Below are 142,065 nucleotides of genomic sequence, written 5' to 3' on the forward strand. Positions count from 1 at the left end.
AAGGCTCGTGGAGAAATTAACATAATGGGGTCATCATTCTAGTCCTCCACTTATGGTTGCTAATGGAAAGAGTAGTTGCAATTGCACTATAAAGGTGAGAAATTAAGGGGATGATTTAGATTGCTCTGTCGCTCACCGGTCCATCCCAACTGTGCGCAATAAGATTCCACGAGTGAGAGGCTTATTGGAAAGGAAGCAGCAGTGGCTTAGGGGCATTTGGGGGTAACTATCAAACAAATAAATCAACTCCTTTTTTAAAAGTTTATTGTGGCTCTGAATCACTGCATCGTAGAAGTTTTTGGCATAGATTGATACTAATTTTTCTTTTATTAAATTAGAAGACAAAATCATTAAATGGTAGCCATACAAGTGCATGAAAGTTGCTGAAAGTCATTGATGGGGGAGCTTAATTAGTGGTAGGGCAGAGTATCCCATTCTCATGTCTACCTGCCAGGCGCCGGCCGCGAACGTACGTTTAGGAAGGACCCAAAATTAACATAGAAAATAGATAAAAGAGAGAGAGGATTGAACTTAAAAAATTAGTTTGTAATCACTTTTCTTTATAATTTTATAATTTGTATTACTAAAGAGCACAAAAGAATAAAAGGATAGAAATGGGCTGATTTTGTGCAAACGGCTGCCATATGATTGTGAACGGACGGTTCTTAATCCGGGAATTGCCTGAAACAACAAAGCAGTCGCTCCTCCTCGTCTCCTTACTCTTGCCTCTTTTGACCGTATCTATGAGTTTTCTTAGAATTTTTTCGTAACATAAAAAAAAGGTGTTTAATTAGGTAAAAATGCGCGACATTTGCACTTTTTTTTAAATATAGCACGATTTTTAAAAAATTATATAGAAATGCACGAACTTTGCACTTTTTTATGAAATACAGCACGGTCTTTGAAAAATAGCAAAGAAAAGTATGAAATTTGTACTTTTTCCTAAATATAACACAACCTATGAAAAATAACACAGAAAAACACGACTTTCAAATTTAATTACGATTCTAGCATGACATCAATTATTCCGTCAAATATAACGGTAATGGCTAACATGAAGCTAAAGATAGCCGTTACCTTTTGACGAAATTATTTATGTCGTGCTGGATACGGAACTAACTGGAAGGTTGTGTTTTTCTATACTATTTTTCAAATGTCGTGCTGTATTTAAGAAAAAGTTCAAATGTCATATCTTTTTGTATTATTTTTCAAATGTCGTACTATATTTAAGAAAGAATGTGTTTAATTGCAGATTTTATGTGGATATAAACTAATTAGGGTGTTCGCCGTGTGTCTAGTTCAAATTTAAGAGGGAATATGTCCTTTGCAGTTTAATTGATTTATTCGAGGAAAAGGATAGAGTTATTCAATTATTTGGTATGTTCTTGGAATTTCACTGTATTACAGAAATATTCGTGCGAAATTTCCTTCAATTATTGTGGGGGCAGTGTCCCGCAATTTCTTGTATTTATATATTTTTGTCATATGATTAAGATCACCTCGTTCACGTGATTGGTGCGTACAATTTCGGGCAAATATAGGAAAAGAGAACAAACAAAAGAAAAAAGGAAAAAAAAGAAAAAAAAAGAAAAATAATGAGGGGTGACTATAATAGAAAGTGTCGGTGACCCATTTTTTCTATTTTCTTCATCATTTTTTTTTCTGTATTTATCGGTAACATAGGCTCCGTTTATTTCACGTGAATGGTTTTCCCAGGGAAAATTATTTAAATGAAAAGTAATTATCATGAAAGTACTTAATTTTCTCTTGTTTGGAAGGATATCAAAAAAATCATTTTCATGTGCTTGGAGATACGTGTCAATTGGGCCAGGTAAGAGAGAGCAAGAGTAGTCCTCGGGAAAATGAATTTTGAAAATTTTCATATGAATTCATTTTTTCCTTTAGTTTGTAGATTCACCGAATACACTTTTATGTGGATGAATGAATTTTGTGTTACTAAATATAGGAAATTGAGGAATTCACTTTTCTGTAAATTATTTTTCCCAAAAATGAAGAATCCACTTTTCTGTTCATTTATAGTACTATGTTTTATTTTTTTCATGTTGAAAATAATAAGTTCGAAAAAAAATCTCTTATCAGCATGACAATCAAAATTAGTGACGCTTTGTCTTCTTTGAAAATTATAGGATATAAGTAAAACAAAAGTTTAACGTTTAGAAATGTGCCAAAATATTTGAAATCCCATCACTCTTGGATAGTAGGCAATAGACTCCACAAAATCCAACCGCTTGAGATGGAGCGATTTTTATGACGATTTTCATATGCATCCCTCTATTTCCCTCCATCTCCCTTCTTCTCCTTTTATTTCTCTTCCTCCTAAACCGAAGGGAAAGTATCGCTCTCTTTTAGAATAGTAGAATTTTTTCGACTTTGTATATAGTGAAAGTTATGTTATTTTATGGAAATATCGACTTATATTAATCAACAAAATAACACGTACATATGCTGAAAGAGCTTTACCCCTTAGTTGGCCGATCCTGGTGGATTAGATTAGTCGAAATCCAATTAGACTTCCGAATACTAGGGTTCATTCTGAAAAAATAACACGTACATCATTGACAGGCATAGTACGTAAATCAAGTCTCACGTAATTATTAATGAGCTAAATATATTTGAAAGGTGAACAAAGAGAATTTTAAATAATCATTCTTCATAGAGGCTTAAAGATTGATAATTCAATAATCATAAACTCATTTGATCTATTTGTTACAATTTAATTAGTACTTTTATCACATCGTGTGACAAAATAAAGTAATCCGAAAGTTCGTCATGGATAGAGGGGATGAATACCAAACTCAAATTCATAAACCTGAACTCGCCCTTTCAAATGAGTTATCTTTTTTTTTTTTTCAATTACAAAAGAGACAAAACCTAATATAATGAAAACAAATATTAACATAACTAATAAGGAAACACTAGTAGTCATACTATGTATTAACTTATAGTCCCACTAAGTATCGAACTTGCAACCCGCAGATCAACATGCGAGGATGTACACTACTACATTACATCCACCCAAAATGAGTTATCTTCTTGCTTTGGTACTTCGAGCACATTTGGCCCTCGCACTAAATGAGAAACTCCCAATTGGTCTATTTGTTTGGACATTTCAGTGGGGTCATTCATTCTTTGTTTCTTTTTTTGCTGGATAAGGTCCTTCATTCATTTGTAACAAAGGAAGTTGGGATTTATATTTCTTCAATAAGCTGTTTAGCTTGAACTAAACAAGCGATGTACTATGACATTGTGAAATTTTCCCACCCTCGCAGTCGCCCGTCTCTCGCCAGTCTTAAGGAATTGATTTGTCAACCTAAGAGCCAGTCAGTCCATAACCGAATTTCAGTGTTCTAGAGAGCGCACCTTCTTCTGAATCAACATTCGAGCAGGTGTAGTCTATAGGGAACAATTTAGCAGGAGAAAGTCATCTCAAATAAATGCCATCACTACCAAGCCAAAAATTGAACCATGTCTAACAAGGATAAACCATAGATTCTTCATAGTTTGCCAACAAAAAAAGGGTAGAACTCGAAACAGTCCTTGTATCTTCATCATAATTCCCCGACTGCTGAAAGATTAACATCATCTCTTCAAAGGTCTTGTACACTCAAACCTGCACGAGAAATGAAACAAAACCCAGAGAAATTCAAACACCGGGCATGAAGGAATTGGGTTGGATAACAAAAGATTCTAAAAAGTACACAGATTGGGATTCAACAGATTTCTGACTCCAAATTCGGGCAGTAAGCTATTTGAGGGCAATGGTTTTCGAATTTACATCAATAGGAACACTATACGGACATATATGTCTGGTCAAAGATGGAACAAACCTGGAGGAAGGGACTGCTTCAACTTGTCAGCCTTCTCAGAATCAAAGACGCAGAGGGTGTAAAGGTACTTGGAGCACCTGACCTTGAACTTCACGACATCCCTGCTCCTCTTGATCTTCACTGATCGCGCATCTTTCCTCCTTGCTGTAAGGAGGAAATCCTTAATCTCGTGGATTTGCTTGGGCTGCAAACCAATACAAAAAGACAACTATTAGTACAGATTACATAGAAATTTAAACTTACCAAAATAGCAATTAATCTCTGAGACTCTTCAGTAACACAGGTTTCCTACCACATTCAGATATACTGATCCAAAGTCCAAACTTCCCTAATTTTCATGGAAAGGTTTCCAATTTCTACTAATGGGTTCAATAGAGACAGGTGTGACATGAACCACATGGTGCCATCGTATTACTGCCCGCTCAAAAGATCAAAGCAATATGGCTAAGAAGTTGTAGTTATCTATTCCGCCGAATTAATCAAAAAATCTCAGCATGGTAGACATTAAAAATCTCCCATTTCACAGCAGTTTGACCATTTCTTATATGTTACCACTTAATCTACTTGACCAATCAAACAAATCCGTACACTTTATACTTTACTGAATGGTAATTGGTAAGGGCAGAGAAGATCAAAATAGAGCGAAGATCTTTGCAATTTGTATCATCATAATTTTTAAAACAGTAGACATTCATTCTAGAAACCTTAATTTAGATCACAACATCATTTTTCGCAAACTAAGTTTGATCCGAATTCCCGACGTTTCGCATTTTTTAACAACACCCAACTGTCTATTCAACAGACTGAACACTCATCAGGCTCGCTATGAGCTACACTGAACCAGCATGAAGCAGCACAAAGCACTATTAAAACACAATGAACCGCGATGAGGTTGCTTTGAAACACGACGAAAACATCCTTACGAAGAAACTGCCTACACAACCTGCCCTACGGCACTCGCGATTTGGGACCTACAGACCTTAATTCGATCCTAACACAGAGCAGGGTTTTTAACGAAGAATGAAAGCCATTTGCCATTCTAACAAATACGAAGCACGGAACACCATTAACATCGAAAAACGCAAACTGTGCATCTAATCGGAGAGTCGGGGAAGAGAGAAGTACCATCTTCGATCGGAATAGATTCGTGCCCCTGGAGAAGGTCCCCCGTCAATGCCGGCTACTATATCAACAGGTCTGGTTTTTCCGGAGAACCCTTATATATGTAACCCTAATTTCGTGAAACCTAGCTGAATGACAACTGAAATCCCCCTTTTACCCTCCCAAACAGTCAGCTGAATCCATATCTCTAATGGGCTGGGCCTTATGTTGGGCCCGGAGTGGCCTTTTTGAGAGTAGTGAATTGGCTAGTTTGAAACAACAACGCCCGACTTTCGTAGTCAGGACCGACCCGACTCCAAGCTAGAATTAGTCTCAGCGGACTTACTGGAAGGAAAAAAGAAATTAAGGGCTTTCAGATGCCCTACTGTTATTGTTCCTTTAGTGGTCTAATTGTCCTGCAATGCAAATTAGTTGTCAATGGAGACGGTTTTATGTGGTTTATCGATCTAATACGGAGTTTCTTAGTCATATACATTGGTCATCGATAAATGGCATGACGCATGAAAGTCGTTAAAATAGCGAGTGATTTGGTCACTAGCTGAATTCCGATTGAATTTAAGATGAAAACCAAATACGTTGATTGAAAATCATCAAAGTGTACATGAATGTATTCAAAACTTGAAATTTGAGTGTCCAATTTGATCGCTCGAGCTTGTTCGATATGGAACAACTCGCCAGTTCCGACAGGAATGCTCTAATGTAATGGCTTGGTTAGGAACTATCAAAATGTTTCAGAGCTCAATTAAATCATACAATGATTGAGAAATGGGTTTTAGTATAGTGGCACAAAGCGCCGATTTGAAATCAAGAGATCCCGAGTTCGATCCTTACCAATAAGATTTATGTTATGTGTCCCTTGTACTAGATCCATAGGCCTCCATTTATCATTGGAAAAAAAATCATACAACGATTAGACTATAGACCCTTAACTAAATTTAAAAAATTGAAAAAGAATTTTTCTTTTTTTCTTTTTTTGCTGAATGAAAGGCCAGGTCGGGTTATTAGCCCGCTGTGGCTGTCCCAACTAAGAGAACCTAACCGATACGGAATGTTCTTTTCGCCATAACTTGCTGAGACTTAGCCCAACTTGATCACCGTATCCCCACTAACATACTAGTGAATTAAGTCCAACACCCATTAGATCAAGCATTATAGGCCGGTTACCGCCGGCCCATAATACACCCACGTAGTGGCGAGTTCTACGTCCTTAGTGAGGTTCGAACTCGTGATGTTCAAGTGGAACGTTTGAAACTTAACCATTAGACCACCGTGATGGTGGTTAAAAAAAAGAATTTTACTATTATGTGCCCTGCTTTTTTAAACATTATTAGCTGATTTATTTATCTATGTCAAATTGAGGTTTCCACCATCGTTTTTAACATTATTAAATACAATCAGAACAAAGTTCCCTATGGAAATCACACCCTTTAACCACCATCATGTCGACCTTTTTTTCTCTCAACTCCTATATATTTTATGTCTAATTCTAAATAATAACTATTTCTATTATACTTTTGTTTCGTTCATATTATATTATATGTTATTTCTATAATATGAGTGTTTTGTAATATTTTATTGATAATAATAATCTCATACGTATCCATTTAGCTTATAGATTAAAGTTTAAAAATGAAACATTTCTCAATTCACGAATGCGTGGGTCTGTACCTAGTTATATGAACTCGCCCTGTGCTTGAAGGCTCATCACGTGAAAATTGATTGCATCGGAGGCATACGTGTGTGTGATGTATTGAATCTACTGCGATACTATGTGAAATTCTGAGCTTGCTACAATTGTATACTTTAAAAGGTTAATATTTTTTAATACGGTATGATTTATTTGTTGATTCACTAACAATTTATTTATCTTACAATTGATTCATTATTTTGATTTCACCAACCGCTATTCTTTTTTGTTTATCGCAACCGATGCCTATTAAGAGCGGAATATGTGATCGAGGAGGAGGCAGGCCGATATTTTGGTGGCGGCGGACCCGCTGAGCTCTTGGGCGGCATTGGCGGAGGTGGAGAATGAATTTTGCAGGGCACATAATATTGCCAATGCCGCCACCACCAGTAAGGGTAAGTAGGACAAGCTCTCGGGTGGGAGAAGAAATTGAAGCAATCCCAATAAGGCCTCTGATCAGGAATCCCATGGATGCAGTTCTTCCTTACGTCCAATACCCTGCTCTTCACCAGCTTCCAGCATGCTGGCCCGATCTTCGTGAAGAAGTTGTTCGATAGGGACACGTTTACTAGGCTCTTCACCCTGCACAATAGCTCGGGGACCTATTTCAATATTCGAGATCAATCAGCTTATCATATTGAATGTATGGATGTTTAGATGGATATAGAGTGAACCTCTCCATATAGGTAGTTCCTGGCGAAGTTGAGCTGCTCAATGCTCTCCAGGCATCCGAGGGAGCAGGGGAGCGGGCCCGTCAACAGGTTGTTCCCGACATCGAAAACCGTGGCTTTTTTCAGTAGCCGGATCTCATGGGGCAGACATCCTTAATTCAGTTACAAAAAGTAAGAGGACGCTGAAAAGGTTGGGTGGTGTTTGAAATAGCTAACAATAGTTGTATATGAGAAAACTAGTGTTTTACCCGTGCATTGCACGAGATTTTTACATTAGTTATTCATCAAAATTAGTAAAGCTAATTGTACTTTTAATATCAATCTATAATTTCTATGCTTGATTATGTGTCTGATAATTCTATTTATACCTTTTTTAGCATCACTTTCTTTATATATTAACAATGAAAAGACACATAATTATACAAAAAATTTTAGAGATAAAAATACATCATGTTTGTATATTGATAATGCATTTAACATAATCAAATGCGACATCTTAATTATGTAATATAAGTTCATTGTTACTTATTTTTTAAACTTAAGTGAATGTTTTGCACAAGGTTTTAATAAGATGGTATTCTCTTGAATTTTTTCTAATTTTTTTGACATGTTTTTTTAATCTTTGCTTTTTTAACCTCCCAATGTATGATTAACCCGACTTCATTTATACCTATATAAATTTAATAAAATAGAAAAAGGTTTTTATCTTAATTATTATAAACTTTTTGGATAATTACGTTAGTAATATTTTTTAAACATATGAAAAAGAAACTATTCTAACGTGGTTCACTTGATATAAATATAACATATATATATATATATATATATATATATATATATTTATACGTACTTACCTAGACCGCCTGATGCGGCAGAAGACCTGGCAAGTCGGTACTTGGAAAAAAATAGGTTATGACGACCCTATTTCGAAGGAAATGGCCTCCGGAGCAAAACTCACCGCTTTGCCGTGATTTTTCGATATTTAAGGCAAATTCCATCGTTTAGGGCCTTAAACAGGCAATATATGTTAATTATGGTGTTTTTGCACTTTTTGAAAAGTTTAGTTCTTTTATGCAATTTAGGTTTTCTTAAACCTTATTTAAGCTTTCTGTAAGCCCTAGGGCAAGAGGAGTCGTCTTTTCAGATTATCAATAAAATTCAGAACTTTTGTGCTTTATCCAATCTCCGATTCGAGTTTGATGCCTATTTCCTGGTATTCGTAGAATTAACAGGTATAGAAGGTTGTAGTTCCGGTATTCGTGCGCGAATCATCGGGTCTGTGACGGTTACCCGCGTTGTACGCTTCGTCATTTGGTATCAAAGTTGCGTTCGTTCTTGGATCAACGATGCCGCCCAGGAGGAGGGATCGTGTGGAAGATGTTTATGACCGTGATAATTTGCGACATCTAGAGCAGAGGCTGGATCAGCTGGATCAGAGGGATCAGAGGGATCAGCAGAGGGATTAGAGGCTGGATCGTATGGTGGAGCAGCTAACACAGTAGATGGCTGCACTTATGGAAAATCAGAATCGGAGAAACCCTAATTCGAATTCTGACCTTGATCGAGAGGAAACTGAAGCGGAGTCGGAAAAGGAGAATTTTTTTGCTGATGTTCCACTTAGACGGCAAAGGGGCCCAATCGAGGAAGACATGCAGCGATGGGAGACGGGTATTCGGACCGATATTCTCGAATTCCAAAGGGGTTTGCAGCCAGAAGAGTTTCTAGATTGGCTGGCAACGGTAGAAGAGGTTTTGGAGTTCAAGGGGGTACCTGAGACCAAGTGAGTACAGCTTGTGGCGACTCGGTTGCGTGGTAGGGCGTCGGCGTGGTGGCAGCAGGTGAAGCTTACCCGTAGTAGGATGGGCAAACCGAAGATCACGTCATGAGAAAAGATGAAGAAAAAGATGAGGGCTACCTTTCTGCCCTATAATTTTCAGAGGATCATGTACCAACGCCTGCAGAACTTGAGGCAGGGCAGTAGGTCGGTGGATGATTACACTAATGAGTTCTACCAATTGGTTGCTTGTAACGAGCTTCAGGAAACCGAGGATCAACTGGTGGCGAGATATATTGACGGGCTGAGAGTGCAGCTACAGGACACGGTTAATTTGTTTGACCCTGTTAACGTGTCTTCCGCCCATCAGAGGGCCCTGATTATCGAAAGACAGTAGAAGCGAGCGAGCAGCGGGGCGTTCGGTGGAGGTGTTGCCATTGCAGGAACCGATGGGGCCGTCCGAGCTGGCGGTAGCAGTGCTGTTCCTGGACGTCCGATGAGGCCTGCCAACATTGGGCCAAGCAGTAGCGGGGCGAAATGCTTCAAGTGTGGAGAGCCCGGGCATCGGCAATCTGAGTGCAGAAAATGGGAAAAAAGGGCGATGTTTATTGAAGAGGAATTGACTGATGACGCAGTTTATGTAGCTGGAGGCGATGGAGAGGTTGAGTTTGACGAGGAGGAAGAAATTGTGACTGGAGATGGAGTGCCCAATCTGGTGGTGAGAAGGTCTTGTATGACCCCGAGAGCTGCGGATGAAGACTGGCTGCGTAACAACATATTCCAGTCCACTTGCACCATTGGAAATAAAGTCTGTCATTTCATGATAGACTCGGGCAGCTATGAGAACATCGTATCTGCTGAGGTCGTGCAGAAGTTGAGCCTGCGAAGTGAGCCACATCCCAAACCGTATAAGCTGGCATGGCTGAAGAAAGGAGGTGAAGTGAGTGTGTTGAAGCGCGCGTTGGTTACTTTCTCTATTGGCCCTCGGTATAGGGACTCTGTGTGGTGTGATGTTGTCATGATGGATGCGTGTCACTTGTTGTTGGGAAGGCCCTGGCAGTTTGATAGGAGCGTGAGCCATGATGGACGGACCAATAAATACAGCTTTACGCATAAGGGATTAAAGATTGTGCTGGTACCAAACAGAGGGAGAGACGCTATTGAGCCCGAACCTGCGAATTCGATTACCGCAAACCAACTTGCTATCCCTTGCCCGATTTCAGGAGGAGTTGCATGATGCAGAGTATATGTTTGCTCTCGTGGGCAGGGAGGTTGTGGAGGACAGTCTTACGTCTTGTGAGTCCTTACCGATCTTGAAAGAATTTCAAGATGTCTTTCCTGAGGAGCTGCCAAATGGTCTACCACCCTTGCGGGACATCCAACACTATATCTACTTGTAGCCTGGTGCGGCCCTTCCGAACAGACCACACTACAGGATGAGCCCGGCTGAACATGAAGAGTTAAGGAGACAGGTGGAGGAGTTGATATTGAAAGGGTTTATTCGGGAGAGTATGAGCCCGTGTGCTGTCCCGGCACTTCTAGTGCCTAAGAAGGATGGATCATGGCGTATGTGTGTAGACAGTCGAGCCATCAATAAGATAACGCTGGACTTGAAGAGCGGATATCACCAGATTCGGATTCGTCTTGGAGATGAATGGAAGACCGCATTCAAGACTACGGAGGGGCTATATGAATGGCTGGTAATGCCGCTTGGGCTATCGAATGCACCGAGTACGTTCATGAGAGTGATGAACCAGACTCTGCGGCCTTTCATTGGTCGGTGTGTGGTTGTGTATTTTGATGACATCTTGATCTACAGCGCCGACCCCGAGCAACACCTGGCCCACTTGCGTGAAGTCCTCTTTGTTCTTCGACGTGAGAAACTATATGCGGCGTTGAAGAAATGTGTTTTTATGAGGTCTGAAGTTCTTTTTCTTGGTTATGTTGTTGCTGCTGATGGTTTGAGGGTTGACTCATCTAAGGTCGAGGCAGTCAGGCAGTGGCCTAGACCAACGAGCATTACTGAAGTCAGGAGTTTCCATGGGTTAGCCTCCTTCTACAGGCGGTTTATTCCTCATTTCAGCAGTATTATGGCTCCCTTAACTGACTGCATGAAAGGAGGCAAATTAGAGTGGACTGAGGGGGCAGAAACGGCATTCCAGAGTATTAAGGAGCGTTTGACGATCGCCCCGATTCTTGTCCTGCCAGATTTTCAGCAGCCCTTTGAGTTGCAATCTGATGCATCGAAGGTGGGGATTGGAGCAGTCTTGAGCCAAAACAGCAGGCCAATTGCTTTTTTCAGCGAGAAGCTGACGGGGGTGAAAGTGAGATATAGCACCTACGACGTGGAATTCTATGCGGTAGTGCAAGCGATTAAGCATTGGCGACATTACCTTTTCCACAAGGAGTTCATTTTGTATACCGACCACGAGGCCCTGAACCACCTCCATAGCCAAGATAAGGTGTCAGCTCGTCATGCATCATGGGTGGCTTACCTGGAGCGTTTTACTTTCGTGGTAAAGCATAAGAGCGGAGTCACTAATCGCGTTGTAGATGCTCTTAGCCGGAGGCGTAGCATTCTGAACAGGATGACGGTTGAGGTACCTGGTTTTAGCTCTTTTGCTGAGTTGCTTGAAGTTGATCCCTATTTTTCTGTGACGCTAGCTAAAGTTCGGGCTGGAGAAAGAACATAATACGTGTTGCAGGATGGTTTTATTTTCAGGGGAAATCAGCTCTGTATTCCTGATTGTAGTTTGCGAGCCCACATTATTCAGCAGCTACACGGCGAGGGCCATGTGGGAAGAGACAGGACATTGCAGCTGGTCCAGTCATCGTATTTCTGGCCTACAATTCGTAAAGAAGTGGGGAAGTACGTGCAGCGCTGTAAGGTTTGTCAAGTGTCCGAGGGTACAGCAACTAATGCGGGGTTGTACATGCCTCTGCCGATTCCCTCGCAGCCATGGGTGGATATCAGTATGGATTTCGTCCTCGGCCTGCCCCGTACCCAAAGAGGAAATGATTCTATATATGTGGTTGTAGACAGGTTCTCTAAGATGGCACATTTTATTCCGTGCAAGAAGACCACTGATGTTGTGTGAGTTGCTCAGTTGTATTTTCGGAAGATATACCGTCTGCATGGTCTGCCAATCTCTATTGTGTTTGATAGGGACACCCGCTTCTTGAGTCATTTTTGGCGGAGCCTTTGGAAGATGGTGAACACCTAGTTGAACTTCAGTACGGCGTATCACCCGCAGACAGATGGACAAACAGAAGTGGTTAACAGGTCCTTGGGCAATCTGTTGAGAGGTTTAGTAGGGGAGCACGTGAAGAGCTGGGATCAGAAGTTAAGTCCGGCGGAGTTCGCGCACAACCATGTTGTTAATCGCAGCACTGGTTTTAGTCCATTCCAAGTGGTATATTCTGTTACTCCACGGGGTCCCCTTGATCTGTTACCCGTGCCGGATAAGACCAGGATTCATGGTAAGGCGGCTGACTTCGTTCACGGGCTGCAAGAGATTCATGAAGCTGTGCAGAATAATTTGAAGAATGCTGCCATGAGATACAAGGCTGTTGCTGATCGAAGGAGAAGGCACGTGGAGTTTGAAGTTGGCGATTTTGTTTGGGCTGTCCTTACGAAGGATCGATTTTCTACTAGTGACTACCACAAGCTCGCTGCTAGAAAGATTGGTCCTGTGGAGATCGTTGAGAAGATCAATTCGAACGCTTATTGGCTTAAACTTCCCAGCCACATTCGTACTGCCGATGTGTTTAATGTTAAGTACTTGATTCCTTACACAGGTGATAGCTCGGACGATGACGATTCGAGGACGAATTCTCTCCACCCAGGGGAGAATGATGCGGCAGAAGACCTGGCAAGTCAGTACCTGGAAAAAAAATAGGTTCTGACGGCTCTATTTCGAAGGAAATGGCCTCCGGAGCAAAACTCACCGCTTTGCCGTGATTTTTCGATATTTAAGGCAAATTCCATCGTTTAGGGCCTTAAACAGGCAATTTATGTTAATTAGGGTGTTTTTGCACTTTTTGAAAAGTTTAGTTCTTTTATGCAATTTAGGTTTTCTTAAACCCTATTTAAGCTTTTTGTAAGCCCTAGGGCAAGGGGAGTCGTCTTTTCAGATTATCAATAAAATTCAGAGCTTTTGTGCTTTGTCCAATCTCGGATTCGAGTTTGATGCCTATTTCCTGGTATTCGTAGAATCAACAGGTATAGAAGGTTGTAGTTCCGGTATTCGTGCGCGAATCAACGGGTCTGTGACGGTTAGTCGCGTTGTACGCTGCGTCACTGCCACTTTTTAAATACAATTGATTTACATTGCATATAATAAACCATATAATTTGCTAACTTAATTAGCAAGAGTTAAATATTTTCAAGGTCAAGTGCTTGAATATTTCTATTTTAAATCAGTTAGCAATAATATTTTGCTTTTTTTAATAAGTTAATTTGTCTAAACTATAATTTCGAGGCCAAAAATTACAATTTTTATGATTCATTGATTTAGTTATTTAAATATAACCCATTATGAATATTGCATGCATTTTTCCTTCAAATGCTTTGAATATTCCAAATTTTAATCATATAAGTGACTATATTCACTTTTTTAATTAATCAATTTATAAAAAATATATTGCTAGGCCATAAATTCCATTTTTTATTTTTCATGATATTTAGAATGTAGATACTTAAAATACTTCAATAAATATGCATATTATACACATTTTGTATTTTCACTTTTATTTAATTTAATAATAAAATAAGGGTTAATTGACGCATATAATGTGTCAATTCTACTTTACTATATATGCCGATTGTTGAGAAAGAGAATCATATTTAACCTGTGAGATAATTGTTTAGGAGTAGCACTTCTATCAAGGTTGATGAAGCATTGCCGATGCTTGTTGGTATCGGGCCAGTGAACTTATTGTTAGCTAAGGTAAGGTATTGGACCGGCGTGGAACTGAAGTTATCGGGGAGCTTTTGCATGAAATTGTTGTTGTTGATGAAGAGCGCGTCCAGGGCTTGACTGAAGACCTGTGGTGGCACAGCCCCAGTGAAGAAGTTAAATCGAATGTCCAAGAATGATAGTCCAGCTATGCCGAAAACGGCAGATGGGAACTGGCCGGAAAACTTGTTGTTGCTTATGTCAAGCTCGTAGAAGTAAGGGAGCTGAGCAATCTTCGGTGAGATCGTGCCGGAGAAGTTGTTGTTGTTTGCATGAAAGATGGCGAGGTTCGGGAGCTGGTCGATGAACCCATCGAGGGTCAGGGCTGCAAGATGGAATCCATTGAAATCAATTGCAGCGAGTGCCGTCGCCGAGGTGTTGTCCGGTGGATTGTCACAGTAGAAGCCCGTGTAATTGCAGATATCGGAGCCAACCCACGAGCTAGTGATCCCTAGTGGGTCCAAAGTGATTGTGAGCTTGAAACTCTGGATAATTGGATAAACCACGGCTAGCCTCACATCGGCGAAGGTGAGGTCTGGTGATGGCGCCGGAGAAGGTGATGTGCATTCGCAATCTTATCGGAGGATTCCGAGGAGAGTTGGAAGGATGATGAGAATAGTGCATGTGATAAAGTGATTGTTATGCTCCATTTTGTACAAAGAAAGTGCGAAAGTGTGGATGATGATATAGAGAAAGGTTGAAGCATTAGGGAGAAGATTAATATATAAATGGAGTCCTCCATTTGTCGATACATGACTCTAATTTGAGTTTTTTTTCCTAGGTTACGAGAAAGGCCCGTGGGCCCAATACAAATAAAATAAAAATCATAATAACTAATAAAGTGATATGAGTAGTCCCACTGAGTATCGAATATGAAATATCTTGATTGCCAAATAAAACCGTGCTCTATTGTGCTACACCCTCTTTTAAATCTAATCTGATTTTTGAATCTCACCTTTCTTAGTCATCTCCTATGTCCATTAATGTTGCTTTAACTCAGTCGGGGCAAAACAGACCCAATTGGCACCCGATGAAGAAACGGTTCCACAGGAGGCTCTCGGTGGTCTTTTGGTGCAAGATCGGTGGCATTGAACTCCTAACTGAATGAGGATCACGCTTGTGGAGGTTTCGTGAGGATTGCATGCTTATATTTTCCTGGAAGATGCAAAGAATACCGGTAAAAACTGGAAAGATCCGAGAAGGAAGAAAGGAGAGAAATGGCGAAGGTGCATGGTTGAACGGCTCTCGGAACGCAACCACTTTGTCACGGGGGAGAGTGAGGTTCGTGGGGAACCCTTAGAAAGTGATGGCACGACTCGCCTTAGTCGTGAGATGGAGAAGACATCGAGGAAGCCGGGGATGCACCCGTGAAACCCGATTCTGCTCAACTCTGGAACGCAGGGCTGGAGGGTTCAAATGCAAAAAATAAGCTCGGAAATGGACTTAGGAGGTCGAAAACATGTGGGATATGAAGTTTGGTTGAGTTTGCTTAAGTCGAGAGGGAAGAACTCACCTAGAAACCGGGAAAACGCTTAAGGGACTGTTTCTGAACAGAGCTGGAACGAGGTGCTGGGAGCTTCAAATGGAAAATCGAAGGTCAGAAATGGACTTAGGAGGTCGAAAACATGTAGGGTATGAAGTTTGGTTGAAGTTGGCTAATGTTGGGTGGCAGTCGCCGGAAAATAGTTGAGTTTTTGGGCAAAACGGACTTGGAACCGGGTTGTGCTTTGGCTGTGCGATTTCTGGAAAATGCTGAAGTTGAGAGGGCTTGGAGAGGGTTTCCTAGAGTGAGAAAGCTAGAGAGATGATGGAAGTTTAGTTGTGATTAAGTTAATGACCCAATGGACTTATAAATGCAAGTTTAATGACAAGATTGAGTGAAGTTAAGTGTAATTAAATGGTGTTTAGGGCATCCGAATTTCTTAAGAGGGATTAGGGAGGGGAAGTTTTCTTGAAAAGTTGATGGGAAATGATGAATGGAAGAAGGAAGTGATGGGGTGTAAGAGATATTTTGAAATGTATGGTGGAGGCTCATTTGGCTCAACTCTAAAGTAGAGTCATGGCTTGCGGCTTGGCTTGGCTCGGCTTAGCTTGGCTAGCTCAAGGGTCCCACTTGACTAGGAAGAAAGCCGGAAGAAGCTCGGGGCTCGATTGATTGTGCGTTCGATTTCCGTGGTTCGCTTGAACGACGAATTATCAATGTGCGCGCGAATACGATTTTAATGAGCCTAATATTGACATGCTTCTTGAAAGCGAATGCTCGGATGACTCGGGGACTCGAAAGCAGATTTTGCTCCGTTTGGATGATCGGAGCGAAATTGTCCGCTTCTAATGCCTATTTGCACTTCTGCGTGTTGTAAGGCTCGCACCGGTGTATTTTTCGCATTGAGCGAAACGGTTTACTCGCCGACCCCGGCTGGAGATCGATAACCGGATATGACTTAGGAATCCGCGAACAGGGCTTTCTCAGTGTTTCCCGAGTGCTCTGATGTATTCGGAGACCACTGTGATCTCCGTTTGTCAAAAATGAGTCTCGAAGGCTTGTCGGGAGGCGTTCATGACCATTAAAACGTCACTCGGGAGATCGGTATGACTTGCTTGGTCCGAACCGAAATGATTTCCTAGCCCCTGGGGGTTATTGGGAGTGGGTGGTGCAAAACTCGGACGTCAACATTTTCCCGAATGAGCTCTGAGCACAAGATTCCCCATGAAAGGAGCCATTTTGTTATTGGAATGGTACTCGAAAAACCTAAATGGATTATGCAATGTGATCAGGGTTTGTCTCCCAAGCTCTTGAGGTCCCTCGGATTGATTAGCGCAAATTTCGTGTACTGACGATTTGTTAAAAGGGTCTCCAGCTATGTCTTTTTGTAAAAAAGGGCCCATTTTTCCATGGTCGAGATCCACTCAGGAGACCAAGATGAACCCTAAAACACAGTTTGAATCCTGTTCCATGGTCCTAGTGGTCCTTGGGTGTGTGCAAGCCTGTTTTCGGGTGCCGTTTACTTGTCCGCGAATCTGGCGTCCTGAGAGCCCGTTTAGGAATGCGTCTGCAAATGTTCAGGAGTGCCCCGGCTTAAGCAGGAGGCTTCTGAAATGCGCTCGGAGGTGCCATTGGTCATTTTTGTATCAAGAGGGATTTTTAGAGTCCCATATTGGATATCTTCTGACGCTCCGGCGATCTGTCGATGAATAGTGCTACAATGCCGGCTTCTGCTATTTTCGGGGTTCCTTATTCATTCATTCTTCTGATTGCCCTTCTGTGCTTTTCTAGCGATTCCTGCTTCTCTTCCGTAGTCCGTGCCCTCATGTCCGAACGTTCGCTCCTGGTTGCCAAGTCATGAGTAGTAGCTTGAGTCTCGGCCCGACATTCTTGTCTTTGGAGCAGGTGGACCAAAATGGAGTGCTGATACAATCCATAAATGGCAAAATTGTCATACTCTAATTATCAAAATATTGAACATGAAAAAATTGCTAGGGCACGAAATTGCTCCCCAATTATTAGAGTCCGTCTATTATTCTTATTTGCTTGAGATATATAAAGTGGTAGAGCTACTAAGAAATGAGATGCTAATTGTTTTATAGTCCACTGTTTCAGAATTCAATCGCACAAAATTTTATTTCCATTAGCAGCACAGCCCACTTCATGGTTTCGACAAGAATTGGAGACATCAAGATTGTACAATTGACTCATAGTCGAGCTACAGCGGGAGTGTTTCTGTACAATTTCGTGCCCTAATAACTATTTTCTTCTTCCAGATTAATAGAGAAGATTAGCATGAATCATCATCATCAATGCTTGCTATGTACAGTTTATGTATTTTAGTCGTGTATATATAGTGGATCTAGAACTAGCTTCTATATTTAGACTCTTGTATATGACTATTTATTTCAATCAATTTCACCTCACCAAGCAAGTGAGGATTCAGCCAATTATTCTCAGTCTTTATGGTATCAGAGCCTCAAATCGGGATAACACCCCTACTGCTCTATAATCCTTCCTGATCCTAATCTGTGATTCTTCTCACAACTTTTCCTTCTCACATTCTCTATGGCTGACAATAATTCCTCACTCATCTCCTCTTCATCCTCGTCTGTTATCATTCAAACACCCTCTAATATTCCTACTATCCCTGTCAAACTGAATGGCAAAAACTATCTCTATTGGAAAGGTATCATGACCCTTCTACTTGCTACCTATGGATTTTTGGACCATGTTGAAGGTCGAGCGATTGCACCAAACAAAACTATCACAGCAGCTGATGGCACTATAGCAGCTAATCCTGATTATCTCAGGTGGGAGTCCAGAGATAATTTCGCACTTACCTGTGTAATGTTGGCAGTAACAGAAGAGATCGGCGTCACCATTCTCACTGCCAAGACATCACAGGAGGCATGGACCTCCCTTGCGACCTCGTTTCTCACCCAAACCGCCGCCCAGGAAGATCTTCTCGACCAACAGTGGCGAGACCTAAAAAAGGGCAATCAATCAATGGCTAAATTTATCGGAACAGTGAAAGAGCATGCTCTTCGATATGCCCAAATCGGAAAACCAAAAACATCAGCAGACATTAATTGACGCATATACACGGGTCTCGGCCCCGATTGGGAACCGATTGTCCTAACACAGTCGGAACGGATGCTTACCCTCACCACTGACGAGCTTCAATCTCTTCTCGTCGGCCACGAAGAGCGTCGCCTTTACGCTCAGGGAAGCTAGACGATTGCCGCACCTTTGAGCGCTCCGCTCTCGGGTCTGCTCGGCGCAAGACCCACAGAGGTTCTCTACATGGACGGAAGGAAGGGAGGCAATGGCGGCAAGAAGAACTTCGGGAAGGGTTACGGCGGCAAGAAGAACCTCGTCGGCAAAGGAGGCTCGGGAGGATCGGGAAGCTCGGGTGATTTTCTCTCTGGAACGTATGGAGGAAACCCTAATTTTCAGATTGGGGGAGAAGTCGGGCAGAGAAGATTAGGCCAGGCCGGGCAGCCGAACTCGAGTCAGAACTATCCGGGTCAGTTCAACTCGGGCTCAATCCGAGACCCGTGCTTCGGCCCAGGTTCCTTTGGGTCTCAAGGTAATTCTTTCAGGCCTCAAGGCAGTTTTGGGCCGTTAACTTCTGGCCGGCCCAATTCAGCCCATCACTCTACTAGAGGCCCAACTGCTTTCGACAACTCTGGTTTTCGGCCCAATTCAACTATTATTTGCCAAATCTGTAACCGTCCAGGACACATCGCTCCATTCTGTCAGTCTTCTGGAGCACAGGCTCATCTGACCCATGGTGCTTATCCGAGAATTCATGATTCAGACTGGTACATGGACTCAGAGGCAACACACCACGTCACATCTGACATATCCAACCTCAGATCACATTTTCGTGGGTGATGGTAAATCAATTCCAGTCCTTGCCTCTGGTTCCTCTAGTCTTAAACTCTCTCAGCGTCCTTTACACTTAAATCATATTCTTTATGCACCACATATTTCAAAAATCTTATTTCTATAGCTAAATTCGCTATAGACAATACTTGCTTTTTTGAGCTTTACCCAGATTGTTTCATTGTGAAGGATCGTCATACACGCCAAGAGCTTATGCGTGGCCCAGTTAAAGATGGACTCTACTGTTTTCACCCGAGAAACAAGCACATCAACCATCCTCAAGCTCATCTTTCTGTGTCCAGATCCTGTGTCCTATGGCATCAACGCCTGGGGCATTTGTCTTTTCCAATAATCCGTCGTGCTTTAAGTACTTCCTTTTCTCTTAATAATGATCATGTTGGTCATATTTGCTCCGCCTGTCAAGAAGGAAAATTAATAAATAATTCTTTTCCATCTACTCTTCACAAAAGCACATTTCCTTTTGAGCTTGTTCATACTGATATTTGGAGTCCTGCACCAATTACTTTTTATACTGGTCATCATTATTACATTCACTTTCTTGATGATTATAGTAAATACTCTTAGTTTTATGTCCTTAAATCTCGATCTGATGTACTTAGTGTTTTTCAAGCATTTCGTCTTCAAATTGAGAATCTCCATGGACGTCGAATCAAGTATTTTCAGTCAGATGGTGCAAAGGAATTCCTCTCTGCAGATTTTCAATCTGAACTGCAGAAAAATGGTATCTTCCACTGCATCTCATGTCCTCATGTTCCCCAACAGAACGGCTCTGCTGAGCGTAAACACCGTCATATTGTTGACATGGGACTCACATTACTTTTTCACTCTTCCATTCCACCAAAATTTTGGGATTTTGCCTTTCAAACAGTAGTATATCTCATTAACAGATTACCTACAAAATCTCTTAATTTTCAATCTCTTTCGAGGTGCTTCATGGTAGTCCACCTGATTACTCTAACTTACGAGTGTTTGGGTGTCTCTGCTATCCTTATTTACGACCTTACACACGTCATAAGTTAGAATATCAATCTCAACCCTATGTCTTCCTTGAGTATCCTTATCATTACCAAGGGTATCGATGTCTAAATCCTATCACTGGTCGAATCTTCTTATCCACTCAGGTTGTGTTCGATGAGCGTTCTTTTCCTTTCAGGACATGTGAGCCTATCTCGGTGGATGACAGTCGGTTCTCTTCTAGTCCTGCACTTGCTATTGGTATGTCTATTCCCTCCTTCTCTAGTACCACTTCTACTTGTATTCCCATTCCCTCATCCGTTTCTTTTCCACTAAATGAGTCTAGTGGTCCTACCACTTCCCTTCTTGAGTTTTATGTTCCTGCTCTTGAGATTCATGACCAGTCCACTGAGTCTGGAGTTTCGGCTGAGGTTACTGAGGGTAATGATGTTGCACCTGTTACTCAGAATACTCACAGGATGACAACACGATCTAAGGATGGTACGCTGCCTCCTCCTCGGTTCACTATATCTCGCCATCCCTCTGCTTTCTCTGTTTCCGCTGCTTTGCAGGAACCTCAAACTTTTGCACAGGCTCGCAAACACTCCACCTGGCGAGCTGCAATGGAAGAGGAATATTTGGCATTACTCCAGAATCATACATGGGATCTTGTCCCACCATCTCCTGCACAGAATGTGGTTGGCTGCAAATGGGTTTATCGCATCAAACAGAAGGCCGATGGCACCATTGATCATTACAAGGCTCGATTGGTGGCAAAGGGTTTCAATCAGAGAGAAGGAGTTGACTATTCAGAGACGTTTAGTCTAGTCATCAAGCTGGTCACCATTCAAACAGTACTCTCTATTGCTGTCTCCTCCCAGTGGCCGATTCGACAACTAGATGTGAAGAATGCATTTCTTCATGGGCATCTCACTGTGGAGGTCTATATGTCTCAACCTCCTGGCTTCTTGGATGCTTCTCGCCCTAATTATGTTTGTCGACTCCGCCGATCTCTCTATGGGCTGAAACAAGCCCCCCGGGCCTGGTTCCAGCACCTCAATACATATCTTCAGAGACTTGGATTTTCAGACTCTAAACTTGATCCCTCACTGTTCATTCTTCGAGGACCTACTTATCTTGTCTATCTTCTCGTCTATGTTGATGACATCATCTTGACGGGAACTCCAGGTGCACCCTTTGATTCCATAATTACTGCATTACACCGGGAATTTGCCATGAAGGATCTTGGTCCTCTTCGCTACTTTCTTGGGATGGAGGCTCGAACTAATGGTACTGGACTCTATCTCACACAGTCCAAGTATATTCATGATCTTCTCGCTCGCAGTCTATTAGCTCTCCAGTCTCTTCAGGATCCAGACTTTCTCTTCATGATGGAGATACCTTTCAGGACCCTTCTCTCTACAGAAGTGTGGTAGGCAGCCTCCAGTATCTCTCCCTCACTAGACCTGATATTGCTTATGCAGTAAATCAGGTATGTCAGTTTATGCACTGCCCAACTACTGTTCACTGGATGGTGGTGAAACGTATCCTCCGTTATCTTAAGGGTACAATTACTTATGGTCTTCATATTCGCCCGGGCTCCATCTCATCTATTCATGGTTTTTCTGATGCTGATTGGGCCGGTAACCCTGATGATCATTGCTCTGTCAGTGGTTTCATTGTCTTTCTTGGCTCTAATCCCATCTCTTGGAGCTCCAAAAAGCATAGGACAGTCGCCCTGTCGAGTACTGAGTCTGAGTATAAGAGTCTTGCCAATGCCACTGCTGAGATTTTATGGCTTTAGTCTCTCCTTCGGGAACTTGGAGTTTCACAATGTCATCCTCCGACTCTTTGGTGTGACAATATCTCTGCGATCTATCTTACAACGAATCCAATTTTTCATGCTCAGACCAAGGATATTGAGATTGACTATCACTTTGTATGGGAGCGCTTCATGAGCAGGCAACTCTCTATTCGCTTCATTAACTCCGATGATCAACTCGCTGATGTACTCACCAAAGGCTTATCTTCTACTCGCTTCATTGACATCCGCTTCAAGCTTCACGTGGCGAAGTCCCCGTTCGGCTTGCGGGGGAGTAATAGAGAAGATTAGCATGAATCATCATCATCAATGCTTGCTATGTACAGTTTATGTATTTTAGTAATGTATATATAGTTTCCATATCTAGAACTAGCTTCTATATTTAGACTCTTGTTTATGACTATTTATTTCAATCAATTTCACCTCACCAAGCAAGTGAGGATTCAGCCAATTCTTCTCAGTCTTTACAGATATTTTGATTAATGTGACATTTTTGCCCTTTGTTGATTGGCAGGCATGTGTCCTCTTTTGGCTAGAATTTTAGCTGGAATTTGGTTGAGGGGGCACTTTGCTTATTTTATGGTAAGGTCGGGAGGTACGCCACAAGAATTTGAAGATGAGAAGGCAAACCCAAACTCACCTCATACATCGGGAGGCAAAGTGCATTTAACTCCACGGACAATGGTAATAGTTGGCTGCTTTATGCAAGTTCTCTTGGATATATAAATTATAGAGTACGGACATTCTATCTGACGAAACCATCAACCTAACAAAGATTGGTCCATCGATATCCGCCCCTAAAAACAAAAATAGATTGTTCATTGAAATTTGCCATGGGACCGGATTTGAAAGTTTTCCATCTGTATTGACTGTAAGAGACCACTAGCTATGTCTCCTCTAGAATTCTGGCTGAGGACTAACATCGGACCCTGTCTTGTCGGTGACTGAAATTACAAGCATATGATGGAAAGAAACATTTACAGAGCACACGCTGTTAATGCGTTTGCAATTGCTCTTCTACCATTGTAACAGAGGAACATACTTTTGAGAAGTTCTATAATTTTCCATCTCAAGGAAAAAAGAAAAAGAAAAAGAAAAACTAGAAAGGCCACGAAAGCTTGTGCTGGATCGCATTTTATGAATTGTGCGTTATCCTTATGGTGAAACGTAGTATAATACATTTTCTGCGTAAGTTCTTTGTTCTTGAAGGGATAATTAGGAAAAGTTCTAAAAGTCCATACAGATTTTCTTACCAGACCTTTTCCTTGAACTCACGGTCGATTTGGAGCAAGAGCAGCATAGGTCAATGGCAGCGGAGCAGCAGTAGCCACTTGTTCTGGCTGATTGGCAGTCTTCTTCATTGAGTTTAGGTACGACTTGCTACACGGGATGTTATTGGTCGATGTCAAATCAGGACTGTATTTTGGTGTCGAGGAGAATCGTGCACACTCTTGGGGCGATCTCTGACTCGGGAGGCCCCTTATGCAGTTCTTCCTCACGTCAAGGACTCCCCTCTCAATCAAATTCTTACATACTGGACCTACCTGCACGAGATTTCCCTTTTTCCGTTAATGAATGAAAGATGAAATCATAAAATATTGTTAAGACTTGGCTCATCGATTACTCGTGACCCTTTATGACTTTAAACACAAAGTAGGATTTGTTAAACTACATGACCCCGAGAGAATCGCGAATGGCTCAAACCACACCATTCCAAGTCCAATTGATTGCCAAGCCGGTCCTTTAGGGAAGCTCTAAGCGGACCCACCTGAGTGAAGTAGTTCCAGGACAGAGAGAGATTCACCAAATTGGGCAGCTTGCACACCACCTCAGGCACCGAACCGTAAAGCTGGTTCTCTGCCAAGTTCAGGAGCTGCATTCCCTCCAGGCACCCAAATGAGTGCGGTATTGGGCCCGTGAGCTGGTTTTGTCCCGCATCGAACACTGTCGCTTTGCCCAGTAGCCCTATCTCGATGGGCAGGCAGCCTGAGAGGGAGTTGTTCAGGAATAGCACTTCGGTGAGTGTCTCTGAAGCTTGGCCAATGCTCCTCGGTATCTCACCCGTGAACTTGTTGTTCGCAAATATGAGGTAACGTGCCTTGGTCGCTCCGAGATTTCCTGGTAAGGTTTGTGGGTGGAAACCATTATTATTGATGAAGAGCACATCAAGCTGGTCCAGACTTAGGAGTTGCGGGGGGATGGTTCCGGAAAAGGAATTGAATCTTAGGTCCAAAAATGTGAGTCCAGTAGCTCCTAGGACATCCACTGGGAACTCCCCTGAGTACTTGTTGTTGCTGAGGTCGAGCTCATAAAGATACCGGAGGTTGCGAATACCTTTGGGGATTGCGCCAGTGAAGTTATTGGAGTTGGCATGGAAGATTGCAATATCAGGGAGCTGGTCAAGGAAGCCGGTAAGGTCGAGGTTGGGGCCGCCGAAGAGGAACCCGTTGAAGTCGACCCCCGCCAGGGCCTTCTCATTCTTGTCGGGTGTAAAGTCACACTTGAAGCCCATATATTTGTTGCAGATGTCCGAGCCCACCCAAGTCCTGGTAATGCCCTTGGGGTCACATGTGATCTTGGACCTGAATTTCTGGATCACTGGGTACACAATCTCTATCCGCTTGCTATCAAAGATCAGGGGTGGTGGTCGTGGTGGTGGTGGTGGGCAGACTGGGATCGGAGGAGGGGGAGGAGGAGGGCAGTTGCTAGGCTGGGGGGAAGTAGGAGAGCTCCCACCGCCACCTATACCAATCACAACCCCGCCGCCACCTCCCCCAATGACAATATCAGCAGCAGCTTGATTCAGAAAAACCGAACAGAGGATGAGGGCAAAGAGGAGCGAAGCAAAGAGGGAGATTCTGCTCATCTTCTAATCACCTGAGATTTAGAACACTGACACTAGAAAGAATAGGAAAAGTGAAGGGATTTTTCTATTGATGAGTGACTCGTTTTGATGTGCAGGAAAAGCCGTCGAACTACTAGCATGTGATCTTTTGGTGTGTTGTTAAGATATCACTTTCAGAGACTTTTCCAAGCTCTGTCGTCTGTTCCCGATTTTATTTCATCTGGTCCAGAATTGTTCTCATTTACATTGATTGTCAGATCATGTGGATCAATCTACATGATGGATGTTATGGATCCCGCAAGAACTCTTGAACTAGCAATCTGATGTGCATTTAATTAACTTCAATGTATGGATAACGGGATTCCGGCGCTAGTCTTTGGGTTCAGCAAGTCGCAGGAATCGAGCAAAGTACATTTGCAGACTTCCTTCAAGTCGGTAAGCGGAGTCGTCCGACCCATTTTCATCTTACCATCGAATCAAGTGGATTTTAAGCCCTTATTTTATCTTCCACTCACTTTTTTCATTAACTGCGAATCAAATTGATAAATGTTCATTCAATTATTGAAATGGCTGTCTGTGTCATAAGGAATTGGAAAATGAAAAAGGTGATGAAACAAGACAACCAAATAAGGTTTCAGATTAAGGTTGAAGACACCTAATGATATGCAGCCAAAATTTTTCCACATCAGATGTTGACACCAATAATGCAGAGAGCTAGTTGCTGCCGTACCTACGGAGGAAACCATTGAAGTTAACTAATGCAGAGAGCTAGTTGCTGCTTGTGATTATTTATGAGCCTCTTCTCGCCGTCCATAATTGAAAGTGTGTTTGATTTCTAAAACAAAAGATACTCGATCGAGCACAACATGATATATATTTTATCAGTAAGTGACAAGAAACTTCGCAACTGCTCGATATTCTAATCTTTCCACCGTTCCACTTTGTGATGCCATGCTCATGTCGATTTGATAGTTAATTCCATTGCAGAAAAGTGCGGTTGGGAATTGGGATACACCACCTCCAGTGCCTAACGTGAAAGAAATCTTGATTCATCTAGCAGATCACATAAGGAGTTCTTTTTTCGTACAAAATGTTGATATAGTAACAGATAACACAGGAAGTCTTTTTATTCGTAGTTTTTAAGATTACGCCAATGGTGATTTGTGGAGGAGGTTTTTTTGGGGGAAAGTCTGTGTACGATTATCCGAAGTTCCCTTGCGATCAGGGGCATGGTGTCGGTCATGATTCCTGTTACTATGGGCCCAAATGTTTTGCATTTCCGAGCATGAGTTTGAAAGAGCAGGACCGACGAAGATGATAAGGGAAGTCCGTGAGTGGATGCAGCTCGCAATCATGAGAAGATCTATATATTTCTTGGGTAAAATGTAATGGTTTTTTTTCCACTTTGAAAGTACCAATTCAGGTCATAATGTTTGAGTTCTTTCTTCTTAAGGTCATAATACGACCATCACGTTACTTCAATTATTCGAATAAGGCCTCCTTTGTTTTTACAATATTTTATTAGTTCGAGAAATAAAAAGTTAAAAAATAAAACAAAAACTTAAATAAAAAAGGTGAATTGGTTTAAGAGAGGAAGAGACCATTGTGGTCTTTCTACGTGGCACTCATGTAAAAATTTCTTCTTTGTTACAAGAAGGTCCTTTCTTAGAAATAAGGTATGCCTTTGTGACTAAAGCAAGCTGACATTCAAGTAAAAAATGGTTCGATCCAATATTCTAAGAAATCAACGTTGGAGAAAAGAAAAAAAAAATCAGCCATATCTGTTTAGGCTACCTTGCAATTTATAGAATTCTAATGGATAAGTTGCGAAAACTCGTGAATGTAGGGGAAAAATACCGTGAATTATGACAATTTAGTGCAATTTAAATAAAATATCAATATATATATATATATATAAAGTTATATCCCACCATATTAAATAAGGGTATAATAGTAAATGTTTATATTAAGAGAGAATAGGAAAAATAACATCAAGATATGAAAACTGTCTCAAATGAACCACGATGCAATTTTTACATCAAACTGACCCCTGACAATTAAAAGTTACATCAGCGCAGCCCTTCCGTTCAGGTTCCGTGAAAAATCAGACAAAATCGTATGACATGGTTTATAAGATTGTTTCTCCGTATGACGTGGCTTTCTAACGTGTTTAAAAATTTTCAAAACGATCCAAATTTTTAAGATTTTTCAAAATGTTCCTCTCTCTCTCTCCCCCCCCCCCCCCCCATTCTTCACTTTCCCTCTCTTCGTCGGTATCCTCCGTGGGTACCGACGACCTCGGTGGAGGGGTCGGGGTAGTCGATTGGCGACCCCCACTCCAAATCGACCGGGGATCTCTAACTCGAAGTCCTCGGTCGATTTGGGGTTGGGACTGCCAATCGGCGACCCCGACCCCTCCATCGAGGTCGCCGGTGTCCTCTGTGGGTACTAGCAACCTTGGTGGAGGGGTCGAGGTCACCGATTGGCGGCCTCGACCCCTCCTTCCCTTTCGATTTTCTTTATAGGATTAAAATGAAACAAAATAAAAAAGTTGAGCATATGAATGACAAAAGAAAAAGATTTAGAACCAAAATGATTAAAAGACTAAAAATTGAGGATTGAAAATGGAAAAAAAAAATAATAATGCCGTAACCCCTATGTCTAACGGAGTAAACCGCATGGAGGCTAATTGTCCCAAACAAAAGAATATTGTACAATTTGTCTCGACCCCCATGGGTTTTTGTCTTTTTCCCAAACAAATATGATGTGGTATCATATTCCTAAGTCTAGCAGTCTGAAAGGGGGGTTGAAGGGATGTGAATGGGGTGGTTCGACATCGAGGAGAGGCCACAATAAGCTTGGGAGCTCTCAGGTGGCTCGGGTGAGCCGAGGAGGGACACGGTTTGAAGGGATAAACTAGCTGAATGGTCCGTGCTATACATGGATTTTGTTTTTGAGTACTAAATCTAACAATATTTTTAAAGAAATATCTTAAATTAATCATTTTGGTCTTTCATATTTTTGTTTTTCATTATTCCATTAACTTATTTTCAAAAGTAAGTTGGTTCCCAAACTTTTGAATTTTTATTTAGTAAAGTGTTGTATTTGGATAAAAAATAAAAGTTCATATAAGTTATAAAGTTTGAAAATTATTAATCATTACTCTTTGGATTACCAATACTAACTATAATATTTTATTCTATTTCCATTCTAATTATAATATCTGCATTCTTTATTATATATATTTTTAAAACTGTATAATTAGTTATATATTAAATATGTTCATCCATATATTTAAATTAATTTACAATTTCATCGTCTTTATTAATTCATCTCATTAAATGCACCAATTCTCCTTTACTTATGTAGACAAACATTTTCCCGTCCGATACATTGGTGTTTGATGGTGTTTATTTTGCTCAATTTTGCGTGTAAATAAATATTATCAAAATTGATGCATTCTATTTGAAAGATTTTATGTTAAGACGTAATTCTATTTTGGGAACTCAAATAATAAATGAAATATATAACTGTGAGAAAAATATAATTAATTCTTTTACCAAGTGATTTCCTTTTATGAATATTCTTATTTTCAATTTGCATCAAATAAGTTCTTATAAGTAAACTATATCTCTTCATAAATCCCATATTAATCATTTTCATTTTGTGTAAAAATATGAAAATATATTTTTCATTTTTTAAATCATAAAAATCTAAAAAATATTAAAAAACAGTACACGATACTTCTTCATTAGTATATTGTTGATGTTATATATACATATATACAGATACTTAATTGTTTCAATTATAATATAAGAGCAAAAAGTTTATTTACGAAATTTAAATTATTTTGTAGTTATTATCATGGTAGAAAAGTTATACGATATTTTGTTTGAAGTATTTTCTTGAAAATAAAATTAATCGACTAATTAGTTGCATTGAAATATTTAATGCGTAATACATGTATCAATTCTCTTTTACTACATGTACGAGGTCTGAATTTATTTTAGTTACACAAGAAACTCTAAAATCAATTATGAGGTGGTTGTCTTTTAATCCATCCGTCTTGGTCTATGGGTTTAGTGTGATTCGGGTAATTCTCCTGTTCCTCGGGATTTATTGTCTTCATCCAGCTTACTCAGACTGGGGCATTAGATCCTGATCCTCATCAGTTCGACTCCACATAGGTGAACGAGTTCCTGTCACAAGACATAAACAAAAAAAAGTATACGTTAAAAATAGGTCAATAAGGGGACTTGAAGCCTATTATCGTACGTTTGATTCTTATAGTCCTAGGCATCCCAGCCTTCGACTAGTACAATATTGATGCCAAAGTATGTCTCAGAAAATATCACTGTAGAATATGCTCTATATCGAGATATGTGAGCCCATTTCCGTCCAGTGAGCCGCCCTTGAATACGAAGCCACTCGTATTAATTGCCGGTGAGTCTTTTCCCATCGCGAATGACTTCGGTGAAATTTATGTTACAACTTTGTCCACGGTATTAAATGAAAAAGATATACTTTATGGTACTTCTGCAAAGTTTAAAATACGTAGACATATGTCTTTGCGTATTTAATTTAATTATCTAATGCAATGTACGAATTTTGATATATTTTAAACAAATTTATAAAAATTAGGCTCAAAACATTTTTATTTGAAATAATTCATATTTCGTATCTTTACTAATATATTAAAAGCTATAAATAATGGTTGAATATCATAAAACTAAAAAAATATGTGAACATACATACATTTATGTATATACGTAAAACATCAATATGTATACACATATCAAGCAAACAAACGAATCCATATAAAAAAAAAGTCAATGTTAAATATCAGTGAAGATTGAAAGTTTTTTCACAATTTCATGTACTATGACTTTATTAGAAAATATAAATTTATAATGATCATCTATAATTCTATAAAAATTGATGATAAATATATTAGATTAAAACATTTAATACATAATAAATGTACAATTCTACTTTATATCTATTATAGATATGCAACTAAATGTTGGTATGATTTTCTTTTGGGAAAAAATACTTGATTATACATAAAGTAAAATATCAATTATTACAAGCTGCAAATTTTTATAAACTTATGGTATAAATTTTAAAAAAATAAAAAATCAAGTATGTATAAGAAACTTTTAAGAAAAATATATATCATCAATTCGTATAATTTATAAACCATTGAATAGATCACAATGCATAGTAAATGAGCCATTAGTTTAAAAAAATTATTGAACTATTCGATATTAGTCTAATTTAATGAAATATAGTTTTTCAAATTTTGAAATTGATTATTTAAAGTTTTTACTGTTCTTAAAGGAAAAATAATCTATTTTCTAAAAGTCTAAGTAATTATTATAAGAAATATTATATCATTACATACAATGCAACTGCTTGAAACACTTTAAAGAGTATAACTGTTCATTATGTAATTTTCAAATACATTACACAAAACGCTATTTTTAAATTTATGGTCAAATAAGTCAACTATGAACTTATGATCATTATATATATATATATATATATATAAGAAACATGTATAAGAAAGGACGTCATAAACTGTCTTAGAAAAGAAGGGCGTGAAAGAAATTTTCCATATGATGTTTGACCAAAATATAAATGATGAATATGCATTAAAAATAAAATTAGGTATATGATAAAATAATCCAAAATTGGTAATTGATCATTTAGGTTAATTCTAGACATTTACGAAAAGAATTACCCTAAGTTGATTGAAGACTACTGTTTGAAATTTTACATTATATCAACAATTTTACATTAATTGTTGATATATGTGATTACTCTTAATAAGAAACTTATTAAAAAGTCTAGTGTAGTGGGGCGCGTCCTCACCTGTTAACATAGAGGTTGCAGGTTCGATACCTAGTGAGACTATCCATATCTCTTTATTAGTTATTTAGAATTTCTCTTTCATTGTATTAGGTTTTGGATCTTCTCTGTAATAAAAAAAAAAGAAAGAAACTTAGTATTTAAAATAAAAAATAATTATTAAAAAAATGGTTAATTTCACCGTACAATACGATATTTTTAAAATGTTCACCACATAGTACATAACATAATAATTTCATCAAATCGCACGATGCTTTGAAATTTTTCACGGCATAGTACGAAACCCAATAATTTCACTGTATGGCACGAAATTTTTTAAAAAATTCATGGTATAGCACGACGTTAGTTTTCCGTCAATGACTAAACGAAGATCAGACGTAGCCGACGTTTTTAACTCACCCTTGTTCATCCCAGCCATACATGACTTAACGGAGATCAGATGTATGGCTGGGATGAACAGGGGTGGCCAACAACGTCGGTCACGTCTGATCTCCGTTAAATCATTGACAGAAAACTAATATCGTGTTATGCCATGAAATTTTTTTGAAATTTTGTGACATACAGTGAAATTGTTGCATTTCGTGCTATGCCGTGAAAAAATTATAAAATATCGTGCTATTTGGTAAAATTATGACAATATGTGATGTGGTAAAAAAATTTCAAATGCTGCGCTTTACGGTGACATTAACCCTATAAGAAATAATAATACATTGGATTTTCTAACCTATTCCCTAAGGGCATAGGATAAGAATTCATACTTACCATGAATGCGTGTATCAATTTGAGAATGAAATAAATGTTTGTATTTAAATGGTAAAAATTTGCTAAACAAAGTTGTAATTTTAGAAAATTTACTTTGTTTATTATGTCTTATCTTATGCCAACCTTAATAAATATATGAAAATCAATTAATGCAATGAATCGGATAGAACACTAGTATTTGTAATATAAACTATCTTTGAAGTGGTCAAAAGTAGAAGAAAGTGTCACAAAGTCCTCCTACGTATACTATAAGATTACATCGACTGTTTTTTTTTAAACCGTTGGACGAGATCCACCGATGCAAACAACACCGTTGAATCTCATAAAAAAGAGATCCAAACTGTGAAGGACAAAGGGCCAATGTAATTAATAAAAAAACCCCCGGTCAAAATGTTAGACCTGTGAACGAAGCTTCGATAAGCATTCCTCGTTCTTGAAGGCCACGGAAAGCAAGAAATTAAACAGATTAAACTAAAAAAGAGGGTGACATAAGAAACAGATGGAAAGGTTTATCTATTGGTAAAAGATAATCTAAAAAATCCTAATGACTTTCCTACATAAGGTGAAACATATGGAACCCCAATTTAGCTCCCCTTCTTGAATTCAATATCTCTCACAGCTTCCTTTGTCATTCCTCATCTTATTGGAAAGGAGAAATGGATTCGAGATCGGATCGGCTCCACATCGTGTTCTTTCCTCACATGTCCCACGGCCATTTGATCCCGACCATGGACCTGGCTCGAACTTTCTCCAAGCACGTCGGTGTGAAAGCAACCATAGTCACCACTGCATTGAATGCAGCTCTGTTCTCGGAGACAATTGAGCGGGACCAGAAGCTTGGTCTAGATATCAGCATACGCACCCTGAGGTTTCCTGGCCGGGAAGCTGGGCTGCCGGAAGGATGTGAGAGCCTAAACTCGGTCACCTCGATGGAGATGGGCCTTAATTACTACAAAGCCATCAGGATGCTCCGCGAACCATTGGCAGAAATCCTGCAGGAGTTCCGCCCCAGTTGCCTCGTGGCGGACACCATGTTCCCTTGGGCCACAGAGGTCGCCTCTAGGTTCGGGATTCCAAGGCTGATCTTCCATGGGACAAGCTTGTTTGCGATGTGTGCATTCTTTAGTGTCAGGCTGCATGAGCCCCACAGGGAAGTTGGGTCCGATCACGAGCTATTTATTCTTCCAGGTCTTCCAGATGAAATTAAAATGACAAGGATGCAGCTCCCAAGCTATGTTCGAGAGAGGATTGATAACGATCTTACCAGGATGATTGATGAGTCAGTAGAAGCAGATGGTGCAAGCTTCGGGGTTGTTGTGAACAGCTTCCGCGAGCTTGAGCCGGCCTACTCAGAACACTACATGAAGGTACTTGGACGGCGAGTATGGCATGTGGGGCCCGTTTCGCTCTGTAACCGAAGCATCCAAGACAAAGAACAAAGAGGGAACGGAAATAAATCATCTGTTGAAGGACAGGAGTGCTTAGAGTGGCTCGAGTCAAAGAAACCAGATTCAGTAATCTTCCTTTCTTTCGGGAGCATGTTCGAGTTTTCAGGTCAGCAGCTGCTCGAGATCGTGATGGGTCTTGAAGCTTCAGGGCAGCAGTTCATTCTTGCCATCAGAAATAAAGGAAATACTGATGGTGATGATGTCTTGCCTAAAGGGATTGAGAAAAGCGTTAAGGAGAAGGGGAAGGGACTGATTGTCCGTGGATGGGCCCCGCAGGTTCTGATTCTCGAGCATGAGGCGGTTGGAGGGTTCGTGACTCACTGTGGGTGGAACTCGACCTTGGAGGCGATCACAGCAGGGGTTCCCATGCTGACTTGGCCCCTATACGCAGAGCAGTTCTACAATGAGAAGTTGGTAACTGATGTGCTGAGGGTTGGAGTGGGATTGGGTGCTCAGGAGTGCGAGAGATGGAGCAGTGAGAGGAAGTTTTTGGTTGGGAGAAAAGAGATCGAGGGAGCTGTACTTCGGTTCATGGTCGGCGAAGAAGCTGTAGAAATCAGGAGACGGGCGAAGGCACTTGGTGAAGCAGCAAGGAGGGCAGTCGAGAGAGGAGGATCTTCTTACTGTGATGCAGAAGCATTGCTAGCAGAGTTGAGGTCAAAACTACCTTAAAAGGGAAGAAATTATTGCACCGATCTGAATGTTTGATCTACAGAAAAATACTAAGCCATAGTAAACGTGAAATATCGAAGTATTCCATGACCTGTAGATTCACCTAATAATGTAAAATCGTAATTTGACAACGCAAAAAGCACTATGTAACATTTTTGCTTTGCTGTTTTGATAATGGTGTTCTGTTGTTGGGATACCAAAGATTGAGTGTAGCAAAGAATAAGCAGAAGCTCTTTTACAGTCTGTTTTTATAGCAGGAAGCTGCCTTTTTGATAAATGTAGCCGGAATCTGCTATTAGGATGTTAAGATTAACCCGAGCACACAAGAACACAGAACTCATTGGTCAGGGGAGTGACTCAGCATAAGTAAAAGAATACACAAATACGTGATATGGGAAATTTATTCCGTTGGTTCCAGCGAGAATTTTTAAAGAGGCTCCACGACCATTAGGACCCGAATCATCACCTTTTGGCTAAAATCTAGGCCAAGATACGCCTTTGAACCATGATTTGCATAAGTCAAATTGGTGAAAGTGAAGATGCTTTTACATTTGGTAGGAGCACAGAGGAGATAATGCAGATATTGTGCTTCCTTTGTCGCAATGAGGAGCTGAAAACTTGGGAAATAAAGTCGGATGGCAAAATCTAACAGGGGGAATGCCATAAACCAAAAATGAAGTTAAGCACGAGGATCTGATTGTCAAATAAAATTAGGGAGTCAATATAGGCAATGAAACCAGAGTTCAAACCGAAATAACCAATAACTCAAGGGATTTATCAGAGAACACAGCAGATTTATAATGTTTTGGGTCATAACCGGTCGTATATCAGGATCTGTCCATAAAATTCAAGCCACATTCAACACAGAATCTAATCGAGTCGATAATAGCGTCCAGGAAAGAAAGCAAAGCCGAGTGAGTTCTTCCGAAAATGGGGGAATAACAATTTTCTGTCTTCCAAAAACGATGTGGCACCACTCAGTTTTCGTCCCCACAAAACTGGCTCAACAGATATCAACAGTCTCTGCAATTCCTTTAATAAGACATCCTCAAGATTCCCAAATTCCAACACAATTCTCCTCCAAAATTCTCGCCATAATATTCCAAACGCATATATAAACACCAATCGATCCCCCCTTCTTCCTAAGTAAAAATTTAGTATCTCTACAAAAACATAGATTTCCATGGCTTCCAATGGAAGGACCACATCTCTCTCCATGGCCCCCCTCCTCCTCCTCATGTTCTTTGTGTCCCTCGCATTGGCCTCTGACATGTCCATCATTGACTACGATAAGCAACATGGGATGGACACGGTGGTCCCCAACAACAGGACCGACGTGGAGTTGAGGGTGATGTACGAGACGTGGCTCATCCAGAACGGGAAGGCCTACAATGGGCTGGGTGAGAAGGAAAAGCGGTTCGAGGTCTTCAAGGACAACCTGCGGTTCGTGGACGAGCACAATGCGCAGACAGGCCAGACTTACCGGCTGGGCATGAACCGTTTCGCGGATCTCACTAATGAGGAGTACAGGAGAAGGTACTTGGGATTTGGAGGGAAGGTGGAGAGGAAAGGGAGGGCATTGAAAGGGAAGAACAATGGCAGGTATGCCTTCAAGGAAGGTGAGGAGTTGCCTGATCAGGTGGATTGGAGGGAGAAGGGAGCTGTTGCTGAGGTCAAGGATCAGGGACAATGCGGTAACATCGACTTTCTCTTATATATATTGTTCTTATGGAATTTGCGCGCTTCCCTTTTTCTCTTTCCGAGTTTGTTCCTTTCTCGTCAAGCAATATGAGGACGATGAGAAGAGCTGGAATTCTAAATTAGGGTTGAGGTTAACTGTTTTTTTCCTTTGAATCAAGGGAGTTGCTGGGCATTCTCAACCGTAGCTGCAGTGGAAGGCATTAACAAGATCGTGACCGGGGATCTAATCACCCTCTCTGAGCAGGAGTTGGTTGATTGCGATCGGTCCTATAACCAAGGATGCAATGGGGGTCTCATGGACTATGCGTTTGAGTTCATTACAAAGAATGGGGGCATTGACACAGAGAAAGACTACCCTTACCGTGCAGCTGACGGGACATGTGACCCAAACAGGGTAATTTGCAGCAATTCGATAGCGAAATAATAATGTGATACCCTTATGTGCAATGAAAGAATATAATGATGTCCTTCATTCATGTCTATGATATGTTGCAGAAAAAGGCACAGGTCGTTGCCATAGATGGGTATGAGGATGTTCCTCAGAACGATGAGAAGTCCTTGAAGAAGGCTGTGGCGAATCAACCGGTCAGCGTTGCCATTGAAGCTGGGGGCAGGGCCTTCCAACTGCATCAATCGGTAATGAAATGACTCTTTTCTATTAACATTTGTCGAAGTCCATTACGCGATAACATTTACATAGCAATTACGCTGCATTGGATTCAATCAATGAATCCACGGTGTTTCATGGTATGTGTTTACGTCTTTGGTTCATCAGGGCTTTGGAATAATGGTTTCATTGTGCCCTGTCATTATGGTTTCTTTGCGCTGTGATGAAATTTACAATCCACATCGTACCGGGTTGCATTAGCATGTAATCACGTGGTTCATTCATCATTGTTTGGTCCATTTTTTGCATCGATAGCTGCAGTTATGTACATCTATGTGCTCGATCAGTCATGCAATTAGCAAATAATGCTGCACCGATTACGAGAGCAAATTCAAAGTATTACATGCAATCGATACCACATCATTGTTAACACGTCGTTGCCATGAGTAACGAATGAGAGTGGCAAATTACACCCGAAGTAGCGGCTTTGATTTTAACATTTCTACCACCATTTATCTTGAATCTCTCTTTTTTCCTTTCCTTTTAAAAATAATTCAGGGTGTTTTCACCGGAATGTGCGGAACGGAACTGGATCATGGTGTTGTCGTGGTCGGTTATGGAAGCGAGAACGGAGTGGACTACTGGATCGTGAAGAACTCATGGGGCCCGAGATGGGGCGAGAGTGGATACATCAGGCTGGAAAGAAACATCAGATTTGAAACCGGCAAGTGTGGCATCGCTATGGAGCCCTCCTATCCGGTCAAGCTGGGTGCAAACCCGCCGAACCCAGGCCCATCTCCCCCCTCCCCACCCGTACAACCTCCAACGAAATGCGACGACTACTACTCTTGCCCCGAGAAAAGCACTTGCTGCTGCATTTACCAGTACAGTGGGTATTGCTTCGCGTGGGGATGCTGCCCGCTTGAGTCTGCAACATGCTGTGATGATCACGACAGTTGCTGCCCTAAAGAGTATCCTGTCTGCGACCTCGATTCTCTGACTTGCAGGACGGTAATAAGCTGTTTCCATGGTAGCTATTATCAAACGGTACAAAGGAATGAGAACAGTTTGGAATGGAATCTCGATTCTTTTACATGCCCATTCCTTTCATTCGTCATTCCTTCACACCAAACACGACATTATATTACTTCTCTTTACTCTTCCATTTGTTCGGAATGTAATCTTTATCGTTTTACATGCCTATGCCTATCCCATGCATGGAAATATATGCTTTCCAGTTTTAGTAATATTGATTCATGATTTGATTGAACAGAGCAAGGACGACCCCTTGGGAGTGAAGGCGCTGAAGCGGAGTTTTGCTAAAAGATACGACGCTGGAGAATTCACCGAAATGGTCATGGAGAGCCCTTAATGCTGCCAGACCAAGAACAGCTCATTGATGCGCAACGGATTGGGTCTAAACATATATATGCGGCTCCATAAAGATGGAGATGCGTTTGATCGGAACATGATAGACTCTTCCTTCTGTATATAACATTTTAGAATTAGGCGGAAAAAAGGGAAAAAGATCATAGTTTATGATCCTTTTCAACAACAGTATGTGTGCGTGTATATATACAAAATTTCAAGAAACATTGTTGTTTTTTTGGTACATTAACTCTGAAGCTTTACATGTTTAATTACCTGCGTAGTCCGCAGGATAATACTTGGTAGATGAGGCATTAGCTTTAAAATATGAAATTTGAGTTATTGTTAGGTGGAGAAAAGGGAAACAATGAGGTGAAAGTCCAATGTTTCAAACACATTAGAACATTATTTATAGACCAAATATATATATATATATATATATATATATATATAATAACCATATATATATTATTAAAATTCACTTGGGTGTATAAAATGGATGCATAACAAATAGAAGAAAAATGGGTGCACAATAAATGCTATAAAAGAAATTAATTGCAATTAACACGAGTGTTTAATAAATGTTGCCCACTTATTTTAACTTGGATGTATAAAATGGGTGCATAATAAATGCAATAAAATGGGTGGATAAGAAATGTACCTCTCTTACTAATGACAATTTGAATAACTTTGAAAGTAAAAGGAAAATAAATGACTGCCTTATAAAATAGTAAGTTCGATCGAATAAAAGGAAATAGTGAATAATTAAAACAAAGGTCCTTATAAAAGGAAATAGTAAGTAATTAAAATAAAGGTCCTTATAAAACGAAATAAAAGTCCTTTCAAATTGAATAAATTTGAAAATAAAGGTACATAGATGACTACCTTATAGAAAATAAAGAAACGAAAAAAATAAATGTTTGCCTTCCAAATTGAACAAATTTGAAAAATCAAAGGAAAATAATTTCCGATCTATTACAGATAGTAAAAAGAAAGTATTCAATAATTAAATGTTAAAGTGTTATTAATTAAGAAAGAAAATCAACCAATTCTTAACTGCCCATTTCATAAAATATATGAAAGGAATTTTATAAAAATAAAAGAATGTTTTACTCTTTTCAAGGGAAACAATAATTGACTACCTTATAAAAGACAAAAGAAACGAAGAAAATAAATGCTCACCTTCAAAATTTAATAAATTTGAAAATAAAAGAAAATTAATTTTCGGTCAAATAGAAAAGGTAAATAGTAAGTAATTAATCATTAAATAAGAAAGTGATATCATTTAAGAAAGACAAACTATGGACATAATTTTTTTGAACAAATAACAAAGAAACAAAGAATAAATTGCCGCCTTCCGATTTGAATAAATTGAAAACTAGAAAAGGAAAAAGGTTTTATGATCGATTAGAAAAAACAAACAATAAATGCCTGAAGAATAAATGCCCGCCTTATAATTGAAAACTCAACTAAAAAAACAAAAGGAAATAGTAAGTAATAAAGAAACGAAAAAATAGTAATTCCGGTCGAATAAAAAAATAGCAAGTAGTTAAAATAAGTCCTTATAAAAGGAAATAAAAGTCCTTTGAAAGTCAATAATTATGAAAATAAAAGGAAAATAATTTCTGGTCATATACAAAAAGTAAATACTAAGTAATTAATCATTAAATAACATAGTGCTATTAATTAAGAAAGAACTATGATCAGTTAGATAAATCTTTTGGAGGAATAAAAAAGAAACAAAAAATAAATTGCCACCTTCCGATTTGCATAAACTGAAAAATAAAAAGGACAAAAATTATGATCAGTTAGATAAATCGAACAATAAATGAACGAACAATAAATGAACGAATAATAAATGTTCACCTTACAATTGAAAATACAGCTAAAAAATTAATAAAGAAACAAAATAAATAGTAAGTCCGGTCGAATAAAAGGAAATCATAAGTAATTAAAATAAGTCCTTATAAAAGGAAATAAAAGACCTTCGAAAATGAGTAAATTTGAAAATAAATGAAAAATAATTTCTAATCAAATACAAAATGTAAATAGTAAGTAATTAGTCATTAAATAACAAAGTGAAGAAAGAAAAACTATGGATGGAAATTTTTTTGGAGGAATAACAAAGAAATAAAAAATAATTTACCACCTTCTGATTTGAATAAATTGGAAAATAAAAAAGAAAAAAATTATAATGAATTAGAAAAATATAACAATAATGTACGAATAATAAATGTCCACCTTACAATTAAAAACTCAACTATATATATATAGAGACTCATATTATAAACAAACCCGCATTATATTTAAATTTCAAACTCAGATTCGGATTACATTTGAAATTCAGCTTACATCTAATTTTCTTATCAATGGCTTCTGCTATGAAGAAGTGAGTTCTCACTAATTTCAACAAATTTTCAAATTAGATCATTTGGTTTATGTAACTGTAATTTAATCATTGGTTAAATTAAACTTGTTTTGTTTTTTTTGATGATTTTGCAGGAGAAAGGTATCAAGTGATAACTAATATTCCTTTCTTGACGAGCTATCTCAGATAGAGAGGATTGTAAAATTAAAGTACATGTGACTAGACTATGGAATACCTTAAATATAAATATTATAAAATTATCAGTATAGACATGGTTTTGATTGATGAGAAGGTGTGTGAGTGTCTCCTTATAATTTTTACTATAATCTATATATAACTAAAATTTCCTCAAGTGTATAATAAATGAGATTTGGTGCATAATAAATGCTTAAAAGAAAATTTTAAAAATATGAAAAAAGAAAATTTAAAACAAATGCAACAATTAAAAACTTTTAATAAATGCAATTAATATATCTAAAATTCCTACTCACTATATAATAATTCAAAGAAAATAAAAATAATATGGAAAAAAATTAAAAATAATGAATAATAATTAAAAATATTTAATAAATGCAATTAAATGTGCCTAAAGTTCTTACTAGATACAATTAAGAGAAAATTTTTGATGTAATTACTTAATTAAATAAGTGATAAATGTATATAAACAATTAAAAATTAATGTGGCATTATAAAAATTGAGCCTACCTTATAGAAATTGAAATAAAAATTTTCATATTCCTACGAAAATTAATAAAGTATATATAAAATTTATCATAAAAAATCCAAAAATATATATGTACGAGCATATTGAAAAGTACTAAAATTTAACGTATTAAAAATAAGAATCATGAATCATAGAAATAATTTCCATTTAATAAATTCTAAAACAATAAGAAATATATAAAAAGATATTTATAAAAAAATAGAGTTAATGTACATATATATATAATATATAATGTATCATTTTATAGAATAATAACAATCTTTACCAGCGAACACAAATTTTATAAATTGAAAAATAATATTATATAGAATAATAATAATCTTTATCCAGAAGGAAGATTCCTTAAATTTGAAAAATAATAAAAAATATAAAAAATATAAAAAAATATATAATTATATATAGCACAAACTAACATTGTGAAAGAAATTAACTAAATTTACTAGACATGGTAAGAACGTTGATTATATAATTCTAATTGAACTATTCAAAAGCATTCATGCAACTCTATTGAAAATTATTTTTGAAAATTGATTTTTTAAAACTTTTATTTTCAATAACAATAATACTAATAAGTAAATTAATATCTTAAATTGTGATAATTATTATTCGTATAAAATATAAATATATGAATACAAACACGTGCAATGAACGAGATTGAACACTAGTTATTAGGTATTGGATCCTAACTAATTAATCATCAATCAATTAGATATTAACTCAGATCCAAGTGGAGTTCGAACCCCTCTACTAGACTGGAATGTAATTCCCATAAATGTGTTAACATGATGGTTTGCTTGGCCCGATTCGAGATGGGTGTTAGACCAGATTTCAACTAGGAGCCCATCTATCCATCCATCTGTCTATCTATACAAACTTAATGGTTGTGGATAGCTACCGGAGAGATCTATCTATCTATATATTCATTTAAAATATATATATCTATCTATCTATACAAACTTAAAAGTTTTGGGGAGCTTGCGGAGAGAGTGCCACATGATTTCGCGTGGTTGTTCTTTTTATTTTAATAAATCTATATATCTATATCTATATATAATATATAATGGCAAGACGACGTTCCAAATTGATCAAAAGCTCAAATCTCAGCTCCTCGTCGCTTGAGTCTTGAGATACCCCTCAACATTATTAACTTTACTCATTTATACATAGTTAATATTTATTGGAGAAATCCTTGCAGATCACCGGGTGGAATGCTAGCCCATCGTTGGAGGCAGAATGCTCGCCGAGGGTGGAATGCTCCCCTTTGCCCATCGCTGGAGCAGAATGCTCGTCGGGGTGGAATGCTTGCCGTGGGTAGAATGCTTGCTGGGGGCAAAAGGTTCATTGATTGTCGGGGGCGGAAGGCTCGCCGATCGTAAGGGGCAGGGGGCCCATCGATCGCGGGGGACAAAATGCTCGCCGGGGGTTAAAAGCTCATCAGGGGTGGAATGCTCGCTGTTCTCTTGGGGCGAAATGCTCATTGTGGGCAGAATGCTCGCAGAGGACGGAAGGTTTGCTGATCGCCGGGAACGGAATACTTGCCAAGGGTGGAAGGCTCGTCGAGGGCAAAATGCTCACCAGGGACGAAGAATGCTCGTTGGGGGTGAAATGCTTGCGGGGGGCGAAAAGTTCGCCGAGGGTTGGGGGCGGAATGCTCACCGAGGGTGGAAGGAATGCTAGCTGAGGATGGAAGGCTCGTAGGGGGCGGAAAGCTAGATGGGGGCGAAATACTCGCCGGAGGTGGAAGGAATGCTCACCGACAGTGGAAGGTTCGCCAAGGGTGGCCCGAGCTCTCAATGGGGGAAGGCATGCCGATCTCTTTAAGGGAGGCCTAGCGAGCCCCCGAGTGCGGGACTACAATGAATTCCTAAGTGGTTGGAGCGTATAGTTCCGCGTTACTTCAACGAGTATATAATCTAGTGTCTTTTTCGGAGGCTAGTGAATTTGGGATCGTACATCTCGAACCAACCCAACAATGGTATAACTCACGTTCTTTTTTTTTTTTCTTTTCATTTCCTCCTCCTTTTGCTAGCTAACTTAAAGAGCAGAGTAGATTATTCTTGATAATCAAGAAATTCTCCAATCAAACGTCACGCCGTCAGTGAGTAGCCAATCAAACGTCACGCCGTCAGTGACCGAAGACGGAAATCGTCACGCTGTTTATTGCTTGGGGGGGAGTGCCATGCCATTCGGATTCGGGTAATGCAAGAGCTCGAATTCAGTGTACTGCGCCCACGGTTCTTTTGCCATAGATTCCTCCATCGACAGCCCTCCATCCTCGGCTCCAAGTCAAATCGAGGCCGTTGGTTGCGTTGACCTGTCGCACCGAACTGACCTCCATCTCCCACTCCCACTCCACGGAACGCCTTCAGAAACCCGCGATTCTGAATCTCAGCTCTCTCTCTCTCTCTCTCTCTCTCTCTCTCTCTCTCTCTCTCGCTCTACAAAGCCCAGGCCGAAACAGTTGCGGTGGAGGAGCTTTGGCAATTCTGTAAGATGGTCGGAATCTTCGTTTACCGAACTCACTTTTCCTTGTTCTGAGGTCGTGGCATTTATGCGACGGTGCCACTTCCTTTTGCGGTACCTTAATATTGCCTAATTTATGGTTGGATCTAGTGTTTCGATTCAGTTGGATGACCGACGTTCGTATTTTGTTCATCCATCTGCAAAATGGTGTGATGAATTTGGGCATTGAAATTCCGCTGCAATTTTGTGTAATTCGATCGAACGAGCTTGGCGGGATGGAATAAAAACGATTACTTTGCAAACCGTAAATCTAGGTTTAGCTTCAAGCTTATAGTATGGAGAGGTTTTGGAATGATATTGGAGTTATCCTGAGTGATTGAATTTTTGAGCTACAATATCTTTTTGGTCGATCAACAGGAGCTTGCTTAGATATAGCGGTATATCGAAGTTTATACTTAAGTTCTGCTATCAAAGATTTTCCTTTTGGTCCTTTTTTATGGATATTTTGTGTTCAATTTGCTTCTGAGGTCAGAACATTATAGGGTTTTACTTGATTGTACCTGTTTATTTAGTGTTACCGGATGAAATTGCATCTAATGCTGCTCTTTTTTTTTTTCTTTTTTAAAATCATTATACAAAAGTTGTTTTCTTGGCTCCGTGTATTTAAGTCTATGGAGAAGCTGCAGTAAGTAGCCATTTGATTTGTTTGTCCCGGATAATCTCATTTCAGAAATTTTTGAGAAACTGTATAAATTGTGGCGAAACTGAATGAAAGTTTGAAACCCATTTTTTAGGAGGAAAATTCTGGTCTTTTAAGTACTTTTGAAGGCACTTTGAGTGTGTCTTTCATATGATGACATATTTGGACTGGAAAGCCTGTTGTTTATATTGTTCCCGTCACTAATTCTCTTTTTCCTCTTCGGTTCCTGTATTGGCATGTAATTCAGTGTGCTACCTTGGTGTAGTTTATTCTATGGTTCTGAATCTCCCTTGATCTTGATAAAGTAAGCTGGGGCTACGATATGGATAAGGAGTCAGTTGATACATTGGGTCCATCCCCTGTTAGACCCATTGATGCACAGTCCACAAGGGCAACAGATGGCGCGCAGAATGATTCTCCACGAGAAGGCGCATCAAAGCTGTCTGCTGCTGGCATATCATCGTGGGCAAAAAATTTGAAGATTCCGCAGTCTCTGTCAGTCACACAGGATGACTCACCAACTGGAAATGGTGGAAAATCAACCTTTGCTCGATTCACTAGCGGAATAGGCTTGCGCTTGTCCCCAAGATCTCCCCCTTCTGATGATAGTCCAACTGAAACTTCGGAAGCACTGCCCAGTTTCTTTGGTACAATCACTAAGGGATTGGTAGATTCCTCAAAAAATGCAGTAAAGGCAGTACAAGTCAAGGCTCGGCACGTTGTCTCTCAAAATAAACGAAGATACCAGGTTGCATATTCTATCTATTCTCTGATCCATGCTCTTCAATCAAGTTCTTCTTAATTGTTTAACTTGCTTGACTATCTGTTTCTGTTAACATGGTGGATGGGCTGTGAATTAAGTCTATTTTGTTTGCTGTCTTCTTACTGTACCAGACACCTATGTTCTCAGACAGTGCTTGAAACTTGTTTCCTGTACTTTTAAATTTGGAGTTCTTTTTCAACCACTACGTTCGGTCATGAGTGTAGACTCTTGACCTGTTGAAACTTCCAGTCTATTATAACGAGCATGTTACTTTAAACCAGTGTGGATTGTGTCATCTTTCAGAATATCTATGCAGTTGTAAAGATGCTTTTTTCTTAACTAATTTTCTGTGTTAGACCAACTTTCAGCTTTGGAATTATATTCATCTGTCGATTCCGATGCAGTAAAAGCATTTCATATGGGCAATGCATCTGCAGTTACTCCTTGTATGTCATACCTTATACATCTGTGGAAGTCAAACCAGTAAAGTATATGGTGCTGTGACAAGTGAATGCTGGTTATTGACCACACTTGCTCTTTTCCAGGAAGGAGGATTTGATCTGGATATGACATACATCACAGAGAATATAATCGCTATGGGGTTCCCAGCTGGTGATATGAGCTCTGGCTTTTTTGGATATGTTGAGGTATTAAATAGTAAATGTGCAGAACATGCGAATGTCTTACTATCAATTGATTTAATAATATTGAAATAGCTGTACATGCATACAGGGGTTATACCGAAACCATATGGAAGAAGTCATTAAGTTTTTTGAAACCAATCACAAGGTAACGATGATGCATCTGGACATTTGCCACCTCAGTTATTTATGATCAGTCATTCTTTTCAGTTCTTGATTATTGTACTTTTCCTACGTACAGATGGTGGATACTAAGACTTATAGACTGCTTTTACATTTATCTGAATTCTATTAATCTCTTTCTCCAGGGCAAGTACAAAGTTTACAATCTTTGTTCTGAGAGGTTGTACGATGCATCATTGTTTGAAGGAAAGGTGTGTTTTGTTTGTTTTGTTCAATCAATGAGATATCGGGATATATGGTTACTGATTAAAAGATGCAGTATTTTGGCCATTAACATCTTTAATAATATGAACTTTGGATATTGATTGTGTGAATAAAGCTGAAGTTTTGCCCATATATATTTTAGCTTGAAAGGAGTTGGATTTGATTATTCAAATATTCTTCAGGTCGCTTGTTTCCCATTCGACGACCATAATTGTCCGCCGATTCAGCTCATCATATCCTTTTGTCAAAGCGCTTATGCTTGGTTGAAGGAGGATATTGAGAATGTAGTGGTAGTTCACTGTAAGGCAGGAATGGCTAGGACTGGCCTAATGATTTCCAGCCTTCTTCTGTACTTAAAGGTACCCTTCTACAAATTTTGATAAATGGTTGCATGGATATCTTCTTCATGTTCACTCAACCACATTTTGGGTTCCTCATCATAAATCTATTGAATAAATTTTTGCAGTTCTTCCCTACTGCTGAGGAATCCATGGACTACTACAACCAGAAAAGATGTGTTGATGGGAAAGGGCTTGTTTTGCCTAGTCAGATTGTAAGTTTGTTTTATCTTTCAGAGTTTACACTCCAAATCTCTGTTACATTCAACAGTCCCTTGGTATGATTGATTCATGGTTCATGTACTGTTTAAATTATTTCAGCGGTATGTGAAGTACTTTGAACGTGTCTTGACGTATTTCAGTGGAGAAAACCCACCTGGAAGGAGGTATGCTTCTGACATTCACTTTGGCTTCTTGTTTTCCAACCCCGGTCTTATGCCTTTTTGTCCGTCTGCAGGTGCCTGCTTAGGGGATTTCGGCTCCACAGGTGTCCTTACTGGATCAGACCCTCCATAACTGTCTCTGATCATAATGGTATGTGGCAGCATCTGCGCATGCTCTAGTTCTTGAAAACACTCCAAAATCAAAGATAACTAGTGTTGGATTGCACCTCAGTAGATGTGTTTTTCAATTAAATTTTATTTCCTTGAAGAAAGAATTTGATGCATTTTGTTCAAGCAGGAAAAAAATTTAACACCTTCTGTTTTAACAGGATCTTTGTGATTATCATGGTGTAGACAGTGATTTCATCAGATTCGATGCTTAATTGTTTGTGATCCATTGAATTGCTTGCAATTTTGGGTTGTCAATTAATACTCTCCTTGGGCAGGTGTTCTCTTTTCCACGAAAAAGCATCCACGAACTAAGGACCTCTCGGTAGGTCTTACCAATTTTGATTTTTGTCAGTTGTATAATATTCACTGTTTTCATGGTGACACCGTCTTGTGCTTGTCGGGTTTATCTTTGCATTGCATCTTTTTTCTTGCAGCCTGAGGATTATTGGTTCTCTGCTCCAAAGAAGGGAGTTATGGTCTTTGCTCTGCCCGGGGAACCAGGTCTGGCTCAGTTGGCTGGGGATTTTAAAGTGCACTTCCATGATCGCCAAGGAGATTTCTGCTGGTTCGGTTCCTTCTTACTTGTGATCATTCTTCCATAATTACTATGGTATTCTAGAGTGAAGCATTCTTAATCAATTCGGTGTTTTCTTAATTTCCAGTTGGTTAAACACAACTTTTATGGAGAATAGAAAGATTCTGAACACTGGCGATCTTGATGGTTTTGACAAGGTAAGCTCCAAAATCTTCCATCAGCTAAAAATTTAGATGCCCATTAAAGATGATGGGAAATTTTGCTATAGAGTCAATATAAAGTGCCTTGACAGTCTTGCCTTATTCTCTGTCAATGTTCCAATAGCTGCTGCAAGCTTTGACATTCAAAATGGGAAGAGATCAAAGAGCAGTTTTGGGATTGATTGAATTTTATTTACGAAAAAAATTCCAGTTTTCCACTTTTTCCCTTTAAAGAGAAAGAAATGCAGTAAAATTAGCATCAGATTGCAGTCTATGAGGCGCGCTGGGTTGTAATTTGTCCTACTTAGGATCGAAGTAGTGTGTGTTTAGAGAGCCGAACAGACTTCTGTTACTAAGTCATCTGTGTTTTCTGTAGAGGAAACTGCCATCCCCAGGATTTCAGGTCGAGGTGGTGCTCGTGGACTACGATGAAACTGTTTCATCTCATGTGAACACCCAAACTGTTCCTCAGAATCCCAGTGGGAGCTCAGAAACTGCTTCAGCGCCTCCACCCGAAGAGAGAGAGGCTGCTCCTCAGACAAGCAAAGACGAGGGAAGCAATGATAAAGATGATGTTTTCTCAGACAGTGAGGCCGAGGAAGGCAGCACCTCAAAGAACAAGCGAACCCAAACAACTTCTTCCGCCACAAATAGGACTGCCCCTCCTGCAACCTCGGCCCCTGAGACCGAGACCAAGAAAGATAAAGTGTCGAGCTTGACGCACAAGACAGGACGAATGTCTCTTGGGAGCACAGATTCTGCTCAGCCTAGAACTGATGCTGCAGCCTTAGACCACAAGCTCTCAAGCTCAGAGAGCGACTTTAAGGCAATGGCTGCTGATGCCTCTGTATTCACGTTCGGTGACGAGGAGGACTACGAGAGCGACTGAACACGTGAGGCCATCCTCTGTTGTAGGGATCTGTTTCTGCAGCTCTGTAAATTAATGGCTTGTAAGCTGCAAATTCCAAATATTGCTTGTGAAGGATGATTTCGATTTATATGTTGAATTTGTGGCATATCAGGTTCGGGGCTTATTGTTTATTCCTGTAAGTAAAAAGAAATCACACTTGAAATTTCGTTGTAGCCTACCGAGTTTAATGGGAATTGACGTTTGTTCATTGTTACGTGTACATATTTCCAAGCAACTAAACGACAATTTAGGGGTCTAATCCTATCTGATGATTATTTCTTGTGAGTTTCTCTTCAATCCTCACAGAATTATCCTAAAACTAATTCAGTACCAACGCTTGGGAAAATCAACGATGCTACATTTTGGACGCGATCAGTGACAACAGTTTGAATTACAGACAGATCAAGTGATCAGTTACATTTGAAAGCCGAAAGAATTTGAGGATTTGCTAAGAGGAGGATGACGATGAATAGTGTACAAACTAGCCTAATTGTCATTGATTGCCAAGTTGGAGGTTTGTGGTTGTTTGGATTTGCGGGTTATGCTGTGTTTGGCTTATGGAAGACCATGTATAGAAATTCTTCATAACCCTCCATAACCCATCCCTCTATACCCATCATAATTCTCAATCCAAATTAGTTGTTAAGGGGGTAAATAAATCATTTGGCATGGCGTTATTTCCATGCCCATTAAGTGAGGTTGCCTTTATAGGTGGAGGCCATATATATAAGGATTCAAAGAGAGTGATTTCTCTCATTATTAAATTTTTACTCTCTTTTTTCCCCTCATATTGCTCTTTTCTTTTTCTTTTTACTTTTCTTTCCCCTTATGCAAAGAGAATAAATAACTAGTGGTTGTTTTTGTTGTTTGTGGGTGAGTCAAAGGTATCACGCAAGCATAATGGATTTTGATTTTCCTTTTTTTTTTCCCCAACACTTTAGGTGGACTTTCTTTTGGTTTGGTCAATATGGGCATGTGACTGTGAGGGATGTCATTATTGTGTTGAGATTGACGAAAGGAGGATTCTGTTCAATCCTCCCATGTCAAAAAAGAAGGCCCTCTCCATTTTCCACCACTTGATCTTTTCTTGTCTAGCCTCCTGTCCAGTTAAAAAAGAAAAAAAAAGTGAAAGGACGAAAATGTAAATAATAATTCAGATAGATTTCAGAACCAACCACCTTTGTTTTATTTGCTAGCTATCATGAAGCAGGCAGTTTAAATAATAGAGTTAAATGCACTTTACCTCCTGATCTATGAGGAGAGTTTGAGTTTACCACCCGACTTACAAAATTTTGCAGAACACCTCCCGACCTTTCTGAAAAATAAGTAAAGTGCCCCCTCAACTAAATTTTGATCAAAATTCCAGCCAAAAAAGGATCACATGCCACTCACATGTTAAATTAAAAGGGTAAAATTGTCTCCATAAATTAATTACCTGGAAGGAAAAAAAAAAGGAAAAAATCATCTGAACCAGAGAGCAATTAGGGCTCTTTCTCCCCCATCTGCGCCTTCTCCCCCACCTGCACGCTCTACCCAAGGATTCCTCTCCGGTCTCCTACCAAGCTCCAGTGTGACAGAGGCGGCCTATCTCCTCGGGGCAACCCATCTCCTCGACCGGAATTCACTGCAGATAGCGGCTGCCGTATCTCTTGTGCCATTTTCGGCAATTGCTCTCGCAAACAAGAGCAGATCTGGTGCAAACCAAAATCTGACGCAAACCGAAACCCACCCCCCCCTAGCAGCCACGGAAAACTTCGGTGGGTGTCCAATTTTCCCAATTTCATTTCGCGATTTGATATGGTGGAGAAGAATGTTGAATCTAAATCAAAGAGAGTTATTCCTCTCCAGTATTCCACAGACGATATCGATGACTCTACTGTTTGACCCATCTCTCTGACTCTACTAACTAATTACATTATAATGGCTCAATAATTCATTTATTGAAAAACAGGAAGGCATATTTACTGAGTTCTTCGCGATGGGTTGGAAGTTAAGAGAGGGAAACCATGAAAAATCACCTCCAGAATATGGTTAGTTTAATCTTCTTGAAGTTTCTCTTTTTTGTGGAATGGAAGATAAGACTGAGAGAGAATATGTATCTTCATTATATAAAAAAGAACAACGAAGTTTGTGGTCCTACAAGTTTCGAAAACAAAGTAGAAAAAAGGGTTTTGTTGCTTTTTTTATTACTTGTCATGGTCATTGAAAAAGACAATGTGCAATTTTTTTTTATTGCCATGGTCATTGAAATGGACAATGTACCTCTACTGTTATATGCATTTGTTTTGGTTGTTATATGGGGGATTCTGACATGTTTTTATTTTATTCATTACTTTGTTATTGTTTTACCTTTACTATAATATGAAAAAGAAGAAAGACACTGACTAATATGTTCTTGTTAAAATTGTTTTTATTTAATTCCTTACATTTTCATTCTTTTCATTTGATTTTTCTTAGTTATTTTCATATATTGAACTGTTACTTTATGAATTTTTGCAAGGGATAACAACGACTACTTCAGCATTAAGATGCACCATTTTGGTTAGTTTTATAACATTAACTACTCTAGGCGCTATGTTGGGGGAGAAGTCAACTACTTTGACTATTGTAAGGGTGATGAGATGTCTATGATAGAAATTCATGATATGGCCAAAAAAGTTAGAGTAACAGAATCTCCTGCTTTTTACTTTAGTAGGAAAGGGGCAAATAATTGCAATGCTTTACAGCTTATGCAATATGACCATGATGTAATGAAATTGCCTTACCTTGCTGATCCAGAGAGGGTTGTTGGGATTTTTATTGAGCATCAAAAGGTAGATAATAATATTAGTGAGGGTGCATCTGATTTGAAGAGTTGTCATGCTAGTTTTTCTAAGTTATATGGACCTATTGCTGCTGAAGAAATTAATCTAGAAGTTAATTGATGCGGACCTCACGAAGGATTATGAAACCCGACGACCAAGTTGAATCAATTCCCAGATCGCCAAACACAGATTTAGATCAAACGGATTATTGACCCGTTGTTTATAGAGAAACAAGAACCAACAATATCAAGACAAGGATTATTGACCCGTTGTTTATGAAGAAACAAGAACCAATAATATCAAAGTGTACCGAATAATCACAAGCTGTCACATTTGTTCGTTCGAAGGAGTTCAATGAAGAACAAAGGAGAAAATCTCATCAAAATACCAGAATAGTCTACCTATGATCAACTATTCAGCCTTCTTTATATAAGCCCAGGAGAAACTGGAAACTAATAAACTAGGCAACTGGAATAACCTTAGTTTTCTAAAGCCAGAAATAACAAAAGAAACTAAATAAAGGCTATCTAGAATAGTTGGCAGTCTTTTATTCCATCTTCAGCATCTCATGGCAAGTCAGTTGAATAAAGGCTTTTGAAGACCCAATTGAGTTAGACTCCTCTTAGCCCAAAAAGCCCATCAGCAAGCTCTTCATAGCTTGTTAGATTTGTTTGGCATTTGCCCGTGTGATTGGCCCACTCGGAACATGCAAGCCTCCAAGATCTTATACTTCAGCTCCCTCTTCACGAGTCCGACTTCCAAGATTGTGTGCATAAGCCTCATTGTCATGCCCATGATCTTCATCATTCTCCCGCTTTTCAAAAGGATTCGTCCTCGAATCGAAACCTACATCAATCGGAGAAAGATCAGAAACATTAAAAGTTGGGCTAACATTATACTCACCTGGTAAATCTATTTTGTAAGCATTATCATTTATCTTGGCTACGACTTGGAATGGTCCAATTCCTCGTGGACTCAATTTGGATTTCCGTTGGTTTGGAAATCTTTCCTTCCTCATATGAAACCACATCCAATCTCCTGGTTCAAAAATCACTTTATTCCGTCCCTTGTTGGCACGTTCAACATATTGTTTATTCTTCTTCAAGATATGTTGCATCGCTTCTTCATGAATCTTTTTCACCATATTTGCCTTTTTCTTTTCGTCAAGACTAGAAATCTCACTCATAGGCAAATGGATTAGATTCAGAGGTGTTAATGGATTAAAACCATATACAATCTGAAATGGTGAGAAGTTAGTAGAATAATGTACTGTACGATTATAAGCAAACTCAATAAATGGTATGCAATCTTCCCAAGACTTCAAATTCCTTTTTATGACTGTACGAAGAAGAGTGGACAATGTCCTATTAACCACCTCGGTTTGCCCATCCGTTTGGGGATGACAAGTAGTTAAAAACAACAATTTAGTTTCTAACTTTCCCCATAAGACGCGCCAAAAATGACTCAAGAACTTAGCATCCCGATCACTAACTATGGTCTTAGGTATCCCATGCAATCGCACTACCTCCCTAAAGAACAAATCAGCAATATGTGTGGCATCATCAGTTTTGCGGCATGGAATAAAATGAGCCATCTTAGAAAATCGATCCACAACTACGAAAATGGAATCTCGTCCTTTATTAGACCTAGGAAATTCTATGATGAAATTCATGGATATATCAATACAAGGGTCATTAGGAACAGGTAAAGGCATATACATTCCATGGGGTTTGACTGTTGATTTCGCATTCTTACAAGTAACACATTTAGAGCAAATTCTCTTCACATCTCTCTTCATATGCGGCCAAAAGAAATGTTCTCTCAAAAATGTCTTAACTACCCCGAAATGACCCATAAAACCTCCCCCATGCGACTCAAGCACAAGTAATTCACGCATAGAAGAATTAGGAATGCATAGCTTATTCTCCCTAAATAAAAATTCGTCATGCTTATAGAACTAACCAAATGCACCCTTTTCACATGCACTATATATAGCACCAAAGTCAGAATCTTGCATATTCAACTCATTAAGATGTTCAAACCCAAGAAATTTAGCATTTAGAGTAGAGATAAGTACATATCTCCGTGATAATGCATTAGCTACCACGTTTTCCTTTCCTTGCTTGTATTGAATCACGTATGGAAGCATCTCTATGAATTCGACCCACTTGGCATGTCTCCGATTCAGCTTGTTTTGCCCTTTCAAATGCTTTAATGATTCGTGGTCCGTGTGTATGACAAATTCCTTCGACCACAAGTAGTGCTGCCACATCTCCAAAGCACGGACCAAAGCATAGAGTTCCTTGTCATATGTAGAATAATTCAAAGCGGCTCCACTTAGCTTCTCACTAAAGTAGGCAATCGGTCGTTTTTCTTGCATCAAAACAGTACCTATACCAATCCCGGAAGTATCACATTCAATCTCGAAAGTTTTCGAAAAATCAGGTAAAACCAATAAAGGTGCAGAACAAAGCCTTTCCTTAATCAAATTAAATGCTTGCTCTTGCTCTACTCCCCATTTGAAACCTATATCTTTCTTAACCACTTCCGTCAATGGAGCGGCCAAAATACTGAAATCCCTCACAAATCGCCTATAAAAACTGGCTAGACCGTGAAAACTTCTTACCTCGGTTACGGATTTCGGCGTCGGCCAATCCTTAATTGCTTTCACCTTTTTCTCATCAACCTGAATACCCTTGGAACTAACAACAAATCCCAAAAACACAACTCGATCCATGCAAAATGTACATTTCTTCAAGTTAGCATATAATTTTTCATGTCTCAATGCCTGAAGCACGTATCGCAAATGATGAATATGATCCTTCAAGCTCTTACTATACACCAAGATATCATCAAAATATACAACAACGAATTTTCCAATGAAAGCATGCAAAACATGATTCATGAGCCTCATGAAAGTACTAGGCGCATTAGTTAATCCGAATGGCATAACTAACCACTCATACAAGCCATGTTTTATTTTGAAAGTCGTTTTCCACTCATCACCATCTTTCATCCTAATCTGATGGTATCGGCTTTTCAAATCTATTTTTGTAAATAAAGTGGAATCGTGCAATTCATCCAACATATCATCTAATCGAGGAATGGGATGTCGATACTTTACTGTGATTTTGTTATAGCACGGCAATCAACACACATTCTCCAAGTACCATCTTTCTTTGGCACCAGCAACTCCGGGACCACACAAGGACTCATGCTCTCACGCACATGCCCTTTAGCTAAAAGCTTGTCCACTTGCCTTTGAAGTTCCTTTGTCTCCTCCGGATTACTTCGATATGCTGGCCGATTCGGAATTGCGACTCTTGGCACAAAGTCGATTTGATACTCTATTCCCCTTATTGGTGGCAAACGATTGGGTAACTCCGTGGGAAAGACATCTCCAAACTCCTGCAAAAGAGAGGTAACACAACTTGGCAAAGAAGAATTAAGGTCAGAGAAATAAGCCTCCTTGTAAACAAACAAGATCATTGGGCGATTAGTTTTGAATGCACTATTGATCTCTCTTTCTTTTGTATAGAAAATTCATTTTTTTTTTATCTTTTTCTCTCAACTAACTCTTTCCTCTCATCTATAGCTGAACTTTTTTTCTTTTTACTCTCCCGAATTTCTTCCTCTAGTCTTACCGGTTTCCTCTCTCACTTGCTCACTCTTTTTTTTTTCTTTCAATCTCAGCTTCTACCTCACTTTTCTCACAAATTGATCTTTTGATTCGGAGCTGATCCTCATACACCTGATAATGTGTCAATGGAACAAGTGTCACCTTTCTACCATCCTTGACAAAAGAGTATCGATTCTTATACCCATCATGTATTGCTTGTCTATCGAACTGCCATGTCCTCCCAAGCAACATATGACTAGCATGCATGGGCACTACATCACAAAGAACTTCATCCTTGTATCTCCCAATTGTAAAGGAAACCAGAACTTGCTTGTTCACCTTCATTTCTCCACTTTCATTCAACCATTGCAGCTTATATGGCCTAGGATGCTTCAATGTACGCAATCCCAACTTGTCAACAAGTAATTTACTAGCCACATTCACACAGCTACCCCCGTCAATGATCAAACTACATACCCGATCCTTCACTTGGCATCTAGTGTGGAATATATTTTCCCTTTGCACATCATCTTTCTCTTCTTCCTTAATTTGTACATTAAGTGCTCGCTTGATTACTAAGGCATTCCCCTCAGCAGCATATTCATAATCACTACTAGAATCATCTTGTGTTAGCATTGAATCATTTTCCTCCTCTTCAATTTCAATTTCCCCACTATCCAGCATGATCATTGCCATTTTATTTAGACATTGAAAAGCAATATGCCCAGACCCCAAACACCAAAAACATTTTATATCTCTATTCTTTTGAGGTTGGGATGTAGAGTTACCTCTCTCCTTGTTGTCCCCTTGGCTCTTGCACATGCTTCTTTCAGCATTCGATTTCTCTCTACTGGTCTTGAGCTGGCACCTCATTTTGACTTCCAATTTGAAGATCTCGAATAAGAACCACCCTCATTCTTGGCTGGTCTCCCTCTCTTGAGTTGCCGTTCTACTTTCATGGCCATGCTAACCATCTCTTCTATCTCCACATAATGTTGCAACTCCACCACATTAGCAATTTCTCGGTTCAAACCACATAAAAACCTGGCCATAGTTGCCTCTTCATCTTCTTCAATGTTTGCCCGAATCAAAGCTATTTCCATCTCCTTGTGGTAGTCTTCCACGCTCCTCGTCTCTTGCCTTAGACTTTGCAATTTTAAATGCAAGTCCCGATAGTAATACAAGGGAACAAATCGCCTCCGCATGACAGTCTTCATCTCCTCCCAGGTCTCAATAGGTCTTTCATGGTTCATTCTTCTTTCCTTAACCAATTTGTCCCACCAAATGATGGCATAATCAGTGAATTCCACCGCTGCAAGCTTCACTTTCTTCTCTTCCGAGTAATTATTGCAATCAAATACAAACTCCACCTTCCTCTCCCATTCGATAAAAGCGTCAGGGTCATTCCTCCCTTGAAAAGGTGGTATCGTCATTTTAATACTCCCAATATTCATATCTACTCCATCTCTAATTGCTTGATCTCGCCTACCATGTCTTCACCCCTCATTCCTAACTCCTCTGGCTCTCCTCACACTTCCCACGGATGCAATTTCATCATCTTCCTCATAATCTTCATCTTCTTCATCGTAAGGATTCGCCGGCTGGCGGATTAGTCTCCTTGCATTGGGAACTTGCACATGCTGCCTGGGTTGCTCCCTCTGCATTTGATCAATTCGTTGATCTTGCCGGTCCATTCTATCACGGATATCTCCCAAAACAACTTCCAATCTCTCGAATTGTTGCTGCATGGCTTTCAAAGTAAAAGAAACATCTTGCTGGCCGGCATTACTTCCATCCCCGGTTGTAGATTCATTGTCTTTTCCTGCGAAGCTCATGTTTGCACTAAGAAAAGAAAATTGGTGTTAGGACCTCACAACCACTCGCTCACGTGTTTGCCCTCAAATTATCGTCACTCAACACTCGTGTTTCGCTCAGTTCAATGGCTTTTTCCCTCTGATACACTCACCACTCTTGCCTCTTTCCACTCTAATTTCCTCCTCAAAGTTCTTTAAAGAACTCAGCTACTTACAAATCAAACGCAACTAGCTCGTAATAATTCAAAACAACAATTAATATATTGGCCCTAACTTGGACACAAACTAACAGGGAAATAAATAGTTAAATGAAAGTTAACCAAGGAAAGATTTTAGGAATGAAGAAAGGAATATATCAGAGTAATATATAGATGGAAAGATATGGAGGATGATATAGGGAAGAGAATATGGAAGATCAGGTATTGGGTAATTATGGGAGCAAAATCAACGAGGGTCAACAACAAGGTAAATAACAACTTTAGAATGATATGATGCAAAGAATCCGGATCAAATTGACACCGACAACTTCTTTCTTTTCTTTCTATTTTTTTTTCAGCTCTATGTTTTTTTTGGCCGAATTTTTTCTCTTTTTTTTTTTGGCTACTAATCAATCCAGAACGAACAAACTAGATGGAATGAAATTCAAAGAATTGAAACGTAAAGGATAGGATAAACCTGATTTGGAGCCTGATGCTCTGATACCAAAATGATGCGGACCTCACGAAAGATTGTGAAACCTAACGACCAACTTGAATCGATTCCCAGATCGCCAAACACAGATTTAGATAAAAAGGATTATTGACCCGTTGTTTATAGAGAAACAAGAACCAATAATATCAAGACCAGGATTATTCACCCGTTGTTTATAGAGAAACAAGAACCAATAATATCAAAGTGTACCGAACAATCACAAGCTGTCACACTTGTTCGTTCGAAGGAGTTCAATGAAGAACAAAGGAGAAAATCTCACCAAAATACCAGAATAGTTCATCTCTGATCAGCTACTTAGCCTCCTTTAAATAAGCCCTGGAGAAACTGGAAACTAATAAACTAGACAACTGGAATAACCTTAGTTTCCTAAACCAGAAATAACAAAGGAAACTAAATAAAGGTTATCTAGAATAGTTGGCAGTCTTTTATTCCATCTTTAGCATCTCATGACAAGTCAGTTGAATAAAGGCCTTTGGAGACCCAATTGAGTTAGACTCCTCTTGGCCCAAAAAGCCAATCAGCAAGCTCTCCATAGCTTGTTGGATTTGTTTGGCCTTCGCCCGTATGATTGGCCCACTCGGAACATGCAAGCCTCCAAGATCTTGTGCTTCAGCTCCCTCTTCACGAGTCTGACTTCCAAGCTTGTGTGCATCAGCCTCATTGTCATGCCCATGATCTTCATCATTAATGCTTTTGATTTACATGAAGAGCCCTTTGGAAATGTGACTATGGATATTGAGGATGTTGTTTTGGACAATAATGATAGTGGGGAGGATGATGAAGCTTCCATTGGAGATGATTCAGAGCATTCTAAAGAGTTGGTTGATAGTGATTGGGAACAGACAGATGACGTGGACTTCATGAACAACATAGACTTTGAGGTAGAATGGGCTGGATTGGATAGCCAATCAGTTGAGAGAGAAAGGAAGGGGAAAAATGCCATGACAGTTTATGAGAAGATTAACCAAGAGATTACAAAAGTGACTTACGATGGATACAAAGTGTTTAATCCAAAGCTGGACATGGATGATCCAGAATTTGAAGTAGAACTGTGCTTCACAGATACTGACATATTGAGGGCTGCTATCAGACAACACTCCAAGGTGCACAGAAGGGATATCAAGTTCACTAAGAATGACAAGTTTAAGGTATAAGCTAAATGCAAAACCAAGACCTGTCCTTGGAAGTTATATGCCTATAAGCTTCCAAATGACGATACAATGATGATTAAGACTCTACACGGAGTCCATAAATGCTACAGAAAGCATAAGGTGACTGCTGCAAACTCTACATGGCTAGCCAACAAGTGTCATGATAGAATAAAAACTGATCCTGATTGGAAGGCGAATTCAATGATGATGGTGATGAAAAAAGAATGCAGGCTATCATTTAGCAAGTATCAAATTTACAGGGCTAAAAATAAAGTCAGACATATAGGATCGGTTCAGATACCCAACAATATGGTCTTCTATGGAGGTATGCAGCAGAGATCAAAAGACAAGATCCCGAGACAACTATGAGAATCAATACCAAAATTGTAGGGGATGAAATGAAGTTCAAGCAATTTTATGTGTGTTGGGCAGCTCTAAAGAAAGGTTTTCTCGATGGTTGCAGACCTATGATTTTTCTTGATGGCTACCACTTGAAAATGTATCTTGGAGGCATACTTCTATGTGTGCTGTGGGAATTGATGCTAACAATGGCATATACCTTTTTTTTTCTGGCTTATTTTCTTGATTTTGCCAAACAAAATTTTGATAGAAAATGAGATAGTAAGATTGAGAAGGGTCATGCGAGTAGCATGTGAGCTCATTTGACAGGAATTGTCGCCGGACTTTGACATTGCTTACAGTTTCACGAATCGGATCGTGTGAGAAGATTTTGTGATAGCTTGCAGTGTCATGATATTGTCATCTCTGTTGACTAGTAATGCTCACAAGCAGAAGAATGTGTGTCACCTGATAGCTACTTTTCGGTAAGGTCGGGAAGTGTTCTGCAAAAATTTGTAGGTCAGGAGGCAAACCCAAACTCTCCTCATAGGTCGGGGGGCAAAGTGTATTTAACTCTAAATAATGTCAAATCTTTAATAGAACTTTTTGTCATGGAACTCATAAGACTCCTAGTGAAATAAATTAATGTGAATATGACGATGAATGGTTAAGCCATTGATATTTCCGAGATAAACGTTCTATTAACATGATATATCAATGCAAATTTATCATTCAATAATTTATGGGCTTATCACAATTGTTGAGTGTGGCTCAAATTCTCATCCCAAGACTTGAAGGCAATAGGAAAAACTTAGGCTACGGGTAGTCGATTGCGGCACTGCAGACAGCCAACTGCAATTTGAACAGGCTGAAGAGGACAGAAGCCACAGACAGTCGATTGTAGTAGCCCGTGTAATTGATCGTAGAAAGTAGCAGAATTTCTGAGCGAGGTCTAGCATATCATAAATCAAATTTGGCTAGTTTTATATTTCCTTACTTGGTTGATTTTTTTCTTATATGAGATTTATTTTCCCTGATTCTTTTTTTCTTGTACAAGATTACATAAGGGGTGAGAGAAAAGGTGAGGTGATCTAGAGAGAGAACGTTGTAATTGGGATTACGGGAAACACTCTGTACTCCACGACTTCATTGCCCATAGTAAAAGAAGAACTGACAAAGCCTCATTTACCCATGGACGTACGGCTGGCACACTGCCGGCCCGAACCACTTACATGAGTGTACAAGCTTCTCTTCCCTTATTTCCTTTCAATTGTTTCATCGAGATTATTGTAAGTTAGATCCTTTTCGATCCTTACAAATCGATCTCAACTAACGATCGATCCCAAAAAACTAGTATCAAAGCCATCATCGATATGGGATTCTCCACATCGACTGAAGATGTTTACGGCGAAATTCGACATTGAGAAGTTCGATGACAACTCCAATATCAGCCTGTGGCAAGTCCAAATGCTTGCCATCTTGGTGCAAAACGACTTCAAGAAGGTTTTGTCGGGCACAAAGCCCGAGTCCATGTCCGCAAGCGATTGGGAGGAACTAGATGAAAAGGCGCTTTCAGTGATCCAGTTGCATCTCACCAATGAAGTTTTGTAGGAGGTTTTCTCAAAGAAGAAAGTACCGGTTTATGGGCAAAATTAGAAACTTTATATATGACGAAATCACTGGCCAATCGGTTAGTTCTGAAGCAATGACTATACACGTTCCGTATTGCCGAAGGTACGTCAATCAAGTCTCACATAGCAATCCGTGCTTTACTTGCCCTTGTCGCCATACATGATTTGGAGTTGGAGCAACTAGATGTGAAGGTGGCATTTCTTCACGGCGACTTAGATGAAGATATTTACATGCAGCAGCCGGAGGGTTTTGAGGTTGAAGGCAAAGAGGATCGAGTTTCTCTGCTGAAGAAATTCTTATATGGACTCAAACAGTCTCCTCGACAGTGGTACATGAAGTTCAATTCCTTCATGATAAGTATAGGCTTTATGAGGAGCAAGTATGATAATTGTGTTTACTTGCAAAGACTTGTTGATGGGTCCTTTATATATTTATTACTTTATGTTGATGACATGTTAATTGCAGCAAAGGACAAATCTAAGATTAGCATGTTAAAGGCCAAGCTCCATTCGGAATTTGAGATGAAGGATTTGAGAGTTGCTAAGAAGATTTTGGGAATGGAGATTTCTCGAGATAGAAGCTCAAGCCGATTATTTTTCTCTTAACATAAGTATGTTGAGAAGGTGCTGGAGCGATTTGCTATGCAAAGTGCAAAGTCGGTGAGCATTCCCCTTACTACACACTTCAAACTTTCTGCTTTGATGTCACCACAATTCGAGGAGGAATCAGAGTTCATGTCCAAAGTTTCCTATTCGAGTGCAGTTGGCAGTCTCATGTATGCTATGGTATGTACTCGTGCAGATATTGCTTATGCTGTCAGTGTAGGTAGTAGATGTATCTCTTGTTCTGGAAAGGGTTATTGGCAAGCTCTTAAATGGATTTTGAGATATCTAAAGGGTACTATTGATGTTTGTTTGGAGTTCAGTCAAGACTCTACTGAATTGGTCGGCTATGACGACTCAGATTTTGCGTGAGATTTAGATAGGAGGCAATCTCTTAGTGGATATGTGTTTACTATCGGTGTTTGCGCCATTAGTTGGAAGGCAACCTTGAAAGCTACAATTGCATTATCTACCATAGAGGCATAGTTTATGGTAGTGACTGAAGTAGTCAAGGAAGCTATATGGTTGAGAGGTTTGCCTGAGGAGCTAATCATGAATAAGGATGCGACTATCATCTACTGCAATAGTCATAGTACAATTCATTGACAAAGGATCCAATGCATCATGAGAAGACGAAGCGTATTGATGTGAGTACGAAGCCTCTGGAGATGTTCGAGTGGAGAAGATCAATACTCTTGAGAATCTGGCAGATATGATGACGAAGAGTCTTCCTGTTTCGAAGTTCGAGCATTGCTCGAACTTGGTTGGGATTATGCAGAGATTGATTTTGGCCCGCGGGGCCTTTTGGCAAAGGAAGCATATCATCTACGGAGCATTGGAGAATTCAAGCCAAAGTGGAGACTTATTGAGTGTGTCTCGAATTCTTACCCCAAGATTTGAAGGCAATAGGAAAGACTCAGGCTGCGGACAGTCGATTGTAGTATTGCAGACAACCAACTGCAATTTGAATAAGCTGAAGATGACATAAGCCACATACCTGCCTATGGTAGCCCGTGTAATTGATTACAGAAAGTAGCAAAATTTATGAGCGAAATCTAGCATATCAGAATCAGATTTGGCTAGTTCTGTATTTCCTTGCTCAGTCGATTTCTTCCTTGTATGGGATTTATTTTCCCCGATTCTTTCTTCTTGTACAAGATTACATAAGGGGTGAGAGAAAAGGTGAGATGATCTAGAGAGAGAACATTATAATTGGGGTTTCGAGAAAACACTCTATACTCCATGACATCATCGCCTATAGTAAAAGAAGAACCGGCAAAGCCTCTTTTGCTCGTGGACGTATTGCCGGCACATTGCCAGCCCGAACCAGGAACTCGAGTATGCAAGCTTCTCTACCCTTATCTCCTTTCAATTGTTTTGTCGAGATTATCGTGTGTTAAATCCCTTTCGACCCTTACAAATCGATCCCAACAACACCTATGTGTTCTTTTCCATTATACTCTTCCAATCTCGTTCTGCTATAGAATCGAGATAAATACCTTAGTCAGAATGAGTGATGGTGTGCTTTCATACTTACCATTACTTAAGATATGACTTTCTTAGATCAAACTGAAGTAATTGATAATCATCTCACAAAGACTTCGAAAAAATCAAAATTAATATAAAAATTCTCATACAATAATTTCTTTTCTTATCATCTTTCCTTACTAGCATCCGGTCTCGTGGTTTTGATTTTTCTCTTGCTTGCATAGTGTAAGTAATTATTCACATTAATTCTTGCACGCGCTCCAATTAAAAGGAAATACTGTCGTATTATAATTTGTTTAATGCATTATTTCTTTTTTGATCATTTTATAGTACGAAACATACCATGTGGTTAGTTGGAAATTTGGAGTAAATGATTAAAAGCTTCGACGTAATAAATTGGACGACTTTTGCGGATGCTTAATTGATGATGTAGTACATTAGTAGTGAATTAGACCCAACTGGATCTTGTAAAAAGTTTGCTCCATTTGCAGCTAAAAAGGATAATAAGACAGGTAAAAGGGCATAGAAAATGATTGATTTATTTCCAAAGGGCGTTAATCAATGAATTAGACTATGTAGTCTAATTAATACCAAATAAATTTCCTTTATTTTAAGAAAATCAAGAAAAAAGAAAGAGGAAATCAATTAAGTGTTGGTGGCCTCAAAACTCAAAAGAGAATTGATGAATAAAAGGTATTAATGAATAAAAAGTATTACCAAAAAAATCTATGGAGTTTATCATCTAAATTTGAAAATTTCGTGCCATAATATTATGATTTACGATTGGAGAGTGGCTTATATGTGTGTGTATATATATATATATATAAATTTATTCGGTCTCGGTCTGTAACATTAGGGGATCCAAATAAATATAATCGACTGCACCCTATATACATCTGTGTATTATATGTTATTGATCCAACGTTAATTTGTCGTGATAATAAAAGACCCATTGCTCAAGGAAAATGCAGGTGACGAGACTGAGATGATCATGTGATCTTCTTGGACTTCGCAGAAAGCTTAGATCTCTGAACTTGCTAGACAAAGAGAGCAGCAGATCAGGACGAGTTGGCATTAAATTGCATGACGATAAGCTAAATTAAGACTTTTAAAAAAGACTCGTGCTCGTTCTTATAGTTCTCGGTCATAAAATAAACTCGTATCCTATGGATCTAATAAATGATAGGGAATTGAAAACAAAGAGACACGAGAACTGGAAAGATAATTCGAAACCTTTTTTCTTCCAAATGATGATGAGCGTCTTTATGCGTACCATGTATACCCATTGCGGTCCTTTGTTATTAGACTTATGAGCATAATATTTTGAAGGGTATTTATCTAAAATGATCTATGATTCATTCATTTTGTCAAATCTATTATATGTTTTTTTATCAAATTTATTTCATGGTTTACTTTTTGCATCAAATCTATCCCGACGTTATTTTTTTCGTCGACATCTAACAGTCGTGCTGACGTGACGCCCACGTGGCAAGTGTGGTCCACTATCTCTCCGCATGCCACGTCAGTACGGCCGTTAGACGTTGACAGAAAAGATAATGTCGGGATAGATTTGATGCAAAAAGTAAACAATGTGATAGATTTGAGCAAAAAAAAGTATATGATAGATTTGACAAAACGAATAAATCGTTGTCCATTTTAGCTAAAAATTCATATTTTGAAACGTTCTCCAACACAAATATTGCTGCCAAATCATTAACTTCATGGACTGTACATCGACATGAAATGACCCTTTTATGATTCGTAATCGTTGCTACATAGAGAAGGTACATTGAACACAAATGCCCTGAAATCATTAATTAACTTGATCAAACTATAGCTTTCAATTGTGAATCGAGCACAGATATCCTTCAATCATTAACTTAATGGGGGATATTAGTGCGGAATAATCGTCATTAACTTGTGCGTGGTAGTTACCATGAAGATCATAGTGGGTAATCAAATCATAGGAATATGAGATTTGTTTGAATTAACAATCAGTTGACTCTGCATCTGCGATGATAGAGGCGGGCATGGGCTCGATACGCTGGAGATATTACTGTAAACCTGCCCTGATAAATAATGAAGTTATCCCAAGCTGCCGAGCAGAACATAGCTTTTCCCATATATGATGAATATCGGAGCCACATATATTCAACATGATGATTATATTGAATGGCCACGATCAAGAGCAGACACCGTTTAAAGTAGATCGAGTAAATTCAACCTGACAGGGTCGTACGTTTATAAGAACTCAACAGCAATAATATGGGGTTAGCATGAATGAGATGTTAACTCGACCATCCATGCACAACCATAAACCTTTAGGCTCCTAAATACGAACAGAGAGTACTCACGAACTTAATTACGCTAATTTTTTTTTCAATTTTCGACATTTACCCTCTCTAGTTCTCTTCTCTTCAGATTATAGGTGTTTGGCTCAGGCAAAAAAGGGTCAAATCAGTTAACGATGCTCAATTCAACTCCTATTTTTTGAAGTGAGATACAGAAATCGGTGCTAATTAAGGGTAATTGTCGACCACTATTTTCTGATACCATCACATTTTAACCGAAGATAGCGTGATGTGAATTAATCTTGGACTTGTTTTAACTAATAATATACTCAAGCTTGTCATCATCATTTCCATAAGACAATATATGCATGATCTTATTCCCGTCAAGAACCTTCCTAGCATTAGAAAAATTAATGAAAATGAATCACGATAAGATAGAGAGCGAAGAAACTTCAGGGGGTGCAGTTTGAAAATGGAATAAAACTTCAGGGGGCGAATTGAAATATAACCCTAGGTTGGTCCTTGATTATAATATGATGGCGGGCGCGTGGAGTACAAGTGAGCTGGGAACCAAAGTTGGGGGTTTTTGTCTTTTATTCGCTTTCTTTTTGGTGCGTCTCTTTCCAGAAATGAACTGGCAAAGCAAAGGAAAGAAACGCAGTTCCGAACCGAATCCCTTCTCATATCTTCTGATTTCAACCTTTTCCATCTTTTCATATTTTTATTTGATTTATTCCCCTCTATCTATTTCTCTTTCTTTTTTCCCCGGTTAGTTTCAAAATCAAGAAAGTAAATAAAACCTCCCAATTGACTTGTAAAAGTTAGATGTGTTGATCTTGGGCGATAAAGTGAAGAATATAAGTTTATGACACATTAAGAAAGGAGGACGTTTCATAAGATGAAACTCACTATTTACTTACAATGAAGAGATTATAGATTCCATTCTCTTGTCATCCTACGATAAAGTGACTAATGTAAGTTTATGGCAGACTGAGAAAGGGGAAGGTTCGGTGAAATAATGCACCGTCTTTTAACCGTTAATCAAGAGATTGATTATAGGTCCTACCATTTTGAGTCTTTCGATTCCTATTTCTTCATTTCCTATTAGGAAAACTAGTTGAATACCTGTGCTTTGGACGGGAAAGATAAAAAAAAATATATATATTATTATTTTGGTGAAGAAAAATGTTATAAATATATGCACGAATTAAAAACTTATTAGAAGAAATTGAGATGTAAGAGAAGATAGCTAAATAAATAAAACAATTTACACATGTATCTTTTTTTGTCCCAATTCTTTTAACAAGTAATTAACTATTGTAGCACTTCAAAATTTGTTATGCTATAAACAAATAAAAAAGATGAAAGGAAAAATTCTCATGCCAATATGTAACAAAAAAAAGGATTAAAATATGTCAGCAAATATATCAATTTAAAGAAAATAAAAAGTTCTCATGCAAATATGTGAGAAAAAAGAATTGAATAAATATATGTGATATGAATCAAAAGAAAATAATAAACACTCCAAGCAAAATATCATCAAAACGACTAAAATGACGTAAGATTAGTGTTGGCACTCGATGAGCATGCAACATGGTGTACATATATATATATATATAAGTTTGTAGAGTCTCACACACTTCTTTACAAATGAAAATATGATGGTAAAAGTTATAATTTATACGACATCTAATATATATAGTTGCCAATATATAATATAAATTTGTATGTGAGCGGCCAAAATGTATTTTCAACTATATATAGTTTCTATAATGTATCTTCATATATATATATAGCTGCCAATATAAAAATTATTTGTATTCCTATTATGCAAGATTGTGCGCTATCTTTATATTCGTTAATATTGGTTTTCAACTCTATACTTTTCTACAATATATATGAACGGCAATTCGATTGCTACAATATAAAAAAATTTCTTGAATAGCAGCTAACGTATATAATATATATTATGTTGGGGTATGTGCAAATAATATATATTCTACTGCATAATTAATAATAAAAAATTTCCTTAATATATAAGTGATGACGTGACAAAGCGAGAAAGATCCGTTTTTTATTTTTGATGATGTGGCGGCATGAGAATTCGACTCGAGTTTTGTTTTATGTATATACATATAACACCACATAACACTGTTTTGTGACTCTTTTCACGCTACAGTATATATTGAAATAATTTCACCATACAATAGGAAAAAAAGTTTCACTGTGCAGCACGTCGTCGGTATTACGTAAAAAGATTGGCGGAATATTTTAGTTGGTGGCTTTTTTGGGGGAATTTCACACAACCGACAACTTGAGGGACTTAAAGCAAATTAAAATAAAAAATTTTAAATTTGAAAAAGGAAAAACCAAGGATGGATCGAGAAGGAGTGGGGCGTCGCCGCTGGCCACCCAAGCGCCCGTCGGCCGAATAGGATCCCTTAATTTGATTTCTTTTTCCTCATGGTTTTAGGACAGAATGAGGTCATCAACCGACTCAAACCATGCTGACGACCTCGATTGAGGGGTGAGTGGCTCGTAAGTGCACCCTGAACCCTCCAGATTGAGGGATTCAACCCTGATAGGGGAGTGGCTCACCACCCCCCGCCCGGCTCAGACTATGCCAGCGAGTCCGATCTAGGGGTCCAATTTTGGGGAGATGGTGGCCGCTTTCATATGGGGGTCCAATCTTGGCTGGTGACCCTAATTATGGGTCGATGCCCAACAGGGGTGGGGGCTTGGTTATCTCAAACGTTGGCGCGGGGAGGGAAAACCCCAATCAACCACCCACCCTACGATCCAGGTCACCAAAATTGTTTAAGCCGGCCGACGACACCGATCAGGGGGTGGGTGGCCTGGGGTCCCCTACCCCCTTCTCCGATTCTAGACTAGATTTTTTGATATTGATTTTATTTAATTTATTTATTTATTTTTACATCTCTCAAGTTGCCATTTATGCAAAATTTTCCCGATAAAACCGCCACGTTGACATTCCATTCATTTTTTTTTACGAAATACTAATGGCGTGAAAATGGTGAAAATAGCGTACTATGTGGTATTATTTTTCATTCTCTATTCTATAACTAATTATTAAGGTTCACATATATCGTTTGTAATCGAAATTTTTATTTTTGATATGACACCATATGTTGTACATAATCAAAATATTTTTGCTGCCAAATTTTCTCGAATATTTTAAATAATGAATTAAACACATATCTCGAATGTTCAAAGAGAATAACACCATTATTCAGCAAAAAAAAGAAAAAAAAAAAAAAAGAAAAGAAGGCCGGTACGTATGAAAACTCTCCTTACCAGACATTTAGGGCCTTGCATTCATATTCTTTTAAGATAGTAGGAGGAGATCTTGGGTTTCGGGCCCTAATTCACAATAAGAAAAAAAAAATAGGAGGGGGCGAATTATTTGTAATGTGAACCTCCTAGCATGTGTCGATGTTGAATATATGAAGACAATGGATGAAGTAATTAATATAATGCATAAACATGCCAGCTTGTACTTAACTCATGTCATCGCATTATAAGGAAATATGTTTAATTATCAAGATCATGAGGGGATTAATGTTTATCCCTAGAAGGTATAGCCATAGCACCATTTCGAGTAGAATAATAATGTCCATTACTTGGCAGAATTCTAGCATTATCAAATTTTGTCGAGGATTGTTTGTACCCTCGAAAGGAAAAAAACTATTCGAAGTTGAAAATGTGGTAGTGGAGCTGCAATAATTTAGACGTCATTCAACCAAAAATATTGACAGCTCTTCCAAGGGACATGCCCATCAGAACAAACCCCAAGATAAACTTTCTTAATTTATTGGGACAAAACAAAAAACAGAGCTTACCAACTAAGAACAGATCCCCGGACAGTTCTCCCCGTCTTCTTCTCCCAATATAATGCGGTGGTATTAGTCATCAACTCGAAATTAAAACATTTCGGATCTAATCCTCGTTATATTCCTTTATTTCATTTTCCTTTATTATCTATTAGTTCCAGATTACGACAAAAAAAAAATCTTGAACATTCGTTATCTCACTTACTATTATCTATACTATTAGTATCAAAAGAAAATTGCCCCAGTTTTTTTTTTGAACTGTATTCAATGATATAAAATATAAAATTAAATGTAACGACAGAATTGTAAATTCACCCAAATTCGAGTACACATGAAGCATCTTTTTTCTCCTCCCATATTTATTTTTCAATCATAATGAGGTATGAATCTAATACAATAAAATAAAAATTTTAAATATTTAATAAAGCGGCACACGTAACTTATAGCGAGAATTAAAACTAAAAGAAGTGAAATTGTGCACCATTATACTGCATTATTTTCCCTACTTCTCCTCCCCTATTTACATATTACATATAGTCACTCTCAGTCTCACCCTGACCTTTTACTCCACTCTTTCTCTGTCAATTCCTCGTTATATCTCAATTCATTTATTTTACTTTTTTTATTATTATTTTAAATTTTCACCCCAACTTTTTCAATTTTCAATATGCCCAAATTTTACATGGTTAAGTAAATAAATAAAATAAAAAGTAAAACGGAAAAATTGAATTTGTGAATTTCTGCCTCATGTATTTTCAATTTATGAGTATTTTATTCAAGAAGCGTAAATTTTCTAGTGTAAATTATATAAATCAATATATAGTCCCTCAAAATATTTTTTTTTCCATCTATCATAGAAATACTTTCTTCCCCGAAAAAATAGAGAACAGTCTCTCTCTCTCTCTCTCGTTCTCTAGTCTCTCCCCCTGTTCTCTCTTTTTCTTTTTTCTTTTTCTTTTTTTTTTGTGGGAAAGTGTCTCTCATTATTTTGCTCCTAATAGGTTATTTTCATGGGGCCGGGCTTGATGTCTGTGCAGTTGCATTTTTGCCTACCAAAGAATACGGACCGAAAGCTTGAAAAGCAAATTCTCCGGCCGTATTTAGCCCTTGGTAATGTAAATTGATTTTCTTGTTTTACCCCAGCAAAATTGAGTTTCAAATTTACAGGTACATCCACTTTTTTTTCCGGTTACAGTAGGAGGCTCATGGTCTAATATAAGAAAATATAAAGGAAAGCTAAATAAAGGGACACATATAGTCCCACTGATGAGAATCGAACCTAGAACCTTTAGGTTACCATATGAGGGTGTTAACCACTGCACTACACCCTATTTCTTGTACATTAACTTATCAAAGCTGGGTAAATGGCAGGTTTGATTCTATGACTTTTAGCAATGTTATCCCTTTCGTCCTAATTCTTTATTTTTGTTATTCTACCCTCAATCTTTTACATTTTTACCATTTTAATATGAACTTCAATTTTTTCATAATAAATATATTTTCCATCCAAAAAATCATTTTAAATAGTAATTATAATTTCTAAATATAAACAAATCAGAAAAGTTAAGAACAAAACAAAAAAACAAGGAAAGGTATAGGCGTAGTTGCTGTATTTGGCGGCTACCTATTATGGAATAGGGGCGATGGTGGTCTCAACAGGGCCATTGTCCCCTAATTGAGGTCGCTGATGATCAGTAAGGTCGCTAGCAATTAGAATTAGGTGGTGGCGACAACCTCACTAATCGTTATTATAATGCTACTTATTGTTATTTACCACGTAAGAGATTCGGGATGTTTTGTTATGCAATTCAAGCAACAAAATAATTTGTTAAGTTTAATTTGGAAAAATCCGTTATAATTTAATTTAGGACAAATTCAACAAACATCATTTATAGTTCTGTTATTGACACTCCATGTTTTTGAAAATAAAACAGCGACACTTCGTATTTAAGAATACTAGCTAACATCATCTGTAAACCTTTCAATGGGTAGTGACACTTTCGGTAGATTTTCAAAAGACATTATTCCAAGCATGAGGGGGCCTAATATTGATTTTAAAACTCTCAAAGGATTTATATACCGGATGTACTATCATGTTTTAAATGTTAGGCTGTGTCCTTGACTCTATAACGAAACTATATGGGTGATTATAGAATGTATCCTTTAATTTAGTCTCACATGCAACTTAATTAAATCAATTTAATATGTTTTTAGTGAGACTCTTCTTTTTTTATCAGTGAGACAATTTAATAGGTTGTTTTTTCGATTAATGTCGCTGAAGATCTAAGCTAGAAAACTACAAGGGTGTTTTAATAAATTATCCAAGCATGGGTGAGCTACAAGAAATTACCAGATAAATCAATGACTGCTTTCGAAATTTCGCTGTTCCTTGGTTCCAAGATCCCGTCTGAATATATATAAAGAAAGGAGGACAAGCGTGAAACTGAAACCCACTGATAGGTAGAAACCTCACTCACTCACTCTGTCCCTCCATTTTCTTTTCTTTTCTCAGCTCTGCTTTGAGCCACTCCCCAGTCTCTGCAACAAACAACTCAGACACAGAGCTAGAGAGAGAGAGAGAGAGATGGGTCTGAGCTTCTTCTCCTCCTCCTCCTCCTCCTCCTCCTCTTTATTGCTCTCCTCTCAGCAATGACCAAGAACGAGATAGACCCAATCAACCACCACTGAACCTCTTCTTCTGAGGAGAAGATGGCATTACAGAACAACCATCACCACCATAGCAGCAGTGAGCAGACCCAAGAACAAGAAAGTCACTTCTTCTTGCTAGATGCTCTGTACTGCGAGGAAGAACAGAGATGGGAAGAAGAAGGAGAAGAGGAGGGGGTGGAAGATGCAGCGGCAGAGGACTGCATCGGAAATGGGAGGAAGCCCTCTTCTCTTCTTCCTCTCCTGCTGCTGGAACAGGATCTGTTCTGGGAAGACGAGGAGCTGCTCTCTCTCTTCTCCAAAGAAGAGGCCCAGCAGGAGGAGTCGGGTCTCGGAACAGAGCAATCTGTTTCTTCGGGATCGGTTCGTGGAGAAGCCGTGGAGCGGATGCTGAGAGTGAGTGCTCATTACGGGTTCTCAGCCCTCACCGCCGTGCTTGCCATCGATTACGTGGACCGGTTCCTCTCGAGGTTCCGCGTGCAGAGCGATAAGCCGTGGATGATTCAGCTCGTCGCGGTGGCCTGCGTCTCCATGGCTGCAAAAGTTGAAGAGACCTATGTGCCTTTCCTTTTAGACCTCCAAGTATGAACTACATTTCACAGACTCTCTCGGCCTTGGTTAATGTCAAGACCCTCTAAAAGTGCCAATGAATCATTTCTGGCTATACGAAGAACCCGTAAACCAGTAAAATAGAAGAGGGGAAAACAATAATGTATGATAAGTTATTGTTCGAATATCCTCTTTGTTCGCTGTTTCTTGAGTCTTGACCAGAAAGGATTAACATGACAATGTAGAGAAATGATTACATTAAATGTGATTAGTCATATGATCGTTTGACTGTCCGCCGGTACGAGAATTCTGCGGTCCTTATCGGTTGTTTGTTGCTGTTCTTTCTGTTGTAGGTGGGGGAAGCGAAGTACGTGTTCGAGGCGAAGGCCATACAGACAATGGAGCTGCTGGTGCTGTCCACGCTCAAATGGAAGATGCACCCGGTGACCCCACTCTCGTTTCTCGACCACATCATTAGGAGGCTCGGCCTCAAGAGCGAAGTGCACTGGGAGTTTTTCAGGAGATGTGAAGCCCTCCTCCTCTCCGTCGTCTCCGGTAGGCAGTTGACTTATCTAAGCATCTAACAGAAACATGACAATTGACTTGAACAGATAAAGACATAAGTATTGTCAGATCTTCTGAGGTTAAGCGTGTTATGTGTTTGTCTTGCAGATTCAAGATCTGTGGGCTATCTTCCTTCTGTACTGGCCACCGCTACGATGATGCACGTCATCGAAGAGGTCGAGACAGATAGTCCTATCGAGTACGAAGCCCAGCTACTTCGAGTTCTTCGTATGAGTAAGGTGGGGATCTCCTCAAGTCTGGGTTTTTCTCATTTCCCTGTTAGTCGCATTTGTCAGAAACGTCTAATTTAAGCTCGATATTATTGGCCGGCCAATCACGCCCGTAAATGATCCGTATGGACCCACATTGTTGTGTAACTTTGTGACCCATCGGCTCGTTTTTTCTTAGGATCTGTCTTCCTTGAGATACTTTTGAATAGTGCTAACAATTGTCATTAGAAACTCGCGAATACCGGTCTTGAATGTATATCAACGGGCTGAGATCGGGGAACATAATTAGCTTTACCACTTGTTGCACAGCAGAGTCTTTTTTGTATTAGCATGTCATCAGGCAAAAGTGCAGTTAATTATGCAAAGCATATGATTAGCACGATCTAGATTTGGACTAATCCCCATCAGTCTCTCACACTTGGTACTTTTGATCAATTTTCAACAGGAAAAAGTGGACGGCTGTTATCAACTCATCCTGGGGATATCGAAGGCCCGAAACACCGACCACGGTGTCATCAACTTGCACAAGCGCAAAAGCGGCCAGATTCAGAGCAGCTCTAGGGGTGCAACCGAATCATCCTTGATCAGTAGCACTACTGATGATATATCCAATGAGGATCATCATCATCAGCCTCTTGTCAAGAGAAGCAGAGTACAGCTCCTAGAGAAGAGCAACTCGTGCAACAATGCTGGTGGCAGTCTATTGTCGCTCGGTCGGGTTTTCATGAACGCTGTGCGCAGCCCGCACTAGCTTGCCCTAGGTGGAGAGCAAGGTCACTGATGCAGACATGCAGAGCCAATTACGGATAAGAAGTCAGGAGATGTCCAGCCGACACTAGGATAAAAAGCAATAAAAAGGACGAGGTTCCGATGGTATCATATCTACTTATGAACATCAGAAAAGAACAAAGAGCTGAGGAGGAGGAGGGAGATGGGAAGGGACAGGGCGGGAAGCAACGGGAGGGAGGGAATGAATGAGTGGAGGGCTACCACTCTTTAAATTTTTTTACTGCCTATTTTGCCGCTATATCTACGTACCCTTTTGAGTCCATTTCGAGGCATATAATATCTTATATATATATATATATATATATATATATAAATTATTTATATGAAATATATGGAATATGGGACATATAATTGATGTTGGGTTATTGAATATATGTGATTCAATAAATTCAAAAGCATTTTTGTAGTTCTGCTGCCGTGTTTGATGCCATTTTCAGCTCTCATTGTCCTACGTCTTTCATCGATGGTGACACATGATGCAGATTTGGATCCTTCCAAATCCTAACCCCAGGTGACATCTTTATTGCTTTCCACCCCATAGACATTAACGTCAAAAAAATATGTCAACTCGAGAAACAATTGAATCGAATGTGCACTGAGAGGAGGAAAAATATACGTAGTCATGTAAATGGTTATATATCATTGTATGATTCGGGACAAATCGAACATTGATAATGAAAATTGAAGTTCTTTACTACTATATATTTGAGAAATTTGATGGGAAGAAGGAGAGATGCATATTTTCCTTTTCCAAGTTTCGACCAACTTTTCTAATATGAAATGTAACTTCTGCGCCTTTTTGAATTCAATGTTACGTTACTATCCATATGCATATAGCGTGCTTCATGACCGATTACTTTTATATGTGAATTCATGTTTTTGCGCTAAATTAAAAATATTGTTTGTGCCATAACCTGTGCTTTTTCAGTGCACGAGACTCACATGTAAAACTTCCACTTTTGGATTAAAAGCTGCTAAAACTTCATGGTGACATGCCTCAAGAACGTCCTTGTGACTTCTTACCACTAACTTATTCGTGCAACTGATGCAGATATTTCGTAGATATATATGTTATTCATTATGAAAAGATAGCACATACATGAAACTGTTCAGCCAAAACAAAAAAAAGCATATATATGAAACTATCTCGTCCCCTCAGGTGATGGTCCATTGAGGAGGGATAGGCATTGAACCGATTGAGTGTCACCTATCCAGCAACTATTGCACCTTACGGAATCGGCCCTCGATGGGACGGGTGAGTTCCCGCAAGTTAGCAACATGACAGCAACATAATATTTCACCCAGTTAGGAGGAAAGTCCAGTCCTGGTTTTGGAGGCACTATTTCTAGAATCCTGCCAAGAAGCTCCATATATAAAAGGAACAACCGAAAACCCTAACTTTCAAGAACAAATAAGATCAATTGGCGTGCTATTCGGATTTCTTCTTTTTGTATGAATCACAGGCTCTATATACCTTTTCCAGCAAAAAAAAAAAAAGGCTCTATGCAATATGCCTACATATAAATAATATATACTCATTCATCTGTAAGTTCATGTTCACGCGCCTCCCATGGCGCGTACCTTCACCTGAAGCGCCCCTCTTGTTCCATTATTATGTGCTTAGTGGAAATAATATCAGTACACGTATATATATATATATATATATATATATATATGCATGGATTTTGTAATAAGGGTCTTGCTCCAACTCCGACCCAAAGCCGAATCCTGAGACCTTATCTTGAAGATTATCAAGTTCCATTATCGTTTGATGGTCTCTTTGCCATTCAGAAGAGGGTTTAAGGAAGTTGGACCTTAACCTTGTTGCACCAACCCGCGACCCCAACAAGTACCTTTTTTATTTTCATCATAAAAAAGAAAACCTCCCCCTATATTTTTTTATAATTCATTAAGCCGTATGTATGTATTAAACGGTTCTCCATGAGGTTTATGTCGGCTGGATATGAATTATCTTGGCCATGTGCTTTGACTTTCGCATCCAGCTATTACTTCCGTCCTTAATTCACTTGATTAATCATGATTGCAAGATCTATGGCATGATTTAGAAGAACCCTAACACGGTCCACTGAACATGCATGCAGCCAACACAAGAAGGCAAGATCTGAATAGCATATATATGAGGCAAACAAGATTGGGAAAAGATTACTAGATTTGTATATTATGGTGATATGTATGATTCATGCACATGATGGCTTATATCGACTTATGGAAATAGAAACTATATGAGAGGGAAGCCCTGAAGTTGATGATATGGAATTAAGGGTATATATCGATCATAATGGATAATGAATGTATGACGGAGTGGAAGCTCTTCTTTATATGCTATTTGCGCAATAATGCGTTGCTTTTCCTCGCTTCATGTGGAGCACTCACCGCCACTGGTCGTGTATGCCAAGACCAAGACCCTCCCTCTCTTTTCCATTCCATGACAAAATTGTTTCTTCACCGAAAGCTGTCAATTTTTTTTTTTTGGAAAAGTTACAAAAACTCCCTTATCATTAGCTGTTCGAACAAATTAAACCATGTATTTTTTCAATAGATAACTAACACTTTGTAATTTACTCTGTGGGACATAAAGAACCTCAGCGATACTTTTTTTTTTCACTTTTGGTCTTCAACCTTTAACATGTTTTTTACTTTTTAATCCTAAACTCTTTTTATTTGTCATTTTTATCTTCAACTTTCAAGAATTTTTCACTTTAGTCCTACCAAAGGGAGGGAGGAGCCGGGGCCGCAAATTGGCAACCACGACCGCGACAATACTCTTGTGATCGCCAGCGCGGGTGCCGACATCCACGGGGGTGCGGTCGGGGGCACCAATCGACGCCCCCGACCCCACCCCCATGATTGACCGCACCCTCAGAGGACACCAACGATCGCGGTGTTGAGGTCGGGGTAGTTGATTGGCGGCCCCAGCCCCCGAATTAGTTGGGACCTTGAGTTGAGGTTCCGACCAATTTGGGGGCTGAAGCCACTAATCGGCGACCCCGACCCCACCCCCGTGATTACCAGCGACCTATATGGGTGCCGTGACTACGAGGGTGGGGTCGGGGCCGCCAATTGGGGGCCTTAGCCCCTTCCTCCCTTCGGTAGAATTAAAGTGAAAAGTTCTTGAAAGTTAAGTATAAAAATGACAAAGAAAAAAATTTAAGATCATAAAGTAAAAAGAAAATGTTAAAGGTTGAGAATTAAAAATGAAGAAAAGAGTAGTGGTGAGGTTCTTTATGTCCTATTTAGTTAACTACAGATTGTTAGTCGTCCCTCGAAAAAACACAGGATTCAATTTGTCCCAACTCTTAATCATGAGGGGATTTTTGTGCTTTTTTTTTCTTTCCAACTCCATTTTTTTTTGGCAATACTAAAATAGAATTACCAAGGTCATTTTTCCAATACTAGGTTGAGAATTTAATTCGAAACTTTCTAATTTCAAACTGAGAACGAATGTTGCTGTACTGAATGAGGTTTCTCTAATTAATATGAAAAGTTATTGAATGTTGGAATGCAGCTTGCGTAGATACTTGAAATCAAGTTCAAATATTGTAACATTTGGCTTTTGGGTCATATTTGTCTTATACATGATATGTAATGTAATTCTGCCAGTAGAGACTAATGATGCGCCAATTTCAATCGAGTAATATTCCCAATAGAGAATGCGTTCCTTTCCCTTTTTTGGTGTTCGGTACCTTTTTGCACGGGTAATACTAAACTAAACAATGGACATCTTTTTCGCCGAAAAACAATGGGACTTCTTTTGCAAAGGATAATTAAATCTAGCTACACAATATTATAGCTACTAAAGATCATTAGATGAGCTCACTGTTTTTGCAAAAAAAAAGATTTATATACTGGAGTTATGGACTATTCCGTCAACAGTCGATTTGGATTGAGAATCGCAGTTCGTTATAAGTTGTTTCCTTATATGATATACATTGCAGACAATGTTCTTAATGATCAAAGCTAATTATTTTGCATGGATGCGACATGGCAGCATGGTACACACCGTGCATTTAGCTACTAGTGCAGTCGACTTAAGTTCGACTGAGAAAAAATGAAAGATGTGCATGCACGATAGAGATAATAATACATTCTTCAGTTATAAGCACAGTACACAATTTTCGTTTCCCGACCACGATAAGATACCAAAAAGGGGATGATTTTTTGCTTGGTTACGTGATAATGGGGTTCGCACCAAATCTTAAGATAAAGTTGAATTTGAAAAGGTCAGCGCCGTGGGATATGGAATTCGAAAACGAAATTGTGTGTTGGGGGACAAGATCTTTGGACTGTGTTGGGGAGATGTCTTGTTGTTGTGGTGTGATGTGTCCTTTATTGCTTTTGATTTTTTATTTCGATGAAATCACATAATATCCTTCAACTTATTAATTAAAATTAATCTTTACTTGAAAGTAGCTTGTTCTAAGTAGAAATTGCTTCTAGTGCATTTAGAATTTTCGCACTGCAATTCATTCATTAATAGAATAATTTGCTAACTGCATTATATTTTCGAGTTGCTTGGTCTTTTTACTTACTTTAGTTGGCAGGTCGAAGTGTAGGATACGATAGTAGGGCTCATGATTCATGAGAGAGAGGAGAATTGAATTGAATTGTCTTTTCAAAGGGAAACAGCTGAGCTGAGCTAGCTCCCAAGAAGAACTATAAGTCCGAAGGAATAAAAAAATAAATCATTAAATCAGTCTCTCTGTCGCCCGCATTACCCCAATTATGGTCGAATAATATGATGGCTAAAGATTTCTTTGGTCTCTCTTTAATATCATCTCTCTTCATTAATTATAATTAAATCCCTTTTTATAATTTTTTTCCGGTAGTTATAATTTTTTTTATATAAAAGCTCATGAGTTTTGTAGAAATAAAATATAAATAAATAAAAGAGTGAGTAAAATTTCATCATAAAAATTGAATATAAATCTCTTGATTCGAGATGAGTATGAATGCTATTAAAATCAATTATATAGGTAACAAATCGCATTTTTATAATGGATTAATTACCTAAAAAAGCATAACATTTGTATTTTTTTTAAATATATCACGACCTTTATAAAATATAACACAAAAATATACGGCATTTATATTTTTTAAAAATATAACATAACCTTTGGAGAGTGGTACAAAAATGCACGATATTTGCCTTTTTTTCTAAATAAAGCACGATCATTAAAATATAACACAGAATAGCACGAACTTCAAGTTTAACTGCTACTCTAGTACAACGTTAATTATTCATCAAATGTAAAGATAACAGTTAACAGCGCCTCGTGGCATAACATGATTGGACGAATGGGTCCCACATATTTTTATTTAATTAAAAAATAATTCTAAAAATTTTAAAAATTTAAAAAGAATATTTTTTTCTAAAAAAAGAAAAAAAAGAGCTGATTGTAGATTGCGGGGGCCACAATTAGGCCCTCGCCGCCGAAAATGAGAAAGTAACCAATTTTGGGACTCTTTCAATTCCTGCTATGGGTGTCCCGATTATAGCCACCACCCACATAATTAGGGTCATGCCGCAGCCAACGACCCCAGTTGGGAGATGGTAGCCACCAGCGTAGCCAACATCGTCGGTTCTCTCCCCCTTTCCTCTTATTAAGTTCCCTTATCTTTTCTTCTAATTTTTTATTTTTATAATTATTTTTTAATTAAATAAAAACTTATCAGGTCTGCTCGTCCAATCATGTTGTGTTACATAGCATCGTTTGCTCCATATTAGCCGTTATCATTACAATTTGACGGAATAATTGATGTCGTTCTAGACACGCGACAAAACCTAAAGGTTGTGTCTTTTTATACTATTTTTTAATGGTCGTGCTATATTTAGGAACAAGTATAAAAGTCGCGCATTTCTATGCTACTCTTTAGATGTCATGTTATATTTAGAAAAAAAATAGAAAAATCGTGTCTTTCTATACTATTTTTCGAATCTCGTACTAGATTTAAAAAAAGTGCAAAGATGATACTTTGTTTTAGGTGATTAGCCCTTTTAGAATTGGCAATATATGTGAAATGCGTTTCTCCGCAACCGCTTGAGTTGTTATCAGGTGCGCATTCTAGACAATCTCTGAATTTACATGCCTTAGATTTAATTCAAGTCGCCAAGCCTCTGTACTTCAATCCGAATGCGATGTCATCGATCACTTCTAAAACGAAAATCGTCAAATTTGGAGAGTAATTGGTTATGCATATACATTCTGCTAATTTGAGCACCATTTTCATCTTATTCATTAAATTCATATGATAACGTGTAAATTGAAATTTATGACTTTAATTATCATATAATGAGCGGGGCTTTTGACATGAAAAAAAGAGGTCAAGAGATTGACGCCACATGAGTAAGCAAGCATGTATATAGTAAAAATTACAAAAGATGTACATATAATTGATTTGTCATTTTTTTTTCTTCACCTGAATATAACAATTTATCAACTGAATCATTATTCATTAATGTGATTCATTGATAAAGTAAGTGAAACCCTAAAAATGATATTGATATATGAAAAATAGGTTATTCTGCTTAGGCCAGCTCTTTTAAATTTTTGCTCTCTTACAGCTGTAAAGCTGAGAGTGGCAACAAAAGAAGAAAGGACTATGAAGGCTTCGGGACCCACTTTTCAAAAATTCTTTTCTTAACAAAATCACAATTCATGGCAACGCTGTGGGATGTTTTGTTTTATTTGTGGAAATTGGAAATAAACATGTCACTCAATTAAGGATTGACTCATTGTTTTCTTCTTTTTGCTTAATTCTTCCACTAGGGATCGAGAAAAAACATTACGTAACTGACTTTTATATTAGTAGTCGATTGGGAAATGCACACACACACACATATATATATATGATTTATTTCGATACTTGACACCGATATGATCAGAACATGCAGGTCAGATAAAACCCATTTAGTTCAAAGTAAAATTTATGACAGTCTATGTTGAGAGTATTAATCCCAATGAAAAAAATGTACGAATATATATGGGTTTCTATGAAACTTTGATACCACCATATTGAATTTTCATTATGCTTATAAGGACTTGAGCCTATTTTCACTTAAAAATTGGACACTCGCTCTCACGTGCAGCGTGTGGTCTATTTTTGTGTATGCGTTGTCATATACCTTTAAATACCCGCACTCAACAACTGATCTTAAGCCGTGCTCATCTTCTGTGCTCGGGGCGAGGGGGGACTTACACGAGGCACACTCTTGACTGCACATGTATATATACTAGGCTTGGCGTGGTATGGGTCCACATACGCACATTTGGCGTAATACGCGTAACCTGAATTCTGATACTATATTAATTTTGCTTTGATACTATATTGAATTTCCATTAGATTTATACTGGATTGGGCTCATATCCACTTAAAAGCTCAAGATGTTAAGTGATGATACTCAAGTTTCATGTGAATCCATAAATATTCTTGCATTTTTTTCATGTGAAATTAGTACTCTGAACAGTCTATAGCACTTAAATTTTTGCTAGCACCTAAAAATAGGGTTTGAATAAATCATAGTATATATTATTGTTGCCTACATGAGCTATGTTTCTCAAAATGTGATTGTATGCTATTTATTTAAGGGAGAGTTGTATTTTGTAACCGTTCTCATGAAAATACACAAAATAAATATTATAAAATTACTTAATTACTCATTTAAAAAAGTAGCCACATAATTAGAAATAAACTGATTTTGGATATATTAGTCATTGCACAAATATTTTCTCTTATTTTGTTTTTACAATTTCCCACTTCCCACAATTCTCTCATTCCATATTTCTTTCACATCTCCTATATATTACTTTTTGATGAGATCACAATAAATTTTTATCTTATTGATTAAGACTAATCATTCATTTTTAAATATCGACATTTCTTGTTTATAGTTAATTTTACCCCTATTCTACTGATAAATTTCATCCACAGAAAGATCCGTTAGTCTATGGTTTGATTTTATTATTATTATATATAGAAAAAAATTGCACATTTAGTTCCGTAGGTTTGATAGACTTCTTCTCTATTTTAGTCATTTTTTTATTTTGTTAATCATTTATATCATACACCAGTGAATACTTTTATATTTTAGTCCTTTTTCTTTTTTTCTTGATCTGTTTGCCTCCAATAGCTTTTATCAAATATTTATTAGAAAAAAATTAATTTTGATCATCAGCCTTTGCTGATCCTTCTTTCGTCCTAGTTCTTGTTTTTTTTTGGGTTCAATTTTGCCTCGATGTCGAACGTCTTATTCTTCATGGGTCGCGCTCAAATTTCGTAAATTAAAGAATACTAGTGACGTATCTTGAAGTAAAAATTAAAAGAATAAATTAATAACGTGAAATTTGTATACCTACTCGAAAATCGAGACATAGGTGACCTCAACTTAGGTGATACTAATTGTTAATTAACGCTCAAATCTGACATGAACTATTTTATTGGTTGAATCCAGTTCACCGTTTAAATTCATTAAATAAATTAAATTTGTTCCTGAAATTTACATCCTTACATGCATGCAATTTACTTTGGCAGAGAATACGGGCACATTATCTGCTGCATTTTAGAGAAGGAAAAAAGCTGGTCGCCTGCTTAATCCTTGTTCTTTTTCATAGTTTTCTGGGTTGATTTTACAAATATTCTTGTGGTTGAAGTGAAAACTATAATAATTCTTTTTTTTTTTACGAGGATCTGAATTAATCAATCATGACGAGAAAAAAAAGGTAGAGGAATATTTATAATTGATGATGCCGTGAACCTGGATCATAGTTTAGTTTCTCAATTGACAATCTACTTTCAGTGGGCTTAGGATCTTCTCATTTTGAGCTCGTCTTGAGTTCTTCCCGACTCTCGCGTGTAGCTTTTATTCACTACATGTTACTTGTGTTGTGATGTTTACTTTCTTCCTTTTTGTTTCTAGATATTTCCATCTTCTGGACTCTGAATCCGAGTGTTGGGACTCCCAATGCAGACCGCCATTGCCCTGTCAAAATTGTCTATACTATAAAATTAAGTTAATTAAAATTTAATTTTGTTATCAAATATACAAGTAATGTTAAGAAATATTAAACTAAAAAAAAGAATTAGGATGAATAAATAGCAATAAAAGTTTGATGATCAAAATTAAAATTTTTCTAATAGAAATTTTGATAAAAAGAATGAAACATAAAAGTAATTAAAAGTATCGCTGGATAAGAACCGAAACAAAAAAAAATTTCAAATTATAGGACGTAATTGATAAAAGAAATTTTAAAAATGACAAAAATATAAAACTAACGTAACCTACACTACAAAATATATAGTTTTCCCTTTTCATCATCTTGACTCGTATTAGTTTTAGATCTTTTGCATTAGGAGTTCTGTTGGCATGTGCGTGAGTGTGTACAAAATTACATAAAAAGTTTTTGCAGCTTTTTTTACATATTGCAGCTTCTTCACTCTCCCTATTATAAGAATCGTGAGAATATCCGTGTATTTTAATTGGTTTTTATTTATGAGAATAAAAAAAAATTGAAAGCAAAAGAATAATAATCCACCGAAAATAAAAAAGGATAAAAACAAAAACAAAAGCAAAAGCTCGATGAAGGGGAAGGCAAGGGAATTGGACAATATTGTATATATTCTTGTTACCTTTTCACGGCTAGGCTGCTGCCTGCCTGCCCATCCGTCTATCTGCAATTTTGCAGTTCATTTGACTCGTGCGAATGCGATAGCAAAAAAAAAAAAAAAAAAAAAAAAAAGAGATTACGTTGAAACAATAATGATATGTACCACTTTTGCACTTTGCCCCTTCAAATTTGTGGATCGTCATTTTTTGCACCCGGGAGCTAGCCTCGTATTTGCTCTATTTGACGTCGGCAATTGAGCTCCAGATCGATGTTGCTGATTCATAGGTTTGCCTTCCTAGAATGCGTAACCTTGGATTAAGGTAAAAGGCGTCGTCGTGGACCAGTCGACTAATTAAGTGCATGGCCTTACCACATCTCGCAATTAGTTGTTGCTCCCTAATAATAGTATGTAGCTAGTTCATTTCAGACGAGAATTAGCTCGAGCATTCTACATTCTGAAATAGAAGTATATATAACTTCTCCCCCATGACCAATTGTTGTTGCTAACAGTTATCGTGTCTCAATTGGAATGACTTTGAGACACTGTACCAAGATTACTTAGCTCGGGTTAAAACACGGGTGGATTTTATTTCTTACCATGGAATTTTAAACCCTTTGCAATAAGACTTTTTCCTTTTTTCTGACATGTCCATATAGACAAGCCAAAAAGAGCAGAAGGGGGATGGGCCCTTAACCTTGAGAGATCACAGCTCAGAGAGGGATATAGGACCCCAATTCTGTCTGGTCTGTGCAACGCCTCTGCCACATATATATATGTGTGTGTGGGTGTGTGTGGCATACACATCCAATGCGTGACTCGAATTATTTCTCCTTCTCCTTCTTTCTTCTTCTTATGAGACACGTTTATTTATTGTGCAGATTTCATTTTTGTTCTGTTAGAAGAAGTTAATGTATACACACATACACACACACACATCGGCATCCAATGTCCCCTTGCTGATTCCCATTCGTAATTGGTCGGACGTCACCATCTTCCCATTTCGCTACATGCCCTCTCTCTCTCTCCCCCCGTCACTCTTCCTTGGATCTTGAACATTCTAACCATAATTACACCATTTAGTATATAAGAAACAAGAATGAATATATGACAAGAAGAACAAATAGTAAAACAGCAGCTGGAACCACAAGAACATATCTGTGACCATGTCGACAATGGTTCTTGTTAATTTCTCCCATGGATTAGTTGCGGTGCATTGCGTTGGATTTAACCAGTAATTCAAGTGGAGCATGCACCGCGCCAGTGGGTCGTTCTCTTTGAGAGCACCGAGACGACAATTATATATATACTTTTAATCACATGAGCCGAGAATGACGATGGATGGAGTAAATATGCAATATGTGCATATATATCATCAGCCAGTCGACTAGCTTGCATATCTATGTCATTACATGGGCATCTAAAATTGAAAGTGTTGGTCCCACCCGACTTCCGAGAATTATCTATTTGAGGAGCGTCTCTTATAGATGAACACATTGAAAACTCTGAAATAAGTGAGATATTGGGAACTTATTAATGACCAATAAAAGCAGAGGGCTGAACAAATCACCACATGGACCTTTTACACAGTAGTCTATATGGAACTTTGCTCAAAGTTGGTAACAGTAGGGGAATTATCACTTCGCATATGCAGTAATCTTCCCTAGAGGATATTAATTATTTTATAAGCACAAATACACACACACACACACACATATATATATATATATGTATATTCTAGTATGGGGTCCTTATTGAATAAAAACCCATGTAATCTCTTCAATATATACATATGCTATACATAGAGTTCCTCCTTTATCATATTTAGAAAGGACAATGTTAGAGGAAGATATAAGACATACTGCATTGAATTGGAGAATTTAAGGAAAGACTAGTGAAACGAGATGGGCAGTGGTGGTCCTATGGAGGTTTTATAATTGGGACAGGGTAGTAGATGAGGTCTCCCTCTTCCTCTCTTAAATTTTGGTGGCAGAATCATCGAGCGAAAGCGACCGAGATAATTTTCTACAAGGATTAGACCGTGCATACATACACATTAAAGGTGGTGTATCAGCTGATATATATTGCTAGCTACAGCAACAGATCAATGAATTCACGCTTACCTAAGAACGATGATGACATACTGCATCTCCAAACGTAAGCTGAAATAAATAGTCCAGTCAAGTTGATGTCAGAAATCTGCCAGACAGAATGAGACATATATATAATAACCTAAAGTCAGACTAAACTGACATACGTACAAATCATCAAATTAGTACCCCCACGGGAAAACGAATTATGACCGACTAACCAAGATTTAGCTCCAGGTCAATCTTCATCCATTGCTTAAGTCTTGTGAGGAGGGTAGATGAGGTTGCTTATTACTGCAGTCTTGATATGGTCCGAGGTAAGAAAAAGGAAAAGAACTTAATGTGGTCCAAGCAGAGGACAGTAGAAGAGGGAAGATATGCAAAATTTGAAAGGGCTGTGTCTTAAAAATGTGGGGGAAAGCTAATGAAATTATCCTGAAGGCTGAAAGGAAAGGATGTCTGCCTCTCAGACACAGATTCGGGGGTATCTTTTGTTGGCAGGCAATTATCAATTGGGGTGACCCCAACCCCTGCCGGTCCTACCCAACCCTTATAATTAAATTGCGACGCACAGCAGTATTTTGGGGTCTTATCGTGCCCAACATATATGTAATATATACATATATATCTTGCCCAACGTATATCTATATACATATATATGAATTTCACTACAAATTATTCTTATCAAGATAAGCATATGTTGGTTTATATATAGATTAATATTATTAATATATATTATTCTTAATTTAGCTACATTGACTGTATTATATTAAAAAATTTCAGAAGTATTATATAACTAATCTTATTAAATCTTAATTAAGTAAATTTTCCATCAAAGTGATGGGATCATTACATCTAAAATTATTCATCAAACTTATTTTATGTAGTGTTAGAAGAATTAAGTAAAAGCAAATACTAAAATTATATAATTATCATTCTTTCATCAAATAAAAACCAAAGTTTTTGAATTTTAAAGAATTTAAAATTATTTTCATAGATATAAAGTTGATAATTGAAATGATGTCTATGAATTTACTAGATAACTAGGTTTTTTGGCCAATGCTTCACATGGGACTTTTACTATAAATATAATTGAATTTATCTAATACAAACTTTATTATTCTTAGCTAAATTTTCAAATTTTCTTAAACAATATTTTTTATTAGTATATAATATCTAATAGTTATATGCAAGTATCTTAAAGAATTATGATTAATTCATATATTACTACTATATTAATTGAAGAAGGAAAGTAGTAGGGTAATTTTTTTAAAATTATCATTTTTCTAATTTGGTCCAAATTAGTAAACATAAGCTTTTATGATGATCTTGTAATTATAATATTTTTGCTGAGTATATATAAAAGTTAATATATTTCACGTCCAAATATATTTATGCATATAAAAGTTAAAATATTTATTTTAATTTATATGCATTTACTAATTTAATCCCATTTAACCCAAATTGTATATATATTTACAATTATGCCACTATTTATTACATTTTATTCAAGTTTATATGTTATATAGATTTCTTTATTTATGAATTGAACAAAAAAAAATTAACATTTTGCATATCAATATAAACTATAAATTCATATTAGTTATTGTTTTCATATTTAACTTCTTGTTATAAAATTTTCTTCACAAAAGCCGTGCAATGCACAAGTTCGATAACCTTTTATATATATATATATATATATATGCATGTATGTATATATGCGTATTAAATTTCTTCATTTGAGTTTTATCCATTCAATTCATTAATTTTTGTGTTATCTTGATGCATAGTTCCAAGGCTGAGTGGGAAATGATCAACAAAAAAAAGTTTGTCTATGACAAAGAAACATGAACTTCTACTTGATTCGAAACACAAAATTTCCAGATAAATATTTACTCTTGGAAAACTATTTTCCGATTTCATTCGGCAGATACAATTATATTTATTTTTTCAAAAGGGGCTTGGAGATCACCGTTTTCAAGTCATTCCTGGAAGACGGGCGCCACATTTCTAATGGATTCTTTCTTAATTTTGAGCCCAGAGATCCTCGATCTGTCATAGGTTCTACGAGATCAGCATTGGGCCTAAGGACTTAACACTCACACAAAAAGGGGACCAAAGACTTCAAGAAAATATACTTCTTCATTGACAATAAATTTGTGTATTTCTTTGTGCAGATACCCGGAATCGAACTCGCAGTGCGGACCCCGGTGTTTAATGCTTGATTGACCTTAGTAGCACAATCACCCCGGTGCTTAATGTTCGATTGCCTTTAGTAGCACAATGGACTGCTTCACATATTACTTGACGCGATGTGATACTTTATGCAGGCATGACCTCAAGAGCCTAGGGAATACAAGACTTTTCCGAGGCCGTTTCCCACGATATGACCATGTGTCATACTCGATGTATGTATAGATGGCCTCGACATTTCAAATGAACAAACAATAGCTTGTACACAGCAGGGGCTGGTAGTAGGCAATAATCATGTCATTAGAGTGGGCATGTCCACTGTGCCATGGGATATTTGATATCGAATTCTAGGGTTATCCCTCTTTCTTTTTTCTTTTTTTTGATACGAGGATTATCTCTGATGAACATCAAAACTTATCTATGTATCTATGTGAAATGTCAAATATATAGCACGCATAGCAAAAGGTACATTGAGAGGAAGAACATACTTTGTTAATTAACTTACCGAAAAGAAACATCCACAATTTCTCCTCAACGAACTCCCAAACATCGAGGAGACAGCATCAGTGTTCCCTGAGTAGATGGCAATTGTCATAGGTACGACATATAAACAAGTCCTTAGAGCAATCAAGGACGTAATTGTCAGTTCAGTTAGATTCAATCACAATAATCATCATCGAAAGCACAGAGACGTTATCAGCCTCCACGCATGTGAGCGCCGAGCTCCCCAAACTGATCATCAGCCTCCACAGTATCCTCTGACAACCGGACAGCATCGAGCTTCTGCTTCAAAATCTCAATGGCATTCAGGACCAGCTGAGAGGCCTTGATCACACCTGTCGATTCAACGGTAAAGATGAAGCTATCCTCCTTTGGGTATATCTCTACAAGCCCAGGTTTCCCCATGGCTTCTGCCTTCTTCAGTACCTCGTCGTCGTATGTATAGGCCTCGGGATCAACCACTACAACCTATACAGCAGAGAAAGACTCGGACCAATAATGTACATACTGAAACAATTACTTGATTCCACAATCCTACTAAAGCACACGAGAATGACTGCACTAGAAATTTACCAAACAGATGTCACAGACTGGACATCAAGTTAACCATCCAATAAACTAACATCCACCTGATATATTTTGAGCTTAATGTCGATCCATTTGACCCTCACAAGTTTTGAGGGGCATGTGATCAATCGCTGAAATAAATTTATGTCAAAGCCAGCTTTTCTTCACCTATTTCTCTCCCTCCTTCGAGCTAATCGTGTCATGAGCATTTTAGATTATAAAGCGAATACCTTTTATCATCATTTATAACAGGCAAACAGAAGATGGCGAGGATTGAAAAGACTCGCTAATGCAAAATGTGAAGGCAGGACATGGCATGTGCAACCGACCTGATGGGTATTTGGATCGATGTCAAACACTTTCGTCGGGCTACTGTCCACCCAACTTCTCTTCTCGTCAAGGGTAAGGCTTTCCATCAAATCTTCATTAATATGAATCTCGGGTTCGTACATGAAGGTAACAGTGGCTGCAGGGGACCACTTCGCATGATCTTTGCCAATTCCTTTCCTTGCAATAGCTCTCAGCCTCAGCTCTTGACCGCGGCGCAACTTTACGATAATAATTCCCCTGCATTGCAGAAACATCCCGTTACATCTCATTAAGCAAGACGAATAAGAATTACTTTCTCGTCACTGTTAACAAAAGAGAAGAACAGAGGAACAAATCCCATTTTACAAGCTCTTATTTTGCTTATCAAGGAGCTGGACTGTCATATCTAAATTCCGGTCATTTATCTATGGGAAACCCCGAAGAAGGTCCAATAATGCATTGAATTTCTGCAGATTTCAAACAGATGCACCTAACTCCTTCACGCAATTGGGACAACATCCAGCTCTTGAAAGCTCAGACATGAAAAGCACAAGCACCAAAAGGACCCGCTGATTCTTCAATACAACGCTCGAAATATCTTTGTCAAAGCAATGGAATGGAAAGCTCAAGAGGAACGCAAAGCCATCAAAATGCGGCCCCATCAGCGTAGATGCAGCTCAATCAGCAGATGTAAGAACAAGTACCTCTGCTCAGATGAGTCGAAACCGGCAGAATCGGAGAAATCGACGGGAACAACAGTGTGGTCGGAGCTGATCAGGTCCTTGCTGGTGACGTCTAAAGTTTGGTCCCCCATGCACTTAGCCCTAAGGTGGAACTCCACGGAGCAGAACTCGCACTGCCCGTCGCCGTCGCAGGCGTCGCAGTCCCTGGAGAAGCGCATCCCCATAGCGCGCTCGCTGGTGAGGGGGATGAGGCCGAGCCGGTGGGCGATAAACTCGTCGTTGAGGACGGACGAGTTTACCTCGATCTCGACGAGGTCAATGGCGATGGTCGGGACCTCGACGAGCATCACGCGCCGCAGGGCGTTGGCCATGCTGGCGTCCGTGTCGCGGAGCTCGAACTTGACGTAGTCGTCCTTCATCTCCCTTATCTTCATCTTCGGAAACCGCTGGTATGAGACGCCGTCCATTTCCGACCGCCGGGACTGTTCCGCGTGCTTCCGCGGGGTTAGGGTTTCTCAGTTGGGAGTGAGGTTTTGGCTTGGGTGAGAATTTTGGGAAGACGAGACGACCAACCCCTACAATGTGGGTTTTGGCTTGAGTAAATTAGCACGTCCTGACTTTTAATGTCTACATCAATTTAGTCTCTCATATTTTAATTACATCAGTTTAATTCATGTTAAATCAACTTAGTCCCCCACTAGTACATAAACATCATGTAGTGGGACAGTTACATCAATTAGGTGGTTATGTGGTATAGGCACATCAATCATGTCTCAATGAACCATCAGTTTGGTCCCCTGTCACAATAAGATCTTTAGGCATCCTGCCGTTAAGTATGAATATTGACGGTGCTGTAAATTGTTACATCAATTTGGTCATATTGCTACATCAATTTAGTCTATGCGCTGTTTTTTAACAAATTGAACTCTCGCGGTCCTCTTACTACATCAATTTAGTCCATGCTCTATTTTTTAATAAATTGAACTGAACTCTTGCCTTCCTTCCTCATTCCCCCTACTGAACAAAGTCATACTAGGCTACTAGAGGATAAATCCATTGCATATGGATTGAAGTATGAAGTTAATTGAATGAAAATGTTTGCAAAAATAAAATGAAATTATCAAAATGACTATCCTAATATTACGGACAAGTTTTTACAAGAGAGTGTACATGTTACTTTGCCAGAGTAGCTACACAAAGGGATAGACAGAGGTAATATCTTTGGCAATCTAACATGTATTCAACATGCAGCGTTTCCTAAAAGGCATTAACTAATGATGTTGCCAAACTAATATCAACCAACCCAAAATGGTGCATGTCAGTATCATTGGAACAAACATAACTTAACCAAGTTTTGTTCCCAATGATTGTTCCTAAAACGTGGTACATCAGCTTCTTCGATCTTCAGTTCACTTAAAAGGAGGTCCAATTAGGTGGAAATATGCTGCAAACCTAGCAACAGTTCCAGAACTTGATGCTTCCATGGTGTGTGCTGTGATGGGAGTATAAGGGGACCTCACTAGATGAGGCCTCACTGGAAGTGATGCGGCAAAAGACGTGGCAAATTGGTACCTCGAGAAAAAAAGGTTTTGACTACTCTATTTCGAGGGAAATGGCCTCAAGAGCACAACTCACGCCTTTGGCCGTGAAAAGACAAGATTTAAAGCGAATTCCATCGTTTAGGACCTCAAACGAACATTTTTTATGTTATTTGGGCGTTTTTGCAATTTTAAAAAAAGTTATGTCTTTCGTGTAATTTAGGCGTTTTAATTCCTATTGAAGCTTTATAAAATCCTAGGGTTAAAAACAGTTGTTTGGATTATCAATAAAGTTTTGGAGCTATTGTGCTCTCTCGCCCATTCTCGGATTTGATTCGAGTTTGATGCCTATTTCCTGATATTCGTAGAATCAACAGGTTATAGAATATTATTTTTTGGTATTTGTGCGCGAATCAATAGATTGTAATTAATTTCGCTGCGTCAGTTGGTATCAAAGCCTACGGTTTGATCTTGAGCAACCATGCCACCTAGGAGAATGGATTGTGTGGACGATGTTCTTGATCGTGACAACCCGCGACATCTGAAACAGAGGCTGGAGCAAATCGTGGATTAGAGGATGAATCGTATGATGGAGCAGCTAACACATAGGATGGCTATACTTACGGGAAACCAGAATCGAGAAATTCGAACCCTAACCCTAACCCCGATCAGGAGGAATCTAGCGAAGAGTCAGAAGGAGAGAATTTTTTTGTTGATATCCCACGTAGGCAGCAAAGGGGTCCTATCGAGGATGATAGGAGCATCCTATCGAGGATGATAGGAAGCGTTGAGAGTCTAGGATGCGAACTAAAATTCCAAAATTTCATGGCAGCCTTAAACTTGAGAAGTTTCTTGATTGGCTGGCCACAGTCGAAAAGATCTTAGAATTTAAAGGAGTGCCCGAAGATAAACATGTACCTTTGGTGGCAATCAGATTGCGAGCCAGAGCCACGGCATGGTGGCAGCATGTCAAATTAACCAGAAGCAGATTAGGCAAGCCAAAAATTGTGCCGTGGAAGAAGATGAAGAAACACTTGCGAGTCAATTTTTTGCCATACAATTTTTAGAGATTGATGTACCAGCGACTGCAAAACGTACGGCAAGGAACTCGAACTGTGTATGAGCACACCGCGGAGTTTTTCCAACTTATAGTCCGAAGTGAGGTACATGGACTGAAGACCAATTGGTGGCAAGGTATATTGGAGGGTTGCGGGTGCAGATTCAAGACACCGTTAATATGTTTGATCCACCCAGTGTCTCGGCAGCACATCAAATGGCTCTACAAGTTGAGAAGCAGTCCCGATGCAATAACAATTTCGAGAATTCCTCTAGTGTGGGGAGCAGTAGTGGTGCGAGTCGTTCTGGAAGTGGTGGTGATAGTAGCGAAGCGAACCGCTATAGAGGGGAGCTAATCGAAATACTACTAGCACAAGCCAGGCAAATAGACCAACAAGTAGTGGGATGAGATGCTTTAGATGTGGCGAGGTTGGTCACAGGTAGTCCGAGTACAGGAAAATCACTAGCAAAAAGACATTCTTCGTTGACACGGAGGAGGGCGAAGAAGAGGATGTGGAAGAATTCGAAGATCCTATATTTGATTGTGAAGAGATCGTTGACGAGGAAGTAGTGACTGGAGACACAAGAATGGCACCGATTGTTAGGCGTTCATGCTAAATGCCTAAGGTTGCTGACGACAATTGGCTGAGGCATAATATTTTTCAATCCACGTGCACTGTCCTCGGAAAAGGTGTGTCGTTTTGTTATTGATGCTGGTAGTTGTGAGAATATTGTCTCTGTAGAGACAATGCAGAAATTGGGCCTTAAAACGGAGAAGCATCATAAGCCTTATAAACTAACTTGGCTGAAAAAGGGGGGTAAGGTAAACGTTTCACAACATGCATTGGTTCTTTTATCTATTGGCATGAAATATAAAGATGTTGTGTGGTATGATGTAGTGGCAATGGATGCATGTCATTTATTGTTGGGGAGGCCTTGGCAGTATGACCCCCGGGTAATTCATGACGGGCAAACTAACTCTACAGTTTTATATTTGAGAATGTAAAGATTGTGCTAGTGCCCAGCAAAGAGACAGAGAAGCCGACATCTATGAATGGAGAAATGAAGCTCTTGTCATTGGCTAGATTCGAAGAAGAGTTAGGCGAGTCACAGCTAGTTTAGGTGCTAATTGGAAAAAGAAATGGCTGCTGAAGTGACAATCCCAATCGTAGCCGCATCCGTTGTGGCTGAGTTTATTGAAGTCTTCCCCAATGAGCCTCCTGATGGCTTACTACCTTTGCATGATATTCAACACCGAATTGACCTGGAACCAGGAGCAGTACTGCCAAATAGACCCCATTACAAGAGTCCTGGGGAGCATGAGGAGTTGAGAAAGCGGGCTAAGGAGTTGCTGGCCAAGGGACATGTCCGTGAAAGCTTGAGTCTCTAGGCAGTTCCAGCCTTGCTTACACCGAAGAAAGATGGTTCGTGGCGCATATGTATGGATAGTCGAGCCATTAATAAAATTACGGTGCGATACAGATTTTTGATTCCACGATTGGATTATTTGCTTAATCAAGTTGGCGGTGCAACGGTGTTTACCAAGTTGGATTTGAAGAGTGGATACCATCAAATTCGCATAAGATCTGGCGATGAGTGGAAGACAGCTTTCAAGATACGCAAAGGGTTGTATGAGTGGATGGTGATGCCTTTTGGGTTGTCTAACGCACCAAGCACCTTTATGCGTGTGATGAACCAGGCCTTGCGACCATTCATTGGCAAGTGTGTTGTTGTTTATTTTGATGATATTCTGATTTATAGTGCTAACCAAGCAGAGCATCTCCAGCACCTGCGGGCAATTTTGTGTGTGCTTCGCACGGAGAAATTCTATGATGCCCTTAAGAAGTGTGTATTCATGGCATCGAAGGTCTTATTCCTTGGATATGTGGTCTCCGGCGAATGACTAAAGGTAGATGAGTCCAAGATTGAAGTGGTAAAGCAATGGCCGCAATCGAAGACAATTACTGAAGTTCGCAGCTTCCATGGACTTGCTTCTTTCTATAAGCGTTTCATCCCTCACTTCAGCACAATTATGGCGCCTATAACAGATTGCATGAAGGGTGGAAAGTTCGCGTGGATGGAGGAAGTGGAGAAGGCGTTCCAACTTATCAAAATGCGACTTACGACTGCCCCAATATTAGTTTTGCCTGATTTTGCCCAACCCTTTGAATTACACAGTGATGCTTCTAAAGTGGGTATTGGAGCAGTTTTAAGCCAAAACCACAGGCCTATCGCATATTTTAGTAAGAAGCTGTCCGGAGCAAAGTTAAATTACAGCACCTATAATGTAGAGTTCTATGCGGTGGTACAAGCAGTCAAGCATTGGCGGCATTATTTGTTTCATCGGGAGTTCGTGCTTTATTTTGACCACGAAGCATTAAAACACCTTCATCGCTAAGATAAGGTGTCTCCACGGCATGCCTCATGGATTGCTTATTTACAGCGTTTTACCTTCGTGGTGAAGCACAAGTCGAGGCTGACAAATAAGGTAGCTGACGCATTGAGCCGCATGAGCAATTTGTTGGTCAACTTGCGTATTGAGGTAACTGGCTTTAACTGTCTTCGTGATTTGCTTGAGATTGATCCTTATTTCTCTAGTGTTTTGGGGAAAGTTCGTGCTGGAGAAAAATCATAATTTTTGCTGCATGATGGATTTCAGTTCAAGGGCAACCAATTGTATATCCCAGATTGCAGCCTCTATTTGCAAATTATTAAGGAATTGCATGGAGAAGGCCATGTTGGGCGAGATCGGACGTTACAGTTAGTGCAAGGCTTGTATTTTTGGCCAACCATACGCAAAGAGGTGGAGAAGTACGTACAAAGGTGTCGGGTCTGCAATGTGTCCAAAAGGGACGGCTATTAATGTTGGATTGTATATGTCATTACCAGTTTCATCGCGGCCTTGGTAGGATGTTAGCATGGATTTTATGCTGGGTTTACCGCGAACACAGCGTGGTAATGATTCCATCTATGTCGTTGTTCATCGATTCTCTAAGATAGTGCATTTTATTCCTTGCAAAAAAATGACATATGCTATTCGAGTGGCTCTGCTATATTTTCGCGAGGTGTATCGTCTTCATGGTTTACCGAAGTCCATTTTTTCCGATCGGGATATTATGTTGCCGGCATTATTTGTTTCATCAGGAGTTCGTGCTTTATACTGACCACGAAGCATTAAAACACCTTCATCGCTAAGATAAGGTGTCTCAACGGCATGCCTCATGGATTGCTTATTTACAGCGTTTTACCTTCGTGGTGAAGCACAAGTCGAGGGTGAAAAATCGAGTAGCTGACGCATTGAGCCGCATGAGCAATTTGTTGGTTAACCTGCGTATTGAGGTACCTGGCTTTGACTGTCTTCGTGATTTGCTTGAGATTGATCCTTATTTCTCTAGTGTTTTGGGGAAAGTTCATGCTGGAGAAAAATCATAATTTTTGTTGCATGATGGATTTCTTTTCAAGGGCAACCAATTGTATATCCCAGTTTGCAGCCTCTGTTTGCAAATTATTAGGGAATTGCATGGAGAAGGCCATGTTGGGCGAGATTGGACGTTACAGTTAGTGTAAGGCTCGTATTTTTTGCCGACCATACGCAAAGAGGTGGAGAAGTATGTACAAAGGTGTTGGGTCTGCAATGTGTCCAAAAGGGACGGCTATTAATGTTAGGTTGTATATGTCATTACCAGTTTCATCGCGGCCTTGGGAGGATGTTAGCATGGATTTTGTGATGGGTTTACCGCGAACACAGCGTGGTAATGATTACATCTGTGTCGTTGTTGATCGATTCTCTAAGATGGTGCATTTTATTCCTTGCAAGAAGACGACATATGCTATTCGAGTGGCTCTGCTATATTTTCGCGAGGTGTATCGTCTTCATGGTTTACCGAAGTCCATTGTTTCCGATTGGGATACCCGATTCCTTAGCCACTTTTGGCGCAGTTTATGGAAGATGGTGGATACACAGCTACAATTCAGCAGTGCTTATCATCCCCAAACCAATGGGCAAACTGAAGTCGTGAACCGGTCCCTAGGTAACCTACTGCGAAGTTTGGGGGGAAGGAGCATGTGAAGAGTTGGGACCTCAAGTTATGTCAAGCTGAATTCGCCCATAATCACGCCGTCAATCGTAGCGCGGGTTTTAGTCCTTTTCAGGTTGTGTATGCTGATGTTCCGGTCCTTTGAATTTAATTTCTTTGCCTAGCCAATCTAAAATTCATGGTAAGGCAGCAAATTTTGTGAATAGCTTGCAAGAGATCCATCATGCTGTGTATGATCACTTGACAGCAGCCAACGCCAAGTATAAGCAAGTTGCGGATAAGAAGCGACACTCTGTGGAATTTTAAGTGGGTGATTTTGTGTGGGCTATTCTTACTAAAGATCGTTATCCTACTGAGGAATACAACAAGCTTTCGGCAAGGAAACTTAGGCCTGTGGAGGTCGTGGAGAAGATCAATCCGAACACTTATCGGCTTAAGCTTCATAGCCACATTCGTACTGCTGATGTGTTTAATGTGAAGCACCTGATTTCTTACACAGGTGATAGCTTGAACGATGACGATTCGAGGACGAATTCTCCCACCCAGAGGAGAATGATACGGCAGAAGATGTGGCAAATCGGTACCTCGAGAAAAACAAGTTTTGACGATCCTGTTTCGAGGGAAATGGCTTCAGGAGCACAACTCACTGCCTTTGGCAGTGTAAAAACGAGATTTAAGGCGAATTCCATCATTTATGGTCTCAAACGGGCATTTTTATGTTATTTTGGTGTTTTTGTAATTTTAGGAAAAGTTTATCTCTTTCGTGTAATTTAAGCGTTTTAATTCCTATTTAAGCTTTATAAAATCCTAGGGTTAAAAACAGTTATTTTTGGATTATCAATAAAGTTTTGGAGCTACCGTGCTCTTTTGCCCATTCTCGGATTTGATTCGAGCTTGAAGAATATTCCCTGGTATTCGTAGAATCAACAGGTTATAGAAGATTATTTTCTGGTATTCGCGCGCGAATCAACATATTGCAATTAATTCCGCTGCGTCAGGAAGGGTTGTCATTGATTAGAAAAAAGAACCATCAACAAATGTGCCCATCTAAAGAACCTATACATGATGTTAAGGAATGTCCATTAGTTAGCAACATTTAGAAAAACTCAAATGTACAGATGAAAGCAAAAGTACATGTAATGGCTATACTGCAGATAGACCATACTGAGATGACTGTGATGGTTAGGGTGGAGCAAATTCTTGTGATATATTCATTTATTCTAATGTAGCTTCCATACTCTCATTCCTTCCCACTTGAACATTCACATTGTCTGCTTCAGCTAACCCTAAACCACTAAGAGTACCACCTGAAGTAGAAGCATCATGCATTATGTCCTTTTTCCCCTTAGCTGCTGGTTGACCACTACATCTTCTCTTGGTGGGCCCCATTTCTCCATACATGCCCCACCGTGGATCGTTCAACTTTCCCTTTAACTTGTGAGGGTTAGCCTTATCTTCTAGAGCCTTCTTCCTCTACTTCTTGGGTCTTTCTGGTTGTTTCTTAATCTTTGGAGGAAGGATAGGGTCATGAGGAGTCATCTCCTAGTAATCTTGACCAGTGGTAGGATGTATGAAGGGTTTATAAGCTTTCTGTGTCAGCTCTTTCCTTAAGAGATGATTGACAAACTCCTATGGCGTTTGGCTGTTATACAGCATAGCAACAATGACATGCTTGTATGGGATACCAGTCAAGTCCCACACTCGACAAGAACAAGTATACGCCATCATATCAACGGCACACTTAGAGTATGGTGAGCATATTACCTCAAACAATGCCATGTGAGGATGCCCTGACCATAATGGAACCCAACCATTAGATTTATCTTGTGTTCCTGTAACCTTGCGTAAACTTTGGGACAAAGAAATCCATTGTATCTGGCCAATAGAGCCCGACATCTTATCTTCTTCCTTGTGTGTACTCTCTCATCCATTCAATCAAGCTGAGTATAGGTCTACCCTTGACTTTCAATAGTTTTTTGTTGAATTTCTCACATATATTGCTCGTTAGTACATCATTCTTATAGTTAGTATCAAAAGCTGACATTGTCCATCTACTTGGATCAATTTTGGTTAGATATTGTGCGGCTGTTGGGTTGATCCTTCTAAGAGCATTCATGCACGGCTTGAACCTTTGTGGGGTTGTTGCTTTGGCACAATTCCAGAATGCTCTGCGCAGTTCACCACCATTACACTTACAGTTCTTGCTTAAGTTTGCCTAGGTATGCCTGCTGCAAAATCTGTGAGTACACCATTACAAACTTCTTTCATGGCAGCATCTAATCTATGCAATGTTCAAAAATATTTATTTCACGACTATTTTAAATGATCTAAGTGTTGCAACAATTTAATACATAAGGACTACTTAATGTGTCACATAGTGTATCATTGAACTCATATTTTGCATATCAGAGATGAAGGTGTATTTCTTTTGTATTAGATCTCCCACATTTACTATGAGATTCTCAAAAAACCATTTCCAGCTTTTTTTGCACTCCACTTCCACTACTGCATATGCAATGACAAAAAATGAATTTTTTTCATCCTAGTTTATTGCAGAAAGAAGTTGCCCACCATAATAACCCTTTGTGAAGCATTTATCTAACCCAATGATGGGCCTACATCTTTCTAGGAAGCCTCTCTTTCATGCTTCTAAGCAAATGTATAGCCTCCGAAACTCATGTATCTCTAGTTAGACTTGAAAGAATACGGTCGAACCATGGTTGGATCTTAATAGCTCATGTACATAATCTCTTAGCCTTGCATATTGTTCATTTTCTTCACCTTTACACTTTTTCTTGGCCAGCTTAGTGCCCTAAAAATCTTTGAATCATTCAACTTTACTTAGTAAGTGTGAATGAATAAGTCAAACACTTGTTGTGTAGACATGTCTGGCTGGGTCCTCAACCTAGGAATCAACTTCTCTGCAACCCACTCCCTTGTTGCCAATTGGTTCTCGATCCTTCTTGTACAAGTGTGCTCAAGAACATATGTCATCATTTAAAAGGTGTTTATCTTCTTATTCAAACCACAATATATTTTTCATTGGAAGTCATGATTGTGTTTCTTCTCAATACAATATACCTTCATTCTTGCCTTATCATTTTTCTTAAAATTAACTTCCCTTCCCATTGTAATATTGATGTTTCTGACGGCCGTCTTGAAGACCTCTAGATTTTGAACACCATTCCAAGAGTAATTTTCATATTTCCATTGTCATCTACATTGTACATTAGAAACTTATTTTGTCCCTCTTCTGAATCTCCGTCCAAATACTTCAATTCTTCAGTTTCATATCCATCAAATAGCTTGTCATCTAATAGAATCTCCTCAATATGAGCACTTACATTTGCTGGTGGACTTTTCAGGAGATGCATGTATTGCATCATCATGATCACCTACAAACATCTCTTCTCATTCAGCATGTGTTGTCATCTTAAACTTGTCCTTGCTTTTGTAACTTGGCCTACTGTTTTTTGAGTTGTGCTGAACTTTCTCTTTCTTATTTATGTTCTTCACAGCAACAGACTTCTTCCTACTTTTGACTTTACTTGCTTCTACATTGGCAGATTCCATCCCCTAAAGACCAGGCATAGTGGACTGTTCAAACTCCATATCATCATATTCTTCATTCCAGTCCCTTACTTTAGGCTCATCATTTCCATCTCTTCAATATATTCATATTTCCTATTCACTGCAACTTCTTGTTCCATCATTTCAGTTCTTCTTACTTTCTCTTCAGTACAGCTTCCTATTCCCTTCTCTCAACCTCAACCCTCTCTAACTCCTTAATCTCCTCTTCATTAAGTTCTAAAGGGTCATCTATTTGGTCATGCTCATAGTACAAATGAAGTTCAGACTAATCTTGCAAAACACGGATCAAGTATCTAGCATCAAGATTAGACTCGAAATAGTTTATGGCCAATCAAATGTATGAAAATGTAGGATCCCTGTAATGGCACATAATGGGTGCAGTTCCATCCACATCAGGTAGCAAATCACAAATCCCTATAGTTGCGATTGTATCAACATCAACATTTCTTATGATGTATATATCACTACCCTCATTACCCATCTTGGGTTCCCCAATAAACTTCCCTCCATGATGAAGATACAGATCCACGGTCTTCGACAAGTGCAAACTGTAGAGAATAAATTCAAATTTGTAAACACTAAAAAACAATTATTTTCTTCTTTTTAAGAAAGCCATTGGGAAAAAAAATCATTTTTAACATGTAAAACCACCACATACACCAGGACATGAAAATTTAAGCACATTACATCAAGATCAACCCACCAAAAGATCATCTTTGTCAATTGTACATACCCAGGAATGTCAAAACATGAACGTAAATCTTGACAGAGCAATAATACCCTAAGCATGTGTGGTGATGATCAAAACCCCTAAAAAATCTAATCATTTTTTAAACCCACATATCACTGAAACACAGAGAGACAAACAGTGAAAGTTACCTATGTATGAATACAAACTTTTGCTTAGCAAAATCTTCGTCTTCCATAGTGCTCATTTGAGGCTTCTCTTGATGATCACCACATTGAAACTTGGAGAGGATGAGCTTCACACTTGAACAAAGAGAATGCACAAAGAGAGAAAAGGCAAAGGAAGAAGATAAAACATCTTGAAACGAGCGGGAAAAGAGAGGGGAAAAGGATGATATAAGCAACCTTAGGATGTAACGAACATCTTTTAATTTGGGGGTTATATCAATTTGTCCAGCTGTTACATAAGTTCAATCCCTGAACAACTTAACGGGAAACTAGCGTCGTATGCCCATTTGCCACAAGGATCAGATTGATGTCACCAGGGATTAATCTAATGTCACACCAAAACACAGGGACTTATGGTCCACCAATGGGGGACTAAATTGATGTAACGATAACCAAATTGATGTAACCAAAACATGATGGACTAAATTAATGTAAACCTCGAAAGTTAAGGACAAAATTGCCTATTTACTTGTTTTGGCTTTGGACGGAAGCGGTGCGTTTTGCTAAGTGAATATATATAGATTGTAAATAATTAAACAATGAATTCTCAACAACAAAAATAAACATATTACCATTCCAAACTTACTTCCAAATGATTTGATAACTCCAACATACCAAATTCAAATCTCATCTATGCATTTATGTCAAAAAATTAGTTATAAATGTGCTATTTGCTTGGACTTTAGAGATATTGGCTTTTGTTAATTATATTAGGCCTTTGATTATACTATGCTAACATGACCAGTATTTGTGCTAATTATTCAGGTCGTCCGATATATTCAGTGTTGAACACGAGAGTCCAAACATTGCATAACAGGAGCGACAAAATCGCCACTACTGCTGCCAACAATTTTTGTGTATAAAAAATTCTTCCACTAAAATAATTAGGATTTATTTCAATTTATGTACGCCAGGTAGTTTAATGGTGATCTAAACATGCGCTTATTACAAGGGAGGCTAGTCGTTTTTAATTGAATTACCAATTTATAATATCAGCGTGTTATATTCGATATTATCGCATCGCATTAGGGATGGATGTACGGATGGCGGCAAACAATTGTACACATTTGCCATAGAATATGTTGTTCTCCATTTTTGTCTCAATATCTCTCGCTATGCTATCATAAGCTTTCGAATTTCGTTTACTTCCTTGAACAAATCATTAAATACAACTAAAATTGTTGTATATGATGGATAGCTATCGGTCATAAATATTTTTTGCATTTTTTATTTTGATTCTTCATTTCTAACCTCTTTTCCCTCAATTCTTAAGATTCTCCTCCAAACTTTGATTTTCTCTCATGCTCGTCCACGCTTTTGATTTCTTTTGACATCTTTGAAAATAATTTCAAAATTACCATGTCTTAAATATTTAGGCAATTAACCAAAACATATGTGCTTACACTCATTTTTCACACTTTGTGGTAAATGTGGTCTAAATGTGTGAAGCCTACAAGACGAGGATAGATGATGATAACCCACGACTAATTGGATCGAGCAACAAGAGCCCAAATAAGGAGAACAGCTCGTGACATTAGTGTCAAAGCCCGAGGCATCACTAGAAAATCATATATGATTTTGTCCATCGCTAGACAACAAGAATAATACATTGACTGGAAAGCATCTACATTAGTTGTATTAGAATCTGTCTTGGAGTTGGAGCAAAATATGATTCTGAAACAATTAACAAACACTTATGGTTTAATATATGTTTAGGATGCTTTGCTATTTGGCCATAAAAACAATTGCATGGATTGCTCATTTTACTTGTTTTGAAAACCAATCAACAATTATTAATATGGTAGCTAACACAAAGGTTGATATGTTCTTCATGGCACATATAATGAAACGGGAAAGCAACAACTAAAGCTAAAATCAAACCTAATTTGTCTCTTCAAAGAGAAACTAGAGTCTAAGAAATTTGGACTTGATGGTGTGAACCATCACTGCATGAGCTGAAAATTCATCTCACCGGCTAACTAAAACTTTTGCTGAAAGAATAACCTGCAGGGTAGTTCAATCGATATACCCGAATGAGGCATTAGTTCTTTCTCTCGTTCATCCCAACCGCTAACATTTAAATGCAGTCCTTTGTCAATCTACATGCATATTAAGTGCAGAATCAAGATTGCATTGACCAAAACTCTCTCGATCGAAACACAATCTCCCGAGTTTATAACTAACCATGCTTAAGAATCATGTACCTTGAACTTGTAGCAAATTGAATTAGCTTGTTTATTTGAAAGGTCAACTTTGAACGTGAACATCAGCATAAAAATGAGGACTAGATTTAAAAGCGCAAAAGCAGCCAAAAAGCTTGATCCATATGAAGAAGACAGACTAACAAGATTCAAAATTCAAAATGTACAATTCTTCTGGCATATAATCGACTTTCGTAGTTAATAGACTAACCAAACAATAGACAATAGCATACTTGCTCCTTAGAATCAACGCTAAAGGGGGAATGGATGCTATCTCCCCTATTTCTGTTGCTATCAAAGCAACTGTCTACAATTGCTGATTTTATTTTATTTCCATTAGGTGTCTGAGGCCAAATGTTAAGATGAGTCATTTGTCTGAGTAGGTATATGTTAGGCCATCGACTCTCTTAATGTGACGGTACACAAGAATACCAAGTGAGTAACTAATGCTATGACTAAATCAAGTGGGTGTCTTATTGATCGATAACCTTGCCAGGGGCGATGGTGGCCGGAATCAGGCAACCATCGCCCACCTCTGTTCTTTTTATATTATTTTTTAAAAAAATTTTAATTTAAAACTAATTTTCAAAATTGATTTTTATTTTAAAAATATTAAACTAGTGGTATATTGTTCATTTCCATTCCATATCCCAATCTCAAATTTTACAATGAACCAAACACTTGGTTAGGATTATGATGTTTCGTTTGGTTTCGCAGTTAAAATCACAAAAATTTTAACTTTAACTTTAACTCAACACACTACACAACAAAAATACACATTTTTCAAGTAAAAAATTTCAACTTTAACTTTAACTCAACACACTACACAGTCATTTATTCTTTTTCGCAATCAAAATTAAAGTTACTTTAACTCTGAAATCAAACGCACCATGAATATCTTTCGGATTTGTATTCCCATCACATCCTCCCCATAGGTCCTATCCTGTCCAAGCGACTAAACATAACCTAAAGCTCAATGGCGAGACTTATACTATGTAATGATTAAAGGAGAACTGACAGTCAATGCATTTTAGACTGAGATGGAAAAGCGCAACCCATTTTGCGTTGACCTAATTGGACTTAAGTGAACTTATTTTGCATGAATACCGACTAAGGGCTCTAGGTCCATTTCACTTGGCCTATAATTTTAAAAAAATTGAAAGCTCGTGTAAGTGATTATGTGCATCCATGATGATATGTGATTATTTAAATTGATTGCAAATTGAATCCGCATGAATTTGACTAATCACTTATACTTGCCTTGATTCATCAAATTGATTAAAATCAGGCCCAAACCTTTAGGCTGTGGTGAGCGAGGGGTCCACGTGTGGTAACTTTGGGATTGTAGGCCCATGAACCTCAAATCGATTTTTCAATTCGGACGCAGGGAACAATCCCGAGGTTAGCACGTGCGCAATTTGGAGTGTACACGAGGGTCGACCAAATGATTTCGATAATCGAGTCTCACATGAACAGATTTTGATTTCTCAATTAACGGTAAGCCCGAAAAAAAAAAAAAGCCCCACTTGTATTAGACCCAGAATCCCCAATTATTGTGGACAATTTTTAAGTCTTTTCGAGAGGTCTATGAAGGGGAAAATGAAAAGAAAACGAGCGAATTGATTGTAATGGGCCAAGTAGTTGAGGGAAGCCCGTGGCCCACTCCTTGTAATTTTGATGAAATCCATGTAGTTCCCGGGTCTAATGTGAGTGAGGTAAGGAGGCTGAGAATAGATTTATTTGAATGAATTTAATCATTTGAGATAGTCCAATACATGAAACCGATTAGAAATAGGTTAATCCACTTGGCATGGGAGGATAACCTATAAATGATAAGCATATAGCCTAGGTCTTATATTTCATCTAATTGGACATAGGCTCATCTCGTGAAAAATTAGCAAGATGCATTCTTAGACCCAAGAATACATTTGCATGATGAATAAATAGGTCGAAGATTAATAAAACCGACTTGATCATGTGAGAGTTTTTTTTCTTTTTTTTTTTTGCTGTTGATGGTGTCCAGTGTCGTAACAATCGACTAGTCCACCAGGCGATGTACTGTACAGCCTGGGACCCGCCATTAAACCCTAGATTTGGCCATCAACACTCAGCCACTTGTATTATAAGGAAGACATACACTCAACCTCAGTTCCTCATTGGCCATCAATTCAGGACTCGAGCTCTTCTTCTTCATCATGGCGATTGGTGACTGCTCGACCCGATCGCCATTGCTGCTCTCCTCCTCTGCCTCTCTCCCTCTCGCTGTCTCTGTCTGTGCGACTTTACTCATCCTCTCACGGATATTCATTCGCGAAAGAAAAATTATTTTGGTTTAATTTTCAATTTATCCCCCTGAACTTTATCCTGTTGCATTTAGCTCCTTTACTCTTTCTTTTTTTCTTTCTTTTTTCATTTCAATTAGCCCCTCCTACTTGGCAGTGGCTTGCAGCTTGACCCATCTCGCGTACTCCTTCGTCATTACTATTTTTTAGCACCATAAATTCTTGCTTGCTCAGAGCTTTGAAACTTCCTTTCGGTTGATTGGAAGGTTACTCCATATGTGATACTTCAATTTAGGGATCACAAAAGTCATGGGAGCTTTGAATTTAAGGATCATGAAAATCACGGGAGTTTCCATCGTAAGCGCACGAAAATGCTGGATTCAATGGTAATATATATGGCACAACCGTACATACAAGTATTCCTGCCAAAGATGAAACAGTTAGGGAATCTTATATCTTTCGTCGATTCTATATGACTAATGTGGAAAAAATTGCAGATAAGTATCTTGCTAGAAGAGTCTTTCTACTGTCGAATGCGAAGTGGAAGATATAGACAATTCGCCCAGTCTTTTGAATTCGGACAATTGGTTTCTCCAGTAACATGGAAATTCTGAAGCTGGTGCCGTTATTTGTTAACAACACTTTGAAACATCTCCAGTAATCTTCCTTTAAAATTCAAGAAGGAACATAATGTAGTGCCTTTGTGGAGGAAGGAAATCGCAATTTACATGGGAGGCTTCCCTCGACTCAGAGCTTGCTCTAAATTCCACGGCTTTGCAAATTTCACTGCTTCTGAACAATTCATTGCTTGAAGAAGGTAACAGTGCCTTCTGTTGTCACCAGTGTAGGTCAACAACAGCCCCAAATTGGGTATGGCTGCTGCAGGACTGACCTCTATTGCCGCTCGTCAAAAGCTGGAATCTATTTACCTAGCAGGAAGGAACTGAGGACGGTTACCAAGAACGAGGTTGGGTTTTCAAGAAAGATCATACAGCATAAGAGATATTATTGATCAGGGAATGGAAGAATGCAAAAGAATGGATGCTATAGACTATATATATGATTACGATAACATCAGGAGGATAAGAATATTGGTGCTTATGTTGAAACATTTTCTTGAACAATGAAATGAAACTTTTCTTGTTACGAGTACTAATTTCTTAAGCCAACTTCGAATCATGTTATTACTTCAAAGCGTATTATCAGTAAAAGTTTCTTGGCAGGCAAGATTTTGAGATGTATTTGTCTCTGAATCATCCCTGACAGATGAACTGATCAGGATTTCATAGCCCAACATACGGAGGAGGAAGTTGTTTCCCAAATCCACCACCATGACGATGCTGATATTGAGATCAACCCCATCTCACTCAGCTAGTGCCTCTCTCAACTAGCACAGGCCCAAAGACATGCTTCAGAAGGTACTTAATGAGTTCCATGATTTCTTCCTCTTCGCAAGCAGTCAAAAACTTCACTGCATCATGCGCAGAAGACGACATCAGTAGAGTAAATCTCATTCGAATACTACAAGTAAATCAGGTTGAAATAGTAACAGTCGTTGAGAGCAATTCTTTCTAGCAAGGACTGGCAAAGATGTTTTCGTCAATATATCAGTGAACACCCTGGAGAGCTTCCTCGTTAGCTAGCAGATACAAATTAAAGGAAAAGCAATAAAAACAATCATTGCACTCTCTGCAATTGCTCAAGTTTCAAAACTAACCAGCTGCGTTGCTTAAATCTTCCTATTGTGGAGATTGTTTGACGTACGGAGCCTTTCTATTGGAGCATTAATCATATAAAGAAAAACTGGCTTATAATTTGAATAGATTAAGGTGGATAAGATTTTGAAAGTCCACCTTCAAGGTTCTCAGGTATATGTATTCGGATTGCATTCTTAAATGGATCAATCAGTAAGTAAAATCAGAATGGCTATCATCTTTCATTTCTCTTACAGAGTTAAAACAAATCAATCAATCTCTAAAAGCAAACAAAATAGAGAAGACACTTTTTTATAGTTATTAATTCAAGGTCTGCTGGGACATACATTTGTTTTCCATTATTGCTCTAACAGCTAACCCAACAAATAAAAGAAAAAGAAAAACATCAAATCACAGTTTTGAAGCTTATTCTGTAAGAATTCTAGTGGGACGTTACTGATGTTGTTTTAAAGATTCATGCCCCAACCTTGCTACTTCCCTACATAAAAAAATTGATTAATATCCTCATGAATATGGATAAGAACATGTGAAACAAGCCCAGGATACAGATTTATGCTCTTCTATGCAGACATGACCTGATGTTCTAGGTGATAAAAGATATGGAGTGCAGATGATTTTAGCAAATGTTTCCATTGAGATCACTTCACATGATTTTTTTATTCCTAATTGCAGCAAATGGGTACAAGATTTATATGTACCAATATGTACGGAAAACACTTCAACCCGTGGCAACCAATGTACTAGAGAACATCAACGTGATGCCTTAGGCATTAGAAATCAGAAACAGCTTTGTCCATCGCTTTACAGCAAGAACAACAAATTGATTCGAAAGCATCTAGATTAGTTGTATCAGAATCTTTGACTTGGAGCAAAATTATTCCTGAAATGATTGATATACGGTTATGTTTTAGCATATGACTAAGGCTTGGTCACATAAAAGGAAATGATCAGGAACTAGGAAAGTATGAGTTCAATCTCATATTTTAAAAGCAGTCCTGCACATATGAGAAAAATCTGTAGACATGTTCTCATGAAGATTGGTATAAAAAAGTATTTTCCTTACAGATGCAAATCTCTTGCCTCTGGAAACCAAATTAAACTTGGATACTTGCCTATGATTTTGAAGTATGGGCAGAAGTGACGATCAATGAGATGGATCTTACCCCAAGAAAGAATGGGAAATTCCCACCTCTGTTTCGGAACCGTGATGAGATAGGAAGCAACCTAGATATGATTGCAGAAACTCGTTAACATGAATCCTATGTAGTGCTCTGCAGAGGATAAAAAAGTTGACATACGAGGACTGCTGCAGCAAGAGAACACGGAGAACAGTGAAGAATCGAAGTATCCTCCTCATACAAAAGGTCCATTACATCTAAGCATGCTTCGAAGTTCAAATGCTCACCGACTTTTGCAACTTCCCTGAAGTCAAAATATTGGAGCACACATGTATATATAAAGACAGCCATAACTGTAGACTAATACAACCATTTGATGGGACAACTTACAACAAGGAAAAGCAAACCTGAACTGAAAATAGAGCTCCTCAAGGCACATGAAAACATTGTTTGCATTGCCAATTTCAAAATTCAACACCTGAGAAAGGGGGGAAAAAAGGAATAATTTAATTTTTTAAAGCGATAAAAGTTCACCGTGCTATACAGTAAACACGAAAGCGGGCAGATTATATATTTCAAGATACCCCTTACCTGCAGAAAGGTCACTTCCTAGAGCATAGCAGAGCAGCCTATTAGTCACCAGTGAGTGCAAAAGCAAAGTTCATTAAGTAACTTTCTCCTCTCCACCCAATCTCAAGACCAAAGCTAAGCTTACTGCTTCCGAAAAATCTCGCCTGGTGAAATGCTGATCTCTGATTACATGGTCTGCCAGAGACTTCAAGCTTTTCAGCATCAGCGGCCTGGAGTTATGTATCTGCACCATTATGAACAACAACACCAGGCATAAAAATGAGGAAGACCCTCTCGTGAAGTATAAGAAAAACACATATAAAGATTCACAAATTGAAAGGAAGGTACGGGACTCGACTTTGCTTGAAATCCACAAAGAGATGAGGGCAAACAATTGCAGATTGCTCTCTTCGATGGGTTGCAGCAGCCAATGCCTGATAATATTAGCTTCTCCGGACCTACAAGAAGGAAGATTTCAAAGAAATGGCCAGAAAGTAGACCGATCGAAAGATTGAGAAATGGGAGTTTAGGAGTTTATTGCGGACCGAATCAGCGATGGCCAAAATCGGCAGGCAAAGAGATAAAGCGCTGTGTACTTCACCATAGGAGACACTTCCAGTTGCTTCAATCGCGAAAAGCAGAGAATCATCAAGAGAAAAAAAAAATCAAACCCGCAGTTTCACTTTCAGTCGGCAGAAGTGGAGGAGGAGGAGGGGGAGGAAATCAAGATCATCCGGTCGACGTGATATGCAGTAGACGGACCTGAGCTGCTTCTATGAGGAAACCGACCGCCTGCCGTCGTCGAGCTCTTCTCGACGGAGACGGAGACCGCTCGATCCACATTGCTCGTCTCGTCGGTCGTCTCTCCTCTCCTCCACCTCCCTCTGTCTCTGTGTCTGTCCCGCCAGAATTTTTTTTTTGGATTAATTTCTCAATTTGTCCCTATAATTTTCCTCCGCTTCAGTTAGCTCTCCTTACTTTTTCTATTATTTCCATTTGCCCCTTGCTATTTTATGATCGATCTCAACTTGACCCGACATTATTCCCCGTTTTCTTAAAACCATAGTGAAATGGTCATCATCTATCTATTTCTAAAGTAAATCCAACCTTATTCACAAACGCCCTAACCACCCATTTGGTTCACCTAAATTGGTCTAGAATTTAACATCACAGCTGTTTGATTCATTGGATTCAAAATAGCTACTCCCGTTAGCATCTTTGCGGAGTTCCGTCTCTCTGTCACCCATCACCTCTGTTGTCGATGCGGCTATGGTGTATCGGACCATCAATCCTAGCCTTTATCGAGCCAAGGAAGCCAAATATGTCGCCCAAATGGATAGATTTGGATTCACGGGCTGACTATGTCGAGGGTTTGTAAGCCCTAAGTCCTGGTTTTATTGTCGTTATTTTATATCTTATAATATTTTATTTATAGTTATTTTTTTGGGTTAACTGTAAGAGGTGATGGGGAAAGGGAAATAAGAGGACACGTATAGTGATAACTTAATTAGTAAAACCATGACCTCTTGAATGATATCACTGCATCAAAACCCCTTTCTCTATAATAATTTTATGTGTTAAGGACATTTTAAATTTCTTATATTTGATTTGAAGGAAAAAGTCACTTTTGTTCCTTAATCTTAACTTACGCTAGTGTTAACCTCTCGCTTCGCAGCAAAAATTAATTTCCTAGAGGAAATAGGATATTACGGTTCCATAATCACAAAAATTAATTAGGCCATGATATATAATTTTTAGTTTATATATTACTTATTAAGCCTAAAGCAACAATAAAAAAATCAAGCGTAAAATAACAATTAACAAAGCAAGTAATATGTTAGCCACTAGGATATTTTTTAGAAAATGTTGTATGAATTATTGTTCAAATTTCCTTATTTAGATAAATTATATGTAATAACAAAAGAAATTGGTTATTGAATTAATTTTTGATATCTCATAAGTGTAATGTTTACAAGGTTGGATTTCTAAAATATTAAATGTAAATAAATTTATTGTTGAAAGCGAAATTCTTTTTGTTGGCCAAGAATACCATTGTAAGAAAAAAAAAAGTTAACTTATTTGAAAATTTTATACCAGAAACTAATTTTAAAAGAACTAAATAAATAGGTGTCAAATTGGACTCTATTACCTAATTTTCATTCGAAATATTAAATTGTTAAACCCCCAACCTAATCCTCATTTTCAACAAAAAAAAAGAAAAAGAAAACAAAAACAATTTTTAATTAAAAAAAGAAGAAGAAAACAAAAAATAATTGTGAGAGTAAAGAATAATCTCCACCCTCCTCAAGAATTTTCTTTTAAAACTATACTTTAGCCTAATATATAGATATATATATATATAGAGAGAGATTTTCACTTCGTTCTAAACCTTTTGTCTTTTTTTCACTTACCAAATAAAAAACCTTTTATTTTACATTTTCCCAATATAGCATGTTTCGTTCACTTCAGCCATACCATCAACTTTTCTGTTCAAAATTATTTTTTTATCCGAAAATATCTAAACACTAATTTCATTAAAAATAAATGTCGAAAAACTAAAACTAACAAACAAATAAATAAATAAATAAATAAGAGCAGCAAGTTAGTCTTTCCTTACCGTAAATGGGCTTTGAGGTGCTTTAGGCTTGAAAAGTGTGATTCAATTCTTGATGCTGTTTTTACATCAAAAAGGAAAACAAGAGATTGGGGTGACAGTAAGGCCAAAGGCTAAACATTGGCTGGGGTAGAATCCAACGTAACCCTGCCACTGTCTGAAGCTTCCGGGGAACAACGCTTCCTACCAAAGATAGGGCCAGCACTAACTGTCAATATGAACATTTCTGGCTAGCTCACGACATTCTCTCCTACTCCCCTCGTAAGGACCTTTCCATCGATTCCGGACTCCCACCTTCTCTTCTCTACTCTGTTGAGGATATTAATCTCACATGAAAAATATGAATGAATATCCATTACTTTATATGAGATTTGAACACCGCCACTTATCAACTTGAGCTTTTAAGTGGATATAAGCAAATTCATTGAATTTTCAATATATTTCCCTCCTGAGGTCCTTACCCTTGGCTTTTGGGGTCGCTTGATTTCTTTGAAAGGACTTCCCTCTATGTCGTGTGGAAGGAGAAGAATCAAAGGATCTTTCAATGCAAGAAGAATGAGGCAGCAGATCTAACCAAACAAACAGGGGGTTGAGATCGATGGTGCGACAGAAAGCGGCAACTCTTCCTAATTCTTCTTTTAAAGCAGCAAATTGTTCTCTTTTCCAAGTCTTTTAGATTGTTTGAACTGATGTAAGTTTGTTCGAACTTTATAGTTTATACTCTTGTACATAGTTTTTGAATGGCAATAAAAGACATCACACACTTGAACTCGAGAAGCATCGTTGGAAGAGTAGAGAGTCAGTGGAGTTGGCAAAGAAGTAACGAGGAATAGGAGAAAGCTTAGGTAGAAATAAAAACTTGTTCCCCTACCTCTTAGTCTCGTTCTTTCACAGTCCTAGCAAGGAAGTCCTTTCGAAGGCAACTAATAAGGATTTTGAAAGCTAAGGGTAAGGACTTTGCAAATACAACAGGGAGAAGTTCCTTTTCAGACAACTCAAGGGACTCCAAAAGAGGGTAAGACAGAAAACGATACTCGGAAAGCCAAGGGAAAGAACCTTACGAGGGGACTAGGAGATACCGTCGTGAATAAGATTGCTGGAAAAGTTCATATCGGCGGTCAGCATTACCCTCCTCTTCGATAAGGAGCATCCTTTGGTTCCCCCATCTCGATCGAGGAGCTTCCGATGAAAGGGCACAAAAGCGTGGCTATATTCTGTAATAAAAAACTTAATTAGCCTTAATAAGTCACAAAATTGAACGATAATTCAAATAGCAATTCGGTTAAATAAAATGCTATAAAATTAAATGAATTTCATTAGTGTAAGAACTTGGAAATTCAAACCGAAACAAAGGCGAAACCGAAAGAAACGAGAGAGCCGAGTCCTGTGTTAGACACAAACCCCTTGAAACAGAATTGTCCCCTCCTGGATGCTTGAGGTCACGTGGACAATCATTTCCCAGGGTAAAACGGCAACAAGCGAAGCAGCAGCACGAACAGCAACGCTTCAGCGAACTCGAAGAGAAGCGTGAACACTTTTGAGGTCGAATCCTTCGTAAAAAAAAAATTGTAGCCAATCACTTGTGCAATTTCCTTTTAGTCTCAGTAAAAGGAAGCTCTTCTTCTCTAGGGAATTGCAACCAAGGGAAGACTTTTCTTCTCTTTTCTTTTCCTTTTCAGAAAACGGCTACAGGAAGCAAATGGCATGAGGCTCTCTTCTCCTTTTCCTTTTTGCAGTGTGCTCCTTTTATAGACTACGGGTTCCATCCGCTATATGACTCTTCCTATTCTCCTTTTATGGGGAATAACTCACATATATTCAATATATGTGTTAATTGTATTTGATTATTCATGAATGCAATTCATTCATTTCTTGTAACCACCAAGAAAATCAAGAGTCATTAGCTCGTGAGCAATTTTCTCATTCACCCATTAGCCATAATTTCCAACAATCCCCCACATGAATGGAAATTGTTTTGTTTCGACTTGTAGATAGTGTTCACCAGTTGAACTTGTATAGGATAGGTAGGTGTCACCACCCTTGAACCTTCCCTTGTGAAAATGCATGTACTTTACTAGTAGTCCAATAGACAAGATGTCCTTGAATTGTTCCGCTGTTTTGTGTAAAGATATTACACACCTCACACAAGATTCAACTGACTTCCTTCGGTTCTCATAGTTGTGTCCATTTTTGCCATGGAACACCGTTCTGGTTCTGCGAGAGTTTCTGAAGAATTAAGTCCATAAAAATTCTCCTCTAAAGCGGCCCCACTTCTCTCTCACATAGGTAATTTCACATATCATTAAAGCAGTTTTAGATTGCTAGCCTTATCCGTTTATCACTGTTTCATCAAGGAATGGTCTAGGGATTTTCTCCCCCACGGTGATTTAATTCGGTTGTATAACTTGGTTGTCCCATTGAACCTAGATCTTGGGATCTCCAGTCAGCTAGGTTGGGTGTCCGCTATAAAACCTTTCCTCTAATGGACTTTAGACCCATTCCCTTTGACAACTTCTCAAACTGTTCTTTACTTAACCCTTTGGTTAGCGGATCCGCTATATTATCCTTTGACCGCACGTAGTCAATAGAGATAATTCCAGTTGAGATCAGTTGTCTAATGGTGTTGTGTCTACGACGTATATGTCTAGACTTACCATTATACATATTACTTTGTGCCCTTCCAATTGCCGTTTGACTGTCACAGTGGATACAAATTGGTGGCACAGGTTTTTCCCATTGAGGAATGTCCTCTAGAAAATGGCGTAGCCATTCAGCTTCTTCTCCACATTTATCCAGAGCAATAAACTCAGATTCCATTGTGGACCTAGCGATAACAGTTTGTTTCGAGGACTTCCATGAAATTGCTGCACCTGCTAGTGTGAACACATATCCACTAGTGGATTTTGAATCCGTTATATCAGATATCCAGTTCGCATCACTGTATCCCTCTAGGACAGCTGGATATCTGGTATAGTGCAGCCCGTAATCTCGAGTGTATCTAAGGTATTTGAGTACCCTGACAATTGCCTTCCAATGGTCTCCACTCGGATTACTCGTATATCTACTGAGTCTACTAACCGAGTATGCAATATCAGGCCTAGTACAACTCATCAGATACATCAGACTTCCAATGACCAGCGAGTATTCTAGCTGAGAAATACTCTCTTTTTTATTCTTTGATAGATGAAGATTATTGTCTATTGGAATCTTTGAAATTCCAGAATTATTTTTGGTAAATTTTTCCAGAATTTTATCTATGTAGTGTGACTGACTCAAAATTAGTCCATCTCATGTTCTCATGATTTTAATTCCTAAAATCACATCAGCGAGTCCCATATCTTTCATATCAAATCTTGAATTCAACATATTTTTCGTAGATTTGATCATTCTGTCATCACTACCAACAATGAGTATGTCATCCACGTAGAGACATAAAATGACGTAACCATTTTTTGTTTCTTTAATGTACACACATTTATCACACTCATTGATCTTAAATCCTTTGGAAATCATTGCATTATCGAATTTTTTGTGCCACTGTTTTGGCGCTTGTTTTAACCCATACAATGATTTGACCAATTTACAGACTTTCCTTTCTTTTCCTGGAGCCACGAACCCCTAGGGTTGTTCCATATAGATTTCTTCATCTAAATCTCCATTTAGGAAAGCTGTTTTCACATCCATTTGATGAACTTCCAAATTACGCAATGCCGCAACTGCAAGTATCATCCTAATGGAATTTATTCTTGTCACAGGAGAATAAGTATCAAAATAGTCCAAGCCTTCCTTTTGCTTGTATCCCTTAATTACAAGCCTGGCCTTGTACTTATCAATGGATCCATCTGCTTTCATTTTCCTTTTAAAGATCCATTTGGATCCTAAGGGTTTACAACTAGTGGGGAGATCCACTAATTCCCAAGTGTGATTTCGCAGAATCGAATCAATTTCACTTTTGATTGCCTCCTTCCAGAGAGGTCCCTCAGAGGAATTCACTGCTTCAGCATAGTTTTGTGGTTCATTTTCTAACAAATATGTCAGAAAATCATTCCCGAATGATTTTTCAATTCTAGCTCTTTTGCTGCGTCTAGGTTCAATCTCTTCATCCGAACCCTGCCTTTCATGATCTACGTCATGAAGTCCATCATTCATAGTGCGTGAGGTTCGTTTCGATGAACTCGATGCCTCATTCAATTTACATGGAAATACATCTTCAAAGAACGATGCATTCCTTGATTCCATTATCGTGTTCTTGTGTATATCGGGAATCTTAGATTCATGCACAAGAAATCGATAAGCACTACTATTATGTGCATAGCCAATAAAGATGCAGTCCACCGTTTTAGGACCGATCTTTACTTTCTTTGGTGCCGGAACAACTACTTTTGCCAAACACCCCCACACTCGCAAGTGATCGTAGGATGATCTCCTACCTCTGAATAATTCATACGGTGTCTTTTCCCTTTTCTTTCGAGGCACCTTATTTAATAGGTAATTGCTTGACAATATTGCTTCACCCCACATATTTTGAGGTAATCCTGAACTTAATATCATCGCATTCATCATGTCTTTCAATGTGCGATTTTTGCGTTCAGCAACACCATTCGATTGAGGTGAATAGGGTGCAGTCACTTCGTGTATAATTCCGTATTGTGCACAGAATTCCCCGAAAGGCGTTACGTATTCGCCTCCTCTGTCACTCCTCAATCTCTTGATTTTCTTGTTGAGTTGATTCTCAACTTCATTTTTATAGAGAACAAATTTCTCTATGGCCTCATCTTTGCTTTTCAACAAATATACATAACAGTATTTTGTACTATCATTGATAAAGGTAATAAAATAATTATTACCTCCTCTTGTTGTTGCGAACTTTAAATCGCATACATCACTATGAATTAGATCAAGTGGCTCGGTGTTCCTTTCAATCGTTTGAAAGGGTGACTTTGTCAATTTTGTCTCAACACAAATTTCACATTTGTGCTATGAATCAATTTGGAATGTAGGTATGTGATTCAAGTTAATTAATCTACGCAAAGTATTATAATTAACATGACCTAGTCTTCCATGCCACAAATCAGGAGACTCAAATCAAATACGCAGAAAAACCAGAATTCTTATTGATTATGGTCATTACATTGAGCTTAAAAAGCCCGTCACACACATATCTCTTTCCTACGTACATTCCAGACTTGGACAAAATAACTTTGTCCGACTCAAAAACCATCATGAACCCATGTTTGTTCAGCAATGACCCGGAGACTAAATTCTTCCGAATCTCAGGTACGTACAATACATTGTTCAGAGTCAACTCCTTTCCCGAAGTCATCTTTAAGACTACCTTGCCTTGACCTTCAACAGCAGAATGGGCAGAGTTTCCCATATAGATCCTCTCCCCAGTGACTGGTTCGAGCATAGTGAATAGGTCTCTGTTTGAGCACACATGTCTGGTGGCACCGGTATCAAGCCACCATTACTTTGGGTTGGACCCAATGAGGTTCACCTTTGAAACCACAGCAGATAGGTTGATATCTGCCACATCTCGAGCCATTTCATTAACCACGTTTGCTTCATGGTCCTTTTTCCTTTTTGGGAGCCTGCAGTCAGCAGATTTGTGACCTTTCTTATCACAGTTGAAGCATTTCCCCTGAAACTTGGGCTTGAAGACTCCTCCATTCGTACCCAGCTTCTTCTTGCCTTTTTTGTTCTTAGAGCTTTGCCCTTGCTCCATGACATTTACCTTAGCAGCAGGGAGGATGAGAGTTTTTATTGTCTTCTTCAATTCGAAGCTTGACAACAAGATCTTCCATTGTCATCTCCTTTCGCTTATGCTTCAGATAATTCTTGAAATCATTCCAACCAGAAGGCAGCTTCTCAATGACAACAGCCACTTGGAAGGATTCACTTAGAGCCATCCCCTCAGCCTGAATCTCATGTAAGAGCACTTGCAATTCCTGCACTTGACTCATTACGGTCCTTGAATCCACCATTTTAAAATCGAGGAATCGTCCAACGAGAAATTTCTTCGCACCGGCATCCTCTGATTTATATTTACGGTCCAATGATTCCCATAGTTCCTTTGCCGTCTTAAACCCCTGATAGACACTATACAGGGAATCATGAAGACTATTCATGATATAATTCCGGCAAAGATAGTCGGAGTGCTTCCAAGCGTCAAGCGCACTAAGAGCCTGCACATCTGACTCCCCCACAGATAGGGTTGGAGCATTTTCAGTCAAGAATCTTGCAAGGTTCAGAGTTGTGAGGTAAAATAGCATCTTTTGCTGCCACCTCTTGAAGTTCAACCCATTGAACTTCTCGGGCTTCTCGACATGGTTCACAGGGACCATCAAGGGAGCAGCCACGTTTTGGCTAACCAAATGGTTAGGCAAGATAGGAGCAGGGCCAGAGCCAGTAGTCTGGCTTCCGTTGGTAGTATCTCCATCGTTCCCCGACGCCATTCGAATCGTTCAAATAACAAATTCTGTTTCAAGATTGTAATAAAAAACTTAATTAGCCTTAATAAGTCACAAAATTGAACGATAATTCAAATAGCAATTCGGTTAAATAAAATGCTATAAAATTAAATGAATTTCACTAGTGTAAGAACTTGGAAATTCAAACCGAAACAAAGGCGAAACCGAAAGATACGAGAGAGCTGAGTCCTGTGTTAGACACAAACCCCTTGAAACAGAATTGTCCCCTCCTGGATGCTTGAGGTCACGTGGACAATCGTTTCCCAGGGTAAAACGACAACAAGCGAAGCAGCAGCACGAACAGCAACGCTTCAGCGAACTCGAAGAGAAGCGTGAACACTTTTGAGGTTGAATCCTTCGTAAAAAAAAAATTGTAGCCAATCACTTGTGCAATTTCCTTTTAGTCTCAGTAAAAGGAAGCTCTTCTTCTCTAGGGAATTGCAACCAAGGGAAGATTTTTCTTCTCTTTTCTTTTCCTTTTCAGAAAACGGCTACAGGAAGCAAATGGCATGAGGCTCTCTTCTCCTTTTCCTTTTTGCCGTGTGCTCCTTTTATAGACTACGGGTTCCATCCGTTATATGACTCTTCCTATTCTCCTTTTATGGGGAATAACTCACATATATTCAATATATGTGTTAATTGTATTTGATTATTCATGAATGCAATTCATTCATTTCTTGTAACCACCAAGAAAATCAAGAGTCATTAGCTCGTGAGCAATTTTCTCATTCACCTATTAGCCATAATTTCCAACATATTCCACCTTACATCAGATAGCAGCGAAGTTTGGGATGTCCCTTGCCTAAGTCACTGTCACAACTTTGCCTTCTGTTTGCTATAGCCAACTGTCATTAATTGAAAAACAATATATAGTGAGGGAACACAGCCCCTCCCCCCAAAATTCAATACAATAATTTCCCATATATAAAAATCAAAATAAGATTCATCATAATAAGCAAGACTTACAATTAGAGCACATTACTGTAGTTGGGATGACTAGGGGATGGTCCTGGGACAGCTGGAATATTCTTTTAAAAAAAGTCAGTTCCCCATTGAGATTTTCAAGATATATTTTCTACCATCTGCAATCCCATTCCACCCGTTAATAAGATTATAAGTTTTTAACTTCTTTTTTTTTTCTTTTTTTTTTTAAAGAAAGGCTAATGCACCATACTGTAGTATCTAAATTCTATAAAAATAATCAAAGATAAATCAAGATTGCACATATAAATCTTTTAGGAGTAATTGTCCAATAAAATTAATTTGCAGTGCTTACAAATTCATAATTCTAAAAAAAAAAATCAATGCATCATCAGGAACTCACTTATAGGAAAGGAAGAATCAATCAAATATTGGATCAATGAGAGCTGACTGAGTGAGTAATGTTGGAGGGATCGATAAATGACAAGAGAATGAAGGCAACCCGTATTACTTGTTAGACTAGAAATTAAGTTTAGATTATTTATTGCTATGATAAAATATCGATTTTAACAAGTTTAAGACTGGTTTTGAGGCAAAATCTTGAATTTTTCCCAAACTTACAGGGTTTTGATTTTTTATCTCTAAACTCGTCTTATGACCCAATGATTATTGACATTATTTACGAGATTAATGATAATTAAAGGTAAGAACAAAAAGAAAAATTGAAATTCATATAAATTATATTAGAAAAATGGTGCGAGCGAGGCCATAGAACACATGAGATTAAGAAGTGTTCGAAAATTGAAATATAATATGGATTATCGAGCCACAGCCACAAGAGCAAAGAGGTGCAAGGGGAATTAAGGAACATCTTTTTTAGCTGTGGGTTCAATTATCGGAGAAGAGGACAAAGAAGTTGGGTTTTTCTTCTTTCCATATGCAAAGGGAGGGGAAAGAAGAAATTGGGCTTTTTATTATTATTATTATTATTATTATAAGAGAGGTTTAAAGTTTAATATAAGAGTAGAAATAATAAAACTAAATAAAGGGATACGGAAACCCCATTGACGAGAATCGAATCCAAAACTTCATGATTTCGAGCGACGGCTTGTATCATTGCACTATATCTCATTTCTAAAAGAAATTGGATTTTAATCGGTGTGAAATGAAGTACTAAAACATTTCTTTGTCTATTTTTATTGCTTTTTGATGTATCTAACACCTAATATCTAATTTATCAAATTATTTTGATATAAGATTTCTTTCCCTCCAAATTTAATTTATGTTCCATATTATAATAATTCATTGTATTCTTTCAATATAAGTGGGATTAAAGTGAATATATTTTTGCAACCATTGACACTTCTCATAGTATTTTCGAAAATTTATAGTGATTTGACCTTACTATCTTCAACACTCTCATGATTCTCTATGTAATGTGAAAATAGATGGGACAACCCATATAATTAGAGTAAAGAATTGAATAGACATGGTGTGGTTTTCTGTGTTAAAAATGGTTTGCGTTCAAATTTAGTTGGGGGAGAAAAACGGAAATCTAATTTCTAGGTTTAGTCTAAAGCCAAATCATGAGAAATTTGAGCATTTCTATTCTGATAATTATCAATGATTGGAGAGAATGAAGATTAATTGCGTGAATTACAATACCATTCAGGAGGAGAACATGAAATAGTCATGGCCAGAAACAAGACTTCAACTTGATTCGAGAGTGCTTTCACTAATTGAAAAGTACAGAAGCAAAATTATTGCGAAATAACTATTGATTTTCCGGGTGAGTAAAAGTATACGGGATAAATAATTTAAAACCATTGAAATCAAAATAAATGATTGAAATCAAAACATTAAAATAAGCAAAAACATTATTTATAATATCTATTTGACTTGTTAGAGAAAATTACATTGGTGGCTACAAAATTTTACCTTAACCAATTTTCATTTCTTAAAATCTTACTAAATATTAATTATGCTTACAAAATAGAAATTCCCATTGCAGTCTAAGACATGTAATGTGTATTTTTCGGAGTGCGACCGGACGTTTGATAAGTACTTTTCTACTCTCTCTTTTTTTTTTTGTAAAATTAGATTTTATATATTAGCAAAGATTGAATTTCGACTATCTAAAGTAATTTTTTTGTACAGAATTAAAGCCAGAGAAAGAAGGAAAAATTGACCTTATTGAATAAGAAGATAAAACGTTATGGCCTCTTTAAGGAAGACCCATTTTGGTACGTCTCCAAGCTGCAAATGAATGAAAATAATATCTGAAGAAGAACGGTGAACGACAAAATATCACGACACAAAGGAGAGGAGAGCGAGCACAGAAGCTGTTTTCCTCTCTCTCTCCCCGCGAACCCTAGAGATTCGATTTCGCCGACTCTGTTACCTTCTTCCTCTACTCCCTGTCGCTACCCTCGCGTATCAGACCGCCGCCGGAGGCCGCCGTCCCGAGCAGCTCGTGCAGTCTCTCTGGATCTCTCTTCATTCATTCCCCGATTCAGTAGCCATAGCTTCGCGCGGTGAGTGGATATGATGTACAGCCGGGGAGGCGGTTCTTCGAGGCCGGAAATGGTGGATCGGCGGAGGATCATCAACGATGCGCTCGACAAGCAGCTGGAGAAGTCCTCACCTTCCACTTCCAGGGCTAAAGACAAGGACAGGGACCGAATCTCTGTGCCATCTACTTCCACTGGCAAATCTCAGCCCGATCACCGAGATTCTAGGGCCTCTTCTCTCTCCAAGAACAAAGCTTCAGATGGTCAGTTCGTTTGCCCCCTTGCTCCGTTTTCATGCAGTAGTGGCTTTTCATGGATTGTGGCTGTTCATGGCCCTGAGCTTGTTAGATTTATGCATTTGCATCTTCTGCTTTGAAATTCAACGCCGACGCTCAGCAGTTGGGCTGGACACGACAGGAATAGTTATCTACATGCGTGTATTAGCGCTACTAGGAACACTAAAAAGCTTGTCTTGTAGGTTACTGTTTACCACTTAGATGGTGTAATTTCGAGGGATTGCATGACTTGATTTTGAGTTCTTCTGGAGCTTGACACGTTCGCTTTGTCTTTGAGATTTTTCTTATTTGAAAGCATCGCATTAAACATCTTGAGTGAGATCAATAATGGCGGTGCAAAATGCAATGTACTTGGTTGCTCCCTCTTTCGGGAGATGATTAATTTAATCCTAGGTTCAGTGAATTGCTTGCCTTGGCCCTTTTTTATTGCAAAGTTGGGAGTTCTACTATGAGATGCTTTACTGGTACACTGGCTGTCGGATTTTCATTTTCAAATTATGGTTCTGCTTGTCTTCTTCGGTTCATGAATTTCTTGTCTCTACAACTTCGTGATATCGGACACAGGCAATTGGACACCAACAATGCTTGTGCATAATTTAATATAAATTTAGTTGTGGTTGGAAAATATGCTCCTTGGAGTGTTCAGCCATTCTAGATTGGTCTTGATAGCTAAATGCAAATTTAGTTGGGAAGTAAGGAGGACAAAATGAAAAATGAGGAATTCACCCTTGTATACTGTATTGATTGTTTTCTTTAATCATCTCTGTTTACTGAATGCCATCCTGATATATCAAATGCAGATGAAGCTGAATCGGATAGTGAATTTTCAGATGTCAGTGGTTCGGATGCAGATGACACGTCGTGGATCTCATGGTTTTGCAATTTGAGAGGGAATGAGTTCTTCTGTGAAGTAGATGATGAATACATTCAAGATGATTTCAATCTTTGTGGATTGAGTGCTCAAGTTCCATATTATGATTATGCACTTGATTTGATTCTTGACGTTGAATCTTCTCATGGTAAGTGTATATATCCATTTTGTTGACATGCATGCTATGGGTTCAAACCTAGTTTTCGTGAGAAGCTTACTTAAGATAATTTCTTTGTGATCATTTAACTCTTGGTAATAGAATGTTGAAATTAGCTCCTTGTGGAGGAGAGGATGCCAATCGTCATATTTACTCGTTCAATTTGTGCTGGTGAATTTGTGATGGTTTAGCTGAGGTTTTGGTGGTGTTCCTTTTTAGGTCTTTTAAAAGATAATTAAAAAAGATTTCGCTTTCTAAGTAGTTAATTACTGGTTGCTCGGAACATATGGGACTGAGAATATGTTGAAATTCTGCCAAGAATATGCTTTGGTCTGCTTGCATGAAGTGCTTGGCCTGGATGGAACAGTTTTCTTTCAAAAGCTGAATATAAGTGCATCCACAATCAAACATTTATTTGGTTAAACTTGTCAAAAGGTTCTCAGATAGAAGATTCATCTAACTAAAAATAGGTCTTTCTCTTGAAATAATCTTGTGTCCAAGCATCCTGACTTAGATGAGGTGCCTTCTTCCTTGGTCCCGTGTTCCTTAAATAATTCAGGTTAAATTATTTGTGATAGGTTAAGTGGTCATGGTCCCATGACATTTTGTATTTCCATTACTTGCATTCTCTGCAGGTGTTTGTGTTGGCGTTCTTTTACCAGCAAACCTTTATTTCTGAGTTCTGGCATCTGAAAAAGTGTTTTCAATTGACAGGAAGGTTCTTTCTAGGAGCAGGAATTGAAAAGAAAACCTGATAAGTGGACAGATATAATTAATGATTGAATTGAGCTATTAGCATTCTTAAAAAAAAAAAATGCACTCCTGGTTTTGGTTGTGCTGCTTGTAGTATTTTCAACGTGCTTTATGCTTCATCATGCACAGGTGATATGTTCACTGAAGAACAGAATGAATTGGTTGAATCAGCCGCGGAGATGCTCTACGGTCTAATTCATGTTAGATACATATTGACAAGCAAGGGAATGGCTACAATGGTAAGAGATCTAAATTCAGAGTTGTCTTCCATGGGCTAACTTTCTCTATAGATCTGCTTGCTTTGGTCATTGATGATGCTTTTATTGTGCTGTGCAGTTGGAGAAGTACAAAAAGTACGAGTTCGGCAGATGCCCTAGAGTTTATTGCTGTGCCCAACCTTGCCTTCCAGTTGGTCAATCCGACATTCCCCGCTCTAGTACAGTAAAGATTTATTGTCCTAAATGTGAGGACATATATTACCCCAGGTCCAAGTACCAAGGCAGTATCCTTCATAAAATTTAAATCCCCATTGCTTATAGCTTCGCACAACTGACATTTTATGCATCTTTTCATCTCAACTGAATTGTCTTGGTGGATTATAATGTAGATTTACCAAATTGTGAAGTTGCAGGTGTTAGGAAATATGATCATTTCCTTAAGACAGTAAACTTGAACTGCTTGTGATTTTTATTTTATGTCTGTACTCTTGTCTCTAAAATTCCTTGACTCAAGAAGATCTTGATGGGGCTTACTTTGGAACTACATTCCCGCACTTGTTCCTGATGACATATGGGCACTTAAAACCTCAAAAGACAGTGCAGACCTACGCTCCCAGAGTCTTTGGTTTCAAGATTCACAAGCCTTGACACAACTGGACCAGTGAAGTTGCAATGTATCTGGGGATAATATCACTTCAGCCCACACGTTGCGTGAGTCGTTCAAACCCATCCACTCATCTCGCTGCGTTCTTTCCACTGGCTTCGATTGGAACAACGGCGGGTCTAACAGGCAAAGTCAAAGTGTTCCGCATCCAAATATTCTGGAGCAAGGATATGTCTGTAAGTGTAACATTCGGGGGAATAGAGTTCCCACACAAGATAGTTCATATATTTGCTCTTTTGAAAAGTTTATCACCCCTCCTTTTGGCTTTTTATCTTTTTGGAGGTTGTTTGTTATGATCTAAATTGTAGTCATCAATATAATTGTTCTTATGCGTTTGTTACGTGTGAATACACTGTCCAGCCTAAGCCGTTGGAACCTTTGTGGTCATTTTCCAGTCGATGTGTACATCCGATCATGGCTCCGGTAATACACATGGGAGCTGTTTTTGTTCTTTGCTCATCTTTTAGTTCTTTGCTCCTGTACTAAACATGTGATAATGTTTTAAAGTTGTCTTGGCCATGGAAAACTCAAGCTTTGATGGATCTCTTTCAAATTCCGCCATGGAAATCTCGAGTTTTGATGGATTGCTTTCAAATTCCGGACTCTATATGAGAAAGAATGTACCAATGTTGACTTACCGAACAAACTTGAGGCCTGTTTTAGTTCCTGCGCTGTGCATGTTTCAAGTCCATTTCTGTTATTCTATTACTCTCTTGTCCTAGATTCACCACTTGTCCTGCAATGATGGCCCGAACCTGGTGTAGTATAGCTCTAAGTCTGCAACCTTTGCTCGTGAATCGCAATGATGGCCCGAACCTGATGTGGTTTAGCTCTAAGTCTGCAATCTTTGCTCGTGAATCACGACTCCCTGCCTGCAGCTGGGTAGTTTGGGGCTGCTCTGCATTAGTTCTTAACTCACTCATTTTCTCGACCCCAAACTTTTCTACTCGGTTGGATTTAGCGTTCTATAAACTGCAGACAGCCTAATGAATTTTTCCTTATGTCATTTAATAGAGATAAGAGAGCTGATCGGATAATGCGACATATGAACCGATGGGACGACTTGAATCAAATTTAGTCCCTCTGGGCTTTTGAAGGGATAGGAGAAGGGAAGAAAACAAAAATGGTCACTCCTTTGAGGAACATGGCTTGTTCATTCACTTGCTCATTCACTTGCAGGTTAGCCAGAAGCGACTAAGAGGGGGGGCTGGGGAAGGCTGGCGACTACATGAGGGGGAAGCTGTCTACGAAGCTTTGCCCCCTTGCTTCATAGAGATTGTTATAAACTGACTAAATGGCTAGATTCTCTCGGAACGCTAGCTAAAGTTAATGAAGAGCAGTGATTGGGAATAACTATATATTATTGTGGTTCGTCAATATTTCCATTGTCAAGCTAAATCGGCAGGGACACGACAAGGAACGGACAAAAAGAACTTGCTAGGTGGTTTCTTGATACATATATGTACATGGAAAGTTTTAACAAATCCGGCGAGGCGATATTCTCTAGTGTCGAAAGGAGCTTAAATCATCTTCTTCTGCTGTCTGTTGCGCACTAAAACCACCTCATTAAGCCATATAAAGAATCTATAAGCGAGAAAGGGACTGCCTCATCGTGTATTCTTTCGAGACTCTATCGATATAAAATATGTCTCCTTCCGTACCGATCTAATTACTCGATCAACCAAAATTTTACCTTCCTTTGCTAGGTACAGAATCATACCATTAATATTTTTAACATAATACGCATATCTCGGGTTATATACGATTAAAAAAAAACCTCAATTTCCAATAGTAATATCATTTGATGGACATTTTTTGAATTAGTCTTCTCGCGACGTCAGCTTCACCCACTCCGGCTCCAAAGCATACGATTTGACCTTTTTTTTTCCTTAACTCAGCAAATCGTAAAATGTTCAAAAAAAGATTATATGGGCAAAAAAATATATTATATACTGTAAAGAAAAAATACAACGTGATAATATAGATACATTCACAAAAATCTTTTCAATTATTATATATTTGTTTTCAACCTCTTAAAATTAAACTCTATATGGACCCAACCGGTATTGGAAAGCTAAAGCAAATGCAATCCATATATAGGTGTTACTATATGAAAGAGAGAGAGCATACGATTTGACTTGTTTAAATCGTCATTTTCTCCTTGGCATTTTTTTTTTCCATACAAAGGTTGCTGACTATATAGATACGCATGTGTCATGAGGTCCAGGTTGCATTAATTGTAGGCGATGAATCGATTAATTATTGGCTTTAAGATGATGATGATGGGCCTAGAAAGATATTTTCTATGGACGTCCTATTCATGTACATACTAATAATAATAAGATGGTATTATCGAGTTTGAATCTTATTACATCGAGATTAATTCTTTTGGATGTATTCGGCCAGATATAATTAGAAAGGGAATTCGGTTCAAGTGTATCCATCCTCGACCTTAGAATCAAGAAATTAAATATATATATATATATATATGATTCAATTCTCGTCACTATAATTTTTCATAGTCTTTTTTTACCTTCCGTTTCTCAATCTCTCTCTTATTATGTCCATGAATCAATGTGGTAGCTAAAGAAAAAAGATAATTACTTTTCATGGACTCATAAGAACATATTTATCATAATCATCCTTATCCGACACAAAATAAATTAAGGAACGAGAAAAAAGAAAGACCCAAAAGATCCCCCCTCACGTTGCTGTAATTAGAATTGCAGCACCATATCGCGTGGAATGATTCGGGTTCAAATTTATTTGAAACCAAACTTTAGGAGATTTATCTTATGAATCTTTTAGGTCAAGCATGGATGGATATTCTTTATATTTAACTTGCCACGGAGATAGATCGGTTGCCATACTCGCACCATGACCCGAATTTTACCTGCTGATGGAATGAAGAAGGGGGGAGAAGAAAGTGCAGGACCTACCGACCTGCCCGAGTTAGAGAAATGAGAAGAATGTATTATGATTTTGCTAAGACAGCAGAGTAATGTTCTTTATAAGACCAGATGAAAGCCTTTCTTTTCTTTTATCATTATTATGGAGTGAAATTCTATCAAGACAAAGAATAGTCGCGACACATTTCATATTTAATAAGTTCGAGTGTTTAGCACTTCGTCTAAAGTAGTACTATTTGTAATATCAACAATGCACAATAGTATTTAATATTTTCATTGAAATACTATATAATTGAATTGAAAGCACCAAATATATTACCGTGATCCCTTGTGCTATTAGACAATATTTGATGCTATGTTATTTTTCTTTGGCCATTCCTTGGTATGATTTTATTTTATTTTATTTTATTTTTTGCTTAGGATATTATTTTATCTAAAATTGAATGAAATGATATGCGACCGTATAATTTATAGAGATGCAAGTTTCAAAAGATTCCGCATCTTGCTTTCCGCCTTTCAATTACACATTTTCCTTTTTTTCCAAACAATTCCTTTTTATTTTCTAGATATAATTATAAATTAGGCATGTATGTAAATTATATACATGTCCCTCAACTTTCAGAAAATTACAACACTCTCCCATGTTGAACGTACAAGGCTTGCATATGTATTAGGAGAGGTTTTCGTAGGTTAACCGAATGTACATGTATCCTCTAGCGTGACTTGTGACATAAACAAACATAATAATAATAATAATAATTCCAAAGAACAAAAAAAATCTTCACAACATTTTAAAAAATAATTGCACGCAAATTTCTTCACTTTCAATGGGAAGCACCGTTTTTTTTACTAGAATTAGTCATTCTAATCGGGGTTAGTAGTAATTACTGAGTACCAATTTTTGACATGCCATGAGGGTTTATAAGTACGTTCAAGTTCGAAAAGTCGGAAGTTTATGGGAAAACGTACAAAATATCGATTATTCTTTGTTACTAGCTAGTAATTAAACATCTCACCAGTTAGGCATGGGCCAGTTAATGATCACCTGTAATTAATTCTTCGAAGATATATTCGATAAATTCGTATGGTTACCAATTTTGTTTCAAAATCTTGATATTTCCTTTCCCATAGAATATATAATAGACGTTGGCTTGGCATACATTTTCAAGTATTGAAGTGAATTATAAGTCGGAATCTTCCTCATTGAATTATATGTTCGCTTAATTATATAGTCTTTTTTTAATATTCCCCTAATTTCATCATTTCCTGGATCCGTTTTCATCACTGAGTCAAATCAATTCAAGAGACACGATTCATAGCAAGGTAGATTGCGATTAATATGGGCAATTGGTTTTCCACGCTATATTTGAAATCGTTCAACACTGCATACTGCATGTGTAGAGTCTAATTAAGGGAAAGACCTAACTCTTTTCGAATTCATATTCGATCAAACACTACATGAGCTTACGATTACTCCCATTCACAAGAATATGGCATGCCATGAGAAGAGCTTACGAATAAACGCGAGGAAAACCATCAATCGTCTCGAAAGATATGCCTAAGAACCCCGAATGCAACTAATCATATCAAATATTATAGAGATTATAATCGGTACGCGAGTTTTGAAAACTTATGGGGAATGATTTCCATGAAAATAAAACGAGTAATTGCGATTATCCAATACCGTGCATGATATGAGTGATAAATTCCACGGTTGGGCATCGAGTGTCAAAACATGTGGACCGGCAAACTTTCTCAGGTCAGGAGCAACACGGGCTCCCCTCAACTCAACGCGTGCATGAAAGACGGAGGATTATCATCATCATTTAACGGGAATTAAATTTGCCTTAAAAAGTTAAAATAAGCAAGGAAAAAAAAAAGAGAGAGGAAAAAAAAATGGTGCAAAAGCGAAAAACGAAGACTCCGGGGGACAATTACTATTAGTGGGACCGGCGTTGTCGTCCAATCACAGCCCGGTCTGATGACGTCAGTGTCCGCCATTTTTCTTTATTATTATTATTTTTAATTAATTTTTTTTCATCATTTTCTTTTTTTCCCTTCTTTTCTTCTTCCTCGTCATTTCTCTCATCTCATATCACACATAAAAAAAAAAAAAACAGAGAGAGAGAGAGAGAGAGAGAGAGAGAGAGAGAGAGAGACTGTGTGTGCTTCTCTGATTTCAAAGTCGATCTCTCCGCAATCAGTCACCATTAACCTCGACGCGAACAAGCACCGCCCTTTCTTTCCCTCCTCTACCTCGGCTTGCTCCTCTCTTATCTTCATCCCTTCCCCCTATATACCCTCTTCTCCTCTCCCTTTCCTCCCACTTTCTATTTACAGTCCTCCTTCACCTCCCCCGACATAGCCGATTTGATTGATTTAGGAGCACACGCGCCCATCAGACAGGGAAGCTGATTCATTCGTTGTCCCGAAAAGGGGAAGAGCAACGATACCCCCCCACATCGTCAATTCGGATCGAATTTTGAGGAAGGTCCCACCCCAGAACCGCAATTCGGCAGCAGAAGCAAATGTGGGTCGATCATGATCCCGAGAACAAGTCGAAGAAGAATGATGCCCATGCCCCAACAGCAGCAGTAGCCTGAGATTTGATCAATTCCCAATTCGTTCGAGAAATTTCAATTCTGTCTTTTTTTTTTTTTTTTTCCTTCGTGGGGATTTTGTTTATGTAAATGCATCAGAAGAAATCAGAGGTACAGATCGGAAAAGAAAGCAGCGGCGTCTCTTCCGATTTCAACCCCATCCCCTCCTCCTACCCCACCAAGCAATTCAACCTCCACCACCACCACCACCACCAACACGCCACGCCGCCGCCTCCCCCGTCCCCTCAGCACCACCAGAACCTCATCCCGACCCTTAACTCCCCGCCCTCCTCCATCCACCACCACCTCCACGACCACTACGCCATTCATGTGCAGAATGACCCGATTGCCCCTCCGTCCACTCCTTACAAGCGGCCCCTTCTGACCCAGACGCCCTCTTCCCTCGCCAAGTCGCCCACCCTCTACCGCCTCCACCACTCACCGCCCGATCGCAAGCCCCATAAGGCCCCTTTCCTGCCGCTCTCGGTCGTGGTCGCCGCGAAATCGTCGGCCTTCCGCCTTGTCCGTCGGCTCAAGCACATCCGTCGCCTCCGGGCCCACCTCCGCCTCATCCTCCTCCTCTCCCTCCCCTTCTTCTACTTCCTCGTCTCCCACCCCAGCCACTCCTTCCTCCTTGATTTCCTCTCTGCCTTCGCCTTCTCCGCCGCCCTCCTCTTCTCCCTCAACCTCGCCCTCCCTCGGCTCCCCTCCATCCGGCTGTTCTTTGCCCGCTCATTCCCCATCAAGCTCAGTGCCTCCAATTCGATCCCCGGGCAGCCTCTCCCGGTGTTCTGGTCGATTGGTTCCCGCCCGAAACTCGAGAAGAGGGTGAATTCGGGGTGCTGGGTCCAGGTGTACAGCAACGGTGACGTGTACGAGGGCGAGTTTCATAAGGGCAAGTGTTCAGGAAGCGGCGTCTACTACTATTACATGAGCGGGAGGTATGAGGGCGATTGGGTAGACGGCAAGTATGATGGATATGGAGTGGAGACTTGGGCTAGAGGGAGTCGGTATCGGGGCCAGTACCGTCAGGGTCTTAGGCATGGCTATGGAGTTTACAGGTTTTATACAGGGGATGTTTATGCAGGGGAGTGGTCTAATGGGCAGAGCCATGGGTGTGGTGTTCACACTTGTGAGGATGGGAGCAGATATGTTGGGGAGTTCAAGTGGGGCGTTAAGCATGGGCTTGGCCACTACCATTTCAGGTAATTTCAGCAAAGGAAGATTATGTTGATGCATATCTTTATCTAATGGGAGTTTAGTTGATATTGCTGTTTTGCCTAGGTATGATGTATGTCAAGATGTTATGTTAGCCCAAGATAGATTATTTGATTGTTGATTCTGAGGTTTCTCTTGGCTGTGGTGCCATGTCGCTGTTTTGTTGTTTATACGTTATCAGGAACTGGAACTGGATCAATCAACTGTAATTTTTCATTTGGGTATTGTGCGATTAAATTGGACAGAGATATATTAAGATTTCTTGGGGAAGTGTTGTTTCGAGGTTAGGGATGAATATCGATACAGCCGATGCTCTTTTTGCTTGTATTGCTATCATATTCATGATCTGAATGCATATTAGACCATCTGTTTAGCGAGGTGAAAGCAAATGAGGCATAACTGTTGGTTCTTCTACTCCAAAGTTTGAACTAGCACAAATTTGTCTGTGATAATTATGATGACGTTATTTTGAAGATAGTACACACTCGAGGGCTATTTCATTTTTCTGGGTTGCAGCTTTCATATTTCTTTGACTTTCTCTCCTCGTCGGGCATTGCCTTGCTTGTTCTCATGTCATATTTAAGTAGATAGAGCATTGTAGTGCTAAGTCGTTTCATTGTGCTTATTCAGAGTTCACTATTTAGAGTGGTGGCTAAAATCTTAGCAAAGATTCATTATCTATTATTGGTCATCGTATAAGAAGTATTGTGCAATCTCTTAGCATTTGAAATATGGAACTTAGAACAATATAATGATCTTGCCTGGATTCTTTCCTTCCCACTGCAAATTGACTGACTGCAGATTGAGCGTCATGGGTGATACTTGGAAGTTGGAAGTTTGAAAACAGTCTTTAAACAGTCTTGTACAGGCATGTCACTGGATCAATAAATCAATTTTTTTAATCCGATGGGTTTGGACATCCAAGAAATCTGCTTTGATGCTTTTGGTTCGATGATTTTAGGTTGTGGGTCATCAGGAAAAATTCTCCTAAGCAAAGTTGCTGGATATGAATTATCCTTGTTTGGTGGAAATTATGAGATAAAGATATATTCTTTATATCATGTTAGCCTGGTGATTGCTTTCCGAGCTTTGTAACACGAGCTTGTGACCCAATTGAGCGCAACGAAGTGGGCTGACGTGGACTTGTATCCGTTGGGTGCTTGATGGAGTCTTTACTGTGCAAGCCCATTCCAAGCTTGGTGTACTGGATTGCTTTTCAAGAAGATGTAATTATGCATTCGGGAAATAGTGAAAAAGTTTTCAACTGGTCATCAGATCTTCATGTCACACTATGCTGAAGACAGGATGTCGTGGACAATTATTGTGTCAATGTTAGCTGATTCATTATTTAGATCATACTTGTTATTTATACACTGCCGCCCAAAAGTTTCTGGCCAACATTGGGAAAGATGGGGTTCTTGAATTTTGTATTATTGGAGAAAATTTGGTATTAGATCTCTGATAGTTCAATCTCAGTCTTTCCAAACCTGACCTTAGTGAAACCAACCTACTATTACATATTTGCTGAGAGCTATAATGGTAGTTTCATTTGATTGCATCATATGATATTATATGCAATACTTTGTCTTGAATATTCTGGAAAAATTTTGTGAATGCTTGATGATTTTCTAATTGATAAGTCATCTCTATTACTAATATCCTCAGATTATTATCTAATATCAAGCTGGATTGATATGCTTACTGATTTTTTCGCTCCACAGGAATGGAGACAGATATGCAGGAGAATATTTTGCAGACAAAATGCATGGGTTTGGAGTATATAGCTTTGCAAATGGGCATCGGTATGAGGGAGCTTGGCATGAGGGAAGAAGACAGGGCCTTGGGATGTACACATTTAGGAATGGAGAAACACAATCAGGTCACTGGCAGAATGGGATTCTTGATGTTCCAAGCACGCAGAGCACCACTGCTCCTGTATCTCCTGTCGCTGTTTATCATTCTAAAGTTCTGAACGTAGTACAGGTAATTCATTAAAAAAAATAAAAAATTGGTCTTTTAGGGATATCTGATCATCGTTTTGATTCCATGATTTCAATATATTTACATGGTTTTAGGTTTTACTTTTTCTTTTTGTCCTTGAAAAGAAATTAAACATCTACTCTGTTGGACTGACCTTGACCAGATGCTCTGTTATCCCACATCCTGTGACGTGTTCCGTGTAGTGGAACGCATTTATTTTATCCTTATGTTTCTCATTCTTGAAAGAGAAAAATAAAGTGGAAATCTCAGTTTCCCGAGAATCAGACAGGCCTGTAGGGAGTTAATAAACCTTTCAGCTCTCTGTTATATAGAACAATCAGAATATTAAAGTGCAAATATGAGACATTTTTTTTTTTTGGGTTTCCTTTTACAAGAAGAGTTGAAAGTTATCCACGTTATCCAGAAATGGAATGGAGCCTTGGTCCTTTTGTTTGCAGAAAGTTGCCTTGATTTATGCTTTTATATGTGAAACATATATGATTTTCCCTTTTTTTCAAGATTTTCAGAAAGCAAAGAAAGACATCTCTACTGATTAATGAAGAGGCCATTTTGTAAAGTGCAAACTGACAATTGATTCTAATGTTGACTTTTTAAGATATATATATATATATATGTATTCATATTTTAACACTTAATAATTAATCAACTGTACTCTTTTGTGCTTCCTTCCTTGTGGCTTTGTCTGAGGCAGAGTCGGGACTTGTGTAGTTGTTGTTGTCGTTTTCTTTTTTTAATCAATGGAGAGTACTAGATGAAAGTAATAGTTTCCTGACGAACTTGAAATTTTATCTTGATGATAATCAGGAAGCAAGGCGAGCAGCAGAGAGAGCCTATGATGTGGCGAAAGTGGACGAGAGGGTGAACCGGGCAGTCACTGCAGCAAATAGATCTGCCAATGCTGCTAGGGTTGCAGCAGTGAAGGCTGTTCAGAAGCAAATGCAGTACAAAAGTAATGGTGACAACATTCCTATTCCAATCGTCTAATTCATTGCAGATGGACACTCCTTATGATTCACTTTTTCATGAGATACCAGGAGGCATTCCTCGTATGCTCGAATCAGATCAGGTCAGTGGCCGTGGTGGAGTTCTCCCTTCTTTCCACGATGCAGGATAAGTTGGCTGAGGAAATTGCCCGAAGAGGAGCACAGAGAAAATATGGTCGGGTAGGCCTTTCCTTTGGTTTTGCCCACTGTCTTTGTATTGGGAGAAGGGGGAGCAAGAGATGATCTTTTGTCTTACTGTTCTTGCGGTTAGTATGGTAATAAAAGATGAGCTAGTTGTGGTGTATGTGCTCACTCAGCCTGTAATGTTTGCTGCCAAAGTGAATCTGCGACTGCTCGGCCTGCCCTTTCAATTAAAAGTCGAGGAATGCAGTGAAACTGCTCAAAACTTAAATGCATCCTTAAGGAATTGTGGTCCAGTGGCGGTGCAAACATCACCGTTTCGCTAGAGGTTTTCTCGGGGTTCCTTAGGCGCTTAGGCAGTTTCAAGCTGGGCTTTGTACCATGGGATAGCAGATAGTCTGACTGGTGCAGCTGGATGGTTCAGTAGTCGTACCGTCAAACTTCTCCTAGCCTACACAAAGGGTGAGGTCGAGGTTTGTCGTTGTCATCCTTGAGGCAACTCTTCATCTACAAAGTCATCTTAATATTTACTATAAATTTATCTTATTAGACCATCACAAGGAAATAAAGCCTCGAATGAGAAACCATGCCATCGATCAATTCCCAACATGAGACTAAAAACTTTTGAAGATTTGTATGCTGCTGTTCATTCAGGAGAAGTAATAAATAAATAAATAATGGAGATTGCGTGCTACCGAGTGCCTCAAATTGTTGGATGAAATGTTTCCAGCGAGGAGGAGGCCGCATCAAAGATAGAAGATGATGAGAAGCGGAAGAAAGAATCTATAAATACATTATATATATATGAAGAATATATATACATACCAGTTTTCGATCCCGTGCTATACACGGGTTATTCTATATAACCAATTAGATTGAAATTTTTAAGATAATATTAAATAGATAACTCATTGAAAATTCATATATTTCAAATTAAATAAATCATTTAAGAAAAAAATTAAATAAAAAAAGACCCTATCTAATGAGAAAATTAGTATAGTTGTAGATGAAACTATGATAATATTATTAAGAGATTATTCGAATATTCTCTGATTCAGATATTATCTTATCAAAATATGATCTGATATTTAGCTCTATGTGGGAAGTACAAAGAGAAATCAATCAACAAACAGAAATTAATATTAAAATATTATTAAGCAAATGAAAGTGGACTGCTTAAAGTATATTTTTGCTATTCGAAATCCTTGTAATAGGAAATTGTAAAATTTTTGCTTTAAAAAAAATCATAAGAATATCGACAGATAGAATCCTTTTGGCCAAATCGACAAATTGAAATGATAGTAAATTCTTATAACAGTAGATTTTTTTTTTTTGCTGGATAACAATGTTCACCAATAGCAACAGTTAAATCAAACAAAAACATACTTAGATATCGTGCATACATAGATAATGCAAATAAATCTCAAATTCATACAATTTGTAAGCATTGAGAATATAAAATGAAAAGTTAAATATATAGTATTAGAAACAGAGAAGCAAATAGAGAAATAAGACTTATTATCAAGAGAAACTTCAGAAAAAGAGGAAGTACATCTATGACACCACACTCTTCAAATTTATATAGTATGTTTTTGTTTTAATTCTCTTTAATACTATTTATTGAATTTTACTTAGTAGGAATCAAAAAACGTAATTGAAAATTCTTAATTTATGAAATAAGAAACATTTTTTTTATTGTAAGAGTCTTTAAATTGTAATTGTAAGAGAACAGTGATTTTTCAGGATTACATTTAGTTGTGATAAATAATTTTTCAACTACACATGACTTCTCATTTCAATCTTTGAAAAACAAAAAAGAAATAATGAAAGCTTCGTTATTTAGTTAGCATAGAAAATTGAATTTGATGAGTAAATAAAGAAAAAGTGAGACGAATTTAGTAGTCAATGGTAAAAAGCTTTGTACTATTCGTAGTTTTACTTTAAATTAATTTAATGATTTAATCCTATTTAGTAAGGTGAGATTCAAGTTAATTAATTTATTCATAAATATATATTTATATATATATATATATATATATAGCAGATGAACATATTTGTTTTTAATAAAAATTTCATTGATGTGAATTAATTATATGTAATTGAAAGCTTCGTTATTTAGTTAGCATAGAAAATTGAATTTGATGAGTAAATAAAGAATAAGTAAGAGACGAATTTAGTAGTCAATGGTAAAAAGTAGGGGTGTGCACAGATACGAAGTATATTCGGAACCGGTCGGAATCTACCCGTTATGGTAGGGTCCGGGTAGTTCGTGTTGAAAATAGGATATGGTTCGGGTATTAAAATAAGGAACCGGTAAAAATAGGTTTTGGTTCCGATTCCTGCATATAAGGTACTTAGAACCGGAACCGGAATCGAAATTGACACCTGGATTCGATAATAAATTTCCTTAGTTATAATCAGATATATTTCTTCCTTTTACTTTACCCTCTTCTCCTCTTTATCTGTCTGTTTGTCTCTCTCTCGATGGAAGCTTTGCATTCCTTATCGTTGGTAACTTTGGTTCGACAACCTCGGTGTATCCTCTGCGAGGCCTGATCGTATTACGGATGTTTAGTTTTGTGGATTGATGAAATATATTACTCTTTGTTATAGATGTATTGTGAATTAATTTAAATCTATGTTGACATTATATTTTGCGTGATTATTGATCATGGACGAGACATTTTTTATTTTATTTAGCGAGACAAGAAAATTTACAGATTCCAACAGGATACCCGAAACCTATGATATAATACAGGCTCCGAGTAGGTTCCGGTTCCATGACTCAACATGGTAGGGTCTAGTTCACTTTTTATTGGAACATATTCCTCACAGGGTATGGTCATTGCATCGTAAAAAAAACAGGGTACTCGGACCTGAATACCCCTAGTAAAAAGCGTTGTACTATTTTATAGTTTAATTTAAATTAATTTAATGATTTAATTCTATTTAATAAGGGAGAGTCAAGTTAATTAATTTATTCATATATATATATATATATATATATATAGAGCAGATGAACATATTTGTTTTTTGATAAAAATTTCATTGATGTGAATTAATTATATATGTATTTACAATTATGCCCTTATTTGTTGCCTGGTATTCAACTTTGCATATATACTAGGGCAAAATGCCCGCGTGATGCCACGAGATCGAAACTTTTTTTTATCAATAAGATCGTAATTATAATTTATGCGATATTGAATATAAACAATAACATCAATACATAGTAATAGAATGAACTATTAATTTTCAGACTCCTTACAAGTTATATTAACTTATATAGTCAACGTGAAGTAAAAGTTAATATATTTTTATGCTTACTCCAAATTTTACATTTATAATAGTTACAAACTCATTTTTTTTATGTCATTTAACTGCTTGGATTACTGATATTCATTAGGATAATGAAATATAGAAAATAATTTACCTTATATCTTACAAAAAGAAAATCATTATGATAGGTTATGACTTATTACATTGACAGAAGAATGTTTAAAAATTATATGAAGTATAATATATTAAAACAAAAAGCCTAAACGTCAATGAGAAAAAAAAGTGTTTTGTAATTTTATTTATTTATTTAACTTATTTTTTTATGAAAGACACATTCTTTTTTCTTTTTTTTTATGTGTACCCTAATAAGAATGATGCACTTTCACTCTTCTAGAATAATAAATGACAAAAAAAAATTGGTCACCAATTTAAAAAGATATATGTTATTTTAAAGTCCTTTCACGAACCTTTTCTTGGAAGGATTTAGAACTGCAAGTGAATAAATTAGAAATGTGTGAACCAATTGAGCTTGGTTCAAGTAATTGCAGCACTTGTTTTTTGTAAGCAACGCAAACTCGAGTCATGTGTGTGGAGAAAATTTGTGAAAATGTGAATATCTTACCACTTAATAGGCTAATTAAACTCGAGTGATATTAATCAGAACTTATTGGACTTTCGAATATTATAATATAAACTCAGAAAAAAATGATAGAAAATGTTAGCAAACAAATAATTTTATTTGTTGAGTCAAATTTGAGTATTGTGTGTGGAAAAAATTCATGATTGAGGGAGTTTTATCATTTAGTGGACCGACTCGACTCGAGTCGAACTTGATTCATCATAACCGATTGGACTTTCGGATATAAGATATAAAATAAAAAACTCGAAAGAAATATAGAAATGTAAATAAATAAAAATAAAAATATTTTAATAATAAAAAGATTAGAAAAAAGCATATTTTTGAACCAAGTTCACTACTCTCCCTCCCATTGCTATGGACCAATTTTTATTGTTTACTATAATATATGTATATATATATATATATAAATAGATAGATATATACGTGTATAAGCTAGAAGAGTATTCGGAAGAATTTTCATTTACTTGATATATGACACTTTAAAATAGGGTCAATTACCGGAGAAATCATACTAATTTTTTTTTCACTTTTGTCACAAGTTTTTTTGGCAACTAAAAAATAATGAACTATCATTTTTTTCGTAAAATCAGTCATACATCAACAGTTCTGTTAATTTTGCTGACTCGACAAAACTTTAACTACTCGTAATTATTGTGGGATCCACATTTTAAATAAATAAATAAATAAATAATTAATTAAATTAAAAAACTCCCCACCATCCGTATACTCTACATCGCTTTCCTTGTTTCTCCTTTTTTTTTTTTCAATTTTAAATTTGGAATATAATTTTGTATTAAGAAATGTTACTTTTGCAGGGAAAAAGTAATGGTAGGATCAAACGGAGCAAAACGTGTAACGTCCGTGAAGAAGTTGAAAAAAAGAAAAAAGAAAGAGGTTATTTGGCTACATTAATGCTGTATTTGATTTCAAAGTAAAATTTTAAAATTAGATTTTAATTTTGAAAAGAGTGGTATAAATGTGATTCACCTTTTGACTTTGCATGAATTATTTTGTTTTGGAAAAAGAGTGGTATAAAATGGGACCCACCATTTAACTTTGTATAAATTATTTTGTTATGTTGTGAATAGAATTAAGTTAAAGTAGAATTTTAAAATGCCACGAAACCAAACAAGCCATGAAAAAGTAATTAAAGATTGAGGACAAATTAACGACAACAATTAGCGGCAAGAGGCTGGGCCGAGATTGGGCCCTCACGTAAGTTGTCATTCGACCCATAACAGCTGCAGTCAGTCAGTCAGTCGTCCCTCTTCATTCACTCACCCTCCTCTAGCAGGTTGCAGCTTCAGCGTATGTATGTACTTCCAACTTGGTGAAGAAGACGAGATGGTGGCATGGCAGCCTTCGTAATTCGGAGCTTCAGTTCGGCCCTTGGATCTTCTCCATTCGAGTTCTAGGTACGGGTTTTCTGGCATGTGCCTCGATTAATTCAGCTGATCATATTCGTCGTGTTGCAATTTGCTTCGCCTAGGACTATGAGTCGTTTCAATGCTTGCTTTCCTCGCCGGAAGGAAGGGTGCTCGTTTTCAATTGGTGGGTATGTCGTTCCCACGCCAGTTATCGCCTTAAAGCCAAAATTTTGGCTTTGTTATAGCTTCTATTGAGTTGATACTACCCGCTCGTCTTCCCTCACTGATTGATTGCTCAAACTTCAATCCTGGCCGTCCTGGTGAACTGCATTCAGCATCAATGTAGAAGCTTCGTGATTTCCAGTGACTAATTTCTTCTAGACCAAATATTTCATGATTCAGTGTTCTTGGTTTTAAGCTGAATATCGCCAATGCGTTCTGTAACAAACTTGTCTTGAGCTGAATGCAAGTCTTATGCGAAATGTTGTTTCCCGCAGGCACTTGAATGCTGGGACACAACATACGAGATAATCCAGACCTGCCTTCTACTTTGTTGGATGTTCGGTCTGGGGTTGGAGCACTGAGATAGAAGGGGGCAGTGTTTGGGGCTGGACGTGATGGATCTCACATGGTTGAGTGCGATCATTGTTGGGGCAGGATGCCTTGCTCTAGGATATTATATCGGTGAACGCCACCCCTCTTTCATCTTTTTCCCGGCTAGAGTAGCTAAAGAGTCATCTGCCTCCAATTCCGGCAAGAAGAACAAGCCCAAAGAACCCCTTGAAATAGAAAAGTTGGCGGAAATCATGGAAGATTTTAAAATGGTACCTCTAGATCTCTTGTAATGCTGTGTATCTTTATGCAGCAGATCATGATTATGGTGAAAACCGGAACATCTTTCACTTTTTTACCTATAGCTATTGTTGATCTCTTCCCCCTTTGCAGGTTTTGGTCGTCAGAAATGACCTAAAGATGGGCAAAGGGAAGATTGCTGCTCAATGCAGGTATTTGTCAGTGTCCATTTTTTTCCTTAAAACTGTCCAGCTCTATGTTGCATATGTTGCGATAGAGATGTAAAACCTAGATTAGTCAAGATGTCTATCATAAATCAGAAAATAATCCTTTTTGGTTATATTTGGTCATTGGGATAAGAGATCGGATAGGATTTTGAAAATCCTCATCTTGTATTTGGACAGTCATGCAACTCTGGGCCTCTATAAGAAACTGCTTCATCGAGCTCCAAGAGCACTGAACAGGTAAAGCCACATCCTTCCCAGTTTAGTCTGTTATGTTCTGTTACATGACCTGATAAATTTTCATCAAACACAGGTGGGAAATGTCTGCGCAGCCTAAGGTGGTCGTGAAAATTGAAAGTGAAGAGGACATGCTTGTTTTACAGGTGAGCACTAGAATGTAACTTCTTCATTTGCCCCATTTGCTAGTGCATATGATATCACTGTTCTTCTCTAGCATTATTATGTGACTAAACTTGTCTTTTTTTTTGCCCCTTTTATCTTGGTTCAATTGCTGCATCCATCTTACAAACTGCGAATTCTGAGAGTTAAATTAATCAATTCAATTGCTTTTGCTTGCTCTGCTGTTGTCCCGGATCGAAGATTTATCACAGATAAATCTGAGCCAAATTCCAGTCTGGATTTCCCTTTTTATTGGTGAAAGACATCTTTCCGTAAATAATTCAACCGTTCTTTATGGCTGTATGTTCCCTAAAAATTTCGCTATGCCTTGTTGTTTGCTGTCTTTTGCTATATATCTATATATATATTGTTTGTCTTTAGCCATGGTTCTCTAACTTTGGCAGGAAAGAGCAAAATCACTCAAACTGCCAACCCACATTACAATTGATGCTGGGAGAACGCAGATTGCACCAAGTGAGTTGGAAATTTAAATTCCCCAGTTGCAAAAGAATGTATTTATTAGATTCCATAGGCATATAAATTTTCATAAAAACCAGTACTTTTTTTGTAGAAAAATTTAGGTACTCGTGTTTCTGCTTCGCGATGCACTATTTGGATGATGGGTGTAATTTGACTCCGGCACATGTTTGATTTTATTTATTTATTTTTGTGAAACAGATTCAAGGACGGTGATGGCTATTCTTGGTAACATCTCTGTTCTCATGCCGTTAACCTATAATTCTTTTCCCCTTTTTTGTGGTTTATCTCAATGCTTGGGATGACCTCAAGAGGATGCATCTCGACTCTTGAGCATTTCCGTTATCTGTGCAGGACCTGTTGAAGTTGTTGACAATGTGACCGGTGGACTAAAGCTCCTGTAGTGGAGCATTTACAAGCACGACTGAGAATTCGCAGAAGAGGCTGTATCTTTTTTAGTGACTAATAGAATCTGCATCTTCTATTCCTAGGAAGATCAGATGCTAGATAATGACGAAATTCCATTTTTTATGGGCCTCTTTTATTTACATCAAAGTTCTGGAGAGTCCTTTCAATGTTACTACTAATTGATACATGCCCTTGTTTACAAGGGGACATGGCGTTATTGGAAAACCTCGCGTACTTGGTTTTTTGGCTCCCTGAAGAAAATCTCATTTTGTGTTTCCCAGTTCCACATTTGCTATGGAAGAATGATTGTCTGAGCAATTGGTTTGGACTCCTTATGCCGTACACTTAAATAGTAACAAAGACGAAGTCACGTCTATGTGATCATAAAGCCTTCAGACAGTCTGTTCTATCTGCAATTTTAAGGGTCTCATTGCATTGCGTATGCCACCTATCCATGCATGTATCAACGGAATGTAATTCTTAATTTCTTCAGTCATATAGCCCACCAATACAGTACAGGGACAGCTAAAAACCCAAAGAGAACTTAAAAAAGCTTTTGTATTCACAGCCATCATAACATCCTCTCGTCCACTTGCAACACATTCAACAAGTTTGTAGAGACCTAGCAGGAGCCCCCATGACCATAATAAGATTTAGGTACTGAGTAAATGTCCCCACACGCCTGAGTGAATCACAGGATCAGGCCTTTAGCTGGAGGAGGCTTGGGAGATTGCTCCCTCGCACTGCCTGCAGCTTTCGGGGACTCCCCACCATGAATCTGCTCATAACCTTCAGCCTTTCTTTCTTGTTCTTCCTCGGCCAAGACCTTGTCTTTCGTCTTCTGCCCCACTTCTCCGGCTGCCTTGGTGACCCTGCTGAAAGCGCCAGTGACCCATGAGGCCCCAGTGAGCACATACCGGTTCTTCATTATTGCGGATCCAGCACTGCTTACACTCTGCTCAGCAGCTGCAAATGCA

At 38.4% G+C, this 142,065-nt stretch overlaps 14 protein-coding genes and 1 long non-coding RNA gene across 24 annotated transcripts in view; 7 read left to right on the plus strand and 8 right to left on the minus strand.

Moving 5' to 3' along the window:
* Positions 1-3,427: 3,427 nt before the first annotated feature.
* Positions 3,428-5,107, minus strand: LOC116203518 (60S ribosomal protein L38-like). Its single transcript, XM_031535267.1, has 3 exons — positions 4,974-5,107; positions 3,849-4,032; positions 3,428-3,631 (listed from the first exon to the last, which is right to left on the minus strand). The coding sequence occupies exons 1-3, from the start codon at positions 4,974-4,976 to the stop codon at positions 3,609-3,611; spliced, it is 210 nt and encodes a 69-aa protein (XP_031391127.1). The 5' UTR covers positions 4,977-5,107; the 3' UTR covers positions 3,428-3,608.
* A 1,779-nt stretch (positions 5,108-6,886) lies between these two features.
* On the minus strand, positions 6,887-15,028 carry LOC116204195 (uncharacterized protein At4g06744-like). The gene is made up of 4 exons (XM_031536265.1): positions 15,016-15,028; positions 13,954-14,634; positions 7,332-7,480; positions 6,887-7,259 (listed from the first exon to the last, which is right to left on the minus strand). The coding sequence occupies exons 1-4, from the start codon at positions 15,026-15,028 to the stop codon at positions 6,888-6,890; spliced, it is 1,215 nt and encodes a 404-aa protein (XP_031392125.1). The 3' UTR covers position 6,887.
* A 1,760-nt stretch (positions 15,029-16,788) lies between these two features.
* On the minus strand, positions 16,789-18,732 carry LOC116205470. Its single transcript, XR_004156510.1, has 2 exons — positions 18,387-18,732; positions 16,789-17,466 (listed from the first exon to the last, which is right to left on the minus strand). It is a non-coding gene; the product is annotated as an uncharacterized LOC116205470 (long non-coding RNA).
* A 4,433-nt stretch (positions 18,733-23,165) lies between these two features.
* On the minus strand, positions 23,166-25,270 carry LOC116206283 (uncharacterized protein At4g06744-like). The gene is made up of 2 exons (XM_031539112.1): positions 24,000-25,270; positions 23,166-23,775 (listed from the first exon to the last, which is right to left on the minus strand). The coding sequence occupies exons 1-2, from the start codon at positions 25,095-25,097 to the stop codon at positions 23,503-23,505; spliced, it is 1,371 nt and encodes a 456-aa protein (XP_031394972.1). The 5' UTR covers positions 25,098-25,270; the 3' UTR covers positions 23,166-23,502.
* A 6,985-nt stretch (positions 25,271-32,255) lies between these two features.
* On the plus strand, positions 32,256-34,082 carry LOC116202647 (scopoletin glucosyltransferase-like). Its single transcript, XM_031534242.1, has one exon. It carries the CDS (start codon positions 32,366-32,368, stop codon positions 33,827-33,829), a length of 1,464 nt encoding a protein of 487 aa, XP_031390102.1. The 5' UTR covers positions 32,256-32,365; the 3' UTR covers positions 33,830-34,082.
* Positions 34,083-34,830: 748 nt separating this feature from the next.
* On the plus strand, positions 34,831-37,749 carry LOC116203177 (cysteine proteinase RD21A-like). The gene is made up of 5 exons (XM_031534841.1): positions 34,831-35,523; positions 35,689-35,924; positions 36,026-36,166; positions 36,696-37,148; positions 37,411-37,749. The coding sequence occupies exons 1-5, from the start codon at positions 35,013-35,015 to the stop codon at positions 37,507-37,509; spliced, it is 1,440 nt and encodes a 479-aa protein (XP_031390701.1). The 5' UTR covers positions 34,831-35,012; the 3' UTR covers positions 37,510-37,749.
* A 5,192-nt stretch (positions 37,750-42,941) lies between these two features.
* On the plus strand, positions 42,942-48,302 carry LOC116204842 (phosphatidylinositol 3,4,5-trisphosphate 3-phosphatase and protein-tyrosine-phosphatase PTEN2A). Of its 6 annotated transcripts, none has more exons than XM_031537168.1 (13): positions 42,942-43,093; positions 44,026-44,508; positions 45,069-45,170; positions 45,256-45,312; positions 45,473-45,538; positions 45,734-45,910; positions 46,018-46,104; positions 46,211-46,275; positions 46,347-46,423; positions 46,719-46,765; positions 46,878-47,008; positions 47,106-47,175; positions 47,555-48,302. In XM_031537168.1, the coding sequence occupies exons 2-13, from the start codon at positions 44,083-44,085 to the stop codon at positions 48,065-48,067; spliced, it is 1,818 nt and encodes a 605-aa protein (XP_031393028.1). In that variant the 5' UTR covers positions 42,942-43,093; positions 44,026-44,082; the 3' UTR covers positions 48,068-48,302. The 6 variants fall into 6 exon arrangements, with proteins under 6 accessions (XP_031393028.1, XP_031393029.1, XP_031393032.1 ...); XM_031537169.1 differs by having other exon boundaries at positions 42,942-43,085; positions 47,555-48,067; XM_031537172.1 differs by having other exon boundaries at positions 42,945-43,093; positions 44,066-44,508; positions 47,555-48,067.
* Positions 48,303-52,849: 4,547 nt separating this feature from the next.
* Positions 52,850-55,207, minus strand: LOC116204196. Its single transcript, XM_031536266.1, has 3 exons — positions 54,593-55,207; positions 54,050-54,300; positions 52,850-53,594 (listed from the first exon to the last, which is right to left on the minus strand). The coding sequence occupies exons 1-3, from the start codon at positions 55,205-55,207 to the stop codon at positions 52,850-52,852; spliced, it is 1,611 nt and encodes a 536-aa protein (XP_031392126.1).
* A 15,619-nt stretch (positions 55,208-70,826) lies between these two features.
* On the plus strand, positions 70,827-73,247 carry LOC116202376 (cyclin-D3-1-like). Its single transcript, XM_031533916.1, has 4 exons — positions 70,827-71,639; positions 71,960-72,161; positions 72,279-72,409; positions 72,846-73,247. Exons 1-4 carry the CDS (start codon positions 71,100-71,102, stop codon positions 73,149-73,151), a joined length of 1,179 nt encoding a protein of 392 aa, XP_031389776.1. The 5' UTR covers positions 70,827-71,099; the 3' UTR covers positions 73,152-73,247.
* A 14,316-nt stretch (positions 73,248-87,563) lies between these two features.
* On the minus strand, positions 87,564-89,746 carry LOC116206044 (DNA-directed RNA polymerases II, IV and V subunit 3-like). The gene is made up of 3 exons (XM_031538775.1): positions 89,175-89,746; positions 88,491-88,728; positions 87,564-88,062 (listed from the first exon to the last, which is right to left on the minus strand). The coding sequence occupies exons 1-3, from the start codon at positions 89,618-89,620 to the stop codon at positions 87,790-87,792; spliced, it is 957 nt and encodes a 318-aa protein (XP_031394635.1). The 5' UTR covers positions 89,621-89,746; the 3' UTR covers positions 87,564-87,789.
* A 15,616-nt stretch (positions 89,747-105,362) lies between these two features.
* LOC116203372 (cyclin-J18) lies at positions 105,363-109,067 on the minus strand. The gene is made up of 9 exons (XM_031535068.1): positions 108,939-109,067; positions 108,722-108,798; positions 108,535-108,634; positions 108,322-108,420; positions 108,198-108,215; positions 108,014-108,084; positions 107,787-107,910; positions 107,652-107,712; positions 105,363-106,244 (listed from the first exon to the last, which is right to left on the minus strand). The coding sequence occupies exons 1-9, from the start codon at positions 109,017-109,019 to the stop codon at positions 106,141-106,143; spliced, it is 735 nt and encodes a 244-aa protein (XP_031390928.1). The 5' UTR covers positions 109,020-109,067; the 3' UTR covers positions 105,363-106,140.
* Positions 109,068-120,460: 11,393 nt separating this feature from the next.
* On the plus strand, positions 120,461-124,176 carry LOC116204884 (casein kinase II subunit beta-1-like). Its single transcript, XM_031537237.1, has 5 exons — positions 120,461-120,954; positions 121,788-122,006; positions 122,898-123,007; positions 123,105-123,270; positions 123,504-124,176. Exons 1-5 carry the CDS (start codon positions 120,726-120,728, stop codon positions 123,632-123,634), a joined length of 855 nt encoding a protein of 284 aa, XP_031393097.1. The 5' UTR covers positions 120,461-120,725; the 3' UTR covers positions 123,635-124,176.
* A 4,482-nt stretch (positions 124,177-128,658) lies between these two features.
* LOC116203946 lies at positions 128,659-134,056 on the plus strand. 2 transcript variants are annotated; one of them, XM_031535936.1, is made up of 4 exons: positions 128,659-130,364; positions 132,099-132,360; positions 133,183-133,327; positions 133,413-134,056. In XM_031535936.1, exons 1-4 carry the CDS (start codon positions 129,250-129,252, stop codon positions 133,490-133,492), a joined length of 1,602 nt encoding a protein of 533 aa, XP_031391796.1. In that variant the 5' UTR covers positions 128,659-129,249; the 3' UTR covers positions 133,493-134,056. The 2 variants fall into 2 exon arrangements, with proteins under 2 accessions (XP_031391796.1, XP_031391797.1); XM_031535937.1 differs by having other exon boundaries at positions 133,183-133,777.
* Positions 134,057-138,679: 4,623 nt separating this feature from the next.
* LOC116204733 (peptidyl-tRNA hydrolase 2, mitochondrial) lies at positions 138,680-141,368 on the plus strand. 2 transcript variants are annotated; one of them, XM_031536987.1, is made up of 8 exons: positions 138,680-138,836; positions 139,286-139,612; positions 139,734-139,792; positions 139,985-140,044; positions 140,118-140,187; positions 140,608-140,677; positions 140,882-140,908; positions 141,035-141,368. In XM_031536987.1, exons 2-8 carry the CDS (start codon positions 139,406-139,408, stop codon positions 141,082-141,084), a joined length of 543 nt encoding a protein of 180 aa, XP_031392847.1. In that variant the 5' UTR covers positions 138,680-138,836; positions 139,286-139,405; the 3' UTR covers positions 141,085-141,368. The 2 variants fall into 2 exon arrangements, with proteins under 2 accessions (XP_031392847.1, XP_031392848.1); XM_031536988.1 differs by lacking the exon at positions 138,680-138,836 and adding an exon at positions 138,848-138,972.
* Positions 141,369-141,547: 179 nt separating this feature from the next.
* The window catches only part of LOC116204732 (binding partner of ACD11 1-like), a 2,948-nt gene continuing 2,430 nt past the window's right edge, over positions 141,548-142,065 (minus strand). For all 3 annotated transcript variants that reach the window (XM_031536985.1, XM_031536984.1, XM_031536986.1), the window contains exon 5: positions 141,548-142,065. This exon is cut by the window's right edge and continues 284 nt beyond it. In XM_031536985.1, coding sequence (XP_031392845.1) covers positions 141,780-142,065 — 286 coding nt within the window. In that variant the 3' untranslated portion in view covers positions 141,548-141,779.

The sequence above is a fragment of the Punica granatum genome, chromosome 4 (assembly GCF_007655135.1).
Source record: "Punica granatum isolate Tunisia-2019 chromosome 4, ASM765513v2, whole genome shotgun sequence".
Taxonomy (NCBI): Eukaryota; Viridiplantae; Streptophyta; class Magnoliopsida; order Myrtales; family Lythraceae; genus Punica; species Punica granatum.

Coding starts and splice junctions, on each gene's coding strand:
- LOC116204195 (XM_031536265.1), bottom strand. Junction 7,481..13,953: donor CCTAAACAATTATCTCACAG/GTTAAATATGAT, acceptor AACTGAATTAAG/GATGTCTGCCCCATGAGATC. Junction 7,260..7,331: donor GGAACTACCTATATGGAGAG/GTTCACTCTATA, acceptor ATATTGAAATAG/GTCCCCGAGCTATTGTGCAG.
- LOC116203518 (XM_031535267.1), bottom strand. Junction 3,632..3,848: donor GAAGCAGTCCCTTCCTCCAG/GTTTGTTCCATC, acceptor TTTCTCGTGCAG/GTTTGAGTGTACAAGACCTT.
- LOC116203946 (XM_031535936.1), top strand. CDS start 129,250: ATGCATCAGAAGAAATCAGAGGTACAGATCGGAAAAGAAAGCAGCGGC. Junction 130,365..132,098: donor CTTGGCCACTACCATTTCAG/GTAATTTCAGCA, acceptor TTCGCTCCACAG/GAATGGAGACAGATATGCAG. Junction 132,361..133,182: donor AAGTTCTGAACGTAGTACAG/GTAATTCATTAA, acceptor GATGATAATCAG/GAAGCAAGGCGAGCAGCAGA.
- LOC116206283 (XM_031539112.1), bottom strand. CDS start 25,097: ATGAGCAGAATCTCCCTCTTTGCTTCGCTCCTCTTTGCCCTCATCCTC. Junction 23,776..23,999: donor CCTGGAACTACTTCACTCAG/GTGGGTCCGCTT, acceptor AATCTCGTGCAG/GTAGGTCCAGTATGTAAGAA.
- LOC116202647 (XM_031534242.1), top strand. CDS start 32,366: ATGGATTCGAGATCGGATCGGCTCCACATCGTGTTCTTTCCTCACATG.
- LOC116203177 (XM_031534841.1), top strand. CDS start 35,013: ATGGCTTCCAATGGAAGGACCACATCTCTCTCCATGGCCCCCCTCCTC. Junction 35,524..35,688: donor CAAGGATCAGGGACAATGCG/GTAACATCGACT, acceptor CTTTGAATCAAG/GGAGTTGCTGGGCATTCTCA. Junction 37,149..37,410: donor ATTCTCTGACTTGCAGGACG/GTAATAAGCTGT, acceptor TTGATTGAACAG/AGCAAGGACGACCCCTTGGG.
- LOC116204842 (XM_031537168.1), top strand. CDS start 44,083: ATGGATAAGGAGTCAGTTGATACATTGGGTCCATCCCCTGTTAGACCC. Junction 45,313..45,472: donor TTTTTGAAACCAATCACAAG/GTAACGATGATG, acceptor CTCTTTCTCCAG/GGCAAGTACAAAGTTTACAA. Junction 47,176..47,554: donor ATCTTGATGGTTTTGACAAG/GTAAGCTCCAAA, acceptor TGTTTTCTGTAG/AGGAAACTGCCATCCCCAGG.
- LOC116202376 (XM_031533916.1), top strand. CDS start 71,100: ATGGCATTACAGAACAACCATCACCACCATAGCAGCAGTGAGCAGACC. Junction 71,640..71,959: donor CTTTCCTTTTAGACCTCCAA/GTATGAACTACA, acceptor TTTCTGTTGTAG/GTGGGGGAAGCGAAGTACGT. Junction 72,162..72,278: donor CCTCCTCTCCGTCGTCTCCG/GTAGGCAGTTGA, acceptor TTTGTCTTGCAG/ATTCAAGATCTGTGGGCTAT.
- LOC116204733 (XM_031536987.1), top strand. CDS start 139,406: ATGGATCTCACATGGTTGAGTGCGATCATTGTTGGGGCAGGATGCCTT. Junction 140,045..140,117: donor GCTCCAAGAGCACTGAACAG/GTAAAGCCACAT, acceptor CATCAAACACAG/GTGGGAAATGTCTGCGCAGC. Junction 140,909..141,034: donor GACGGTGATGGCTATTCTTG/GTAACATCTCTG, acceptor TTATCTGTGCAG/GACCTGTTGAAGTTGTTGAC.
- LOC116204196 (XM_031536266.1), bottom strand. CDS start 55,207: ATGGCAATGATCATGCTGGATAGTGGGGAAATTGAAATTGAAGAGGAG. Junction 54,301..54,592: donor CAATTTGTGAGAAAAGTGAG/GTAGAAGCTGAG, acceptor TCTCTTTTGCAG/GAGTTTGGAGATGTCTTTCC. Junction 53,595..54,049: donor AAAGATGGTACTTGGAGAAT/GTGTGTTGATTG, acceptor ATTTGTTGTTAG/TTCCAAGGGTATTCAGGTTG.
- LOC116204884 (XM_031537237.1), top strand. CDS start 120,726: ATGATGTACAGCCGGGGAGGCGGTTCTTCGAGGCCGGAAATGGTGGAT. Junction 122,007..122,897: donor TGACGTTGAATCTTCTCATG/GTAAGTGTATAT, acceptor CATCATGCACAG/GTGATATGTTCACTGAAGAA. Junction 123,271..123,503: donor CAGGTCCAAGTACCAAGGCA/GTATCCTTCATA, acceptor TGACTCAAGAAG/ATCTTGATGGGGCTTACTTT.
- LOC116203372 (XM_031535068.1), bottom strand. CDS start 109,019: ATGTGGATCGAGCGGTCTCCGTCTCCGTCGAGAAGAGCTCGACGACGG. Junction 108,635..108,721: donor TTTTGGCCATCGCTGATTCG/GTCCGCAATAAA, acceptor TCCTTCTTGTAG/GTCCGGAGAAGCTAATATTA. Junction 108,421..108,534: donor CTTTGTGGATTTCAAGCAAA/GTCGAGTCCCGT, acceptor ATAATGGTGCAG/ATACATAACTCCAGGCCGCT.
- LOC116206044 (XM_031538775.1), bottom strand. CDS start 89,620: ATGGACGGCGTCTCATACCAGCGGTTTCCGAAGATGAAGATAAGGGAG. Junction 88,729..89,174: donor TTCGACTCATCTGAGCAGAG/GTACTTGTTCTT, acceptor TCTGCAATGCAG/GGGAATTATTATCGTAAAGT. Junction 88,063..88,490: donor TCGATCCAAATACCCATCAG/GTCGGTTGCACA, acceptor TCTGCTGTATAG/GTTGTAGTGGTTGATCCCGA.